Consider the following 105,156-nt stretch of genomic DNA (forward strand, 5'->3'; position numbering starts at 1 on the left):
CTTTAGATAACTACTACTTTAAAATACATTGCTGCTAATTGCATTTCCATTGTTCCCCTTCTCAGACAACACCTATTTATTGGCCCCAAAAAAATTGGCTATAAAATAAATATAAGCCATTTTTTCACATTTCAACAGAGCTTTAAGATTCTGGTTTATTCCAATCTTGTTGAAATTCAGTATTACCACAACAAAGATATACTTGATCCTATGTGAGTAAAAAAGTCCCAATTTCCACATCACATACATTAGAAATAGCAGCATTGTTGTCAGAGCTCTTTCTGCTCCTCTGTGGCTCTTCTCCCCTCTCACAAGCGGCACCAGACATGACGGGAATAAAACTGCTTTACTTCTATGCAGAGACTTGGTATCACGACTTGTAAACTGAAGTGAGCTTAACGTCTAAAGGGGTAGGAAACAACAGACAGAAAACAAGCTGGAGCCATGAATCTTCTCATCAAACATTTAATAGCCACACAAGACAAAGAGCATCAAGACAGTTGTTCTTAATAAGAAATAGTCAGCCATGTGGCGTGAGAGCCCACAGTCAAACCAAAACACCACAGCAGGAGATTGCACTGATTACTTGCTCCTCAATACTTGAGGTTGATTATCAGATGTTGAAAACACTCTGGGTCTGTCTTTAGTTACAAGGTCTCAAACATCTGTGGCACAAGGGTGTCTATCTTATATGTATTGCTGAAGTGGACCCTATGTTACACAGAAAATACATCTTATCAATCTTAAATCCTATGCAGAGGTGCTGCACACAACATGTTTCATACTACTTCAAAAGGAGATTGGACAGGAGACACTGCTTCAAAAGCCACCTCATCGTAACACCACATATATAGTTCTACAGTTATGATTAAAAAACAAAACAAAATATTACTGAAGAGTATTAAAGACAAATGATCAACAGTATAAAAAGACAAATGTTCAATTATACAGGGTTCTTTTTTTATGGTCAAAGATGCATACATTTATCAAATCTGTTCCTTAAGCCCTTTTTTAACAAAATAATCTATCAAAGTGCTTTAGGTTACATAAAGATTCAGAAACCAACAGGAACACTGACAGACCCTGAAAGAACTGGCAAACAGGGGTGAAAACAAAATGTCCTTGGCTGACGAAACAAGGTGGAGATTAAGTTAGACAAATGCATACCGACAAAGTCATGTGTCTGATGTTCTCAATGTTCCCAAATGAGCAAGGACACGACTTTTACAGTTTAAAAAAAAAATCTAAATCAAATTCAGCTTTTAAGGCTGGATGTTAGACATACAAACATTTGAAAAAAATCTTGAAGTAAAGCAGAATATGTATTTAATAAACCAAATTACTTGGACTTTAATAGTAAAACTCATTAAAATATAAACTGCAAGATAACTAATACTCAAACAGGCACTTATCAGATAGGTATATGTTTTGTTTTCATAAGTGTGCAAGAAGATAAATGAAAGCCGAGCAGGAGATTTGGTTTTAGTTTTTCTCCACAAGCTCTCACTCTTCCTGCTGCTCTTCATTCTGCCTCTTGGGCAACTGCAAATGGAAAACAATACAATGGAAAAATGTGTTGAGTGGCCTTAAATAGGGAAAATCCACAATTAAGCAGACTTTACACAGTGATACTTTCATTAGTCTGTGAGAACAATATTACAGAAATTCTAACTTTCTCCAATACAAGCCCTTAAATGACCGGGCAGCAGCGCAACCATTTACATTACAGCAAAACTGTTCTATTTCTCATGGAAATAAATGTATGAATACATTTTATTTACCCTTGTGGTTTGCTCAAATTAATTTAATTAATCTTCTTCTGATGAAATGTAATGATTTAAGTGTTAAAATGTTTCTCTCCCACGGTATAAAAACTACCGTTACAAAGTGCTTTACAAACGTGGACCAACTAAAGCTCGCAGGAGTCAAGCCTGAATAATCTTAGTGAAGGTACGGTCACTCTCAAGGTACAAACAAAAATCAACTCTACAGAATAATGTTTTGTTTTTCAAAAGAAACTTGAGGCGTACCTTTGTCAATGAATTTCTTCTGTTTCCTTTCCCTTCTTTATTTTCTGGTAGATGTACTCTGGTGGACAAAACACATAAAAATCAGAATATTAATAACAGTAAGGCACAAATCATAGTAGAGCTAAAATGATTCAAATCAAATCACGAAATGAGACGCCAGCAACTTGACAACTGCTTTTACCCCTTTAGAGATGTCGAGCCAGACGTCTCAGTGTCACAGAAAGATGAATGAGCTCCCTCTGCTTCCATGCCCGGCTGAGGTCGGTTTTTTACAGAAGCGTCGCAGTTGGACGTCTTCCTTTGACTCGGTAGTCCAATGTAACCTCTCTGCCAGTCCATTGGGTTTAGGCCTGGTGTCTCTCTGTCGCATCCAAAGTTCACATCCGAGAAGTCGGCTATTTGTGGAACAGGACACACACAATGCGTGTCATTAAACCCAATTGAACCCTAGACACAAAAACGAAACCTCCGAAGACAATAGCCGCCCAAACTAGCTCTGCACATGTATTGTTTGTTAAATGAGACGTATCATGACAACACCATTTCTTTTTTTAGTGCTTGCGCACCGACATGTGCGTCTCTAGAGTGCCTACCAACCCACAAACTGTGAAATAAGACATTCAGTTTGTTTGTGGGGCTGCCTTAAATCAGAAAACCTGTGATTCAACAAGCCATTCAGGTTTGGCTTTCCTTCTTCTGTCACGTACAGACTTATTAGAATATACTGAGAACAAAATTTCGCACCCAGAGCTTGAGAACTACCTTTGCAAAGGTGCTTCATATTCTTTCTCACAAGCCAGTCAGAGCTTCTGGAGGAGTGTTTCAGATGTTTAAAAACTAAACATATAAGTGGGAACCTAAAAATGAGCATGGCATGTCTCCTTTAACAAAGAGATGTTGATTGTGGTATTTTCATGTCATGAGTGGAATTGAATACTAAATACTTTTTCTGTTAACACATTTGTACAAGTTTTTTGTAATATTTTGTAATATAAGTAAATTCCATACAATACCTTGGGGATTCATTCTCCTTTGAAAGTCGGAAGACATCTGACCAAAGGCGTCTTTGGTAGGGCTCAGTGGTTTTTTGAAGGGTGCTTTTGTTAGATTATTCAGTGGGTGGGCTGTCTGAGGACGCATATCACACTTGTCCTAGATATAAAGAACACAGAATAAATCGCTCATTAGGCAATTAAAGTACTGTTGATTTATTTTCCCCCCAGTCATGAACAAAATACATTCCTTTCCTCAGGGCAACTAAATAAAGTACTTCTCCCTGACTTGTGACATTTCAATAGTTTTAGGCTATTTCACTTGATTACTGACATACCTGGTGGTGAAAGACGACAGCCTCCTCCAGAGCAATGCCACAGAATTCACATGGAATGACCACATCGCCCTCTAGAGGACTGGCTGGAGGACTGTAGGATGCCGGGGACACTGACCGATGGAAAGTGGGGATGTTTGAAGCGAGTGTGTCAGGGATGTTGTGCATCAGCCCTGGGGCATTCCTGCTCATCCGGTCTTCTTTAGGTGGAGACAAGGGCTGCTTGCTGTAAGATGCAAAGGCGGAAGCAGGGCTGCATCCAGTCTGAAACAAAGAGAAGAAAAGGTCAGCTGCCAAAATCTGAGAAAATATTCATGCTGGTGGAGATGGAGATGAAGGCCTGTTGTTCAAACTATAAGGCTGAAACTGCACTGTGAACAGTCATACACAACAGACATAAAGGTACGGTTTGCAAGCCATGTGATCTCTGACTGGATCTAAGACTTTTATACCGATTCGATTTGTGCATACACAGATTTATTTCTCAATTCTAATTGGAAGTGAGAGATCCCATAGGCAGGTTTCAGAAGAAAAGCATAATGCACAACAACAAAGTCACAGCAATTGTAAGGTAACTTTGAACTGATAGTGGGGATTGGAATCACGTTAGGCATTTCATGCAGAATGAGCAGGGTCTGGTTATATCTGACAGGTCTGTCAGGTTCTGGTTGTATTTTTACATCATACATACAGATCTGACCTGGAATTACAAAACTGTCTGCCCTCCTTTTCTCCAGTGATGCGTAGGAGAGTGTATCAGCTGTGTAGGTTTTGCTACTAACACAAAGTGTTTTACTTGAATATAGACATACATTCTCAAAAAGGAGAACTAGCGTTAGATTACGATGTTAGTGCATCATTGATAACAGGATATTTACTCTGCCCAGAAAGTCCATTGGTTACCGGACTAAAGATGTTCACTACCTGACGGACAGATAATATTTTTTCCTTCGGAATTTATTTAAAGTACTTTTTTATGCTAAAATGCCACACAAAGAATTCAGCAGATTTATCAATAATGAAAATATTTTTTCAATAAAGCCCCGTTTCTGGGCCTCCCTCACTGCGTAAAAAACTTTGTTTTCAGACAGCTGAAAGTACAACAGTCATTGGGAAAATGACATCCAGGTGACCATAACATATGCAAAAAAACTCCATATAACCTTATTATCCCAGTGATTCAAGATTTAAAACATATAAAATGTGACACTCGCAAGTCTGTTTAAGGCCATTTATTGTGAATTTAGTCCTTTGCCCACATCGGAATTATTTGGACTGGTTTATAGGCATTAATATGTTTAGATCCCACCATGCCTCAGTCACAATTTAACATAAATTTCCGGGATCTTTGTCAAAAATGTTCATCTAAATTCATATCAGCCAATATCGGGATGAGCAGACACGAACCGAAACTCTGTCATCATGAGTCTGATCAACACTTTAACTAAAAAGGATCAAATCAAATCTCTAACCTGATGCAAAATTAGGTCCTCTTCGGGAAACAGTTCTTCGCAAAACTCACAAGGAAGCATGGTATCTGTAAAAAATCATTTAAAATCAATAAACAAAAAAACATAATACTTACAAGTAATCCAATCTTCTGCAATTTACCTGCTTGGTCGTGTTCCTGGACTGCACTCGTGCTTGTACTTGTGCTTGTGCTTGTAGTGAAGTTTGGGTAGTTGTTGTTTGGCGGAGAAAGTGGAGAGTTTATGGAGGTGTTAGAAGTCTTCCCAATCTTATGGTCCCAGATACCACTCCACAGGTTTCCGTCTACACCTCCAGCCACCGATGCTGCATCACTCTGCAAGCTTAGAGCCAACATGTAGTCCAGGCCTGATGAATTCTCATTCAGTGTTAGCTCACTCTGTGGCCACGCACTACGGCTGCTGCTGCTGCTGCTGCTGCCAGTCCGGAAATCACTCTGCTCCATCACTAGAAGAAAAAGAAAAAAACAGTTTTAACTGCAAATACAAGTTTGGAAATGGGAGATACAGATATTCCAATGTATTAGGATTAGGATTTGTTACATTTAATCTTTATCTGTAACCTATAATGTTAAACCTATCATTTTCTGTATATTTTATTGCTGATAAAACCCAAACATGTGAATAGACAAAATAAAGGCTTGCGACATGCAATATGTTATTTGGGCCTAAATTAGAAAAATCTTCTAGAAATACACATGGAAAGACAATTTCCAGGTGCATCTAGCGCATGTCTTAGGCCGACAACATGTATTTATTAAAGATGGCATTTATAAAGAAAAAAGTTGAAAGTGACATTTTCATTGAGATATTTGTGTGCGTTACAGACTTTTTGAGTGGTTTTCTAAAAAGATGTAAAGTTCATGTCATATTTGTCACCAAAATTGGAAGTTTAAAAAAATGGTACTTGGAGCTATTTTTTAACATGTGGGTGGCAGTAACACCCAAAAAAGTGCAACAGAGTGCCCTCAAAGTCAGTTGAGAAAACTGCTAGCAAAAGATGTACAGTATACAAACAATGCACACTGGTACATTGGTATTTGTTTGGTCCATATATGAATATATATTCACATAAAACAATTGCGCCTGGTGAAAACATTCTTAACAACAGAAAATGTAATAATCAATAGGTCAGTAATATACTCACTTTGGCTAAAAGTGTTTCTTGAGGCAGTATTCTTCCAGTCTGCTGAGCCTTGAGGTCCCCTGGAAGTGTAATATTCTCTGGGATCAAATGGTCGGGGAAAGGCCTGTTGTTCTGCTGCACTGATGTTATTATTCTTTGGGCCTCTCTCTTGGTCTCTAAGGAGGTTTCGGATGGAGTGCGCTTCAAACCACGGCCCTGGAGGCTGTGGATCTACTGGACTGCGACTCGTCCGACTGTTGTTCCTCTCTTCGGGTGGTGTAAGGCTTCCACACAAGATAGGATGCACAGCTTGTTCCCTCAGCATTACATTGCACTTGCAGTGTACGCAGGGCTCGGTGCGTGTGCCACAATAATCTTCATGTTCTTTGGACTGACTGAAAACAATCTCCAGTTCACAGAATTGGCACGGGACCAGCCGCTGTGAACATTCAGAGCTCTGAAAGAAACAACAATCGTAAAGAAACACAATTTTATGATTTAATGAAGATGGTGGAATATTAGCATTATCAACAAGGAAGAGAAAGGCTCTTCAGAAATACCTGGTGAACATCAATATGATTCTTCTCAATCTTCAAACCACACTTGCATGTAATCTGAAATCAAAGTGAAAATGCATTACAGTTGCAATCCAGTATCAGCATTTTCGTGCCCTGCTCTGTTACCACATAGACACTTGCTCAAAACAAATAACAAGCAAACTTTTTACTCCAGAAGCACAACAGTCACATGTTCACATAGCTGTTAAGCTGTTTCATGATCAGCTGTTCCAGGCTATGCAGATAACAGCATCGTCCACGTTTCCGTATTGTGTCTATTCTTTGAAAACAGCATACATCTATTGAATTAATTTAAGTTTCCAGTATTGCTGTTAATTTACCTGAGTATGCTCCTGCTGTTTGTGCTCCAGCAGCTCTGACCGGGGCACTGGCTCCTCGCACACGTCACACAATGCAATGTTTCTTCGGCAGTGGATCTCATGGGTAGTAAAATTAGCCTCTGGAATGTCATGTTTGCTAAAACGGAAAAGAAAATTAAAAACCTATTTTCACCCCCATATCAAGTTGACCTATCGCTTGCATTTTATTGATACATACCAATTGCCACAAAACTGTGTATTTTCATCTGCCATGACTTAACCGAAGCCTGTGGAAAAGGTTTACGGTTAGTTTTTAATGAGACAATGACATGAAAGTGGCACTTAGCTCTATTTAAATGATCGTTCTGTATATTACCAGTTAACGTGCGTGTTTGTAGCTATACAATATGAGATTAATTACGATTAGTTAAACAAGTTACATTTAGAGTTTCGATGACGTCTAAGCACCTTAATTGAACCGGCACCAACTTCTGTTACCTGGACTCAATTGAATGACCAGGACTAATGCAAGCGTACAGAGAGCTCACTGTCGCTAGCTTAATGGTTGACAGCTCACCCAGTGTTTCCAGGCAGGTAGCTAACGTTAGCAAACAACGATCGCCTGGAATTAAAAGGAGATTCCGAGTCAACGCGAACGGTTAGTCAACAAGCATCTCGAACCAACTCAAGAAGTTGGACAATGTGATCCGTGTTGCCGTTGGCGAGCGACGTAACGTTAAATACCCGCTTAGCAACTCCGACGTAGCATTAACTTAGCTAACCTAAGAACGTTAACTTCTTACGCTCTTCACGAGGTAGCTACCAAGACAACAAGCCAACGTGCCGCCAAGTCCGAGCAAAACGAGGACATTCGTTGTAATGTTACTATTTGTCAATTAATCACCTCTGTAGGAAATGTAATCAAAAATAAACCCGCAGACGAACGCTAACTAGTCGACGGTGTCACGGAAAACAGGTCTTTATTTCCTACTTGCGCTGTCTAAAGATGTGTTATTATTGCCCTGAGCTTTGCCTCTCAGACGGTCAACGTACGCGTCTAGTCCACCTCCTTTAACACCGACACTATCAAACCAAATCCTATAAAATATATATACATAAAATATGGCATATAGTCTGAATGCATCACAGTGGTGGTTCTCGGAGTTTAAGGGGTGTACATATTATAGACTAAAGGTTATGGTTGAAAGCGAAGGGTGAAAGCTAACTGTAAGTCCGTACTCAGGGTAAAATACACTCCGTTGCGTACAATGCTGCATTTTGATTGGTTGAATGGGACCGTGCGCTTGTAAAAGCGTCTCGGGTGACACTCCTGCTTTTAATTTATATCTACTATATGTTATTCCAACACAATTTATTCTAAAAGAGTGATACCGCTGTTAATGATATATACGTCATTTACATTTTAGCAACCGTTTCAGCAAGCAAGTGTTGTGACTCCGTAACTTTGAGTTTCAACCTCTTGTCGACATCGGAAGTGATGATGTGTCCATTGACTTCTGCTTCCTGTGATCGCCTTTAGCCAAAATCTCACCAGGCTTATCATATATTACACAGTAATATTTCCCTGCTGAAAGAAGATTGTAGACTGTTAAGCAGTAAAACAATCTTCGGCGCTAATAAAATCATTCCCGCTGCAGCTCTGATGTGCATCATGCCACTGTTTAAATAGTGACGTGACAGGTGAATAGTCGGCATGTGTTGGTATTCGTGTTTTATACTCCATCAGAAGTCTACTGGGCAGTCGTTAAAAACGTGCGAATGAAACAAAGTATGAACAGTCACTGCGGTTAAGTGAGTCCACATCCGCCGAGTGAGCCTCAATTGCAATTCGGAATACACCTCTATTCGAGGTTTTACGGTACGGGGCGGTACGCAGCACAGAGAAGCCGAGCTCGAAAGCTCAAATGAAATGTCACAATTTCTAATATTCAAACTGCTATAAAAACAGATACTTACATTTGTAAAGTAAAATTACAACACAGTCTTGTTCAGGGGGACCTCTGCTGCACATATACATAGGGGGGCAGTCTTGTTCAGGCTTTACTACAAGGCTTTACTACAAGTTTAAGGATCTGCTTTTATAGCAGCGGTCAGCTTGAACAGGACTGCGTTGTAATTTTACTTTACAAAAGTAAGGATCTGTTTTTATAGCTGTTTGAATATTGAAAATTGTGACATTGTGAATATCATTATGTCATTGAAGCTGACTTTGAAGTCAATCTTCTTCAAAACCGTACAGTAAAATCTAAGGGCCATGTACATGTGCATGGCAGAGGTTGGTGTGGACAAGGCTGCATTGCCACCGTAGACCACCATACCGTAACACCACGAACAGACGGTCAGTTTTAATAGCCTTTTTGTTGATTGCTAAAGTTATTGTCTTAATATGTTGGTCCATTTCTTGCTTGAAAACATTGAAGTTACGTTTTACTTTGGCAAATGTACATTTATGCCTGTAAAACCTCACAACAATGAGATTGAGTAGAAAATAATCTCATATGGCCTCTCAAATTCATAACTTTACATAAACATAACAAATTCTTAAAACGACTCCAAAACATTATTGTAGGTGAAACAGAAAAAATATGTTTAAATGTAACACCATTTTGATTAGTAACTGTCATTAAATTACATACAGTATTTTCTCAGTATCTGCAACTGATTACAATTATACTTACATTGTAATTGAATTACGCAACTCTGTTAGATGTAAATCTCTTCTCCTCAACACGGACTATAAAACATAGTCTGGTTTATCTATGACTCAGGCAGCCATTCAGCAAACGATGACAATTTGCTTGTATAACATGATCACTTAAATAGTTGTCTCTGCTGCACACGTCTCCATGGCACATATACACATAAAATTAAAAACAACACAACATCGTCTTTTCAGTGTTTATTAAGGTTTTGATCTATCAATACTGTCATATCAGACATTTTCCTTTTTGTAAGGCACAGTTTTGTTCAGATAAAACACTGATGTTATTTACAGCACATGTTCAGACGCAGTACATACATCATCGCACCTCCTCCCAGTCAAAATGACATGCCAAGATTGGACCATTATTGTAAATATATAAAAAAAAAAATTTAAAATTCATTTCAAAGCCCTTATTCCTTTTTTGAAAAAAGGTACAGCCAGCTACGTATTTTTTACAATGTAATATGAAATGTAACTCCATGCCAAGAGCTGGAAAACAAAATTGTGAGGAAAAAGCAATACATTAAAAAAAATATGTGGCTAGATTGAAAGAAAGGACTAGTTATATTTTCAAATACAATCGATGAAATTACTCAGCCTTGTAAAATATATTGATACGCCTATAGATGATTAACTTAATGGTTGATTGCTAGATTGTTTTCCCCTAAGCAGCTTGAGGGCCAAAAGTGGATGAATCCTAGTTAAGGTGGAAAAACAAGTTGCTGTTTTTTTCACATTGTTGAAAGGCTTTCAACATCTTAAAAAAAATAGTACATCATTAACCCACTCACACTGATTGGTTCCTGGTGAAGCATTACATTATCTAACGTTTCTTAATTGGTTACACGATTGTCTGATTTAAATTTATGTCCAATATTAAAAACGGTTATGAAACAATTCCCTTGCTCGAGGTTTGTCAAATAAAACGCCATCAGGAATATTAGCTGAATGAGTTTGTAAAAGGACGGCAGTACAAACAGCCCTGCTGTTGTAGCCAGCGTAAGCCTATGAGGACTGTGAAGCATGCCCCAAGACTAATAAAGACATCTGTGGAAAACTACATTTACCTCCGAGCACTCATCCTCATTGTGCACAGGTGCAATAGTTATTGCTCTATTTTACAATCAAGAGGGGAAATATTTCGTAAAAAGTACCAGCATTGAAATTCAAATATGCAGAGTTCCACAAAGAAATCGGCACCACAAAATGAACTGAAATGACAAAAAAATACACATTAAACAGTTTGTCGTTAACAGGATAATTTCTACTATACAACTCCTTTATGGGCCCATGATAACAAAAGTTTTAAGTGGCTATTAATAACTATCAAGCAGTTTAAAAGTATCACTGTAAACCCCATATCTTGCATCACACTATTTTAATATAGAAAATAGCCATAAAATGTGCAAAACACAATATTGCATGACCAAATTGGAAATAGCCATGATGCAGTTGATGGTGGTGTTTTTGTGGGGCAAGAACATATATGGGCATCTCATAATCACCTATCACTGCATCTTTTTAACATGTAACTGTGTCAAAGAGCGTGTCAATAGGAAGTATGTTAGCATCCGTCGAAAAACAGATCCACAACCAGCTTGTGACAGCTATGTGCCGGTGCTGGTTTTGCACGTCTTCCTTATAGACTGAAAATGCTTTCCACTCATTTGTAATGTCATGCGAGTGTCATGTCACTACTTTTCTCGCTATCTACTCTCCACTGAACACTAAAAAACATCTAAAAAAAGATGTGATATTTTAGTCACCGTAATTACAATAGCTAAATCTTAACATAATTAATTTGCCTCTTGATAACTGAAGTGTTTAGACACTGAAGGAAACCATCTGGTTTTCACTTTAACTTCCAAATGTCCTTGGTCCAATATAAAATTCAGTAGGTTGCTCCCACAGAGTCATTTACCACAGTCCTGTGAAAAAATATTCTTCCTACACTACACTATTTTATATGATTTAAAGTGGCAAAATGGAAGGAAGGGCTCAAAGACAGCATACAAGACAACAAAAGGAATAAAAGGAAAAGAACAGTACAGACATTCATGAAATGAAATGAAGAGAAGAAGATGAAGAAGAAGAAGGCACAGATTTTAAAAGTTGAGACGAGAAGTCGTAGAGGTAGCAGACGTCACATAGAGGGACAAAGGAGGGAAATAAATTGTTAAAAAAATGAGGGAGCGGTGTGATGAAATGTCTATCTGTCCTTGGATCCAAGCTTCTCGATCAAGTCTTGCAGGGGAGCAAGCTCTCTCCTGTCGATAAGGTTGAACTCCTACAAGAAAAGACAACACATTTAATAAAAACTGTTTACATGATACAACTCTGCTGCTCATACACAATTTGATAAGAGTTGTTTGTGGTCCTGTATTAAAAAAAATATGACGGAGGATGTAGTAGCATTGACACATTTAGAGGTCTAATGCAATGCTTAACCCTCAATGTACTTGTACAATAGTGGAACTAGGCACTACTTGGATAAAATCATTTATCATACCACACATGCATAAGTCCTCCGGTTATGCCAACTTTTAGACTCATAATATGGGAAACTGCTGAGTTAATCTGTTTGTTCAAGTTCTGTCTTTTTACACAAAGCTGTTGTTGTTATCTTGTCTATGTTTTTTTCTGTAAATGCTTGTATTCACACTTGAGCTATGACAAAGTTTTACTAGTTCCTCAGCAGACAGATTGTCGGAACAACTTTTGTGGAAAAATGACATAAGACCTCCTTTTTAAACATGTTAACAGAGCATATATGAATTACAACGCATGTCTGAATGAGGCATTAGATACACAGCAGTTATTAAATCCAACACTGTAGTGGAATAATCTCACCTGAACAAAGAAAATGAAGTGCTTGAAGGAGGTGTTGAGGTGGGCCTCCTCCTGCAGCTGCATCACAGAGTCAAAGTGTTGGTGGTAAATGTGAGCGTAAACCCTGAACAGTCGCTTCAGGATGGTTTTGGCCACAGACATGAAGTTCTTGGGAAAGGGAACTCCTGCGGGACAGAAGGTGATAAAATATACTGATGTCAAAGGAAGAACATGGGATGTTTCCTCTCAACATGTAAGCATGAATATGGAGTAGCAGAACAATCTCTGCACCCACACAAAGTGACATAAAAATGTGACATGACCTGCATAGAAGAGAGCCGGTGCAGTTAGACGTATTAAAGAGTGACATATCTTTGTCCTCTGTAGTCCAAACATAGGGTTTCAAATATTACAGGTACTATTAGATATGAAGCACTAGTTACATTCACACAATTACTACTCAGTCAATTTTATTCAAATTCAACTTGACAAGAAAAAAAATGTCTTAAGATTTTTTTTCAATTTTTAATAGGCCTGTCACACAAGCTAATTTTGGTAATTGCTACCATAAGCCGGAAATAATTCTAATAAAAAAAATATTGATGTGATTGTGATTTCAGGAAAACGTTATGCCATTAATATAATGATAGTATAATAATATGTGCAAAGTCGGCACAAGTCTTATAATGGTGGGAAAGAGATGCGTAACACAATTCAACAAAAAAGTGAAGCTCAAAAGGTTTTGTTGAAAGTTTTTTTACGAACTGCTAAAAATGACTATTACTTTTATTTAAAACTCACCAATCTTGGAGGGAAAAAGGGTCTCATCATCCAGTTGATCCTGCACCCAGGTCATCAGGTAGTCAATGTACTTGGGCGCTGAGCACTTGATGGGCTTCTTTATATTGGTGCCATCTGCCCAGTGATACTCATATCTATAGAGAAACAACCCAATAAATTCTTGAAGTCTTGCATTATTTACTTACATATCAGACATGAACATAAAATCTCTATTGATAAAAACAATCGTTCTGCTTTTCGGTCAGGACATCACATATTTGGTAGTAGATAAGAAGCAGAAGATGGAGACGGCTATGTCAACAGGAAGTGAGCGGTGGTCTCTTCCTCCTGATTACAGACTGAACACAGACAGTATTGGCCAGCGAGAGAATAGAGGAAGTGCAAAATCTAAATTTAAACTAAACAGCCCGACTCGGACCACATGCAACGTATCATTCCTGTTTTGTCATGTGACATTTAGATGATGCATTTAAATTGTATTCACTTTGACCGTCTAAGCCATTCAACATCTGAATCCTTAGTTGGGTTCTTTTATATGATCCTCTTAAGTTCAGTTCACAAGGCTTCAATCCAGTCTAAGATTTATTGTCACTTTTTACACCACTTAAAAAGCTTAATACACCTTCATTCACTCATTAAACTTACCTAAACTCTATTTTATAAATGCCTGTCATCATGAATTAAGTTTTTACCAGGCATGCATGCCACATCTGAGGTACCAAAAATATTTACCATGTCTGGAAAACTGAAAACATTAAAGAGTATGTCTTCTAACATGCAAACCCTGTTTCTGATCAAATCCTGGTTCTCTTCTGTTGTAAAGTAATGCTAACTGCCTTTAGCAATGTGTTGTTCATAGAAAATGTTTGAGAAAATCATATTACCTTTATGTATTATGAAGCCCTGTATCACTGTGCTGTAGAGCCATGTATCCGTCATTGATTTGCATTGTTGTTATTTTTTTAATATTTGTAAACATCCTGTGTCACGGCCAGCTCATTTTAAGTTCCATGATTTCCATGTTAAAATCAGCCTCAATGTTTTCCTTGTTTCAATGGAATTTGCCAAATCACATTTAGACTACTTTAAGCTGTTTTTTTTCTTAATGGTGTATTTGATAAGCACATTAATAAAAACATTTCTGTAATGCACCAGTTAGCCAAGAGGATTTTTGCCATCTGTTGTCCCGAGAGGCAGATGTCACAAAATATAACATCTGTGTAAAACATTGCAATAGGGAATTCTTTTGCAAAGATTATATGTTACAAAGTAAATGTCATACATATGTTGGGGATCACATACGATACAAAATTTAAAAAATAAGTTTTTAACTTGGTCCTTTATCTTGACTTTTTGATTCGTCTTCATGATGTGTTTTCAGTCAGAAAACTGACAAAGCATTAGTTAGACCTTCCAGATACAAGAGTATTTAAGCTTAATTAAATTGTCAGAAGCTGGTTACACATGAAGTTGTAACTACTTATATTCAAACATGAACACATTGCCAACTCACTTCAACGTAATTCCATTACACTTTCTTCAGAAAAAGAGCAGAGAAGAGAGCTGTTGTGAAAGTAGCGGGGGGGAGGATCCAGAGAATAAGCTCATATGCACGGGAGGGGGGATCGAACAAGTACAAGCACACGGTGTACCACATTGGCATGTGCATTTCCTGCTGCTTCTGCTCTATTTTGCCCAAACAGCACTGAGATAACTCAGTGGGAGTTGAAGAGCCTACCCTTGAACCCTTCTATATAAAAGTCCCAATAAGCCATGATAGTGTGATAGTAAGCCAGCATGCACACTACCAGGACCCATAAAACATATCAGCTAAATGGAAATCAGCCATTGTTCATGTTATTATTTACACCTGTGGATGTCAGAATATCTACCTATGAGAGCTCCTGTACTCAAAGAGAAGCTGCATGCATGAAAAGGACGTTTGCCGTTACCTTGGTCCAGCAGACATCACAGAGCAGCTGGTCTCAGTGCAGAACTCGGTGATGGTGCCGTATAGCATATTGATCTGGTTGAAGAAATCCACCGCTGAAAGAAAAGCGATAATTATATTTCTGTTTTCCTGGTATGATCATGCTTATCACAATAACAAATAGTGTCACTTTTACGTATGCTATCTGGTCTTTTTATACAATGTAGACAGTTTATCACCTGTATTTTTTAGAATAGATTATCTACAATTATAAGGAATCTAGTTTTTCTCTCAATTTCTGAACATATGTATCAACCTCTCTACAAAGGTCATTCATGCTTAGAAGTGGTAGTTTGTGTTAGTTAGTGCTGCTCTCTATAAATCGGTCAATAGCATTCATCAACTTACTGTTAACAGCAATCCACTCATTGAGATCCTCTCCCTCCGGCAGCATGACAGCCTGCCTCAGGTTCCCGCTGCCCAGTGTTGCCTCAGCGTGCTTCAGCAGCTCATACTGGTGGGAGCCCTCTGGGATGTTCTTCTTTGGCTTGAAGGTCTTGGATGACCGACTGCCACTGCAAAGAAACAAACGTGGAGCTAAGTAACTGTCTGGGGGCTAACAGGGCAGTGACATGTTTAAAAGGCTCGTGCAGGATAGAAGCTCCTTTCAGGCCTTCACATGTGGGGCTCCTTCCTGTCTAGTTTGTGCAGACAACATCTTTTGAACTATTACTGAAACGACACTCGTGATAATCGCTGCCACAATGTCCCAGATGTTCAAACATTTTGTCCAACCTGTTTGACTTATTTTTTTAGTGTGACAGAAGTGTGTGACTGTATAATGTGTGTCATGTAAATTAAGTTATGGTGACAATCCCACAGACAGGAAATGTGACACTGTAAACATCAGTTAATTACACTGCTCGGTGTTTAGCAATCTCCCAACGAGGGAAAGGCAGCAACGGCGTGAATGAGGACTAATTATTAATTATTTTAATGATATAATTATTATAATTAATACTAAAAGTGACCATATCAGCTACGCAGGCTAACCAGCCGTCAGCTAGCGTTAACCAGTATGCTAGTTAGCCAAGTTAGAGCGTTGCTAACTAGTTAAAGAAGTGCCGTGATACCTGGCGGGTGAAGCTATACATATATACAGCTCACATATCAGGTTACAACAACGAGTGATAAGACTGCGCAAAGAACAAGTCGTTGCAGCTTTACCATAAACTACTTCGGCTGACCTGAGATCTGTAACGGTGTCTGACTTTGACGCCAGTTACTTCCCCTGATGGGACTTCGTCAGCTAACCGTCTCAACCGAGCGAGAGACCGTGTTTATTTTACTCACAACAGGAAGCTCATTGTGGAGAAGCAGTCGTCGGAGAGCCTCGATTACAGCTCGTAACTCGGGTTGGATGAACAGAACTTTGTGTTTCAGTTGGACACAAGAAATGCGATGCCTGCTAACAGAAACGTTGACGTTCTCTCGGCTAACGTGAACTGCACCCAAAGGGGCTCTTCCTCTATCGGCTCTCTGCGAAAGTCCCACAGGCAGACTGTCGCCCCCTGCCGGCTGCACGTGGCTACTGCCGCTCGCCACATGGACTTACAATAAACGTGTAACTTTCTGTCTCCTAATATACTTAAAGCAGTATTTAGGAATTCGCTTAGCATATCACGAATCTAATAAAGGAACATTCAAACACAGAAACACACCTGTTTCATTCTGAAACCACTTTAATCTGACGCCCAACCTTTGGTAACCAGTCTTTGTTCAAAAATATTACTTAATTATTCGTGAAACTAAATCAATATTGTGTTCTATGTAAGTGCAGCTGAGTCAAAATGTGAGTCTATTCAGAGACTGGGAGCAACTTCTTTCATGGATTTACAGATAGATAAATTAGCAATGGTAGATTGTTATCTTGCCAATAGGGGAAAGTAGGTTGGGCCCCCAGTCCAGGGGCTTAAAAAAACACGTTCAAAGTGCCATTTAGTTTTTGCTAATTTGATTAAACTCAGATTTATTGTGTAATTTTAACATAAAGAACAAATGTAGCTTATGCATCTAATTTTTAAGAATATATTGTTCTCATATAACATTGATTCCTAAATAAAGCCTTTGTCAATCAAATTACCAGAAAATAGCTATTGAACCATGGGTTGTGTATAGTCTGCTCCGTACACTGTACGTGATTGATAATATACATACACAATAACGTCTGGAGGCCCAACAGCTATTTGTTGTCTTGGAGGGCCTCAACAGGTCAACCAGTTCATAGTGGAAAGTAACAGTCACACAAGTACATTTACTCAATTGCTTAGTTGAAGTTTTGAGGTAGATGTACTGCACTTGAGTAAGTTGAGTATTTAATGTATACTATATAGTATATTTATTTGACGGATTGTTGCTACTTACTTTGTAAATATGTTTTTTATTTATTATTTATGGACAGCATAATTGATTCAAAGTATTGTAAAGTACATTATAGTACACAGTAAAGTAGCAAGAATTAGCTCCACTTCAACCAGTACATGTTGCTTCCATGTATATCAGTAATAATAATCCAATACTATATCACAATATAAAACTGATAGGGGCTTTAAACTTTCAAGGATCAAATAATAAATAAAGATGTTTAAATAGGGAGTGCTTCTTCTTTTGATGTTTCATGTACATTTTCCTGACGATATTTCAGTACATTTACTATTTTTGAATGCAATACCCCATGGAGTATTTTTTTTAATCAAGTATTACTACTTTTGCAGAAGTGAATGTGTATGTTTACTTCTATGTAAAGTCCTTACATAAATACACTCAAGAAAGAACAATTCAGAGTTACTTGTACTTCACTTGACTATTTAATTCCTATCTACCGAATACTTCCACTACACTGCAGCTGCCTTGCAGTTTGAAATATTACACTGCAGCTGAAGGGCGGCGCATGCTCTTGGAAACCTACAGTATTATCTGTGCACTGAAGGTGTGGCGTCAGACAACTGTGACGCATGCACAGCCGCGTAGGGGGAAGGGCTATAAAGCACTCCTGCCCCACACTCAGCTTCTTCCTTCACAGACATCGCTCTGTCAGGCCGGGTGTGGTGTTACGTAAGCGGTGTCTCTTCTCCTCTCCGCCGGTCAGAATGGCAGCCATCAGGACTCTCAGGAAACTGTGCAAACACTCCCAGCTTCAAGTCTGTAAACTGCACACGACCGCCTCGAGGTGAGTGAGACCGCCAGCTCTAAAAGCTGATTTAATTTGGGTAAATGCAATCCTACTTTGACGGCATGTTCGGCGCCTTCCTTTCCAACATTACACGATATGTTTATCTTCAATACATTTCTGAATGTGCTTGTTTCCTGTGGTGCTGTGTTCAAACGGATGAAACATATTTGCGGTTTAATATGCAGGGTTTGCTATATTTTATTGTACTAGCTTAAATATCCGCGGTTTTTTTTCACATTTTGAGGCGCCCCTAGCGGTATGCCGGTAACATTGCAGCGGCCGGCTGGATGATGAAATCTATCTCGGCTCTTGCACCCGGAGCTTGAGGACCCAGGTTTCAGCTGGAGACCGAGGTGTTGAGCTGCATGCAGGGAACACATATACACATGCATGCTGGTTGTGGATGACCTGCGGTCAGTAGAATTAGCAGAAATTATGTACACTTTTGTCATGTTATCGCACGGTTTTTTACCTGTTTTGCAGTTCGGCACAGCTGAGATAAATGTAATGAGATAATGTTGCACACACTCCCTAAAATAACAAACCATGTGTGGCCCCTGCACATGATCTGCAGCTCCAAAGGCACAAGGTACACAATTTAAGACCAATGACCAAGTCATGCTTGAGTTATTACCATGTAGCACAACAAAGATACAACTTTAAAGCATTGGTGCACTTGAATTACAAACCAACTGAACAAACTTTGCATTGAAATACACACAGCAACAAGTAACGTACAGAAGAAAACAAAAAAGATAAAATAACAAAACATGCAATGACAACTAAAGATGAAAAAAAAAACATGCACAAAACCCCAAACTCCTCTGAGGTTGGCCTTAATTATCATTGACTAGTAATTTACTTGTAACATGTATGCACATGTGAATAAAGGCCTTTTCCATGCAGTAGACCGTCTTTCTGTTTAAATTTGTATGAAGCTAAAGGGCAGTTTGAAGCCCTGCAACTTTTACTAATTTCCTCTGGGACCTGGTACACTCATTGGCCCATGGCCTCACACATTTCGCCCGACGCTGTGACGCTTTTCTGTGAGGTGTCGTTAGTTTTGGCAGAATAAAAGGGTGGTTACATAACTGTTTGGCTCATTACCCTGTAGTTATTAGATACTGCTTTCTTGTTTGTTATGCAACCATTTTGACAAGGCAACCGTTCAGGTCAAGTCAGTTTGTATACTCATACAGTGAACTACACTATCGGTTGACTCTTGCTGGTTTCTAACATATGGTACTGCAACTCTAAAGTACAAGTGCTCATGAAGCAGATGACTCTGTCAGGTGGAGACGTGCTGTGTCTAAATTTAGAGGATAGAATTTGTGCTTGCACCAGCTGGATGGTGAGATCGATTACAGGTTTCTGGTGTCTGTTTAATGAAAATTAAGGAGATAAAGTACAGCATATGAATTCATTTGGAGAGGGTAAAGATTATTCAAGTTGAAAGTGTAGAATATGTTGCAATATTAGAATGAGCAGTCATATGAATACTTATTTCTGTGCACGACTAACCGCAGGAACATAAGATAAGGTACCAACGGTTTGTCCTCTGACGTCAGTCTTTTTTCTCTGCCTAACTCTCAGACAGGAGGCGGTGGTCATCTCAGGAAAGAAACTAGCACGTCAGGTACGAGAGGAGGCCCGGGCCGACGTGGATAAATGGGTTTCAGCCGGCCACAGGAGACCCCATTTGAGTGTAGTTTTGGTGGGAGAAAACCCAGCCAGTCACTCCTACGTCCTGAATAAGACACGAGCTGCAGCTGATGTTGGTAAGAATAAAGCCCACAGTCCTCATATGCATGTGTAAACCTTACCTTTTTTACAATATATTAACAAAAGAACAAATGGCTGTGTTTTAAGTTGCTTTCTCACTTGAACCTCCCACAGGAATCTCTAGTGAGACGATCGTCAAGCATTCAGACATCAGTGAGGAGGAGTTGTTGGACCTGATCTACAAACTCAACACAGACCATCGTGTGGATGGCCTGCTGGTCCAGCTGCCTCTGCCAGGTACAAAGAAAGTCCAACAGTGGGGCTGAGAGATGAACAATGAGAATTGTGAATCATGCATCTGTTGCGTTGTATGGGTTGTTGTTGTTAGCAGGCAGACTTTGCATTGACTGATACTATTAGTGTATGGAAGTATCAGTCAATGCTTAACTGATACTAAACTGCTTAACCGCGGGGATTTTCTTTCTAGTTAAAGATAAAACGCCTATTAAATAAGTTGCAATTCTGACCTTTTACAAACTCGCGTGTGAACTTGAACAAAACCCCAGACGTCTAGTTGTCCTGAATGAAGTCTTCGTATTCTGACAGATCACATTGATGAGCGTGCGATCTGCAATGCAGTTTCTCCGACCAAGGATGTGGACGGCTTCCACGTCGTAAATGTAGGTCGCATGTGCCTGGATCAGTCTACCATGCTCCCGGCTACGCCCTGGGGAGTCTGGGAAATGATTAAACGCACAGGTAACAACAAGCCTGATCACTTACTTGGTCTTAAGGTTGAAATGTCGCTGGACAAACTGTCTAAACTAACTATTTGGATGCTCGTCCTTCAGGTATTCCTACTATTGGGAAGAATGTTGTGGTCGCAGGGCGCTCCAAGAATGTGGGCATGCCCATTGCCATGTTGCTGCATACAGACGGCCGTCATGAGAGGCCCGGAGGTTGGTTACTGTGGGCTGTTGTTCATATTTTTGGATGGAGGGTTTAAATATGCGGTACAAATCCTAAATGGTAATCTTGTTGCAGGCGATGCCACGGTCACTATTTCTCACCGTTACACTCCAAAGGAGAAACTTCGCCAACACACTCAAATTGCTGATATCATTGTGGCTGCTGCAGGTTTGTGTTTCTGTTCTGACAATGATTAAATAGTTTAAAGCTCATTTTTCTTGAGGACATTTTTGTTTCTGTTGTCTAATTGTTATGTGTGTATGTATGTGTGTGTGTGTGTGTGTGTGCTGAACTATCAGGGATTCCAAACCTCATTACAGCCGACATGATCAAAGAGGGCGCAGCAGTTATAGACGTTGGAATAAACAGAGTTCAGGACCCAGTCACCGGAAAAAGCCGACTTGTTGGAGATGTGGATTTTGAAGGTAAGGCTGGACAGCAAACGTGATTGTATTTCTGCGTGAACATGCTCGGCGTCTCGGGTGTCTGTAACTACATACCTTTTTATGTCTATATTCAGGTGTGAGACAGAAGGCGGGCTTCATCACCCCAGTACCCGGAGGTGTAGGACCCATGACTGTGGCAATGCTCATGAAGAACACTATCAAAGCAGCTAAGAATGTTCTGCGATTACCTCAAGAGCGGATCCGCATGGCGGCTGCCTCCTAATGGGCTGAAGAAAATTCAAGCGCCGGCAACACATTCCACCCCCTCCAAACACCACCACCTCCTCATTTTTTACTTGGAGCGACCTGACGAGCTCTTGTTACACATGGACTGGAAAGATGTTGGCTTTAAGGCACTGCTGACATCTTTGACAGGTTCCGAACTGTCCAGCCATGTTTAGACTGTTACGTTCACTCATGCAAGCTGCGACTTTGTGTTTCAGTATTTATAATACAATGTATTTCTTTCAAGTTTGAAGAAATCATAAACTACTATATTTATTTATTGCTCGACATACTATCTAACCATAAATGGAGGCGGCTTACAGCATTTAACTCTAAGCTGGTAAGCAGTTGAAACCAAGTATTGAAGCTTGTTGTGCTGCTTTCAGTTAGTTTAGCCTTATGTAACAAGGGTGATAAGGGCTAACACCAGCAGGAGCAAATATGTTTATCAATTTCTAAGCTTTAAAAATTCACAATTGCCTTTGTAAAAACTTTGAAATAAATATTGGAAGTATGTTCTCGCATTGATGCTTTCAGTGCACAAAGTGTCTCATTTACATTGTAAAACGATGACTATGATGTTGCCATAACTCACTTCTCAGGCACTATTAAAAGGAATTGCCTCTTAGTCACAGTTCTGAATGGCCACACACATTTTGAAGTGACATGGAAGCAAAAAGATTGGGATGAGCATACTCAAGTGTGTGTGTGAGGATAAAATATATGATATACAGAATAATTTTCTCAAGTTGTAAAATGTGCTTTAATTTATGCTATAATTTGTTTATTAATATGTATATAAATACAAAAAAAGAAAGAATTTAATCTTTTCTCATTTATATTTTGTTTGCTATGCGAGGTACCACAAGCTTATTCGGTAGGACCCATTGGGGTCAATTGATTGAAAACACACAACCAAATATGGAGGTGTGTCTTGTGGTCATGATGTCACTATAACCTGCCTTAGATCTGGCCTTTTTGTTCAAAGGCTATTCAAAGACAGGAGCGTCCCAGGTCACCAGAGAGCCCACCTTCTCTAAGACCCACTGACCTTCAAACGGCCAGTCACACAGCTGACGTGATGTGGATTATAGGCAACACATTTATACACTGGTTTTCATGTAATCAAAGAACATTTTGAGATTTTGCATTGATCTTTAAAAAAATAAAAGATAACTGAAATGGGAATTCATAAATACTGTTTATAGTTATTTACTTTTTTAGTATTTCAAACATCACAATTGTATGTGTATTTATAAACACATATGAATAAAGCCAAACGTGGTCGGTAAACTACAAGTAGCCTAACTTTTGGAACCAACAGAAATCATTTTTTTCTGTGACTTCCTGTGTATAATTTGAAAGCAGCCTAAAACTTTCCGACTTGATTGCAGTTTTTTGTAAAGGCCTCTGCTGTTGCCGCCTGCTCTCATCTGGATTCCAGGCCAGGCGCTGCTCTTACGAACGAGCCTACGAAGATTTCATATATATATATATATATATATATATATATATATATATATATATATATATATATATATATTAAAAAGAACATTGGCATATGAAATAGGGAGTGGATATTAGATAAAGATATATTATTATTATTATTATTATATTACATAGTCCCTATGGTAAATATGTCAAATTGGTTACCATATTTCGTTGTTCCCCATAACATATTCAAACTATGTGTACGTGTTGGGTAAACTGAAGGAACTAGGAACCTTAACACTTTTTTTTTCAGACGCTGACGGAAGACATTTGTAGACGCGCACACTTCCGTAAACTAGAGCCGCTTTCTACTCACCCGTGTGGTTTATGTTCGTTGTATCGTCTCGATGATGGATCGCAGCAGATCATCTGACAGAGCTGGAAGACAAAAAAAACACGAGAAGAAGAAGAAGAAACGAAGACGGTCCTCCTCTTCTTCTTCATCATCATCGTCGTCTTCCTCATCCAGCAGTAGGAGTCGAAGCAGATCGTTAAAGAAAACATCGCACAAAAGTCAAGGTTGGGACATTAAAAAAAGTAGGACGCTTTGAGAGCAAAACAAGTTGAACTCCGTTGAACTTCCTTTTCTGTTTCCCTCAGATGTGAAAACACAAAGAAAGAAGCGAAGAAGAAGCTCTTCCTCATCATCGTCCACCTCTTCTTCGTCTTCGTCTTCTTCGTCGTCGTCGAGTGACGAAAAGACAAAGAAGAAGAAAAGTAAAGCCAAGAAAAAGAAGTTGAAGAAGAAAAAGGCGAAGCTGAAGAAGCTGAAGAAAAAGGAGAAGAAGGAGAAAAAGAAGAAACTGAAGAAGGAGAAGAAGAAAGCAGAGGTGGTGTTGCTGCCCAGTCCTCCTGTGGAGAAGCCTCCATCTTACCTGGAGGTGTGGCAAAGTGATGAGGGAGCAGTGGAGCTCGGACCTGGTGGGACATTACATTACTTCAGTGTTTTCCGGTTGTTGAAATAATGGAAACTAATCAGAACTGCAAATTGAATTCCTTTTCAGTTCTGTTGGTCGTAGCAAAAATTACATTTGTATAGGTTTCCTTAAGTTTTAGGAAATCGTGGTGGGTATTTTTCACCTTTTCTGTCAATTTATAGTCTAAAAGATTATTGGCAACTTTTCATACGACTTGACAAATGTATTTATCAGAATATAACCTAATATTAATATTGTAAGAGAATGCACACGTCACACGTAGTGTATTATATTTGGTTTCCTCTGCAGTAATGACAGATGAGCAGAAGGCCCGACTCTCCACTAAGAGGCCCATCACGAAAGAGGAGTACGAGGCCAGACAGAGTGTGATCCGCAGGGTGGTGGACCCAGAAACAGGACGCACCAGGTAAGCCAGCGAACAAACGGAAACACATGTTCTTGTAATAAATTCTACAGCTTCTTCTTCTTATTCGTCTAGATTGGTGAGAGGAGAAGGAGAGATCATCGAGGAGATAGTGAGCCGAGAAAAACACAAAGAAATCAACAAGGTAAAAGAGAATTTCAACTCTAGCGTTGTGAAATAAACAAAGATGTCCCTTATGTCTAACGTTGAGCTTCCATTCATCCCGTAGCAAGCCACGAAGGGAGACGGGAAAGAATTCCAGAAGAAACTGGGATTGAACAGGTAGAAGATGCTGAGATCCTCTTCAGTAGTGCGGCCTCAATAAGATGAATGTTATATCATAATATCAAACGGTCGCCTGTGATTTCACTGCACAGTAGTGATCTTACAAAAGTAAAGGGACATGCACTCTGGATGTAGACCATGTTTAATCCTGGTAAAAGACAGTATTTCCGACTGATTTGCCTTATTCTATGCTGGAGTTGGTGAGCGACTTTGCCCTTTTGTGTCTTCTGAGATCTGCAAAAGGAACTCTACACAAGGTAGAGGTCCTAAATAGTGATCACATGCGATGGTAAATGTATTTTTATTTGTCCATGTTTTTTAAAGTATTTCAGTGAATACATTAAAGGTTTAATCCTGAATAAGTTGTCCGTTTTCTGTACCTGCTCCTAGGATGATGCGACTTCATTTGAAATCAACTGCTTTGTGTTGTACGTCACAAAGCTGGTTTAAGCGTCGACACCGACTCTTTTGCATACAGTTTGTAAGCTGCAGTGAATTGTCCTAGATTTGAGTTATCCGTTCTCTCTTACTATCGTGCTGATTATTATATTCTTCATGACAATTTTATCATTTTGCATGGGGAAAAAAGGCCAAAATATAACTTAGTTGTTATTTTATGTTCTTTATACACTGTACATGAAACACAAGGTAATGAATACAATGAAGTTATCCAAAACCTACAAGATACACACCCTGTACAAGGAAAATATTTACCAAGGTATATTGCCCATACAGAGATATACAGTCTATGAATGCTAATTGTTGATGTTACAGTGGGGGCACTGCATTAACCTGGGGGACATTTTGAAACGGCAACAGATTGCCTAATGTTGGTGAAATATTTTTTTTAAAAAAAGGTTTCTCCTTTGTACCTTTCCGTTAAAGTGAAAACAAGCCACAGCCTTTTAAGCAAACATGGCCCTTTTCCATCTGGACAAAGTAAATAGTCCGTCCATTTCCGTGAAGTAAATTCAGGAGGGAGTGGCGTTCAATCTCGGCCTCAACACAACACAATAGTAATGTAAGGCAGAAAAGGGAACCGTAAGGCCTCTGGTAATATGTGTGTGAGTAGCAGAATCATAGCGAGTGTCTGATCAGAGTTATCCAAACTTCACGGAGAACCGCACCGCTTCTTCTTTATACGTTTTGGATTTTAATATCCATTAGATTAGCTCTCTGAGTAAGGACATCTGGCTCAGTAGTTGCCAACTTTAGATGAGTGCATGTTTCATAGCATTACTTTTCCTTTTTGTTTTTAATTAGTATTGATTAACAAACAGCCATTCTTCAATCAGCAGCCTCCGAAAGGGTTTTATTTATATGGCTTAAAGCAAGATCTCTGAAATGATCAAAATGCAGAGGGACTGTAGTATAGTTTGTAATAGCGCCGTTCTTTACCTGGATAGGTAGAAACAGCCCGGATTAAGGAGTTATAGGTACCTATACATTAGGAGTTATCTAGCATTAAGTCTCCCTTCGTTGATATCAAAGGGCTGCACAAAATATTAGAAACAGTTTACAGGAGAACAATACAATTCAACAGCATACCAAACTACAGCCTTCAAAATCACCATTACATTTTCCCTTTTGCAAAAAATCCTAACCTTCCTGAAATCAGGATCCAATAGGGTTGATCAGGTCAGTGGCACATTCTTGTGAGAAATCTTTTATGGATTCAAAAATGGTGCATCTGTCTCTGTGCATTTGTTGAGTGCTAAGATGTATTCAGGTTCCCTCTGCAATTTGACGTCTGTAGAACATGTGCCTGTTGAACTGATTGTCAATGCACTGTAACATTTCCTCAACAGTCTGCTTGATCTTGTGGTGCGGTTGAGTAATATTGCACATTTCCCTTTCATCTGAGCCGTGTTGGCCCATTACAGTCGGCTCTCTACATGCCTTTTAGAGGGCCAAATAAAATCATTTGAACGAATAAATCACCCATGTGTACCAATTTCAGTAATAAATGGCAAACAGCATTAAGTAAGTCAGAGCTCTGTGTTCCTACTTCTGAAAGCATTTTGTACAGAATTTACAATTTTCTGATTGTTCTTCCTCTAAAGGTGCAGCAGAACAGAGAAAAGAGACCTTACCAAGAAGGATTATCTATGAGCACATTCAACGCCTCATTTACAGCCTAGGGATAACCAGAGAGAAGTCAAATCCCAAATTTCCAAAATAGATAATAAACATACAATATATGACACAAGATAGCAGTTCTGTTGATACAATTCCGGAGATCTGTAAGATAACATAATAAAAATACAATACTGTGCCAGGCAAAGACCTCTTCGAGTTTTGGCTGCTGCAACTTAAGTAATCTTAAAACACACTTTGTTCACAAAATCAATACATTTTAAAATATCTAAAATCTTAAATAAGAATAGTTATTATCATCAATCGTTAAAGTGTATCCTGAATGAGGTGGTGTTTACCCCCAGAGAAAAGAAGACACTTGAAACTGGTCTTCAGTGGACCAGATACCAGATCTGCACTGTAATATAACAATTATATACAAGCCTCAATAAGCCATTCACTTACATATTTACACAATCTATTCAATTTTTACACAGGAGACCATAATTATTTCCTCTCTGATCATATACAGCATATCATTCTATACTGTTTACTTTGGCACATTAACTGAACAGTAGCAGGAGCTTTCCCGATAGCCGAGTTGTACACTACTGATTCAGGAAGGTACAGCAGCGCCGTGTGGTGGAATGCAGTGCTTTAAAATCCCAGGAACCGTTTCTGCTGCAACCATAGTTAAAGGGTAATATCTCTGTTCGCTTCATGTGATATTCAGATGGTTCTTTGTTTTGAGGGGCAACTAGAAAACAAGCAAAACTGGATTGTAAGGTTTGGTGAAATATTAGTTCGACATATATTTAGTCGGCTGTGAAACAAGTAGTAAATCTTGATCAAATAATTTATGGTTAGCTTCCTTTAAAAAACCTTTCTAATGCTGTGACGACCTCAGAGGCCTATTGCCTCGGTTCTGCTGCCCTGGTACTCTGTGTGTCGTTTACAGGTCCTTGGCTGGGTGGAGCTGAGGTGCCGTCACCCTAATTGGGAACTCCTGGCCAGTGTTCTTCTTCTATTTGACCCCGCCTACCCAGACGCCAGTGTCGAAGGTCCATCTTCACCAACCTATTGTGTCTTCGTTACCTTGACTTGCTTGAAATCGTTACTGCTAAATCTAGAGTCAAGTCCCTTCTGTGTTGCAGCTAACGAGGCGTCACATGCTGATAAATGGTGTTTTCATAAAATAATCTTCAAAAGGTACATCTTGTGTGTCCGTTTGGTCACACTGGGAAAAGAAACACATCCAATCCAGTTTTACCTGATTTTTTAGCTCTGCTCACAAACGAGAACATATCTTATTATCACATAGAAAAGACATCATATTAAAACTATTATACTCAAAGTTGATCTCCATGGTAATTGCTGTACTTGCAGTGGCAGCAGTCAGTTGCAGAGCAGTATCAGAACTTGGACCTGATACAGGCTGTCTGTAGCCACTTTGTGTTGTTTGCTTAAGTACACAGCATAGGCTGCTTGTATGTGGAACCATCACCAATCTAAAAGCCTGCTTTAGAAAAAAAAACTGACCTTGTATTCAAGACTGATAAATATGTACTAAAAGAACAGGGAGTAGAAACAGTCTGGATCCCTACAAGCTGTGTGTCTGTGTAAAAGTTTCCTGCTCTTTGAAATGCCTGTTGAGTTTTGTGTGTGTTGTATAATAAATATCGCCAAAGCCTCCGTTCCTAAATATCTGTTGAGTGTGACTGGCATTAGTTTATAAAGAGTGGTTTGTAGCACCTATTGTTTCCATGTTGTTTGTACCCATCTGGTGCAAGCTAGCCGTTTTAACCTCTTGGCGTTTCTCTTTGTCATGGGTCTCTTCCTCAGCCCTGTATTTTTAAGTCACTCTCCTCTTACATTGTCTCCCTCATCTCATTTGGGGCTGAGAATGCCTGGTTCCAGCTTGGTGCTGCTGCTGCGGCCCCAGCACGTGGCTGTGATGCTCATGCTGCGCTGTGCTGCTCCCTGGCTGTAGCTGTGAGCGCCCTCCAGCCGCTCGCCGTCTGATTGGCTCTGTGTACGCTCCGGTCTATTGTGGATGGTGCCTGTTGGGGAGCTGGGGGCTGGCTGGGAGGAGATGGTGCGCAGCAGGTGGTTCCTTTTCCTTAGGAAGTCACTGTTGGCACCCAAGCCGAAGCTCCCTTTACGCAGGACCATGCGTGCACTGCTGGACTTAGCTGGCCGAGAACGGTGGCTGTACTCCAGCTGGGACAAATGAGCCGCATATCCCTCTGTGATGAACTGTTGAGAGGAGACATACTGTCAAGTATAAAACATCTAAGAATTTGTACTTTCTGGTTAAGTTAATTGATATTCATTTATGTATTGTTAATTCAATTCATTTTATTTAGTGATTAATTGGTTGTAAAAGTGGCAGTGTTAGGCCTTATAAGTGTCCAATGTTAAATCTTTTGTATTGAAGTTTAGCTATTTACATGATGTAATATTTATTTGAAAAGCAAGATCAATTCCCTAAATTATGCACAACATAATCAAATGGTACCTGGCACTGGTTCTGCATCTTCTTTGAGGGTCTACCGACAATGTATATTTGGGAGGGAGAGAGGCCAATGGAGGTGTAGACTGAGATGTCTTTGGTTGATCCGTAGCCAGCGAAAATCTTCATCTGAACCTGAAATCAGTCAAATGAATAAAAGCGTTATTTCTGGGAGAGTCAGTCCCTCAAAGTAATACCATGTCAGCACTCTTGTTTTCACCTCTAAAAGTATTCATTCCTCATTCATTCCACAAAAATCAAGATCACACATGCTCAAACTACGGGACTGCACATAAATCCGCCACAATCCTCCCTTCCTCCCAGTCTGACCTCTGTCAGGGACTTCAGAAAGTTGGTCTTGTGTCTGAGTGGGTCGTGGACCAAGCCGTCACAGAAGGAGACAATGCCATGAGGGAAGTTGTGCTGAGATAACCAAGCCACGACCCGCTGCTTCTGCATGTCTGGTCGTCCTGTCGCATAGATGATCAAATAGCCTAAATCCTGCCAGTGCCTGCATTGAGGAGGAACAGGAGAACAGCATAAAGATGTAAATAACAAAGCAACATACTAATGTACTTCAGTCTGAAAGGGGCTTTTGTGAAAACCCAAGAAAACAGGAATAGAAGAAGAGCAGCTCGGTACCTGACAACATCCACAGCTCCTGCACGGACTTTGGGATCACTGCCCATGATTGACACACTGGCAGCAAATGACCCATCAATGCTGAATACCACAAACTCTGTGCCACGTGGAATAACTGTCAGATAGCTGTCTGCAAATGTGTGGTCGCCTCTGAGAAATGAAAGAAACAACAGAGAGTATGAAAAGGTGACATTTCCCTTGAGCACACTCATACACAACGACACACTGAGCTAAAGCCAAAATATAAACCAGGCTTCTTGATAAAATGCACACAAAGCCATGATTATCTGTGATGTTTGAGCAGAACAATTACCTCGCTATTGTATTTAGCACCTGCGCTTTTCCTACTGTGACGAGTCAAAATGTCTGGTGTGAAATTGGCCAACGGAAAAGGTCAAAATAACTCACCTGACAACCATTTTCACTGGGTAGACGCCGATGCCCAGACGTTTGTCCTCTGGGATGATAAAAGACACACGGCCACTACTGTTGGTCACTTCTGTGTTGAAGTACACCCACTCTCCTGATGGAGGCTGGGTCATGATGTGGAGGTCAACCTGTACAGGATTACAAAACCATGAGCACAAATCACACAGACATTACTGACATCCGTCTGTGTATGCTGGTGGTGTGGTGACAAAAGAGAGATCACCTTCTCCCCGGCCAAGGTGACCATGTCCAGAGGGCCGTACATGAAGCGACCTGTCACGACCTGCTGGGAGTCTTCTGTGAACACTGCGTCATTTACACGGTGATTAGCTGTCACGTTCTGTCAAAGGAGTGAAAGAAAGGTACATGCTGAAATGTCATTTCATACATAACACTTAACAAAAAAAAAAAGTTATTGATGGTGAATGTCATGAAACATTTTTCTTTTATTTGACGGATGAGAGAAATGTCAGCGAAAAAGGAAGAAATTCAGAATTTTGTGGGGCACTAAAGTCCCCTGACAGTAACGTTTGTAGATCTGATGCTTACCCTGATCTTTACATGAGTCCTCTTGCGGAGCCACTTCTCTCGAGGTTTTGAGGGGGTGAATTCAGTCACTTCTTTTCCATCGAGCTCCAGGATGCTAGAGTTTTCATGCCTCATGACCTACAGGACACATTTCAGCCACTCATCCTTAGCATCTCTGAAGCAGACCTGTTGGTCACTTATTAAAAGGGTGGCTGCTACTCTCATGCTGACTCACCTGTCTCAGGAGAAAAGACACAACATCAGTGGACTCCCAGTATGATGCGTGGAAGAGGTGCGGTAAAGCCACTGTGGGGAAAGCAGTCAGAGCATCGGGGCAGTACAGGGCAAAGTCCAGCCGCTTTGTGCCCCACCAACGTGCTGCAACTGCGATGGGAACGGAGGAAATAGGGTGCAGGCACGTAAGGTGAAACTGTAGGATTCAGTGAGAGGTATGCGATGCCACGCAAACGTGCAACACCCCTGAAGCTTGAGCAAAAAGAAGACTTCAATCATGAACCGCAATCACCACAGATCCCAGCAGTTTTTCAGCTAAAAAGAAGAACATCTGTAGTTTATTATTCCCGGAAAATCAAATGCAGAAAGGAAGAGAAAGAGTCAGTTAGAGCTGATGCATGATTCTATGAGCAACTGAAGATGGTTCAAAAAAATATTATGGATTTAAAAGTCTGGATTTCTACATTATGCCTCATGAATATAAATTACTGCCTTGAATCATCAACTATGAGTTCAATTCTGAAAGAATACAAGAGGAGAAAAAAAGAGGCTTCCAGAAAGAGCAGCATTGACCTTTTGGCTTTTGACACAGTATAGAACAGTGAGCAGAAAAGAACTGTAACCTCAAGTTATTTTTAGATGTCCCCTTCCTGAGAAAAATACCTTGGTCAACTTCAGCCTGGGAGTCCAGTGAAACCAGATCAGATATAGCATAGTGCAGCCCTGCTGACAGGCAGTTCTCGTACTGGCCAATAGGACTTAGACCTTCTTCACTAGCCTCTGCCTCGTCGTCCAGCTCTGCCACTACATCTGCAGCAGGAGATCCTTCGGCCAGGTCAGCCGCCGCTTTCTTACGGGACTTAGGAGGACTTTTCAGGAAGAATTTGTTTTGTGATGAAAGGGCGAGTTGGGACAAAAAGCTGAACTTTTTGGAATGGATATTTTGGCATGATTTGGCTATGGGGAGAAAACAAACAGAAAGAAATCTAAAGAAAAATGGTTTAATGTTGGTAAGTCACAGTTTAAACTGTTTGAAGAGTGATGTTGCGATGCATCTGGTTCCAGGAAGCTGCCTTAAAAAGAACTGTGGATGTCAAAGGTAACAAAAATATTGTTAGTACAGTCACATTAAAGGCAGTAGGGCAGGGGTGCTGTTGAAAGTCTTCTGATGCTCTGGTATTGCATGAACAAAAATCAGTTACAAATAGTTGAAGTGCCTCTACTTTACTGGAGATGCTAGAACAGCAGAGTGCAGGACAATAATGGGAGGTACAAATAAATGCTCTGGTAACAATGTGAAATATTGAGGAACGGGAGGACGCTGGCAGACAATCTCACATAAAACACAACAGAATACTGGTCATCTCTGCAGACACTTGACTCAGGAGTGGACAATGCAGGAATGGCTGAGGGACACGGGTGTCCACATTAGATAAATGCAGCACTCATTCATTGCATTTACATTGAGACAGTGGATAAGTTAGACAGACAGTGAAAAGTGGCGCTAAACTTGCTTTTCTTCAGGACTTTGCTTGCTTATAGTGGGACTTTCAATTTGAACAATGTGATAAAAACTCACTGCGAAGTAGAAAAAGATCTATTTGGCCAACTACATTGCTCCAGCTGGAGTGCAGGGCGTGTATAGAGTCAGAGTAACGGGGTTGAGAGAGAGAGAGAGAGGATGAGGATGAGAGCGAGAGAGACAGAGAGAGAGAAACAGAGAGAGAGAGACAGAGAGTAAGAGAGAGAAGATGAGGGAGAGAGAGAGAGAGAGAGAGAGAGAGAGAAAGAGAAGATAAGGGAGGAGAGTCGGAAAAGGAAGGGAGACAGAATTAGAGAGAAGATTTAGACTGAAAAAGAGAAAGAAAGTGGGAGAATAACTAGACAAGTGTTTGTGTGAGTGGAAGGAAGAGAGATAGACAGGCTTGTTGGTATTGAGAACACTTACTGTTGGCTATGTTGGTGGTAGTGTAACTGTCTGCCATTCCTGAGACCTGGCTGGCAATGCTGATCTCACTGGCCCTCCGCTGGCCCCGGGAAAAGGGGCCCGTTACAGGGGATGAGGGGTACGAATTGTCCATGAAGACACCACCATGAGACTGAACAACATCCGCTATTGAGCCGAAACAAGGAGATCCCATTAGACAAAGACACAGGTAAAGGGAACTCACAGTGATGAGTGGGATGTGCGTTAGGGTGGCAGCACAGAGACGTGACGGCAGGCACCATGGTCTCAGAGGACATGTGAAACCAAAAGGCGGCCGTAATGTAGCCAAGGTCAGATATCTGGAACATGCCAGTGTAAACACAGGAGCATGAGTACATAAAACACTTAAAATCACGAATGTCCACATGTGTTACAGTCACACCCATGTGTGATCCTCGTCTCTTATGATGGCGCTTTGTATCTATTAGCCAACATCATGTTTAAGTCTTTGTAGCCAGAATGAAATGGGTCTGTAAATGTTATAAATCAGATGACCTCTGACCATTATCACAACAAAAAACATCGGAACCATATATTTATGATTTCTGAGTAGAGCTCCACTCACAGCACACTATACAAACACAACATCACACGCAGCACAATTTTCACATGCACAACACAAATGCTTGAAAACATTGAATGGGACATGAATGTGTGATGGCAACAACTACATTTAACACCACATGAGATGCTTACTGGATTTTCCAAAGTATTTCCATGACAGGTTGTAAAAATTTTGTAATATTTCTATGTCTCACTAGAAATTATTCAGAGGCCAACAATTTAACCAGTAAAATTATGACTGATTATCTTGCAGTAATTTAGATCAAAAAGCTAGATGTTGCGAAGAAAGGTACAGCAGTATACATGATGGTCTATCAGGGTTTTGGATTCATAGGAAACATGACTGCAGCTCTTGACTCTTGGAACAACAGAGATGGGAATACTCAGAAAATACACATGATAGGTATAAGAGCATCTTGGACGTGAAAGCAAAAAGGTTATAACAAATAGACAAAGGAGACACAGTGAATGGGGGTGAGAACAGATGCGGGTGAATGGGAGAGGCTACACACACTCCATAGTGGCGGGTGTGGCTTTGAGGAAGCCCTCCTGCCAGTTTAGCATAGGCACAGGGATGCAGGTCTCGCTGATGGTCTCCTGACAGCGAAGGGACAGAAAAGGTCCGCTGTCAAGTAGCAGCTGAGCGTTGCTCTGCACTGTCTCCACTAGAGAGGGAGGTGGAGGGGCAGAAGGGACAGAGGGGGGTTCGAGGTAGAGAGAGCCACGTACGCAGATATGGGGACAGGAGGCCGAGACAGGAAGAGAGAGAGAAGACAAGGAAGACACAAAAACATATGAAGCAATAAGAACTGAACGTAGAAAGAAAAAAAAAAAGCTGAGTCGAGCCCATTTCTTATAAATTGCTACTGCTAGTCAGTCATATACTGTCATCTCTGCTCGTCATCAAACCGCTTGAACTTACTTCAAAAAAATTATCTTGAATTTATCTTTAAAACTTAAATAAGCCTTGGTTCAACAGTAGAAGGTAAAAGTGTATTTTAACCTTCAAGAAAATACTCGGCTCATTAGTTACCTTCAGAATTTATAACACAGTAAGGATGGTTTCAAATGTGTGAGAGACAGCGTACATCCACAAACTCACTAATATGAGAGGAATTTTGCTGGAAGACCACTTTTCATTACGCCTAAAATAAAAAAGCATGCAACTTCCTGCACAACAACAATGTTGGAGTCTGTGTGGGAGCAAAAGAGCTGACTGCTTTTTTTGTAGGTGTACAAAGATAAGGCTTTACTTAGAAAATGTAAATTTTGTTAAAATTATTTTGGGACACGAGATCCCGAACACCTGCCCTGTGATGCATCTTGGGAACATTCAAAGTGTTGTGATGAGAGAGGACCGCTACTTGACAAAAGTTTTAATTGCAGCAAGTAAGAAAGCCGTTGCCAGAAATTGGCTTCATGTAAAATCCGAAAACAGGAACTGTGACTGGAAATTGTCAAGACATTTTTGCTCTAGAAAACTTGACATACCTTCTACATTAATTAACTGTTAATGTCCGGATATACACTGAATGGATATCGCTGATGCTTTTATTCATCACCGGTGCAGAGGGCTCACCAAGCAGGGCGGAGTTTCCATCTCCCAGGGGAAAGCGTTGGTAACGGGGAACGTTGAAGGGAGGCAGGAGGTGAAATTTTCTCTCCAGTAGAGGCTCCAGGCGGGAAGCTGAGGGATCAGCTGGATGGAACAGGTTATACACCTGTTGACAGGCAGGCCGCAGCTGGGCCACTAGGGGGAGACACCAACCAAAGACATGAGAGAGGAGAGCTCTCGGAAACCCTTCCCACAGACTTTCTTTAGATATCGTACTAGCTTTTAAAACATTGGAGACATACAATTAACACTTTGTTGGTATGCACCATAGAGGTCACTACGCTGATTTTTGTAGAAAGAAAAAGGTATTTTTCAGTCTTGCATAGTGTGTCAAAAACATATCCAATATAATTAGCTTACCATCCAGCATAGGAATGACCGTCTTTCTCAGGGCGAGGACCAAGCCCAGTGGAGAGCCAAACATGAAAAAGTCAGACACTTCAAAGTCAAACTTCCCGAGGGAGCTTCCATCCAGCATAGTGCTGCTGCTGGACCTGCGTGACACTGTGTCGTTCCGCAAAACACTGGAATGTAAGCTGGAAGCACAGCAAAAAGTAATGTCCGCGTGCAGAGTTAAAAATAAATCACACTCTTGACAGTACATAACACCAGAAATGAGACTGAGGTTATTTCACAGATCATGATTTTTGTCATCGCCCGCTCAACATACCTGGTCAGGAAGGCCTGGTGTTGTTTTATTGTGTCCACTTCGTAGGTGGAGGAGTCACTTCTCTTGCGTTGCAGTTGCTGCTTGGTGTCGTCACCCGTGCTAGCACGAGGGATGTCGATGTTACTGCGACTGAGATGGCGGCTGCCCTCCAGGGTCGGAGAGGCAGACCCGAGCCCGCTGTTGACAATAATGCCAGGAGAGAGGAGATCCTGGTCCTGCAGGGGTGATTCAGGAACACAATCCATATATCTTATATAATAGATAAAAGGTTTACATTGTACAAATCATAGTTGCAGGGCATATTTTTAGAGGGGATGTCTTTTGGAATTTCCGATTGCATTTGTCAAAACAATGTCAAGTCTAAAAAATAACCATATGAGGGTTAAGATATATTTTTGACATTTGTATGAACTGCCCAGATTGTTTTGTCTCTTACCTGTCCACTCACAACACTGCCCCTGCGACTGCTGTTCTGGCTTTCATTGACTGTCTGACTGCTACTGCACAGTGCATCAAATCCCAAGATTCCTCCCACACAGTCCCCAATGAGGCACACCTGAAATAGGTCAGACATAAAGTTACGAAAACAATATTTATATTGTTGACATACATCCATAAGGTTTAGGTTTTCAAAAATATCCATACACCTGCTCCTACACAGTTCAATAACACAAATAAGGTTAATATGTAAAAAATTAAAAAGTAAAAAATAGAACGTTGAAGGCATTTATGGTTTTTGAGTGTATACCATGATGCATTTTAATGTCTAGATGTTAAAGTTTTGTTTAAGTTTTCATACAAAAGGCTCAGCTGTGATACTAGGATATTATGTAGCTATAAAATGTATCTTCAAGAACAATAACAAAACACAGAAATCGTTACATAAAATGGCATATTAAACTTCAGTAACTGACCTGGCCAGAGAACGCTGCCCCGCCCAGAGACTTTATGAAGTCTGTGTACACCTGGTTGGCTCTGAAGACAACGGCGGCCATGGCCTCCTGGTACTGTGGAGCTGAGGTTGCCAGGAGGGGGAGAGCTGCCAGAGGGATGTGGTCCTGGCTGCTCGACAGACAACCCTCATCGTAGCTGTATGGGCTCAGGCTGCCGCAAAAGACACAAAAGGAAAAAAAAAGAAAATTAAATTGTGAAGTTATTTTCAGATCAAGGCAGTCCACAGAGGTGTGGGAAGAAACAAACACAGGAGGAGCGAGTGTCATGAGCTCAACCGGGATCATTTCCATTAAAAGCAAACAGCAATCATAGTCAATAAACAGAGGCCGTCAATCATGATCCACGATGCTTGCAGCGTACAGACAAAATGTGAGCATGTGTTCCCTCTTACTTAGACACCAGGGAGAAGGCCTCGGCACAGATGGCAGGGCAGGGTACCAAGCGGATGGCGATGCGTCCCAGCGCCGCGGGGTAGTGAACACGCATGACTGTGTCGAAAGCCGTACTAATCATGTTGATGTCGGCCTGCTTGCTGTTCTGGTCCCCGCCGCCTGTATCTAGGATGTTCCCTCCGTGCAGAACTAAGATCAGCACATGGATCTTGGAAGGCTGCAGACACTGCTGGGACGAGTTCTCCTAAGAAGAGAAGTAACACAACACGGGTGATGGATGGGGATGACAGAGAAAAGAATAAATGATATATTTACTCATGAAGATATCCCTTTCATCCGCACGACCAAAGACAACATGCTTACAGAGTGGGAAGCATCACAGATAAACAATAATGCTTGAGTTATTGTGTATGGAATTATTTGTGTTTTGTCAGATTTGTGAGTCACATGGACAGCACAATGACAAACAAACTTCTTTTCAAAACCAGAGCGGGGGTAAGGAACCACGAAGGGGAACAGAACAAAGACAACCAACACTCCACCTGGACGACTGTTCAACTAACAGCAAACCACGACAATGCTTCCTGATGACAAGTCACATTAAATACAACATAATGTGCAGTTTTGTCTTTGAAGTCTGACACAAAACTTTTCAAAGAAGCACTATATGTACACTCAACGCCACAGCTGCAAGTACACAGAAGTTGAACAGAGGTTGGTGAGGTTGAGGATTACAGGTTTTGGCAACAAAAAAAGGGCATGGGCAGTAAGTACTGGGTTTGTTCACGGGGGTCGGGGGCCTCTGTGGAGCTACTGTAGCCCACAGTGCACTCAGGCCAACATGTGTACTTACTGAGTGGTGCCTTGTTACCGTGATGGTGGGAATGGGAGAGCTATCGGTTTGGCCGCTAACAGAGCCACGCATCTGAACACAAGAGGACAGAGAGGCTCAGGGACAAAACAGCCCTTCTCTTATCCTTTTTTTTATTATTATTATCATGAAACCATGTTTAACTGAAGCCGTTGGGTCCTGAAGTGCTTTGTCCGTGATTTCTTTAGGAATATTTATTTCAGACATAATTCTGCTGGTTAGCATTGTGTTTTGTAAATACACATTCACGGTCAAACACACGTACCTCATCAAGTCTTTCCTCACAGCTTGCTCTTTCATAATCCACCGTCATTTCCTTCAACAGCTCACCTGCAAACACACGCACATTCTTAACATCAACTTTCAAAGGCAGAATGACTTTTCATGATGAAGTGCTCATACTCTTCATCATACCCGGTGTTTCATCTGTGTCTGCAGCTTCAATCTTGTCTATGAGTTCGTTGGAGTTCCACTTGGCGATTTCCTTTGGGAAAACCTCCTCGCCGTCCGACAGATCCTCTGCAGGGGCGACACAAGATGCATCGTGATCAACTGAAGTATATGTGCCACCCAGGGTTCACAAATTTGTTGGAGCGCCAACAGCATAAACAATTTATTAAGATTGACAGGGTCATCTGAGTGACATTGGCTTCCTCAGTTATGTAACGTTGACCAACATAAAAGGTACCTTGTCAAGCGTTCCCGAAAGATGAAGTTAATAAATCACTCAATAAATATTTATCACGACTTAATGGTGGCCATCAAATGCATATTACGCTGAGTATTCTCATGATTGATGTATCATTTTTGTACCTGTGTGCTAGATGACAGTGGCCAATAAGTAGTGAAATTATATTACCAAAATGGATTTTTAAAGTAGAAAAACAACTCCATTTCCGGAACCATTACCTACTGAGAAGAGGCTTGAACTAGTATTCATCTTTTGAATTTAAATAAATTAATTGATGGACTGTTATCCATCCACCGACATGAATCTGTGAATTAAAAAAGGAGATGCAGAATATAAGAGATATCCCTTATTACCCCATAATGACTTGTAGAAATCTCATGTAATTCCATTTACTTCCACTGCAGTTAAAATACAATAAATAACACAACTGTTGTTGCTTTGCAATCAGGAAGTTGCAGACTGTCTCTCAGAAACACAAATCCCAGAATGAGACTTCTATCATTCATTTCATTTGCGTACAGATTGTGTGTCTTGTACACACAAGTAACTTTTTCTTTTATTATTTGTAAAGTAATTAGCTTAGTTGCTTAACTTCTTTAATTTCTAAAAAAATTAAAAAATAAAGTGACGGTAATGAATTATCAATATAATCAATGCTTTACCTTAATCAATAAATAATAGTGTACGCTTTACCTTAATCAATAAATGTTATCTATTGACTTTATTTATTCATCAATAAATAAGCATATTGATTATATTGATAACTCTTTACCCTCACCTTATTTCCAGCTTCAATTGCAAGTTGTATAGTAGTTAGATTATAGAAATGTGTAATTGTAGCAGTTACATTTGTTTTATCCGGTTTGAAGAACGCTTACTGCATTACCAGACACACTGAATGTGGCATCTATGAGGAGTTCTCCTCAGAAAGATTTCCTTTATTCATTTGCACAAAAAACAGCAAAAGGGGAACTTGACAGTCAAAAATAAATGTGGTTGTCAATAGTTTGTAACAGAGAATTTCTGCAAGAGGAACGTGACTACAGACCTTTCAAAAAGGTAAAACTCTAATACCAAAGGCAAGCTGAGCTTTTGTATTACTCAGCCTCTCTCCAAATAGAATGTGTGCGTCTCTACCATGTGATTCATCCGGGCACAAAAGCACACGCACTTCTGTTCATATACACTGTATCTTCATTCTGATACACCAGGCTAATTTATTGACCATAATGAAATAACTGCAGCATCAGAACATCTGTAAATAAAACCTGAGATGGGCAGTGGAGCAGCATGTCAGTAGTCACTGAGACACAGGGTTATGTACACTACTTTATGACAGAGTGGTCATGCATTTAATCCATTCATTTGATAACATGCTCCCAACATGCAATAATTAGTCCATACAAACATTAACACTTCAATGCAATAAATGATCAACTGTTAACACTATTCAGTGTAATGATTGCATACCAGCTTCTCACAATGACATGAGTAGATATTTATTGCACTTCAAACAGGTGGAAACAAACAAATGCAGCTAAATCTGCACATATATAATAAATGACAATTTTATTCTCATTTAATCGTCATGATTATAACTTAATTAAATAATTTCCACCACCCCGCATTTATTGCTTGGAATTGTGAATTGTAAAGGATCGTGTGTGTGAGTAAACAATGAGGAGGACGGATGGACAGAGATACAGTAACTGTGAAATCTGGACTGGACAACAGGATGATACACCTGACCCGTGTCCTCGGCCAGTCTCATCCAGCAGAGAGCCAGGATGTCGTACCACACCCACCTATTTCAACTGCAGCCCCAAAGCATGCTGGGTATCTGGGAAGTTTAAGAACTGATCTGTGGTTAAAGAGATGCATGCAGAGTCAGGAGAGAGGAGAACAAGCAGGTTCTTGAAAAAACTGAACACAAACACAACACTATTGATCCAACTATTGACTCCAATTAGAAATGAAAACTGGGTTACCATGAGCATCGAAGAACTCCTCCTCAGAGCTGTCATCTGAGTCTCGAGCTATGCTTTGCATCCTCCACTCTGAGATGCTGTGACGTGATGGGCTCACTGAAACACCGCACATGAACAAAAAATTCACTGTTATTTTGGGACATGTGTTTCAGCCTCTCTCTTTCCCTTTTTAACACTCACACACATACACTCTACAACAAATAAACATTGCACAATCTCCCCCAGCCCACACACGCACACGCACACACACACACACAGTGTTATATAAACATGCAACAATCTCTGTGGGGCATCACAGATGGACTGCTTGGTGGTCAGAGGGGTTGCGTGAGAAGTGGGCCCCAATGTTACACAGACAAGCTACAAGCACTCCGACTACCAAATGCCAGCCGGGAAAAATGGCAATACTAAAGGCAGGCCATGTCTATCACATCTCTTTCTGTCTATGCTTCATATACAGTATATCATTAGTGTGGAGGACAGAGGGGGTGTTGCTCTAAGTGGCAGACTGGTGAGAGGGGGGCACAGCTGCAGCTGTCAGCACACAGGGCGAAACAGCAGCGGTGGAGGGGAGGATCAGTGTGAAGAGCGTCAGCCTCCTCTAGTCGGTGACGTCAGCACTGCTGCTAAAAATAGCCCAGGAAAGAACCACAAGGGTATGTTACAGGGGTGAGACGAGACACGCTGGATGAGAGTCAGGGTCCAAGAGGCAGCCACAGTGAGCACTGCCTTGAGGTAGGGGTGACACTGGAGATGGGTGTGTTCAAACATGTAGTTTGTGATGTCACAGCTGCTGCTAAAAATAACCCAGGTGAGATACACAGAGTTGTAGGGGTGAGGAGAGGTGAGTGGGATAGTTGACAAACAGTCAAGTAGAATGAAATCATTCCAAATAGTCAGGCATCGAACAGAAAAGCAATTTAAGCTCGGAGCTCTTCTACATTGATTCATTCGGCTTAAGAGCTGTATACACCAGTGTACAACGGAACCACAAAACAACACATGTTGTCTATGTTCTCTCATTGGATAGACTTTTCAGTTGGCATGGCATTTTTGATTCGACTGTATGCGTCTTCAAGCAATATCTACTGTCTACTTTTAGAAGAGCTGAACCAATACATTTCAGTTGGCTTCTTCACTCAGAACTGAGCCATTACGATACGATCTGTGGAGCTACAGAGTTTTTATCACTTCAATCACCAGCAAATCTTTATGCAACAGCAAACCAGTCACTTTAAAGAGGCACCTTTTTAAGCTTACAGGAGAGGGGGGTGTTTGATACTTTACTACAAAGGATCAACACACAAAAATCCTACAAACAGAAATAGCATTGTGCTACTTTGGCTTTGCACAAGCTTCATGCTTGACCTTGTTGAATTCCGAAGTCTCATTTATCACAGCTGGCTGTGTTTACACATGGTTTGTTGTTGGTATACCTCAAACTTGAAAGGAGTCTGAGGACGGATTGAACAATTAAGCCACCCACACAGAAGTGACGGATGAATAGGTCAAGAAGGCATGCTCCTCACCTCCTCTCTTTGATGAGCGGGAGGATCGGGATGAAGTGGACCACTGCTTGGTGAGTACACCTCGAGGCTGGAGAGTCTCTCCACCTGAGCTTACAACCACCTCCTCAGCTTCAATGGAGCTGATCGCCTCTTTAACCTCCTGCTCTTTGTCCGGAGATGGAGCACCTCCGTTAGCCTCTGTGGCCTCCTCCGCCTGACTGAACTGGGCCATCTTCGTGGCCAGGGCCAGCTGGGTTTCCAGTTCCAGCTGCCGGATGTCCTCCATGGTCAGACCGTACCACTCATCCTGCCAGCACCAGGCCTGCCGGTGGGCACGCACCATCACCTTTCTCAGTCCTAGGCAGAAACGGTAAAACATCACACACAACTACTTCAAAGAACCATAAGGTTTACACATTTAGATCATTGTATATTATACATATTATATATCATTATAGTAGATAACACCCCTGATACCGTGCTGTAACATTTGTGGCAGCATACTCACCAACATCATGGATGAAGCGTTCAATCTTAGATTGCATGCCCCAGTAACGAAACTCCACCTTACAGAGTTTGTAGGCACACATGATGGGGGTCTTGCCAGGGTTATTGTTGTACTCCTCTATCCAGTCGTCCTGCAGAGGGCCCCTCTGGGTCTTGTCTGACTTGAAAAGCCGTGTGTCCTCCTCGGCTTTGTACTCATAAGGCAATATTGGATCCGTCACGATGTCGATGGGGTCTGCCAAAGGTAGTTCAAATCCAGAAAGCAATGACTAATAGAGCTAGGTGTTTTAAATGAATTGCATCAATTATGCTATTACTGCATGTTTTTAAACATAGCTTTAAAACGTACATAAAGTACATAAGGGGGTGAGGTAGTTTTAAGGCATTGTGTTTAAAGGCTTGAAATTATTTTATTAACTGGATTTCAGGGTTACATACAAGAATAAGTCATTCATTAAAATGATTACAATCAATGTTGTAACTGGGGCACTGCATGCCCTAAAACAATTCATTTCTGAGGAGCTTCATATTCAAAGGGCTTACAACCGAACAGAACAAACATGCGGTTGCACTATATTTCCACAAGTGGGCCTCGTCTGATCCTTATGTTTGACACACAAGAGGACAGATATAAAGACATCAGACTAAGTCTACTACTAACCTGTCTCCTTAAATAACTATTGAAGGAAGTATCATGAAATTGTGGTTCTCTAATATAGCCACACAGTGTGTATACTGATCTAATGTGTTGGACTTTGAAAGTTAAATGAACCTGATACACAATAAATAAAATAAGTACATCTGAGCTTATGTTGTTTTTGTTCAGGGTTAAATGATCTCACCAATAGTCCTCTGCCTCTTCTCTACTGCAGACATGTTGAAGACATCTGCTTGGTTGCCTGTGTCAGGTTTGTAGTAGGTCTCAATGTCAATGGAAAACTTCTCAACAAAGGGGCAGGTATATCTGAAGGAGGCGAGGGAACAGAATCAAGTAAAACAGAACAATTGTCCCAATAAAGCAACATTGAATTATGATTGACATCTGCTTCCAATTAAGAGACTTCTCAACGGCTTTAGATCAGATCTATGTTATTAAGGGTACCCTCTCACTGCTGAGGATAGGAAACGTGTGAGCCATGCCCATCTGTTGCATCTAAGGCGTGTGCAGCAAAGCTGTCACTGTTTCAATAGATATGTTAACAGGCACTTGCAGTCCATCAATATCCTGACACTATAATCAAGGGCACCTCTCTGTTCAGCAGCTTCACGTCTGTGTTTGTCAGGGCGCACACAGACAAACACACTGACACCCTCTGAGTGAAGCCCCATCAAAATCCGACATCCTGTATGCGCTGCTGGACACACGCCGATCTGATGGTCTGCTCTGCAATATTCTGACAACTTGCTCTGAGGTCATCATTTTCTCTTTTACTGAGGCACAGAGCAGGATTCCACGATGGGCATCATCAGATCTGTTTCGCGTGTACGGAGGAGTACAACTACTTGCCGCTGTAGTTAGACACCTCTGCACTGAACATTTATACCATTGAAAGAACACATTTATAGTTTTCTGCAAACTTTGGCAGAGTTTAATACACTCCCACTCCTGCTCTGAAGGGGCGTGGAGGTGTCCTTCCTGCAAACCTCACCTGGTGCGGGTGTAAGGGTAGGCGTTCCACGACTCCTCTTCAACCCTCAGTGCTGCTTTGGGCAAGATGGAGCGGAACCAGCTGGGAATGTGCATGCCAATATGGTAAACCTTGTGGGTGTACTGGCCCGTACCACCCGGTCCATCTGTGTAGGGCTTATTCTCTAGAATCTCCACCCCGCTTCCTTCACCACAGCTCTCTTCTCTGCTCTTTTTCTGTTGAAAGAATTAATACATGGAGGTTGAAGTGTGTTAAGTTTTCATGTTTGCATACAAGTAGTGTCGTGTAAATGGAGTGCTACGTTCAAATGAATTTATCCTTGATTTGAAACAAGCAAAAGAAGTCGATGAATGGACAATGAATAGCTTCCTGAAAGCTTTGGCAGCTCTGAATTGCAAATCAGAAAGCCCAAAACCGGCTCATGGAGCCACACCTTATCAATATTTACATTACAGGTGCACACGGGAAGAGAGGCTGGGTGTAGCTTGCAGATGCAGTTGAGGTGACTTACAGCTAGGTGACTCACTAGGTGAAAAACAGGAATGTGTGGCATGGAAAGAGGAAGGCACAGGATTGTTATGCAATCAGTGAAGCAGGAAACGTGAACAACAGAGCATAGTCCAAGTGCTGACGATATTAAAAACACAGGGCGCAAAGAGCGAGGACCATAAATGTCAGAGATTACTGATGTATCATCTTGCTCTCATCAGCCGCTGGACGATCTTTTAACATAATGTAACACACACAAAGCATGAACACAGTATTCAGTGCTGGGATAACGGGGAGATATTTCTTTCAGTCAGGATGGAGGCAACGCAGTGAGTCAGTGATGGGAGGAGGAAGCCACTGAATCGTCCAGTGCTCCGGACCTCATTACCTCTGACAGGTCATTCATTAGCCACCCGCTCTGCTCTCAACAGCCCAGACACAGATCCAAAGACACAGCACAGACGCCACAACACCATCTAACCGGCCGTACAGCCAACCAGGACGCGAGACATGAACCAAATGTTGAAAAATGTAGTGACCTTTATGCATACGAACACTGTGAAATGTATGCAGCTGTAAATGTACACACATGTAAACAATAGTGTATACATAGTTTCACAAATGGAAGTGTAAAGGAATTCACTCCAGAACACAAAACACAGTTGGCTTAAAATAAGGTCTGTCCATTATAGTGAGTACTATTATCATTATATCTGGAAAGATATTTTGCTGTTGCTCTTTCCAAGTGCAATTGTTTTTCATTTGTATACAGACAACTTGTAGACAGTTGTCCGGTAATGTCTGGATGTAAAGTCAGCAGTCTAGGTAACAGTAAAAAATAAGTTTCATTATGTTCCACTGCGGACTATCCCTGTAACTAGATTGCTGACAGGAGACAGCAACCTGCCAAATACAACGGGTGTTTCTCTCCGGTTGAGCGGTTATGTATTACTATCCCCTATGATTTGTGATCTTTGTTTGGTTCATTTGTGTACAGGTACAAATTGTACTTGTGGAGGACATTGATGAAGAAATAGTTTTCAAGAGTCTCTGGAGGCATGTTGAGTGTCTCCAAAGGGGAGACAGGGCTCTTCTCTACACTGTTCTACTGTAAAATACTTTTTGGTTCAGCACACAATGACAAAGTGATTTCAAGTCCTGCCCTCTTTCTCTCTCACCAACCGTTCTTTAAACAGCCATAAAACTTTTACAAATAAACCTTTCACAATGAAAGCCTGCCGTATGTGTTTAGATCCGACCACTCTGACAGGATGGGAGTCACGTCCTGGTTTGTTCCTCTTGCCATCAAGTTAGCGAGGAGTGTTTCCTGTTGGAGATGCTTCTTTTCACTTCACTCCACAGATACAGTTGCTTAGTCAGAATGTGATGGATGTGTGCAGATGAATGAGACGCAGTGAGATCTTCTCATATTTAATTTTTCACACATTCAGCATTTGCTTTGTGCATTACTGCAAATCCCGATGTGGTGATAATAAATTTATTTATTTATTAATTATCTTTCAAATGAGAAGGCGCAATTGTAAGAGCAAAGGAAAGAAAGTGGGAGGAGAGATTGGGTGGGGCATAGCTGGCTGAGGTGCGGATATGGCCAGGCTATCCCGAGGCCTGACTTCATCTATGAGGCTAACACTGGGGACGAATGGCAGGCAGGCCTGCCTACATGCTGCAGTTGCCCTGGTAACATACAGCAGTGAAGCGAGGGTATTCACAGACGCCAGCAAAATCCTCTCTGCTTCGAATACAGCTCTCTTTTCCTTCCACCCCTTCTCTCACTCCCTCCTTTGCAACCTCTTTTTTTATCCTCCATTTCCTCTTTTCATTCACTCGCTCTCTCGAACAAAACCTGACCATCGGCACGCTGCTGATGTCATGGTTGTCATAGTGACAGAAGCCTCACAGAAACAAAGCTGTGGAGAGAAGGTGAGGTCAGGGGAAGAGCCAACTATGGGTCACAAATGCAATAATTCCTCTTCTTTCACTTACATGCTTGAGAATGCACATATGAACTTCTTTCAAGACTGTGTAAAGCTGCTCGCACATGCGTCGCGTCTTATTTGCACAATGCCCTGTCTGATAGGATCTAACACGGGGCATGCAGAAAATCTGGGAATGAAGTTATGCAGATATGCGTTTCACAGACTTAACTTCCTACAATACCCTTTTCAATACAGCTAATGTGCCAAAGAAATTGAGTGCATCAAAATGTGGCGCAGTGACTAGCTTGTGCTGTCTTGTAACGTCTGCTTGCTTTAGGGCATGACAACTGAGTCATGCTCCCTACCATCTTCAGCGCTACTGGATTACCGGTCTGTTTGGCGGTTTGGGGGGGTGACAACAGTTGTCAACTGTAAAGTCTGATATTCTTTTGGAGACTAATTTACAAAAAGGACAAAGGCCTTTATACTGTTAATACACTACAACAAGCTAACCTTCCATTGCTTTGGGAGAAAATGTTTTCATAGTACATCGGGAACAGACGGGAGAGGCCATCTGAGCAAATACAGGTTGGCAAAACTGTTGTCTTGTTTTGGAAGTATTGTTCTACCAGTGGGTGAATACTTATTCAAGACCTTCTCAATATAATCAAACTAATCAAATGGGTTTTCAGATTAAAAGTTGTCACAAAGGGCCGTCTATGAGAAGGTCAAAAGCTAAAAAAAAAAAGAAGAATTTCCTACTTCTCCAATCAAGTTGCACCCTGAGGGCTGTATTGCTGTTCAGCTCAACTACCTCATATACATGAGTATAAGGAGAGTATAAACTAGGTATATAAGAATATTTCACACACTTGACAATTATTATTTCCTGATCGAAGCCTTCCTTCAGTGACATACCCACAATATAAAGATCACTGAAGAAGCAGTACACTTTTTAACCAAGAAACAGGTCACCTGATAACTCTTGAACAAACATAAAAGCAATGAGATATATATATATATATATATATATATATATATATATATATATATATATATATATATATATATATATATATATATATATATATATATACACACACATTACACACCCGTGCAGCTCAAATCCCAGCACAACTGCTGAATGTTAAGTGCCAAACATTTGCCTCAAACAATAACATTTTAAAAGAAAAATGCACCTAATTGTCCGAATGTTTCAAAAATATGTCTAAATAATAGTAACTAATGCCGTTTTTTCTCTCCAAGTCATTGTCGTTGCTTTCCATGCCTCTCCTGGGTAATGCTGCTCAAAGTGCACCTGGTAGTACCACAGGATTAAATTTATCCTCCTTCACGTACACATGTCATATAAAGAGAAAATATGTTGCCACACAGGATAATCAAAGCTGTATAAATCAAGTTGTTCCCGCTTAGAGCTGTAAACCCTAAAGCTCTTCCACAGACTCCAGCTAAGGGTTCGAGGAGAGAAATTAAACTTCCTGACACGGACAAAGCAGTAAGTCCAGATCCATTGCGTTATTTTGTGTGCAATGAGTTTGCAGTGAAAGCAGGGTGCCCCCACCCTCCTCTTGAAGAAACATGCAGTCTATGACGGAAAGAAAAAGCCAGCTTCATAAAGTTTTGCTAATCTATCGGGACACAAGCTCTCTTTGTTCCATTACCTCACTGACGTCAGACCGTGTGACCAATCATTTCATAATTGGGCACGCTGCAATTGCACTGTTATTTTTTCTCCCCTCATACTGCTTGTTTTTGTATTCTGGTTTCCGCACCACTGGCGGTTTTCAGCTGAATGTGTGTGGATGAGAGTTCGGTGAGGAATATGGAGTTGTGACCTCACCTGGATCATATAGAGCTGGGCGATACGGTACTCCTCCACACTCATGGGCATGGGAATGCGGTACTCCTTGATAAGCATGGTGAATATTAAAAGGAGGGAGATCGAGGGATCGGGGAGAAGATTGACAAGGGAAGGGGGAGGGAGGGACAGAGGGGACAGGAAACACTCGCGGCGGCTCCTAGATGCGACTTGTCAAATCACCAGCTGAAGTCCACATTGACGATTCCTGTGGGGGAAGAACAAAATAAAAGCATTAGGTATGCACGCTATGAATATATTACAAAAAATAAATACCTGCATCTAGCCAGTGTTTGTTCGAGTCAAAAAATGCTCTTAACTCTGATCTGATTTATGGATCTCTAAAAAAGGGTAATGGTTCCTCAAGCAGGTCTTCATCAACACACATCACTCAAGATCAGAAACCAGCTTCAATCAGCAACCAAAAAGATTCTTCAAGAGCAAAATATTGCAGCACGCAAGCTGTAAAATTCCTCTACACATAACCGAGAACAAAAATGTATTCTGTTGCTCACACACAGATGAAGAGGAGAGGAGAGCCGGAGTATCATTCAGGGAATATGCTCAATGTAATTACTGTATGTCTGGTCCAAACCCCGGCACCGAGGACGAGCATCAGCGTTGTGTCTCCATCCAGCGTGCAAGTTCCAAGTAAGGAATTTTCCAGGATAAACTTCTCTTCTTATACAAGTCACCGCTCTGTGTGTGTGTATGTGTGTATGTGTTGTGTGTGTGGTCAGGCGGCTGGAGTCTAAGGCGAGCACCCGTGCCTTGCCAAAGGTCCAAACAGCCACCCTGTCGCCCCCAACACTTCAGCACCGTCACATGGGGGGCTCACTCAATGTAAGAAGGATTACAGTTGAGTGGGGAGCCTTACATAACCTTGTAAGAACCCCATGTGCATGATCAAGGTTTCACAAATAGCAGCTTCAGAATTACACAAAGCATTGTTTTCAAACCACTGGGAAGATAGGGGTAGGTGTGGGCTATACATAACCAACGTGTGGGTGGCGTGAGTTGCAGAAGTCTGTTTTTGACCAGAAAGAGAAGAACAACTCTAGAGCCAAGAAAGTACAAAACAAGATTCTGACTGCACACTGTCAGCTAAAGTGGAACATGAATTGAAGAGGAGTCCATAAGGAACGGGAGACGAAAGATCAAAATAAGTGATGAAGCACATTATTGAATGTATGTAAGGAAAGTCTTGTAAAACATGGGTCCTTTGAGCAGAAAGCCATCAGGAATAAGTTTGTCGTACGTGTTTGTCCACATCTCCCAACACGTCAACAACAAAAAGATTTAAAAGTCGAGTTAATAAAAGGATACTTCAGTCTGTATTTTGAAACGGCTGGTGAAAGCATCTTGGTCACCATTGTCCAGAGACTGTATCGTACAGTGTGTGTCTGACGAGTGACAATACCACCACCGTGGCTCTGCCTCCATTTGGTTGTCCAAGTAAGACAACACAGCATTGCTTAACCCAAATATTCACTCTTTTCTAACCTGTGGCAAACAATCGGACCTTGCTCTGGCACCCGGTTATTCTAGCTAATCACATTAATATTCCCTCTGCCTCACTTTGTCCCGTGAACAAAGGCCAGCTTTGGTGAGGATCCTGGTGTCGGCTAGGGCTCTGGTCGAGTGCTCTCGCCCCCACAACTCCCCACTGAAGACACATAAGCTCGCTGACACACTGCCAAGACAAAGATGCAGCCAGTATAACTTTTCAACCAGGAGCAGGTGTTTACTTACAGACTGGTTGGTGTTCTGATTAAAAAGTGCACACTTCTAGAAATCATCTTTTATATAATATTGTTGCTCGACAAAAACAACACATTGACAAAATTGGAGCAGAAAGACACATTTTGCTGAAAATAACTGCACTCTTGGGAAAGACGGGGATAAAACTAGGTTAGCCTGGAGAGGCCCAGAGAAAAGCCTGCAGCTCAGGAGCCCGAGAGAGGCCTCTAGGTGTTAGTGCCAGGCTTTAGAGGAGAAGGTCACAGTGCTCACCCGGATTGACAGTGTTGATTAAAAACAGCTTGACAATCTACTTGAAGCTTGGTTCAACAATGTGGCAACAGTTTGAATGTGGGTTGCAACTGATGCTGCAACAAACTTCTCTTGGCAAACTATTCTGGATGTGACAGTTATTTTGATTTGTTTGACACAGATTCATTTACTGTGCGATTGTCTGTCGGTGAATCAAAGTCCAGGCAGCTGCCACCAACTGGCAACCCACATTGCAAGAACGTGGCACCAAAGAGGAACAAACGGAGAGAGACAGGAAAAGCAACAGGCAGCTTCACAGAGGGATGCCGCTCATTCACAACATCTCTCTATCCAGCAGGATGAATTAGCAGCCTGGGGTGATGTGAGGGGGTACTGGGATTTGTAGTGATGCATGTGAATTATGAGCCCAATTGTTAAGCAGGATTATGACAGTATGCCTATGTGTTAGAGCAACAAACCATTATCTTCACCATGAATTGATCTGTTGTTGTTTTTGTCTTAATAAATTCATTTTCCAATAAAGATTTAAATGGATATAAGGACCAATTAGTTTCCCAGATGAACAACTCAGAATAATTGATTCATTGCTCAACTAATTGTTACAGTGGTACAATTAGTAATTTATAGGATATTTTTAATCAAACGTTTATTTCAATAATATTGCTTTGCTTAGTTTTCAGAGAAAGTAACAGTTTCCATGTGGCAATTTTGTTCCAGGATAAACAAGAATATGTTACATGCAACAAGCAGGACAAAAATGTTTAAAGGAGACAAGAAACATTTTAATATTTCTTGTCTTTATACTTGTTGGGCAGAGATTCCACGTTCATTTTAGCTTCAGCTTCCCACTCCTCCCTACAATCTGTTGATCTCATCGTGTTAAAATAAACCACTTCTCGTGTTTTGTTTCAGAGTTGCTTTTCGTAGCAGTGTCTTTCCTATTCGGGTGGACACACCCAAACTTGCGTTCCACAAAAATTTGGTTTTAGTATTTAGTCGTAGTAAACTGAAATGAAATAAAATTATAACAGCCCACACATTTGTATGCATTGTGGCTGTGCCTCAGCACTAATAAGCAATATCTCCTCCTTTAATGATAAACTCCAGATCAAATCACGGATTTCAAGTGTCCAGCTGCTCCACGATTATCCCCAACATGTCTCCTTTACAGCAGCATTGCGGACACAGACCTAAAAATGCCCTGCTTGGTTAAACCTGTGAATGATGCAGATGCTGTGCACAGCATAGGAGCTGTAATGCATGATCCACCAGCAGCCTCGAGAGTGTACTGGCACCATGCTTGACCCAGAAAAAAAAGAAAATCACACGCACACACACACACACTCACACACATCCACAAACTATAAATAGCCCGGTTACAATAATCCTAGCATACGCAAGCAGAGTGCCTGACGTTGTTTGTTCAGAGAATATGCTCCTTCCTTTCTAAAAATACCGTCTCTGCCCCCTCTAGGCAGTGACGCAATAGCAGCACACGCCACTGCACAGCGCTCATCACAAAGCAGCCTCCAATGTTCCTGCTCCTGTTCGGACAAAACTGAAGCTAACGATGGCTGCAACAAACTTTGAGTAGGACTGATTTGTACCTCAACACACCACCACTTTTTTGGCCTGTTACACATGTGGCTACCTATGGCAGGACGGTGCACCCCGAAGTGTATAAGGCTGCAACCGACTCATCTTGCATTCATGCAACTCCAAAAATAAATAAAACCAAAAAAGCAATTCACGATCGAAACACAACTCGGCGTACGTATTCCCTGATCTAAAAAGGAGCAGGAAGAAGAAAAAGCTTATTTTTTTCCGCCATACAACAAAACATAAACAAACAATAGAATAATATGGTTTGTCACATACAGCTAATTACAGCAAATAAACATACAGTGAATATCAGAAAAAGAAGAATCAAGACCTATTCACAAAAGTTTCTCATGATCAACAAAGAAAAAAAGATTACCTGACACTTCATATTGTCTATTGTTTTTTTTTACCTTGTACATTTTCTTGAACTGAATATTATATATTGAGAATCCCACAGTTTGACACCAACTACTGAAACACACATCTGCTTGAAAGTAATCCGTGCAGCACATGTGCTTCAAATTTAATTCCCTTCTATGGTCCTTGTTCTCTGTACTAAAAACAAACTGTAAATTTTGCCCTCTACATAACTAATGGTGTGTGTAATCATCCTAGATGGGGAGGCTGAAGCGCAGTAGATAGAAGGGATCGTCTTTAACCATAAAGTTAGGGGGTTGATCCCCGGCTCCTCCTGCCTGCATGTTGAAGTGTCCTTGAGTGAGACACTGAACCCAAAGTTTCTCCCCGGGCACTTTACAGCAGCCCATTGCTCCTAATGCTCAGATTTCATGTATGCACCTGTGTGTTTATGACAAATATAAATAAGTTTGAATTGTTTTATATTCAAGACTTTTTCCGATAATATGATGCTAAACACCACAGCTGGCATAAGGACATTGCCTGTAAACACAATTACACAGTTGGGACTCCTACAGCTGAAATAAACAAACAAGTGCTCACCTCTAAAAAGGCATAAACAAGAAGTGTCTAACCTAAACAGATGAAATGTCTACACTGAAAAGACTGGATTACGTCCACCACAGAGCAGAGGCTACCATTTGGCCCCGAAACATTAAATAAAGCTTTCACAAGATCCATTTCCTTTGCCACCCAAAGCTGTCCTGCATCACAATAACGGAATATGTCATTACTAAATCTTTCTGAAGGTACAACATATATGTTAGGATGGAAATCTACAAGAAGAGCAGACAGGTTGACCACAGGACAAAGAGCAACAGCTGGGCCTTGCTGTCGACACAAAGCACAATACTGGGAAGGAGGTGTTGACTCACAGGAGGCTTTTTTGATGTGCTCTTTTAAATTCAAGCCTGTTTTAGAATTAGAATACCTTTATTCACCAGGAATGTTTACACAAATATAGCATTTGTAACATAAGACAATAGACTAGACAATCAACAACAACAGTACAATAGATATTAAATTAAGTATAAGATAAAGGGCTCAGACAAACAAACAGAGAGCACCACTTTGAGCCAGAGCAACAGAAGAAGTGGAGGATCCCAGAAAAGCTGGAGGGGGAGCAGGGGTTCCCTCATGACTGACCCAAGAGGAGACCCCTTTAAAATACCAGTGGGAAATGTTCGCCCCTGCCTAAAATACCATAGATCAATTTCACACAGGATTGCCTGGACATTGCAGAGACTTCAGCTATGACAACTGCTGCAAACACAGCCTCTGCCTGTGACAAGAACCCTTGATTGAGTTGATGGGCTTATCCACCAATCCAGTTAAAATGTCAAAAGGCTTTAGGACAATGCTGTTTGCTCTGGGCTGTGTACACTCCAAGGCCAGAGTGATGGAGTTTACTGTACCAAAGAGCCCATGAAGCATATTTCAAACAAGCATGTAGTAAAAAAAGACGGAAAAATAAGATGAGCTCATTCTGTCCAAGGGCAAAAGATGACACATCATTTATCAGGTGTATAACTTGGATCAACATGTGGCACAGATTACTGATTACACGATCAGTTTAGCTCTTTCACAAACTGCCTGCTTAGGCTTTAATGAAGAAAGATATATTTTATCCTCATCTTTAAATCTATCTGTATTAATGCTAACTTTTTATCTATACCATATTTGTGAATGTGCAGGGGTACTAATCATACATTTGACTATTGATACAAGATATTCCAATCTCTATAGTTCATGGAACAGCGACTAGAACATTTCTATTCCGTATACAGGTGGAGTTTGGTTGTAGGCTTTCTGACAAAAGGCTATGTTTTGTTCGTTGTTCGACTTCACTAAAGCAACAAAGGGGTAAGCAAACATTTATCTTTTCTCCATATTCAAAAAGAGGTCAGGAAGGCTTGTATGTTATACCACAAGGGGCTTAAAAAGAGGAAGCATAAAAGAGAAGAAACCATTTGGCAAGGGCTGTCATTTAGACTGCATAAAAGCTGCAATTTGAAATGAGGCTGAGCTAAAAAAAATAAATTAAAAAAAGCCACATAATATGATCTCCTAAGAGCAGGTACTTTAGCATCAAAGACCACAACTTGCTTCAACAACATAAGTAACTAGCATCACGAGCCGTGCCATTAGCCAGCAGAGCGGTAGAATCAGGTAAATACAAGTAATAACAAACAAAGTCACAATAAATAGTGGTGCTTCACCTTGTCCACAAACTCTACAGTAAGCTCCCGTGATGTGCCCGAAGAAGAGGCCATCTCTTCTCCTGTCCCTCTGGAGGCCCATGCGCCTCCAAAAGCTAAGGAGGTAGGATGCACAACCTGCCCTTATTCTTTACTCATCATCACCATCAAAAGGTGAAAGCTAAAATAAAAATAATTGACACCCTGTGAACATCTTGTCCATTGTGTTCTTCCTCCTCCTCGTCAGATATTGCAATACCTGATTACAACATAAGGCAACAAGTAACACTTGACATATAGCTGTTGCCACTGGTTTTTGTTCTTTCTAAATATATGGTTGGTTGTATATTGCGGTTTATAAACAAAATCATGGCAAACATGGGTTCACTCCGAGGCAGATCAGAGAAACTCACTACATCGGAAGCATTTAAGTTTAGATTAGATACCCCCACAGCATGCAATAAAAACATTCTACATAAATCTGGTGCCCAGTGACTGCTGAGAACTTTAAGCTGCATTAATACACAAAAGGCATTGTGTTCTTATGTCTCAGTGGTGCTCATCAGTCCCCAGCTTTCCAAAACGGGCATGTTACATACCAGCTCTATCTCTAATCAACCCCACACTTCACACTGAAATCCAAAATTAGATGACCTTATGCAAATTACACTTGGATTAATCAGTTATGTTCCAAGGTTAAATGAGAATCTCCCCTCGCTGTCACTCTCTCGGAGCGTTTAGAAAGCCTAAATACACTGCGCGGAGAGCAGTATTATGTAACCCAGGCACAGAAGAGGAAAGCATCGCTACCCTAGAATTTTGTCTATCCCATTAACTAATTCATGTAGCTAGAGACCACAGGGCAAGATATGCTTTTGTGGATATAGATTATCTCTCTCAAACATCTCCATCAGCTCCTTTATGAGTGTTCACTAGCAACAAAATGCTGATTAAAATCAAGACCCTCGAATGTGGAGCCTGTTGCGAAGTATTTGCTCACCACTGATAGTACAAAGGCTCGGAGGAATAACAACGAATGGATTTCCACCATCATTGCCACTAGCAAACTCTTACAATAGTGAAAAGTGGTATTGGCTGAATGAACACATGAACACACAGACACACACACAGTAGGCATTTGAGATGAAAAGTAAAAAGAAAATGACTGAATGTAAAATAAAGTGTAAGAATATTTCCAATATCTGTAAGAAGCTCAAACCTGACACCGAGATATAAATGAGGTGGCAAATAAAGCATGTGTGATTTTATATTTGAGAAAATAGTGGCTTTTTTGTGGCCATTGGAGAAATATAGTTGATTGATTTCAATTTTGCACTTGTTATTAGCACTCTGATAACTGGCAATGCAACTTTTTTTAATAACTGTGTCAAAAAAGACAAATGAAATGGATACTACTCACTACAAAAAAAGCCAAAATACATTTCCTTTCTGGCCTCTTTATCCTCTCCATCATTGCTTGAAAGGGGTTGGGGGAGTTACCATGGAGACACTGGGCTCTTTTCTTATTGGTTGCCAAGATGAAGTCAGAGTGACGAGAAAAGTAGAGACCAGAGGCTGCCGGGGCCGATACTTCTTTCTCCTGTTTCCCCTGTCTCCACTTTCACTTCTGCCAGTCTCTGCTCTTCCCAACCTCGGCTCATTTCCACTGCTCTCCGGTTTCTGTCTTCTGGCGACAGCATCAGCCTCCGATTCTCACAAACCGTCAACCTAAATATGTCACTGTAGTATACTGTATGTAGAAAAATTGTCTATACAAAAGAATGTTAAATCAAATATACAGTGGTGGGTGTGATACACATTAGCCAAGGTGCAAAAGTACCTTTGTGTTTACTGCTAACACTTTACTTAAATTCAAAATATCAATAAAAGTCTGCTGAAATCCATCTTGTGCCCTATTTTTCATGCTCTAGACACTGAGAGGATGGATTTGAAAACTTGGGTGTGAATTGAGGACTGAGAAACCAAAAAATATGCACACATTAGCCAACTATTAAACTAGAGGAACCGTGAGAAGCAAGGAGAGGAAAGTTTAATCGTGTTTTTAGCAAATGACCTTTCATCCATAAAAAGGTACAGTAATATAAAGCTAACCCCTCTGCAAAAGTACCAGATCAATGAGTTGATAAAAGTAAGGACAGAACACAACTCTGATCTTAACACAACAATCTCGATCTGTTTCTTCATACCTTAATGTGGCAACTGTGGCTCAGAAGGCAGGACACTTAACCCCTGATGGGCACACCCTGCATGGTCGCCTCGGTTATCAGTGGGTGTGAATGGGGGAATGACATGGAGCGGAAAAGTGCTTCAAGTGGTCGGAAGACACGACAACAAAATAAATAAATCCACTGTTTACCATTCTATCAGTCTTAGGTTTCTTTTGAATCAGAGTCATCAGACCAGTGTGCAGGCCTGTGTTCATTCAGAGGATGCTATGCATCAAGGCAAATTAACTGTCAATGATAAGAAAGCTGCTCATGAACAGCAGAAGTCGTCTGCTGCCCTTAGGTGAAATACCAGCACAGATAATGTGCACGAAAAAAAGTGTTCTACCCAGTGACCAAAGAGAGAGAGGCAGTCTCTCACACTGACCATAAAAGGCCATTTTCAAAGATGCTCATGGTCATAGGACTTTGTTTCACATTTCAAAAGGTTCTGAGGTCAGGTTGCAGCTCTGTGGAAAACCCGGCTTTAGCACCTTGGAATTTTCTTATGAGAGCAATAATAACCCGAAAACTCTCTTTCAGTCTTATACCATAAGGGATTCTGACGTTTCTCACACAGAAAGACAACGCTCTGAATAGAGACGCGGAGCGCTTGTCTGGCACATAGAAGCGAACAATGGGCACAACGCAGAGAGACTTCCCAAAGAAATAGCCTGTACGTGGTAGAAAAGGGACAGAAGTGAGGGGGCATCGACGAGGGGGAGTTAGGGTCTGAGGGAGTCTATTTTTAGCCTTTAGAGAAATCAGGTGTCTGCAGCCCATGAAAAAGAAAAGAGTGTGGGTAAAGTGACATAAAGCAGCACTGTCGCTTTTATTTTACATGATCCATGTGAGTCAGAGAGCGCTGCAAGGGTTGGGGGGTGGAATGCAATAAAACAGAAACAAATATAAAATGGCATATATAGTCCATACTGACATGAAACACAAGATAAATGAATGTAATGCTAAATATGGTGGACACGTGGAAAATCCCCAGCGGGAAAAAAGTACACTTCATTTGTAATTCACAGCAGACTATGAGCCTTGCAGATTAGATTAGTTGATACATTATCGACTGGGACTTTGCCTCACAGCAGCAGATATTATTGCATCTTTCTTCTGAAGCGCCAAGAAGGTTCCTGGTAGAGAGGGTTTGTGTCAGAGTGTCTCGATTTCACCTTTTGCACAAGTCTAATAAATATCACCACGAAACAACACCCCAGGATGCACATAACAGACCTCATTCCTCTTACATAAAATTAAACTCAAGTAAGGACACAGGGAGGTGGTCAACTGCTATAAAAAGACCTCAGCTCTTCCAGTCCACCCACACCGTTAACAAAACTGGTGTCCAAAGGGACAGGAAAATAGCAAACGCCTGTACAAATCGTTCATTTTTGTCTCATTTCCCAGACAACCCCACTGTAGGAGCATTAGCAGTGAAGTGACATTCATCAGCTGGTTCATCGGGGATTGGTGAGGACAGGTTGTTGTTGTCCCAGTTAACAGCTAACCACAAACATTAGCATCACCTGCTTTGTTAAAAGGGAGCTGAGGCAGGAGTCGGGTGCTTTGGAGAAGGACAGTCGGTGGAGCTCAAGGTGCAGAGAAAACACAATGTTCCAGTCAGTGTTTGGCTGGCACCCAGATGCATGATGGGGGCTCATCTGAAATACTGTAATGATGCCTGATTGTCGACTCAAGATGACTTAAAAGACAAAGTAGAGCTTCAGATAAGCAGCCAGCTGGCTATGCGTCCCTATATACATCTACACAAATATGTAAGAATATCAAAATAGTTACTTCCTTTGGGAAGCTCAGAGAAATATGTTTCACTCTAAATAGGGATGTACAAACCAATCTGCTCATCATCAAAGTGGATCAATATTGATTTAAAATATAATCATATTTACTTTCCCAAAAGACTCCTTGAAACTGGTATAATTCTTAGTGTGTGTGTGCAGTGCAGGAAGTAATGTTCCTCATGTAGCCATCTTTAGAATCCAATTCAAAAGCAGATGTCGAGCTGTTCATGACAATGAGTACAGTTCATTGAATGGAAACGTCTAGCCTAAAAGCAGACACGTCTTCGCTCCATTTACGATCGTTTAAATAATATTTTTTATTTCAGAAAAAAACATTAAAGTTTGCTTATCCTTCAAACTGCCGTCATATGACGGCAGTTTGAAGATGCAAAAACAGTTCAAATAATTCCTGTTTTTGCACAGCTAATAAAATAAAAAGTTAATCTCAAGTCCTCTACCAAACAATTATAAATACCAAAGGATGTTTTTTTTTAAAGATGAATTGATTAAACACTTAATTTTAAAAGTTCTGCACATAATATGCTCATAAGATAAAAATCCCTTCCGGTGCCATCAGTGCTCACAGTCTTTATTGACTATCAAAGAAATGATGGCAACATGAGATGAAGCATGTTTGTACCCAGGAGCTATCAGGTGTGGGAAAATAACAGTCCCAGATAACATGATAGGCTTGTTGTGAATCACATGTAATACCTTCAGTATCGGTTTGTAAAATCATCTCACAAACGGTATTCCTACATCCTATGCCAAGTAAATATCCGAACAAAGCCACGACGAGAAACTTGCTGATGCAACCATATGAACAATTCAGTGAGGAATGAGATCATTAGGTACACACTTGTCAAATGTGTCTTCTTTTGTATGGCTGTTTAACAGCCGTACAATCTAAAGTCACATATGCACTGCATTTTATCAATACCCCCTTGTCTTGTGTGACAGTGATTGTGTGCATATAGTGAAAGATCAACATGCAATAGACTTCCTAAACAATCCATGGTCTGCTCGAAGTAAATAACCAAGATTATACCTCTCCTCTGCTTAAACCGACAGACTGTATTAAAATATTACAACAGATTTTAAAAAAGAATATTTTTAAAATCAATGGAGCAACATGAAGAAAATGTCCAATAACCACTTAAACAGGAAAATCAAGTTATGATTATACTATATCTTATAGTGCAACATATACTGTTGGTAACAGCCGTTGTAAAAATGTCAACGCCCCTCAAAAAAGCCTCATGTAGTTTTTACTGCGTTTGTACCTGATATTTCTGTGCTCTTCCTGTTACAGCAATCTCATCTGTTCAGCAGCCCTAATATACATGGAACCAAAAGATGTGGTGAGCAGCTGCATACGTCATTGAAACCATAACTGACAGGAAGTGAGTCTTTCTGGTTTCCTTGACTAAAATGGCTGTATACTAATTTTTTACCTCAAAGACAATCATGAGAAAACCGAGGGATGTAGCAGGAGAACAGAAGACCTGTAACGTGTAGGAATACATTTAAAAAAAACTCTCTCTCAGATACAGTGCTATGAATACTCAAACACGTGCTCACAAGCTACAGGCTCCTCTGTCAGGAATTTTCCACACCACAGTCACCCGGACATACAGCATATATTTACATATTCTCACAGCCTTTTCCTCCTGACCATCAGGAGGTTGTCAGGCACTCCTGTAACTGAATAACATTCGTGGAGTAGTGGTTAATAGTAGTTTTAGGGAAAGAGACCTGTGAGACACAAATGAGCAAACATTAGCATAGTATCCGAGTGCAGCTAGAAAATATTATCCTCATTTATCCATAAGGTCATTGCAGTGACTCCACTTTGCTTTCTGAGGCGGTTAAAAGACAAAACACAGCAACCGCTTTGATTCAACAAATGCAGCTAGTGAACACGGAACAAAAAAAAACAGTGTAGATACATTAAAACATGATAAAACATGTTTTACTACATTATGGCTCCTTGGCTAAGAAATACTCTGCAGCAAGATAAGAAAACTACTGATTCACACCAGGTAAAGATGTCCATGTGTGGTTATCCTTGAACTTAGGAACCACTAAACTCAACCAACTTCTGGAATGTGTCAAACTTCTTTAGGAACATGGCTGTGATTAAATTTGCAATCCTGACGCTACAAATCTTATTTTCTAGGAAACTCATACAATATTAATACTGAATGAATATTGGAAATCTTTTAGGAATAAAAACTAAAGTCTTCCAGTGAGCAATTTTCTGAGGGAGGGGTATTGATATCCATCTACTTTTAATTGTTTAACCTTATTTAGTTATATTAACAATTGTATAGGCAACATATTATATCACAAACGAATATACAATTATCAGCGAAGGTGAAATCAGTGCAGGCTTGGAAGACTTTTTGAGGTCTATATATGCACCTGTCTACCTGTCTGCAATGCTGCAAAACACACTTGAAAGAATTACCCACAATTCACTTCTAACGATTAGAACAACAATGGAAAAGGAAATGATTATGTTTTTAAACATTCAAAGCATATTATATCGCAGCAAGAAGTCCGTCGTTCTTTGCTTTGTGAAGTCATCTGTCTGAGTGTATTTTCTTAGTTGGCGGGAAGAAAAGCCGCAACCAAAAAACTGGTTAGGCAGATATTTTGAGCTGCTGCCAAGTTTACAGACATCTCTACCTTATTGTATAAGGTTACAACAGATATGCATGGTAACGTCATCAGTCTAAAACAAGTCATCAGTCTAAAAGATAATAATCTGTGTCACAATACAGATAGATCTATTTTGTCCACTCTTCAAACTGCATTTGCACTTTTATGTTATTCTAAATGGCAAAACCAATTACATCTTAGAGATCACAGAGCAGCTGATACAGTGTGTGTTACATAACCCTCACAACCGTTGGCTTCAGTGAGACAGGTTTTAACATGTCAAAGTGAGGTTTCACCCTGTGTGCATAGTAGTTCACTAGTCTTCAGGCCCCAAAACAACACAACAACATATCTCGGTATGCGTCTCCTGATATCTTACACTGCTCTTAAAAAGCTGATGCCCAGATAAACATTATCAACATTCGTCTCAGAATTCAATCCAAATCCAAAAACATACTGCATGCGTTGTTTGAAGGAGGAAAATAGAAAGAAACGGGGTACCAGTGAAACCATCAGTTCCTGTCCTAATCAGAGCCATCAGACACCACAGCCTCAGAGTCAGCACTGCTTCAATGATTCACCCAACTTGCTAAGTCAAGTTGAGTGACTCTAGATGTTGAAACTCATTAAGTCTTGTTGAAAAAGAAATGGGCCGAGTTCATGCAAAAACCCTTGTTCTAGTGAAGCTGACTGCAACCTAAGTTAAACAGACCTTGGTGAGTCAAACTCAAACATGCTATAATGTGCAGCAGGGGCGGTCGTAAATACATTCTCACACCTGGGTATCACTGGAAAGTCTACTGAACGATCCAGCAATGATGCCAGCCACTTATATTATTGCTATTAGATGTTTAGGTTAAACCTGCTTACATTCCCGATAGAGAGGAACATCTCAGGAGTTTTAACCAGCATGCCTGTGTGACAGCAACAGGGCCGAGAGCAGACACGTAGGCTGAACTTCTTTAGGCCTTACGCATAGCACAAAGTGAGTTAAAACAAATATGACGGCGAGCTGCGACAGCACATGGTGTCAAAAACCCTTATAAAAAGAGTAATATTTGAACATGGCGTTGCATCTCTGGGAGCGAACGATCACATGTGAACTGGAGTAAACCCACGGTCGGGTAGTTACCTAGCAACATGGCAGCACGGTAACGACAAACTGATTGCTTGCGATGCTCATCACATACCTGGACCCGATGCTGCCGCTCCACCTGGCACCCCCTGGCTCCACCACACTCCGGCACTCAGCAAAGCAAAGTTCACCTGCCCTCCTCCCGCGTCCCGTGGTCACTGCGTTCACGATGCAACACGGCTGCTTTCAACGAGAGACGGCCGCCGACTCGACGAGGTCAGGACACGGTGCCGTCAACGAGACGAGCGCATCGAAACTCAGCGACCGGTTTCCTTCACGTCGCCGGTTGTCTGGCCCATTGGCGGAGGAAAGGGCTACGGGTACGACATGTAAGGATGACACGTAAAGAAACATCACCAGCTCCGGATCGGGTCACATGACATATCAATCGTCGTATCGACCCGTGTTTACTGAATCTGCCCACATCCTCGCGCCTGGAGAACCGCACGCTGGATCTCCTCGAACGACAGGAAAAGGCCAAAGTAGCGATGTTAACGTAAGAAAAATGTCCGGGATTGTCCGAGCCACTCTCGCATGAGTTGGCGGCAGGGAGTGCAGTCCAGCTGCTGTCGCCACCGTCCTCAGAACCGGGAAGAAAGAAAAGCAAACAGTTAAAGCGAAACCGCCATAAGTTGTCCCTCCCCGAGTCCGAGCCGCTGCAAGACTTCACAGTCCTCCTTTCAGGCACGACACACAATGTTGTCAAGGGAACCCAATTGAATCACGTTTCCGGTACAATTTTCGAATTAAAAGTCGACAATTTTTCCCAATCCATCTATTAATGGAGATTTATGGATATAAAAGGCCCATTTGAAACGTCATAATAAAGACTCTGATTATACACATTCTTGGTGTAAGCATAAGAATCAGCAGCACAAACGCATTTTGTATGTTATTCTGAGGAACTAGTTACTTCATTTCCGGTGTTGGTCTTTCTTTCTGTAGATGTGACGAAATTTAGACTCGCATATGTAAAAATGAGCAGTTTCGGTCGCAGGGCGCCCCCTGTTGGCACCGGACTGTATGGCCTGAACTAGAATCACAAGTGGTCACTCATTTCTGCAGGCAATGGCAATATTATTGGGTATAAAATTGCAAAGGTGCATTTATAGCAGTCGTGTTACACTCATGCCAGTAAGCGTACGTTATAGTATGGCATGTAATGATAGCGAAACCTACCCTAACTCAGTTCACCTGGCACATCTGCTTTGCTACTGTACATTTAATCTCATATTCTCAAAAATGGTATATTGGTTCATGGTAGGGGACCAGGTCATTGACATAGTTCATCACTAATTATACATAATATAGTATTATTGAATTGTAAATTATCTGGCAGCAATTACTTGCATTATTTTTACCATTGTGTGGTGGACCACAAATTAAAAAGATTGTGAAGATGTCCATTTTTGTAAATTATAAAACAGATTTCTTCCAAATACTGCGGGTTGCACTGTATTTGAAAGGTTAGTCTTTTGCAAAATAGACAAAAATGTATTAATTATGGTTGTATTGTAGCCATGATATGATCACAGGTCATCGGAGAGATTGTCCTTTCCTGGTGACCTACATACTTTCCTGATTTACTAATTATAGCAATTATCAAGTGAGAGAGCAGGAAGCATTGCATCACAGTCCATTTGTACTGGCCATGTTAAACTATTTCGCAATAAAATTATTTAAAGTGTTAAATGGTTATCGTTATTACAATAATTGGACTTTTCAGGAATCCTTTAGGAACTATAAAAGATTGTTCTCCTTCACAAGTGTTAAACACTGCAGAGATGGATGTTAAATTTTGGATGGATGTTAAATTGATTTAATTGAAATAATTTAGGCAACAGCATTAGATTAAACATTATCAATGTCTTGTGCAGTGTAAAACAATACAAAAAGAAAAGGTACATATTGTGTAGTGTAAATGACAAATAAATAAAGTAAAACTACTGTCAGGTAAAGTGGTAATTAATAAACAACATCAACTTTTGGTGCCATTGTCAATATTTGACAAGTCACAATGTCTTATCAACATTTCAGATGTTGATGTCAACACTAATTAGAATCTATTACGTCTCAGGATAAAGTTGAGACGATAACACGATAACCAAAGAAAACGAAAGAGTCGATTAAAATGAACAATTAAGGTGATTTATTTTATACTTGAGTATATGCAAACAAAGGTTCTCATACAATGTGGTAGAGGTTGGGACAAACTGATTGTGTCAAACATATAGAGATCGATATAACAAAGCAAGGCTTTAAACTCCTACCTCTGAAAACAAAAACAAACAAAATGGCTTTGCAATATTTATCTCAATCTAGCTTCACCAAAACAAATACAGGTGCGACACTGGCCAATAATCCTGAAGTTAACAAAGGTAAACTATGTGTGTATACAAACATAAAGTCTCTCAACTCACCCACTGTCCTCAACCTTCCACCACAAGCATTAACAATTTAACAACAACAACAGCAGGCAGTGAACAAAAACGAAGAGAGTGAACTCCTCAGGCTTCCTCCTTTTACTCTGGGCCCCACTCTGCTGATTGGCCAACTTGACATCTGTGAGAACCAGAGTAGCATGACTGGCCTGCAGAGAGGAGAAGGCAAATACACAGGCGCCTTGCGCCGAGCTGACACGCAACAGCTTAATTAAATGAGCAAATAACCTTTTAGGTCTACGCCACATCTTAGTGTGAGTGTGTTATATTTGGGAGGCTCCAAAATTATACATAGAATGGTATGACCTGGCATGCAGGGACATTTATTCTGACAATAATATATTGGCTTAACATACAGTAACATGATTTAGGGGTGTATAAGCAAATGATTCTCTAAATCAAAGACAACACACAACTGTATTCTTTGAATACTATCTTTGTATATATGCACATCATAGAAAAGCAACACCTTGAGATTGGGCCACCTTTGAGGTCATGTGAATTTCACAAATTGTAGCTTCCACATTATTAATCAAATCATGTATATCCTTCCTCTATTTACAGCTATATGTAATTAAATAACTTGAGTAAATGTGAATATCTAAGTCACATGCACTACAGAAAGAGAACAAGCGTTACCTTTTCTTCCCACCTGAAGTTTAATTATCCTTCAGGGCAATCAGATACTGAATGTTAAACAGGAGGACTTAACTAGCCCTTGTAGACACGGCCCTGTTAACTTTAATATCTACCTTCGACAAATAACAACCATTAACGCAAAGTCATGCTTTTCAAACACCCACCAGAAAGCTCAAACCTTAGAAGTTGACAGCCAGCGTTTAATAAAACATTTCTGCAGTTTCCTACCGACTGGGGGTTTGTTCAGCGAACCGACTTACGGTGGCGGCAGAGGGTCAACACAGACTTTATTTTCTCTCCACGAAGAAAAATACGACGCCTGCCGATTGCGCGACAAATTACGGAAACGACGAAGAAGAGAAGACTGAACCAAAAACAGACGAGAACACACGTTGACATGACCGTGAGACAGACCGGAATATGTTATAGCCGACAGTAAGTCTTAATTCTGCACGGACGGCAGGTTTTTGTCAAATTATTTATATTCAATATTTGGTAACACACGTGCTGTGTTTCCCTTTTTACTCTGACTTGCAATAGATGTTGCGGCTTTCCCCGTTAATCAGCTGCATATACAGTATGTCCACTCGGATCATGTGGGGGGCTCCTCACAGAGTTTCCCTGCTGAGGCCGCTCCCGTCTGGACTGACGTGTGTCTTGACAGCTGGTAAAAAGGACCTGATAGATTTCCCAGTCCTGAACGAGGACGAGCTTGAAGAGCAGTTTGTGAGAGGATCTGGACCCGGAGGACAGGCCACCAACAAAACCAGCAACTGTGTGGTGCTCAAGCACACACCCACTGGGACTGTTGTGAAGGTTAATCCTGTTTTTAAAACCCTCCTGTGCATAACTGTAAACACTGCTATTGCTCCACGTGTTATTGATATTGTCAACGTTATGATGATTGCATTTCTTAACCTTGGAAACCTCAGTTGACAAATCAGTCTCACCTCAACATCCGTAGTTGTTTTGATGCTTTTAATTATATTACATGCTCTGCAGCCACGGTTGTCATTTAAATGTAGTTGTCAAAATGAAAGTACTTCTTGTCCAGGTTGTCTTAAAAGTTGAGATTCACAGGGAAGTTCTTTACATTTGTATGTTAATGTTATTTCTTGTATCTCCCCCTGCAGTGCCATCAAACCAGATCCGTGGATATAAATCGGAAGCGTGCTCGGGAAATCATGCGAGAGAAACTTGATGTCTTTTATAAAGGTGAACTCAGTGAAGTTATTGTAAAGAAGAAAGAGTCTGAGCTGAGGAAACAAGAGAAGAGGAAGAAGGTAAATGAGAATCTAGAGAGAAAAAGACTCTTCAGAGAAACTCTGGCCGCAAACTCCAAACCTGGAAATGACACTGTTTGAAATCTTTAAAGGGAATGAATTTGTATTTTTATGCCTACACAGATTAAAACACTAAACCTGAAGGGGTGTACTGTAAACAGTTCATTGTATTTGTATGGCATCTTTCATGCAAAGTTACAGAACGAGATAAAGATGCAGACTGGAGAATGAAAACAAAAGAACAAAATAAAATAAAAAATGTTGTCAATGCTTGATGAGATGTTCTCCTGAGGAAAAAAAACATGAATCTTGAAATACAATATAGATAAAAGTTGCAAATATACTACCTTTACCTGTAGGTGTTATTTGTCTTGGATACACATTTGTTTCACATTATCGTTTGATGACATACTTTCCCCTCACTCATTTCCTGGAAGTTGTTATTGTTGCAGTTGCAGTTTCAGCTTCAATTCTGAATTCACTGAAGCTTTTCCTGCTGGCTCATTCTATATTGAAAACACAGTCCACAATATTAAAGCTGGAACACTGTTTTAACGATAATTTCGTTGCATACCATTGAGCACAAGTTATCACTGAATGTTAGCAAACCGTTCAACCTGGACATAAACTGTTTTAGTCCCTTCCCTCTGGTTGGAGTCTACTGTCTATCAGGCCCAAGATCTCATGCCACAAGAACAGTTTCTTTCTAGCTGCACTCTGGTTCATTAACAAAGCCTGGGGAACTGACCTGGACTCTTACATCCCCAGGACAATTTCCTTCAACACAACTGCACATATTTTATTTTCTTAATAAAATACTTTGCCACTTTTGTTTTATAATACATACTTGCTTTAAAGTAAAATCGACCATAGACTATATGGGTGGGACACATGTATCAAGCCAAACTTTGTTGACCGACCGTGTGACGTCAGAGCTGCAGCCAATGAGATAACTACCTTCATGCTCGTGCCCCTCCCGCCTCGACCAATAAGCCAATGAGAAGTTCAGGACCGTTTTTAAATCCACGACGCTCTCACGCTTCACATTGCAGCGAAGTGGTCTCATACTCGTTGTTGAAGATTGAAACAGGAACTTGAGCAAAGCAAGGAGCCCGTGGACACAGGGCAAATTAAATAGACTCCCTGTCCTCTCATTTTATTCTGTGAACTGACATGGCAAAAGGTAAACTTCCGAATGTGTTGTCGTTTCCGCATGTGTTGCATGTCACACAGTAAGGTTAGTGAACGTGTAGCTAACGCCACCAGCTTAAAGATACAACAAATACTTTAAATGCATGCAACTGGTCGTTACTAAAAGCAGTTTAAATTGTTTTCGCAGGCAATAGTGTGCTTTGTATAATGTCGTGTAAATGAGACATCCATGCTTAACATTTGTATGTATTTTCGTGTTTATAAAGGGAAGAAAGCCGACAAAAAGTCTCAGGACTCTGTTGAACATAAAGTCGCCTCGCGGAAGGAGACAAAGGAAAACAAACCCGCAAATAACAAGGCATGTTTTGTTGTTTAGTTTTACGCTTCTGTGTTTGCTAAATACAGAAGAAAACGGCCATTTATTTTGGTGTGACTACATTCTGTGTTAACCGCCAACCGAAAAAAGGTGATGATACTGCCACTGGGGTCCAGCCTCCGTTTCATGCTGTACTACAAATACTACTTTAACCCAGAATTAAGCCTTTCAGGCAAAACCTAGCCCAATGCCCAACCAAAAGGAGTAAAAAGAAAGGGCACCCACATGTACACATTGTCACCAGAGGAATTACTCAATTAACGGCACGTACTCTAATATTGTACTATAAGCGTTTAAAAGGAATAATTTGTATTTACATATGGCACTGGTTAGGTGCCTAGTTTATTAATAAACTATAATTTAATCCTAATACATACGCCACTATTATACTATTTTAATGTTTACAGTTGGCAGGCAGAACAGTGAGGTCTTCATAAGCTAGCAGTCTGTTTACTTTGTTTTCTCGCATGCCTGTTGTTAGTTATAGTAGCTCAAATAAAAACATTTAATACAATCTGCAGCAGCTACAAGGTTCTAAACATGGCTTCATAAGATGTCACATCTGATTTAGGTGAATGTGTATCCAAGTCCTTAAGTGAATGAAAGGGTTTCTAATTTTTTCACCAGGGTAAATAATTATACTTTTGTAGGATTGTGTAGGTACAGTCCAGTCAATTTTACAAAGTCTACGGAATCCAAGCAAACCTAGATCCCCTCTGAGCGACCATTCAAGCATGCTGATCCAGGAGGGAAAAGAATCTGATGCAACTAATGCATTCACATCTAAATTAAAAAAAGGTGAGTACCAAATTAAAATTTAGAACTAATTGATTTAATTAATCTAAAATGTTGTTGTTTGGTCATTTCTAGTTCATATGATGTATTTTCTGTGAGCCACCACTATGTTACAGTATGTTCAGTAGATTCACATGTACCACAGAAACATTTTCTGTGAATGGTAGCAGTGTTCACTGACTCACTATTTTTTTAAATTTTTTTTAGTAAAGTTACTTTGCAGTGTTTATTTAAAGCAAATTATGAAGGGAAGCTGTCACTTTCAGTCTTTGTTTCTTCCTCTAGACATACCTAATGAAATAAAATCTGAGAGTTATGAGTCCAAGGAGCAGAAGCCTGAAACGGCTTGTCATGGGATCAGAAAACAATCCACTGACCAACTTGAGCAAAAAGAGTCAATCACGCACACAAGTTCAAAGTCTGCAGCAGACGACACTGTTTCAGACAAACCTCGGAGTAGAGCTGGTCGCAAACTCGGAGCCAAAAAGTAAGCACAGAAAAACAAAGCCAGTATCATTAGAAAAACAAAAGACATGGCTGCTTTCGCAGATCGTTGCACAAACTACCATTACTTACATAATGTCTCTTTTCAGAACGGAGAATAAAGCTCCCCAAAACAGAAAAGTCACAGACTATTATCCCATCAGACGGAGTAAAAGAAAAACAAAGACAGAGTTAAAGGTCTGTAAGAAAAATGTTTTCTGTGGTTATTATTATTGGTTATTTTGGGGACTTTTTTTGTGATAGTTTTATGTTATGCAACTCTATATCTCTAACCGTAACAGAAAGTTTAACCTTGACCCAATTACTAAAATTGTCAACAGAGTGAAGAACACAGACACATTGATGACCTGATAAAGAATAGCACTGAAGAAGGATTGCAGGTAACATTTAATGGTCAAAATGTACTTTGCCTAGTTTAGTCCAAATGTGTTGGATGCATTTCACCATGTATTTTGATGTTGTTACTTGCAGTTCTCCCATTTCTGCACATTAACAGATGTTGATGGCTGTAAATGGTATTCTTTAGTAACAACAGAATTCATTGGATATCTTTTAATGGCAAAATGCATAGTTTGGGTAAAAAATCCCTAACCAATTTTTTTTTATTTTTTAGAGTAGTCGTAAAGCAACCCCTGCACTATAGCCAACTGTGTCTTCTTTGCTGATTTTTAATGTCAATAGATCAAACCAATAGAAGGAAAAGGAAGGGGAATATTTGCTGCCAAGATCTTCAAAAAGGGAGAGTTTGTTGTGGAGTACCATGGAGACCTACTAGAACTAGCTGCGGCTAAAATAAGAGAGGACCAGTACACTCAGGATCCCCAAAAGGGCTGTTACATGTACTACTTCCAGTATCAAACCAAAACGTACTGGTAAGTCCAAACGTCACCACCTTCTAATAGGACTGACCTATTGTTTCACACTTTTTACATGTTAGTTTCTTTCTTCAATTCACTCCCTTGTGATCTCTTCTTTGAATCAAAGGGATTATCTTAAGACTATTTGTTATGCCGTACAATTTTATAAACTCAAGTTAGGTTGCACATTATGTCCATCGCTCTTCGCATGTTTCTTGTTTACCTTTGCTGGCTTCCATATAGAGCAGGGTCCTTGCAGTTATGAAAGAGTGTAAACATCATGGAATTAGTAAAAATATATTTGCATGCTTGGACAAGTGTTTTTTTTAGTTTTTTTTAAAAACGCTTTGGAAAAGTCTTTAGAATTTGCTTAACAAATTGAGTGTATTTGGTACAGTTAAGATTGACTGAGGAAATCTATATTGGTTATACAATAATTAAATGTTTGGGCAGATTAGTTGCGTCCCTTGAACTTTTTAGGGTAACTCAAGACTCAGACTATGTTGTTCCTTTTTTTTTATTTTTTACGTATACACAGATGTTTTAGGAATGTATGTAAAATATAGTTGTCAAGATTTGGACTGTCTCAGGAAATGCAGTCTTCTAAAAAGTAGTCTCCTTGTAAAGACATGTCATAAGTGTCAGGCTTTGAATTTAAAAAATATATATATTCTTGACATCTGTTTTGGATGCCTGTCTTGTGTTTTAGTGACTGTCTAAACTTGAATTGCTTACGCTTTACAGTGTGGATGCTACAGAGGAAACGGGCCGCCTAGGAAGACTTATCAACCACAGTAAAACAGGAAACTGTCAAACTCGGCTTCACGCCATCGATGGAACCCCTCATCTCATCTTTGTGGCTTCCAGAGACATCAAAGCAGAGGAAGAGCTGCTGTATGACTACGGGGACCGGAGTAAAGCCTCAGTCTTGGCTCACCCTTGGCTCAAATACTAAATCCACGACCACAGGTGGTAATATTACAGATGAATTGGTGCTCTCTTCTGTCTCTCGGTTTAATGTAAAAGAAGCTAGAAATGAACATTACTCAAAAGGCTTTTTTATGAAGTAAAATGCATTTTATGAGAGCGATCAACTAGTGTATTTTTGCAACTTTTTTACCATGCTTTTATTTTTTTTATCTAATTGTAGCAGATTGATGCAAGCGTGAAATGTTTTTCTCCGGGATAAGTAGTGTTTCACGTTGTCTATGGTGTTTGCTTTTTGTAATGAGTATAACTAAGAATTCAATTTTACTGTTGTAAATTATTACTTGGGCTGTAAATTAAGGAATAAATTGAAGGTGATCTGGGACATTTATGAAATAAGCTTATCTAAGATGACCCGCTCCACTTTTTGTACAGTGGTTTGACAGTGTTTAAACGGACAAATCGATGAGGGGGAGGGAGGGAGGGGGAATAACGTGCAACAAAGGTCCCGGCTAGAAGGTAGCATACAATGTTGTGGTTATAAACCTTAACCTTTAGGCTAGTGGGGCTCCTGAATGTCATATTTACATCCATCTCACGGTGCAGTTGAAGATGCAGCTACTGAGGAGTTGAGACATAAAGAAATATATTTGTCAAACTGTTTTGACGGTTGCCTTTCAGCTGCATTTCTGTTGTACAGTGACTTGTAGAACAACTGATGTCGACGGTACCTTTTACATATGTGCAACAAAGTTGAGTGGACTCTGACTTTATTGGATTAACAATACAATCTTTTTTGTCTACATTGAGATGATAATTTGTATCATCTGTAAAACAACACATTAAATATTTAAGTAAATTTTTGAGCCTATAATTACTTCATTTCGAGTGAATGCATTTAACATAATTTCCAACACTTGAGATAATACTTTCCAGTTACATTTCATATCTTCATCAAACTTTCAACATGATATAAATTTCTACTACATTGATGATAAACAATTTTAGGTTAAAATACAGTGCTTGTTAAACTAACAAGCATACATGGTAAAAAAAAAAGTGGTTAATTAAGTAGACTGGCAACTCCTGTTTTTCTTCTCCATGGTCACTTCTGAGAGATTTTACTTATTTCCGTCTGAATGAAAACCTATAACGAGAAAAGGTCGGGAGTTAACGTGAGACGTTTGTTCCTGAGCATGGTGGAGAGAACATGGAACATACTAGTAAAAACGAGAAAGCATCATTTAGTCATGACGAAATGTAATTACTGATGGGCTGCAGCAGTTCTCTCGTTCAATGCTCACAAAAACATCCTAAGCATCAGCATGAATTCATTTGGTCACAAGCACATCATTAGGAGACAGGAGACGGCTGTGCGAACAATCTTTCTACTAGCTTACTTCAACGTCATGGGGCAGCTGATTACATTTACTTGGACTCTTTCCACCCAAAGTTAAAAGATACAAAATAAATGTTAGTTTGTTCTTGCTAAACTTTTAAATGACTTCTTTGTTGCCTGTATATTAGTGTTCTGTATTTTTTTTCATGGCTGACATTAAGGAACAACTGCATGTCGTTGTGCAACAACAATAACACGCGTGCCTGGTTTGTTCTACTCACAGTTTGCTTATTGTTGTCTTCTCCTCTTTTGTATCATTTATTATTGCTGGCCTGTGACCTGTAGGTGTCTGTGTCTCCAGATCCACCTCCACCATGGCTGGTTCAGCTTGTGGCAGAATCCCACTGCAGAAGAAAGTAGTTTCCGTATTATTGAGAATGTTTTAATAACGCTGTAAATACTGAATCCACACGATCAGGTTGAAGCTATCAATAAGGTTAATCTTTTCCCCTTCTAAACTCCTATCAGTGTTGTTATCAAAAAGATGCTGCTGATGTCTGTATAACTGCGGTATATAAATTAAATTTGATCCTGAAATAAACCTCAACAATGAGTATTGTTGAGGTTTATTTCAGGATCAAATTTGTCAAATTAGCAACATATACAAATAATGTCTTTATAAAAAACAGTTGATTACAAGCCTGCCATGTCTGTATACATACAGTCTCTGTATTAGTAATGGCAGATATGCATGTGATAATACAGGATAATAGTGTCCATTTAAAAAACTATCAGTATCACAATAGTTTATGGGTGTTAGATGTGTATTAATATGAGAATTGTCAGTAGGCCAACAGATGGTTTCAAAAGTCTCTCATTCTCATTTTATTCAATCATAAGCCTAAAACAAGAATGCTACCATACGTGGCAGCGTTCAGATTTCACAATAGTTTCCACTGAAAACAACTTAATTAGCAATACATGAACAATCTTATGCAGAACTAACAATAACAACACTTTAGATCCCATCATAGAGAGGACTCTACCTTTTGTACAGCTGAAGCTCCTCCTGAGCCACCATGAGCTGAGCCTTGAGCTGGTTCCTCTCTTGCAGAACCTCCTTCAGCTCCTGCATGGTGAAGCGCGGCCTGTTGGGGTCCGTGAGGTCCACCAGCAGCTGGTTTGGACCCGCTGTTTGCTTCAACGGCAGACAGGATAATCATCTCTCAACATCCACATCACGCCTGACAAAGACTTTCAGTCTACATGCAGCCCGTACCACTCACCGTGCCCTGTCCGGAAGAGCTCTCCTGGACGATCCGGTCCAGTTCGCTCTTCAAGTTGTCCCGCTCCATCCTCAACTCCTCCAGAGACAAGTTGTACTTATTCACCAAAGTCTCGAACATTTCCAACACGCGAACTATTCGGAATTGTAAGTCCGACACTTCTTCACCTGTGCTGCTTATTTTCAACAAATCTCGTCCGATTACATACGAGATGTCATACACGTCCTCCACCGTGAGCTCAAACGCGTCTTTCTCGAAAGCCAGAGCCGGCGAAGACTCTTCGCCAAACTCCATGACGAAACGATACAAGTCCTAACTAAGCTAAAATACAGTTAACTCTCCTCCGCTAACTACTGTTTACAACGCGGTATAGTCCCTTTCTTTCTTCTTTTTGGTTTTGAGTTCAACACGTTTACTGCCTGAAGGTAAAACTTCCAGAGCGGCAGCGCTTCCTCCATCGGGCCTCCACCAATGGCGTGACGCGGTGGAGAGGAGGGCAAAGTATCCTAGCGACAGGTAGACACAAAGATCGTAAAGAGATACAGATGACTCCCTTAACGCCGCCCATCCGGGTCTTTTTCTCACTTAACAGACACGCAGTAATGAAGGACGTTTGAGTTACAGCTCTTAGTTTTTCTTCTCAGTATCAGGTGGGAAAGCACGTGATCTTTCTCGCTCGTACTGCTCTCCCTCTCTATTTGCCTTTTTTAGACTGGTTTGTATGTATCGTTACCACACTAAATGTCGCTTTGATGTTATACGACAAACACCAAGTATCATTAATTATCATATATACAGTACTGATCTAGTTTACACCGTTTACATTGCTGACGTTATCACAACATTATGTTGGAACTTTGAGTTCTAGTGCTCTAGTATTATAATTAATTGTATATTCCTCTAATAATTGTTTACTTTCTCAACATATCGGTACTTATTCCTGAATTTCTCCTCGAGGATTCAATACAGGATTATTTGTATCTATCGTTTGTATTTTTTTATTTATTAACATGAAATGACCAGGGAAAGATTCTTGCCTCCACAAAATCATATACTATCGGCCTACATATAGCACAATACAATAACAACATTTAAAAGATTTAAAATGAAACTATGACTTTATTCTGAAGAAGCATTATTTTCCAGATACAACACAGCACATATATTTGCTGTTGGGACAGGCTTTTTACAGTACTCATTATTTAACCATTGTTGGAATAGGTGTACTGGTACTGGTATCTTACCAGTGTGATTGCACTGGCTGAAATTAAAGGAGGCGGTGCCACAATGTAGTGCTGCAGGTATACAGTAACACCCTCTTTTCATCAATTCAGTGGATTATACAAAACTACAGGCACATGATCATCCAGCTCACTTGCTGCAGATTGAAAAATGACTCACACTCTTGACAATAATTTGATTATATAAATATATGATGATATAAATCATATATCTATACGAGTTTCCATTTATTGGTCTTATGGCAAAGTCAATCGCTGACATTTGATGTCATTATTCTCTGAGAAATGCAGTGACATAATTTCTGTATTTTAAATAAAACAATGCAGTGGTAAACTTGGATGCTTGACATTATTATTACAGCATAATCGGCACTATCAAAAGTTTGGATGACGCTACTTATAAATACATATTAAGGTGTCCAGATATGGCCAAAATGTATTATAAAAGTGGACTACAGTAATAAAAAACACAAGTTAATTCATTACAATGTCAACTGTATAAACAACATACAGATTAAGTTTAAAATAAAGTAATACAGCAATTTAAGCAATTATTGTAAAATATGTTGATGGACAAGCTTTGTTGAGAGAAACAAACAGGGGTAGACACAGAGTGGGAAAAATTAAACCAATTGTATAATTTAAACAAATATTATTTATACAAAGAAAAGTCTTCTTAATGGCAACAATGTAGGGTCATCTGCAATCAAACCGGCTGCCACCATCGGCATTATGGCAGTGAAGATCCTGTCCAGAGATGACAATGGAAATGGTGACACAACAAGATAGAGACAAGAGGGATATTATGAAGCAAAAAAAACACACAAAAAGTATTAGAAGCGTTGTTGTGATCTCTAATCTAAGAATATAAAATTCCCATTACATCACAATTATATGTTCTGTGACCCTCAATGACCACAGAGACACTCGCTATGGCCCCCTTACATGATTAAAAACAAGCGCTATTTGTTTTATAGATTCCTGTAAAATCAGTTAAGAATGTTTCTCTGATGGCATTCGTAAGACACATTATGATGATAGATTACACCAATGGAGTGGCACAGGAAAACATTAGAACAGGGTGGAGAGATGCTGGCCCTAACTGACAAATACAAAGGTAAACTTTGTCAAAGAAGAAAAGTGTGCAAAGGCCAAGTCAACTCATTACTTACAAGTGTCTGATTCCAGATTCGGCCTGATCAGTGGAACTGGAACATGGTGGAGGAGATGGAGGACAAACCATGAAGCTGATGTCGTCCTCAAACTCCTCACTGAGAGATGCATAAGAGGTAAGTTTTAATTCTTGCACCAGAGTCACGTGTAATTGTGATTAATAAAATCTTAATTTTGGAAACAAAACATACCTTTTGTAAAATGCCAACTCTTCCTGTAGCAAGAACACTTGGGCCTTGAGTTCATTCTTCTCCTGCAGGACTTCCCGCAGCTCCTGCAGGGTGAAGCGAGGTTTGTCTGAGTCCTGCTCCAGGCTGCCCGTCTCTTGCCCCGAGTCTGTATCATCTGAAACCTTCTGCAGTCAAAACATACATTCAGCATTTCTCTCGAGCAGAAAGGTTGAACCGATAAATAATTCTGTGGTGGTAGTCATTCATATCAACCATTGGCTATGAAAGAATTAAGTAACGTGACAATAAAATAAAATGAACACTGAAGTTGAACACAAAACAGATTGAAAACGTTATTTTTAAACTAAGATTTTGCAAATTTTCATGGGATAGGGAATGTATCCAACATGCTTGTAAGACCTTCAGGACACACCAACGTGACAGTATGCTCATGCTTTATGTTTTATGTAAATAGTGTTGGCATCTACTATAACAGTCAGACTGTGCACAGAAGGGAGTTAAACAGGTTTTGTTTTTTTTACCAGTAACAATGTTGTTGTGTCCTCATCTTTGTCACCCTCTTCCTCATTATTTTCTCTTTTTGATGACCTTGGGTGAAGTGAAGGACTCTTGTGACGCTCAAAGCAGTTTGCCAGGAAACCAGGATCCCCTCCACATTCCACCCACACTGAATTTGGTTTGATGGAGTTAGATGCTGGGGACTGGATTGGTAACACAAAAGATCCATTTAAAGCCTGCCAGAAACGAACTATGGCTGAACCTAATTTCAAACTAATGTTGTTCATGGTTTCCAGCCTTCTGAAGATAATCCCTTTCTCTTTTTCTTACCGTCATCTGTGACGATGTAGGTGGTGCCACCCCAGATCTGGTAAGAGAGGTTTCTTCTATATCAGTGACCTCTTTCTCCAGTTCCCACCCCTGGAGCTCCTTTCTCAGCCTTGTGACCTCCAGCTGCAGAGCGACCAGCTCCTGCTGCCGTGCCTGTGCTGCAGCTTCCAGCTCGGCCCTCTGCTGGATCAGTGCCTTGCCCTGAGCCTCCATCACTCCCATCCTGTGACGAAGATCTTGATTGATTCTAATCAGCCGATGCTGCTGCATCTGGAGCTATATTGAGGAAATGTATATTGTGACTTCACAAAATCTGGTCCAAGGAGGTAAATTGTCAACTAATGTAAAAGGGTTGTCAGTAATAATGCTGTATATGGTGTAATTTCTTACCGCCTCGACTTCCTCGTTTTTTTGTGTCAGCTCATGGTCTTGAGCCCGGATTTCATCCTTCTGCTTATCCACCAAGTCTTTCAGCTTCTTCATCACCTGCTTTTCTTTCTCCGACATTCCTTTGAGCATCATACAAAAATAAAACATCAATGGTGGAACGGGAGGATTCCTTAATTTCCTTGCTCAACCATTTATTTCGTACTATTCACTATTTGTTCCTATTGTGTCAAACAGCAACCCTTTTAATAAATGAAATGACCAAATTCAGCGAAATCCATTTGACAAGAAAAATGCAACGTGTCTGGCAAGCGGTTACAAAATATAAATATAAACATAACATAAAAGGAGTTTCAGAATAGACATTTTTTGCAATTGTATTACCACATGGCAATGGAAATATAATATAATGTAATTGTTCAAGTCAAACCCACACTGGTTATGGGTTTAATTATGTTAAACACATTTCAGGCTTGTTCATTGTCCCGCTGCACTAAAATGAAGTAAAACCAATGGTTGACTAAAATGGTAGTAAATCAATATATTAAAGCATATACTACTCCATGAATGTATTTCAAGACAAATAATGTGTCAATAAGCAGAGTGATATATCACTCAGTCCCCATTCATTTGGATGAGCATGTTTTTAAGCACTTTGGGCACTGTGGCACTGACAGTAAATATAGCTGCAGCCACTGTGAAAGTCTCGCACAGGAGCAATATATTCTGGTCCGCTTTAAAAATAGTCTTCTTTACAAGCTCCTGACTGCCTCTCTTCACAGACCCCTTTTTCCCCATCAACATGAAAGCATGCAGCATATACTGCGGAATGCCATGTGACAACATACGGCGATTATGTGTGACATACAGCAGATGGTTAATCGGTGCAACACAAATCTGCAGTGAGCACACATTCGTAACATAAATCAAATCTGTCCTGGGACTCTCAGCCAAGACTAAACTAATTTAGCATCCTATCCAGAGTCATCACAAGATACTGTACAGCATGACATGCATGCCAAGACTTCAAACAGCAACAGATGTCTGTGTTGTGATTATTAGGAGTTATTGTATTAAATGCTTAGTACATTTTCATATTCTTAACACTTGTATATTTTATATTGCCAACTCACAATTCAATCATCACTACCTTCTATAATCACCGTAGAGATTAACTAAAACTATTTCCCTCCTGATAGCTACACATATACATTCTTTTAGTGACAGTAGGCTGCCAACTCATCCCAATGAGTTATATGCATGAGTTAAGATAGCTATATCAAATCATGCGTATATTCGCATGAATCTAACTGATATCGGGAACACTTAATTATTTAAATTACATTACAAATTACCGCTTAATAATGTCCATACTGGCATAGATACCAATCCAGCGTATCGGATTGGTCTCTATTACCATATAATTTGAAAATTAAATATTGCATTTCCACCCGGAAAGTTGAGGAAACCTTTGGGGAAAAAATGACGTGATGATGAAGTTAATGTTAAAAAAAAAATAAAACAGTTTTTCTTATCCCATATATGATTATAGTGGTAACCTCCCAGTCAAATCCTGGATGAGAGTCAAGTCTGCAGACAACCCACCCTCCTGTTTCTGCAGGTCTTCCTCTGTGACGGGGAACTCTTTGAGCGAGAGGCTCACTAACAGCCTCTTGTTCTCCGTGTGAAGCTGGCTGATTTGAGAGAGCAGGTCCTGCACTTCTGCTCGCCACACATCCTCCACCAGCTCCAACTCCTGAGCATAAGGGGTAAAGAAAACATATAAATGAGGACAAACACAAACAAGGGTCTGCACAGTGGTATTTGTTTGCAATGTGTCTTCATAGTTGGGTGAAGATGAGGCCATGACCAAGTCAATAAGACTTTACATCAGATTTAGCTGCCTTCCAAATCGCTTAGTTTTGTTGTAATCACACATTATTTGAGTTTATAAAAAGTGTGCTGTTCATGAAAATGTAGTAATGTGTATCGTTTAGTGTAACACAAATTAATTACTACCTTATCATTATGATAGCATAGCAATTAAGTCGTAGTGTGTAGGAAAGGTATTACAACTAATTTGATGCAATAGTATAATTTAATAATATCGTTATCGAGTTTATCTGTGACTATCACAAATACTACTAAATTGATTAACAGAATCACTTACGGATTGCAGGCAAAAACTATAAATAGTTAATTAGACTGCTATTTAAAGATAACTTTTAGAAAAGGTTTTGGGGGAATTGCAGTTGTTCATCATTGTAGCTGTCACTCGGGGAAAATACAAATGCCAACGCAACGACAGACGGACACACACACAGGTAAATGAATAAACAAGTACACACAGTCAGTAAGTAAGGTGACACACACACACACACACACACACACACACACACACACAGGTAAACTAATAAACCGGTACACGCGCGCACAAACCTTCTGGTGTTTCTTCTCCTGCCCGAATCTGTCGCTCCTCTCCTGCCGTAGCCTATCCAGCTCCCTCCGCAGCTCATCGGCCTCCTGTCCGGCGGCTCCGCTGCTCACCAGGGCCTCCAGCAGCTCCAGGATCCGGACTACTTTGGGCACCACCCCGACTAGAGACTCGCACCCAAACCTATCGATGACCCGCTCAAACTCCTGTCCGACCCCCGCCGCTATGTCGTACACATCCATGACCGTCAGCTCCGCAGCGGGTCTGTCCAGCGCGGACATAACGCAGGTTTCCATGTCTGCCCTCTGCTTTATTTACACCTCCGACATTCAACATATCTGTCTATCCTTTGACAATTAGAGTAGACTCACATTTTGCTTTAAAAAAACAAACTCGTTTACGCAAGCTAGCCGAAGCGTGTGTGGACAAGGACAAAACTTGTTCCAGTTTGTTGACAGCTAGAAACTTTGCGGCAGTGCGTTACTTTTGATGCTGCATTCCATGACCCTCGTACATGTCACTGAGCATATTCAAGTCAGTGTTAAAGTAATTCAAGGTTCGTTTGGGTCGCTACTGCCATGTGTAAATGGCGAAGTGCTAATATAGCCGTATAGTGAACAATAAAAACAATACATATTAGTAATATATTATTTTGATAATTATTGTATATTTCCTGATCCGTGAACGTCACATCAGCATAGGTTCACTGTCCTGTTTGAGAAGTCATGCCATTTACAGTCGCTCCTGAAGGCAGCAGCCCTACATCCACGTTGATTCAACGTCCTTGTGCGCATGCCTTGACCTTCTATGTACACAACATTCAGCTTTTAAAATATCCCAGCTCTATAATTCGCACTTGAGGTAAATTGTTTGTCTAAAATGTAATGTTTTATTAATGAATACAACATTCAATTGTAGACAACAACTATTTATTCAGTATTTGTCTTGTATGTGAATATGCTTTTTGTGGTGTCGTTAATGATCAAATCGTTGAATAAATAAGAGTTACAAAAAAGCTTAAGAGACAAAGTAACACAATGGGACACTAAATTAAACATTTATTATGCATCGGTTTGACATTTACACTTCTTACAAGGTGAAACCACTATTATCTTTACTAAAATATATTAATAGATCAGAGTGTATAAAGACATTTCGTATAGAGGTAAGGAAAGAACATAAAGCATTTTAAGACCCTGTATGAAAGGCTTCCCTCTCAGAGGCAAAGAGAGCTTGATCTGGAACCTTAATATTATAGAATAACTAACCCTAAATCTTCCCTTAGCCTAAAAGAAGAATTAGACAATTAAAAGACACCTACAGCTGATTGATAGAGATATATATATATATATATATATATATATATATATATATATATATATATATATATATATATATATATATATATATATATATATATATATATATATATATATATATATATATATATATATATATAAATAAAATGCACTTCCACATAATCCCAAAGTTCTCTTACAATAAAGAGACAATCAAGAGCTGTGTAGACATAAATTATACTTAGTGCGAGTGGCACAGTCCTATACAGACTGTCTTTACAGGTATGATTCAATGCATTAGTAGAGCACATACAAGCCAAGGCCTCTGAGACAATCTTGTACCACTGATAAAGAAAGTCATTTTGCACATAAAAGGAAATCTTGAAGGCAAAGCCAGAGGTAAGTAAAACTTTTGCAGCAACATGGAAACACATGATGTGAAACACAGGTTTCCATTACCTCCCACCACAACATAAATAGCATAATGTACATGAAGAAAAATTTGATAGGCTCTGTGATTCAACAGTGTGCAAAAAGGTTGTCCAAAGCATGATGAAAACTGAGAAGATAAAAACTACAAGATATTCTGTCTGTTTGTGGTTATTTCTTTATCTGTCGGTTTGTGGTTGTGTTCTGCCTGGATGTGCATTTGTCTTTAAAAAAAAACAAAAACGGAGTAAGGTAAAGATAACACAATCCTAACAGACATCAAGGGTCAAAAATCAGGCTTCTAGTCATTTTGGCAGAAAAAAATAAAAGGAAAGAAAACAGTAAGATGCAGAATGAGGCAGAGGATTGTCAGCATGCAACTTAAAGGAACCATATGTTTACAACATGGTGAATCTGGTCCAACCGACTATCCATTTGTGGAGAACTTTCCTCTTCTGCTTAGGCATTACTTAAACTGAAACATACAGAAGAAAGAGACAAATACAGATTGGATTTATCAACGAGTCCATTATATTTCATCACATGTAACACAAAGCCTTTTCTTCACATCCCTTACCGTGGTTTTGGGTGGTATGTTGGGTTTCTGGGACAAGGCAGGTTTCTTGAAGAGAGCAGGCTTGCTGGGTTTTGGTGACATGGGGACAGGATGGTCCAGCAAAGTGGTTTCACCGTTCCCCTCAGGAACTTGCTCTGAAGGGATTCCGGCCAACTCATAATGCTTCTTCCTTAGCTCTCCCAAACGCAAGCGCTCGTTCCCCAACTGACTTTCTAATTCCAGCAGCTTCACCTGTGGAGCGGGAAATAACCACGGGTTTATCCATCCATCTTATCTTGTTCAATATGATCACATTACATGTAAAATCTGTTCCATGTCAATTGAATGTATGTGAAATGGGAAAATACCCCAGGTAATTATAGTATTACACCCTGTTCTTAAATTTAATCCTTCAGTGTTAAATAGTGTTCTCTCAATTTATTTATTTAAATATTCATTGGAATTGGTCCAGTTTTCGATAAGATTGCAGAGCTTTTTTAAAATCACAACTTATAAAAAAAAACTCATCCTAACGACACTGTAAATATTTACCTTTCTGATGTCAGCATTTAGAGATCAAAGAAATACGATATGGCCTGTGTTTAGATGATGCCTTTAGACTTATAAACTTACATTAAAATCAATCTAATTCTAAAGAAATAAGGAGTGAATGTTTTTCAATCGTAAATATCAAAAGTAAAGCACATACACTTCAAGGCTTTTAAACCCCTCACAGTTCTGTAACCATAACTCACCTGTGACTCCATTTCTTCTTTTCTCAACTTAATAACGGACATCCCAGAGAAGTCCATGGTTTCTGCACATAAAAAGTGTTGAAGAATTATTATACAGATGCTCATCAGAGTCCAAAACTATGTTGTGCACAGATCAAATTGTACTCACCTTTGTCCTCCAGGTGCTCCTGGCCCGTCCTTGTTGAGGCCACCACATTAGCTGCCATTTCATTCACATGGCGGGAAGCCTGCTGGAGAACTGACAGCCTCTTACTGCTGCGTTCTGCCTTAACCTGAGTGCAGAGGAGAGCGCTTGAGTGAGACTAGATGACACAATTTAGACACTGAATGAACAGACCAATTAGCGTAATACAATGTAGTTTATTACTACAATATAGTATCTCGAAGGTTTAATCATTGCATTTCTCTTCAAAATCTGACTATTACCTTTGAGGCAGCAACCAGCTGTGCTGTGCTGGCAGCGATCTCGTGGGAGCAGACAATCAACTCTTCGTATTTGCCCGTGTGCAGCACCACCTTATCAGCAGACTCCCTGTGAGGATCAGGCCAATATGTTTAGGTGACAACACAATATTTCTAGCAATGTGCCTTGAAACAATAACTCTGGCAGCTGCAATAATCATTTTGTTACAATGCAATACAAGATGCAATGTCCTGTATGACTTACACCATCTCTGTGGCTCCCCATCCCACAGCCTTGGCAGCAGAGATGAGGCCCTCAGTCCAGCGAGAGTTTCTGGCGTAGAACTCCTTCATGGACGCTGCACCCTGAACAAGCCAAACAATAATAGTGTTAGTCCCTGTTAGTTGTTTTTGTCTGAATGGAACAGAGCAGCTCTCGGTTTCAAACAAAAGCTGTTGAACTGAAAAACAAAACCAAGCTGCCAGTTTTGGATTCAAAATTAGAACAGTGTGACTCACCCTCCCACTCTCGACAATCTCCTTCTGCAAGTCTGTAGATGATATGATCAGCATGCGGATGGCCTACAAGAGTTGATGATCACAAAGAAGAACCAAGAAATTAGGTGGATAATTAGAAACAGGATATATGCAGGGTGGACTAAGGCAGTAGAGAACATACAGTACATTAGTTGAAACACATCAACCATAGTACCTTCATCAGGTCTGTGCAGCTGTTGAGGATTCTGTAAAAAAAAAAAAAAGAAGTGAAATGTAAGTGGACAGAGTTATTGATAGACTTTTACTTTATTCTAACAAGTAAAACAAAGACAAGAGGATGCGTTTTGGTATTGTGACATTACTCTGATTATATATTTTAAACATGAAGGACTACAACTGCACCTACCAGTTTGATATTAATTAATTAGACTTAAACAGATGATGCAGCTTGTTACAAGTTGTAAACAGACCTTTCATTGACCTCCAGTTTTATTCCTGATGTGTCCTTTCGTGCCTGATCCATCATTTCCTAAATACAAAAGGATTCACAATATTTATCAGTTACAGTAGATACACTGCACAATACAAACAGGTAAAATCTTTACAGATAATACGAGCACATCTTAAAGCAAGTTTTACATTACTTACATCAATCCTGCGGACAGCCTCCTCAATAGCAGCTGATGTTGCGGCCATTTCTTTATCGACCAGATCTCCAAGCTCATCCTGACGAATGTCCATGCCTTTTGGCCGCAGCTCCTAGATATAACGAGAGAAAAATTATTAGTAATTTTAAAGAAAAATATGAGTGACTACTTTCAGAATGGTCTTAAAACAACATTAGGGAAAGAATAACTTAAATGATAACAAGTGTTGATGCAGAAATAAGATTTGATATCCAAACAAATCACAAAATACCATCGTAAAAAAGACCACAAATTCTATATCCACATCCAAACATTGCATTAGAACACACTGATGCATTTACAGTGTTCATAATGCAGGCGGTAGTTGGAGGTGCTTCCTAAGAATTGATTCACCTCACTGTCCCAGTAGTGGCAAGATTGCTTAATAAACTCTCAACAAACAGCATCATGTCTCTTCGTTTGCAGCAACTTTAATCATCTGCAAGCGGCAAACTGTCTCAGAAAAGTGTATTCCTTTACAGAACATACTTCTTTATAGAACTGTTATTCATATCATATCGTGAACCTGGGTCTCCTTATCGTAATGAAAGGGAAGGCACTGGCAGTTACTGGAAGTAGTATTTCATAAAAAAATGTTAGTGTTCCTCACTTGACCCAAATTAAGGATCTTTTGAATGATCACTCGAATGGAGGCCGGGTCTGCCTTTTGGAGGGTGGTCTTGGACTTCAGGTCCTTGAAGAACTGCAGACTCTGAGTGGCACAGCCTCTGCAGTTCTCTGTCAGTTCTGTTGGGTGTAAAAGAGCCGTGATCAGCTATTGAACATGTTCTTTTTACATCAACACTTAAAACTCACCCCTCTAATTCATCTTGAAGCACTAAAGCAGAGGTTTGAAATCAAATTGGAATAAAAGATGTAGGTAATAAATATGAATACAACTAATGCAATGCAAATAAGGTATTTCAGATATTCCTTACTGTCTGCATGGTCTGTGGGGGCCATGTGTGCAGTGGCGCTGCCATTAATGATTGTATCCGCAGTCAAGTGGGAGAACTGGGTCAGAGCCCTCAGCAGGCTTCCAGCATCTGGTTACAAGGGCAAACAGTAAGGAAGCAGTATACCACATCTACAAACAAGCCACAAACTGTCATGGGGTCAGCAGGGTCATGTTGAATCAGAAGCAGAGAAAACTCACCCCCCATGTTACTCAGATAATCTGCATGGCCCTTTTTCACTTTGTCAACGGAGCCCAGTGCAGCCTCCGCCCGACTTATGAGGTAATCTGTGTTTGGAGGACAAACAGACGATTGAAAAAAAATACAAGATTTGTTTAAGTCACTTTAGTGTTGATCTTTTTGGGTTCAGGCCTGTTGAAATAATAGGACAGGGGTCTGACCTGGAGAGCTGGTGCAGCGTATATGAAGGGGGTCGTCCAGTTTTGCAACAGCATCTTGGATGATGTTCTCAGCCTCTGTGACGGTACCCTGCAGCAGAGCAAACTGCTCCTCCAGAAGCTTCTGGTTAAGCTGCTCCCCCAGATTTGTCTACATGGACACCAACACACAATTACACATTCAAAAGATCATGCATATGTGTACGGTTTAATACATGTTGATGACGAGATCAATATACTAGGTGCAGTGAGTAGAATGCAGATAGTTCAGATAAAGCATTTGAACCTTTTCTCCCTGTAAGTGCATCCATGTACACCCACATTCTGCTTTAGGTTTTGAAATTCTGATCATTAAAAAAAAAAAAAAAAAAAAAGAATTATCCCCAAATGATTGTTTTTGTACTTCAAATATATATTCAAAGCCAGTGCTTCATATTGGTTACATTTACGATAGCCTTGTTCCGAGACCATTTATGTGAGCCGTTCTCATAATCATCAATAATGGTCTGATTGACAATAAATAATCAGTCTTCGTCTTTCCTTCATACTGTCGTCATGGTATAGACTCCCTTGTGGCCATCTTTGCATGGAATAAGCACAAACTGTGCTTCAAACCTTTTCCTCTATTCATATGGTAGAATGTGTGCCATCAATCAGCTTCGACGCCATTATTTGTCACAGCCTGTTTTCTAAAGTGCTTAAAAAAACTGACTGAAGTGGAACAAAACACGATATCCTAATATCTGGTGGATTGTGAGTATTATTTTAAGGTTACTTCGATAATACTGCAATTCATGTAAATACAGCCGTTGTACAAATATCATTCTCTATAATAAGTAGGGGAGACTTGTCTGCGATTCCCACTGTCGAGCTCGGCTCGACTGTCCTGACTTGACTGACCTTCTCCTGCACTTTGCCCTGCAGGTCTACAAGCTCCCTGCTGTTCCTCTCACGCTCCTGCTGAAGTGACGACTGCTGCACCTGTGCAACCTGCCGCAGAGACGACAGTTCCGCCTCCTTCTCACTCACAGACCGCATCAGACGCTCCTTTTCTGCCTGCAGAGCCGACACTGAGCTGTTCATTTGCTCCGATGTCTGGCAAAAAAGGAAGAGAGCGATGAGGGAAGCCAGAAGAGGCAGATGGCCTTGAGTGTCAGAAGGAAAATCCATCCGGAAATGTGTGACAAGCCTCAAGCTTCCAAACACAGTACAACTTTAAATACTAAATGGTAGAAAATCAGCTAATCATAGAGGTGGTGGCTTTATTATAACGTTACAGGTTATAATTAATAACCAAGTAATTAAGTTACTCCACACCTTCTCGCTGTTCTGCAGAGTCCCCTTGATGCGCATGACTTCTGCCATCTTCTCCTCCAGATCCCTCTTCAGCTTCTCCATTTCAAACTTCTGCTCTTCCAGCTACAGTGATGATAAAACATTATTATTTAAATCCATGCACACTAGCACTGCCACCTGGAAACCTCAATGTTCGTGTAAAGAGAAAACAACAACCTTCATGTCAGCTTCCTGTTTTATTCGCTCAACCTCAAACGATAGCTGCTGTTTGGTCCTCTCTACCTCGTCCTGGGTCTGCTGGGTTGCTGATAGCATCTTCACAGTATCTGCACTCTGTCAGCACATTAACACACATAGTGTGACTACACACAGCCAGATGTTGACATCCAATTTAAAACAAACATCTAACGATTGATCTGCAGTCTTTCTGTACCTTCCGAAGTAGTTCAGCATGGCTGGACACCAGCTCTGTGTGCTTCTCCTTCAGCTTATTGTAGCGCTGCTCGGTGGCCTGTGCTCTATCTGCACAGAAAAAGGACAGCGTTATCATAGGCACACAACCACATGTTGTCCTTGTACAAGAGAGACAGTATTGACTATGTTTTACTTTCTGCTTCAATGAAGACGGCCTGTGTGCTCTCATGTTCTGCGTTGCGGCGACGCGTCGCCTCCAGCTCCATGCGCAGTTGTTCATTTTCCACAAAAGCGCGTTGCTTCTGTGCCCGCTGTTCTTCCAGTTCTGCCTCCAAACTGTTGATTTGGGACTTCAGTTGTGTGATGTAACGCTGAGCCTTCAGGAGGGATACAAAAGATATATATTGGCATTTTAGGAAAAATAGACTTCATCATGTCATGTTGAATATTGAACAGAATTGTTTAACATTCAACATGACATTTTCATCTCTCAAGACTTATTTATAACACCACCAGCTTGTCTGCACACATGCAATTGATTAAATATAAAATGGTCCCATTCTATTTAGTGTGTCAAAGCCATTGCAGTGAGCCAGCGTGCACAATGCCCCGCTACACCGAAAAGGAACATGGACATAATTAATGTTTTGGATTAAACCGATGTTTACCCTGCTGTGAAAAAGGCCTAGAAAAACGACACGGCAGTCCAAGCGTGACGTCAAAAATCTCAACTGGACACCCCTGTCTCTTTCAGAGGCTACTTGCCACATTCCACATGTCAGGAGCATCCACCCAACACATGACCCAGATTCCTTTGCACATAGATAATAATGCTCTCTCCTACCACACCTATGTTCTATGCAGACACAAAAGAAGCCTGAAACAGGTGATTCAGGACCAACATTCCTTACCTCTGCTTTGACCTTCTCCAGCTCTGCTCTCAACAACTCCAGGTCTTGCTTGAGGCTCTCAATCTGGAGATCCCTGCAAGACAGAAAACAGTCATAATGTGCTGGCATGGATTACATACTGAAACCAAATGGTCTGATTGACGATCACAGGTTAGAGTTTCAAAACATCCTGGCTCACCGGTCATCAAATCCTCCATTTGCAGGTCCAAACGCCTTATCAAATATGTCCAATTGCTGAGAAAAGTAAAATAGTAAGTGAAAAAGCAAACAGCGTCAGGGTTCTCTTGTCTGAGTGCAAATGGCTGGATGCATGCATCAGTGTGCTGTGTGCCATACCGGTGGCTGTGCCTGGATGCTGGATGTTGAGACGTCGCTGACCTCGATGAGCGGCTCGGGTTCATCGTCGTCGTCTTCTTGTTGCTCGTACTCATCAGGGATGACCACCACTGGCTTTACGTGCTTAGCCAGTGAAGCTGCATGCAGGAAGTTAGGTGGGGACTGACAAAGAGACAGACAAAAAGGCACGTTACCAATTTATTTATGGTTGTTTTTGAGAAAACCTTCATGGCAAGTTTCAACAGATCATAGCTCTCTACATAAATACAACAAAGCAAACGGCCCTAGTTTGTAGGTAGCATTAGCAGTATTAGGTTTATCGTGAAGTCATTGATATCTAAGACAGAGGCTGTGACTCAGCACTGAAGTCATCCAACCTCTGCCTAACCCTCTGAGTTCTTACATCAGGCAGCTTGGGGATCTGAATCAGCCTCTTAAAGTACATCATGTCCCTGGCTTTATTGAAGAAGGTCTTAAGGCTGTGGAACAAAAGACAACAAGTTAATATAATAGATTTTTAAACTTATTAGATGGCTTTCATGTGTTATACAATGTGTTAAATTTACAGCTGGTAGATATGGCAAACTGTGCCATCCTCTTTGAACTTAGCAGCAAAATATGAATGCATCTGTGACAATGACACCATCTGACACCACAAAGGGCGGGAGATGGGAATCAGTGCATGCGCACATTTGCATGAGCACTGCTGGGTGGGGCAGGATTATGTTGCACTCTTCCTTTGGTACAAGAATGACTATCCACTTTGATGCAGCCACTCTCATTCACTCATAGCCTGAGGTCATGCATGTCCTACCTGTGGAACTGGTCATGGAAACGATCACGATGTCCTTGTAAAGTGTCAGCGGGGAGACCTGAAATTCACAATGTCGTACAATGTTCTTATGCTTAAAAACAATAGCTTGAATTACAGACATAACTGACTTTATTGTGTTGAGAGTGAACATTTACCAAGTTTATTCTAAAATGTCTAGGCTAAGAGGGAGTAACAACTGTTCTTACAGGCATGCAGCTTGAATAGCAGCTTGACGGTGAAGTGGTAGAGTTGACTTGAGTCCTGAACAACTTGAATGAGTGGAGAAAGCCGACACTGGCCTGATGTGAGAGTGGAGATGGCGATGGATGTGTTGAGCTGCCGGATCACTAGGAGAGAGGTCACAAATAGGAGCATACAGTAAATGTGCAGAATGCTGGCCTCTAAATGATGCCCATATCTAAACCTCAATAAAGGCCTCTTGTGTTACAATCACAGGCTTGTCCAATCATGTATTTTTTATCAATTTTGTAAATCGTCCTCATAAAATAAATTGAGTCAGCTGCTGTTGAAAAGCTTGTTTTCACATTTGAGACTCTTGCTATTTTAGTGTCTTTCACAATACAGCTGCAAAATGTGTTTATGGTGTTTAAGAAGTCATTTTGGGGCCCACAACCTGCAGGAGCATACAATCACAGATGCACTGGAGGAAATCGACTTAAAGTCCTCTAATTGAAGGCATTTCCTTGAACACGAGTTAAAACTGGAGGAAGTGATTGAAAATACTTTCTCCAAAAAAAAGAAAAGGAACTACAGTCTTGTGAAAACAGGCAGAAGAAGAGTTGCTCACAATAACCCATTCTTCAAAAGGCTATTGGCTTTTGAACATAAATAACTAATGTCAGCAGGCCGCAGCTCTCTACTGTAGCTCAGGTTTCTCTTCCTTGGAAGAGTAGGATGGGGGAAAGGTGGGCGGCTGTTTTATTCACCTGTCTCGGCCAGCCTCAGCTCTGCGTCCAAGTAATCAAACACCTCCACTGTGAGCTGGAACCTGCAGGAGAGAAGTTGATACCCCTGTTAGACAGAAAAGAGGCCCCACTGAAAAACAATGATGATATGACCCTAGAATTAAAAAGGAGCAGCAGAGCTTGTCTATTTTTTATTTATTTTTTGGGCTAGTTTGTCTGGCAGAAGCTGTGCTTATGACTGCTGATTACAATTGTAGATTTAAGGGCAAACAGATAATTGAATGAAGTTACGTCTTGCAGTATTTCAAAACTCACACATTATTAATGTCGCTTCCTGCAGTGCGCTCCAGGAGTTCATCGGTGGCTTCCAGGTTCGGAGGGATTTCTGAATGCTGAAGAGGTGCATTGTTAGAGGTTTAGTGTCTATTCCCAGTCATGGTGTGAATTCATATCATTTTGCTGAGTCATTCATTACCATGAAGGGAGGAAGGGGGGGGCATAAGACAGAGGATGCTCTTACCTTCACATGAAACTCCATTTTTGTGCAGAGCAGCTTGGTATACAGAACCACCAGCTGTCCATATTTGTCATGGAGGTTGTTCTGGAAATGCAGGCGTACAAGAATGAAGCACAAATAATATTTATAAATACATTCTATCCATCTTGTCGAGTTGAAGCCTTTTGTCTTACTGGAGAAAGATTATTTCAACCTTTACATTAAATTCAGTGCAACACAAATGTATATTTTTCAAAATGCATTCTTTTGAAATCATTTAGGATAATAATGGGATAAAAATGATGCAAGGACTCACCCATAGTTTCCCAATTTCAACAAGAGAGCTGTGATGCCTCATGCAGTCTTGTAAAACCTATGAAGGTGACAACATGAATGAACAACTGAATACATTGAAATAAATGTTAAAAAGCCTTAATTTACACTTTAAAAGTGAACCGTTTCCGTTGTCATTACCAGACATAATAGAACAAGGAAGAAAGCCAATATTAAAAGTTAAATATTATTAATTAACAATCACATCATGTACAGTTTCAATTTCTTTTCTACATTTGATCACAACAAATGCCTATGTTTAATTTTTTTTCCAGACTTTTTGTCGAACTCATGATGCTGCAACAGTCTTTGATCACTCAACAAAATCTACCAATTTAACATCTCTCAGATGTCCCAGATAGTAAGAGAGGGGTACTTGGTGTCGTACATTGCGGTGTCCATCCCGCAGGACTTTGTGCAGCACATGGCAGAACTTCCAGCTGAGGATGGAGCTGCTGGCCAGAGGGAAGCCCAGAGCGTAGGACCAGAAGGTGTAGGCTCCCTTCTCCCTGTGAGTCCCCAGGATGATTCCTGTTGTCGTGTTAAGAAAGCATGAACAGCATGTGCCATTCCCACACAACCTCTCAACGAAATGAAAGTAGACATGTTCCTACATCGACACTCTTAATGGTAACCCCTTTGTGCCATCACAGATTTGAGCAGCCCCATTCCTGACAAATACATACTACAGGCAGAAAGATGCAATTGTATTGTATGTCATTGGTTTACGCCTCTGAATTCTGCCTTCTGTTAGATCCATCATAATATTCCTTTCAAACAGGAAATACATTACTGTCTCCAAAAATGCTGTTTCACGATGACTAAATAATACATGTGACACTAATAGGACATGAATGTTTTCCGAATAAATTACCTGACAAGTTGTGATGTGAAGGCAGTACCAAACACTACAAATATTAACAGAACAGTGAAACTCTGGTGATCTGTATTTATAAGGATACGACGTGCATGTTTTTCCTTCACAGGCACCTCAGTGGAGTTGATGGCCTTGCTGATACTGCTCAGCTGAAAGAAGAGGAGAGGAATTAATCTTGGAACTTGTACGGCTTGCTTCTCCACCCACACAACCATCAAATGTCGGGCTTACAATAGACGTAAAAGACAAATACAGAAGTCGTGAGAAGTTGAATAAAGACTTTGAGACTAACAAATGATAACAGGCTGCGCTGCAGTGACAGGAATGAATCAGAGAAACAATGACTCAACAATGACTCTGCACTGTGTACACACAGAAGGACCTTTGGCTCTCACCTTGTGGTTAGCCGGATTTTAGTAATTCAGGGTGAACTAGCAGAGGTTAAGTTTAGACTGACTTAAAGTGAAACATGGCCACAGAAAAGAAGTCATGCAGATTCCTTTGTTTTTCCACATCTTGTGCTGCAAACCTACCCCTAATGTCAACAAAATGAATGTGTGTGGTGTTACGCGTTCTGCATCGTCATCTATGGGAGGATAGGTCAGAGAAAGCAAAGCCTGCATCTAAAGATAACATCACATACTAACCGCCTGATCAGGAGAGTGTCACCAGAACCACAGAGCACACGAGCTGCTCTGCAACCTGTCCAGCAGGTAAGTCAAGTGTCGCAGAAAAGGAGCAGGAAAGGAAAAACAAATACAGTCTGTATTTCCGTACTGTTGCATATGCGTCCCCAAAGACAGTCACTTATTTCAATGAACCTCGGACACAAAAGTAATATGATAACTTCCTGGTATGGTCATGTTACAACAGAGTGCTCTTCATGGTCATCCCCCTTTTGTTCCAATGGAATGTTATCTTAGAGAGTAGTCTTATTTTTAGAAAGGTATTTGTTTAATTAGCACATCATTATTAATGTTTTTAGAAACAGCAAATTCATCTGACAGCTTTTAATCTTTCTTGAGTGAAAGTGGATGTTATTCTTTCATGGACTAATTTGAATGCCAAATGATTTACAAGGTTTTTCAATTGTAAGCAACAATGAAATAAAATGAGCAGTGCACGGTTCCTGTATCTTTTATCATCCTTGATGCACACAGATCATTTCTTTGCACAAGTCTGAAAACAAAGACTGTCCCGCCCAGAGCCGAAGAATACATTTCTTCACAGTATCTTCATGATGAAATAACCACTAACGTTGCATCCGTGCATGCATTTCAAATTCACATTTACTTGTTTATTTGTAGTGTCCTTTTAACACATCCATTGAAATGCATATAATCTCCATGAAGCTGGCGAGCCAGCTTCCCCATCACAGTATTACATAAGAGACTAATCCAAAATACAGTTCCATCAATCTCAGCCTCTCATCCCAAAGTATCTTCCCACATAAAAACACTCCTTAAACCGTAGCATGCAGAGAAATTGCACAGCCCAGTACATGACCTGACAATACTCTGGTTCTTTGTTTTTACCCTCAAACACAGGCTTGAAATCCATGTCACATTTGTTTGAAACATATCATACTAGCGGCAGACGCCCCTAATCCCACCGACCCGATAAAAGCCTCTTTAATACATCCCCCCTCCCCCCTTCAACAAACACACACACAGAACCACCAAAACATACATGGTCACAGAACAAAGCACAGAGGGGCTACTGTGGCGTTCAGAGTGAGGGGTGAACTGCTTCTGACGCAGATGAACTGCTGCCTCGTCGTTTACTCAGGGCAAGTGCAGTGGGCTAGCGTGGAGGCCCGTGTGACAATGAGGGGTTTGTCTGGGGAGGAAGGCCGACAGCTGGGGCAGAAGATTGGGTTTGACGGGGGCCGCTCTCTGGCACACAGAGCCTGGCACTGAGGCCTCAACAGATGGCCGCTAAGCAGGGAGACTCTCATAGTACATTCAGACTTGCTGCCAGTCAGAGAGAGAGAGAGAGACACAGCAAGAGAAGGGACAGGAGGGCTGGCAATCGGGTCAAAATCTCAACCCCCATATTGGTAATTTCATCACAACATGGAATGGTTTCTGGTAATTCAATTAATAAATAATCTATATGAGTATTTCCTCATTTAATTAAGAACTTTGGTATATATAGAATACAGATTTCAGTGTCACTTGTTGGAGCACTGCAGTGTACGAACCCTTACCTTCTCTTGATCAAGGCTACTGGGAAAGTAATAGGCACTGGTTGAATGGGGACCAAACTACAGTAGCAGCCCTTCAATTATTAGAAAGGGCTGCAATTAATGATTAATCTGCCTGTTATTTTCTTGATTAAGCCATCGGTCTATAGAGCATCATCATTTCTTGGAGATGAAAGTGACGGCTGTTGTTACGAGTCACCTTTGTTTAATTGCCTGCAAATGCAACTACTTCTTGTTTTACTTTGTTTTACCATTATGAGTGAGAAACGCTCTGCTGCTAGACGTCATGTGAAACGCACACGACACAAGTCTCACCATCAAGTCTTTCGTTAACCTACAGCCGGGTCCCACACAAACACAGATACCATTTCCTAAATGCCATGGTCAAATGTAAGTCAGATGAAATTCTAACTTTTTACTAAAAAGGAGCAATTTGGTCCAAGCGCACCCGACATGCCGTCGACTGGCCAACAAGTGAATGCTACATGTGGCTCAAGCGTCAGTAAATCCTCTGACCAGCAGAGAGGAGAAGTGAGAGGGAGGGAAAGCCTGGACTAATCCCAGAGGCCTGCCATGAGGTGTGTTGCCAGCTAGCATTATTGTAGCCTCCACAGTCACTGCAGTGTCCACGCTGCGGGAATACCTCCAACCTTGAGGTGTCGCCGCCTTACCTTGTCATCTTTGCCTTTTAGCAGTGTGTCCATGTGTTTAGACATCCTGGTGTGGCCGAGTGTATGAAGTTAATGAAGTCAAAGCATCAGCGCTACACCTGAGCTGCTTCTCACTGGACATAATGACCCGAGGCAAGAGCACTTACTGCAGGTCCTTATCAGCTTAATTCAACAGACTGCTGCTGGAGCTGTGGCGGACAAGGTCACAAACAGTCTTTAGCACAGCTCAAACCTATGAGATGAAGTCCTAACAGGAATGCTAACAGTTTATAGTATGTCTTCGGCATAGTTTTCAGCTTGCTTTTAAACAGGTTTGTCAATTATATATTATTTTTCAGATCAAATTATTCAAAAAAAAAAGTTACTTTTGCTTTTGTCTTATCTGCTTCCACCACGTTAAATGTTCTCTTTACAGCCTCTCCCACATCAACACAGGCAATAATCATAAAAAAGAAACAGTGGACATACAATTTTGTTCTCAGTCTAACTAATCATCCATCCCTAAAAAGACATAAAAAACACTTTTTCAGCCCCCAAACCACACGTGGTGTTCAACTGATGTGGTGCAAATTGTAATCCCTCAGGTTTACCATCTTTTCTTATTGCTATAATTTAACAATTAATTGTGTTCATACATCACATCCATAACTAAATTCAATGGATTAAAAAGGACACACTTGGACATTCAGCTAATATCTCTTCCAGACAAACATGGCAACAGCCACAAGACAAACACTCGTGCAAAATAAGATACATATTTTGTCCTAAAAGAATGTTCACGTTGATATGATCGAGCTCGCATTGAATAGATCTCCTTTTAACTCATGAAATATGCTAACGAAAGCAGCATGATGGAGGAACTTAAGAAAGTGAGAATAATCAAGATAACTATTGAATGACCGCACAGATGAAGTTGTGTCACATTATGAAGTTCTGTCTAAATGTACGTTAAATATTTACACTGCATTTACTAAAATATTCAGCAAAAGACAAACAGTTATTAAGCAACCAGAATGTCTTTTTGGCCAGTTGTCAGAGCTGATTAATTAGCTAATGAGTCACGTTATGTTCATGATTATGAGTTTGCAGGTAAAGTCACAGCTTGAATTCACCCATTTTTGTTTGTTGACAAACATTGACAGAATATTTCACTGCAAAAACAAAGTATTCACTTAGCACACACCCTTTTTTAAATCAAAGAATGAAACCAACATGCTTTTAATTCTCTCTCTACTCCCACTCAGTAGCTGCGTTCTTGCCCTCTGGTACTCCCATCCCCCTTCCCTCTCTCATGGGCGCTCACTCAGGCAACAAGAGTACGGGAAAGCAAACACGACACACAAACACACAGGACGCTGTGTGAGACATTTCCCCTTGGTACCAAGGTCAACATAAAGAGGAGAGAACGCAGCAGAAGAGTGACAGTGAGCTGCAGCAGGAGTTTCAGTAAGAGCACTCGATGAATCAGCAAGACTGAGAAACAAAAATATATATATATATATATATATATATATATATATATATATATATATATATAAGATTATAGGGTCTCCCAACACACAGAAAACTTTCAAACATAAAGCTTAAATTTGTTGTTAAATGTGCCATTTAGTCAGTACATTTTGCAAGCAGTTAACCAGTTGAGTCTCCACATCGACCAAACTAGCTGTAGTAAAATGCTAATAGGAGGTGGTAAAGAGACATACAATTATCAGGAGGAGATTCAAGCTAGTCCAACCTACTTAATTTGCATATTGCCCAGTGGATTCATTAAGCTGAGTGGTCGCACCCGGCAATCATTCATATAAACAAGAATACCAGTTCAAAACTTAAAATTTCACAAGTTGCACTCAGTTTTGAATAAGCTGTGAATGGGAACGCGACATGCCTTGTTCAATAATTGTTGCCCAGTTTTGAGATTAAAACTGGACCATTATGCTGCAACATTTACCAAGTGAACTTGGGGCAAGCGCACACGCAGACACACCTTGTGTACAGTTGCATGATGTATTCTGGCCATGTTGTGGGAAAGACTAGGTGCATATGAAAGACAAGCAAGAGTTTAAGCACCTCCGGCTCCACCTCTCTGCACGTGCTTCATAAGCAAATATAACGCTGCCGGAGGAATATAAAGCCGGTGGAGGAAAAGCACAGCCCATTTTAGATAAAGCATAATACAGAGCGTGCCGTAAGTCGGAACTCCCACGCAGCAGTTTCACAGTTTGTGTAGTTAGTCAACCTTGTCTGGATCTCACATTTCCATGTGAGACTGGGGGGGGGAGTGGGAGGGAAGCTCCACGACCTTAAGATAGTGCTTAGTCAACAATACTGTCTACATGAGAAGTATCTAGATGGTTATGAGTACACATTAGTACACTTGACAAAGAGCTGTAGTGAGGTAACTGCTAGAATCCACAAAGCACCTGTTGCACGGAAAATGGGACAAACCTCATTCCTTCAGTGCACAAAGGAAAGTGAACCAGACTGACTGAAGTACTCCACAGGGGTAATATAACTCAATGCTATAGTACTACGTCCAACAGGGCTGAGAAACGAATGTCTGTATGGGAGGAAGGGTGGCCAAACAGGAAGGACTCGATCAGCATGATGCCAATTTACAGACTTCATGGAGGACTGAATAGTGTGACAATACAGAGCACTGCATGGACATGGTTGACTTTCAGTCCCAAGTCTACTTTTTGTTAAGTAGACAGATGCCTTTAAGACATTTAAAAGGAAAAGTTCCCCACAAATGACCAAAAAGCACGTGTCCTCTTACCTGGAGTGTTATTTATCAACCTATATTGTACAAAACATGAAATTGTACAACCCAGGTCAGGAGACACCGTTTAACTTTTCAAACTCATACATTTCAGCCGTAGTTTTAGGTGATTTGAGCACCACAAGCAAAGTGCCACATAGTCCCAATATTGGAGAGGAGGCAGGCGTCTCTACTGACGACATCGCCAACTCACTCAAAAACAATATAGATTGATACGGAGCACTACTGCTAAAAAGAAATTATGGATTTTCCCCCCATTTCATTTTTTGTATTTTAATTTTCAAACATGAAATCCCAAGACAAGGTGTTAATTGGAAATGTGGCCTATGCGGTAGCCTTCACTGTGAACTCCGCATACACGCGCGCGCACACACACATATACACACACAAACGCACAAATAAACAAACAAAAAAGCAAACAGCAGGCTTTTTTTTATCAAACCCAAGTTCCCGCAGCCTCAGCTGTATTTTTACCTGCTGCTTGTCAAAATGCTCCCTCTCGGCTCCGAGATTGGCCTCATTTCGTCGGCTTTTCCCATGCCTCAAGCTGTTCATCCTCTCGTTTTGACAATGACGGTTTCAGCGAGAAAACAAAATTGTAAGACACAAAAAAAAACATCCAGGCTAGAGGAAATATCAGCGGGGTCTTCTTTTATCTCGACTCCATATAGTCTCTGGGACATCTACAAGCTACGGCTTCATTGCTGGCGCTGCATCACGGCTGAAGGAGGAAGCGCAATGAGTGCGTTACGTAGATAGTTCCTCCCCCAAGGTGGGAATCATCATCATCACCATCACCATCATCATCATCATATTTTCTGCCGCCAAAATCATTTTCCTTTTTATATTGTGCTATGTATTTCGTTTGGTTTTTTTTTGTTGACCAAGCATGCTCACCTGGCCGTCTCTCTCAGCCGCTGCAGTGACGTCACCTCAATGAAGTCAAAACACATTATATATTTTTATTCTTTCGTGGTTCTTTTTATAATCCCGACATTGCATCTGCTCTTACAATGACAGTCAAGGAGATGTGAAATAATAAATCAGGAAATGATGCTCAGATTAGGGTATACTGCTGTGTCACGTGGAAACATGGGCCAGGTCATAACTATAAAGCATCTTGCATATATTACAAAACATTTTGTGGCATTAAAGAAAACACAATAATTGTTGAGAGGAATGTTTTAGGACTGTATTTAGCAGCACAGCAACTATTTTTGGTAGAAGATATTTGTGCTCCCAATATGAATAGGAAAAAATAGAATGCAAAATGCTCTAAAATAAAATAAACTGCTTTAGTGACAGAAACGGGAGAAAGACAGTTCACACATGTGTGACCATATCATGAACATGGGTGAGTTCTATAAAGCTATGATTTATTTCCCTTTAGTGACTACAAACCCCAATGTCCTGTACTCACTTAAGATAACTTCATTATAATTTACCTCACATTGACGTGCAGCTGTTTTAAGAGACTCACAACTTCAAAACGTCAGCAATGGATCAGACACTCTAATTCATCTGCTTCTGACTATTTAAATGCTGTCTTGTGATTAGCTTTAATAAAGTATACCAACAAATGAAACTATATTTTCCTCTCACTCACTTCCTTCTTTAATGATTTTGGAGTGTGGCGCCTCTTGATTTGTTCATCTTCACTGGACTTGGCTGACATGACCTGAGGTACGTGGAATAACTTGTTTTGTTTGTCTGCTTCCTTCATCTTTTATCATTTCACAGATCCAGCTTACAACTTAGTGAAGAAATCTATTCAAGGAATAAAACATACAAAGCAAACTGTCTTTCATTAAAAAAATGGAACAACATGCGTTTCATGTGCTGTGGTTTGACACTGGAACGAGAAAACGAACACTTCACTTGTTTCTTGAGTACATTTTAGGCTGTGGCTGCATTTCAGACCTCTTAAAGGCTGTAGGACTGGAATTTCACGTTTGTTGCGCCGGGTGACTGATGTTTTGTTCCCAAGTGTGCAGGTGATGGGACAACAGGAGAAGGGAACAAAAGGAAGGGTTTGCCCTGCAGGCTAAACTGGCTCTCTCACATTTTTTCACATGGTCTTAAAACTGCTCTGCCCAGTCTCTGAACTGACAAGGCCCAACTGACATCCATTTATAAATTCCTGGGTGGGAAGCCTGACATGTGACATGATAGTGACTGATAAGTCATGTGAGAATAGTTCAGTGCACATTTACGTGGGTTTATGGATAGCAATCCAAAAGCACAAAAAAACATTTTTCCTCCACAGTTGAGGAAACCTGCTTCTGGGCTCCTAAACATGTGACAAAGACAGCAATTTCAAATGTTATCCACTAGACTGCAGCAGAGGGTTACAAACTGAGGGGAAAACTTAACTTATTTTTTTCCGTAGCCTCCTAAAGCATTTTCCAAATGAAGTATTTGATTCAAATATCATGTTAAGACTACTCTTCTTTCTTTGTGATTATTTAGTTATTGATTAACAATGTTAAAGGGTGAACTCCCATGAGTTACATGAACATGCACAACAGTTCAATTGATACATTCAATTGACCATACTTTAAATACAAATCCCACACCATAAATCTCATACACCATGCTGATTATAAAACCGTCACACTTCACCCAGCGCAGAATAAATGGTTATTGTATATACTTCATATACATTAATGCCTATCTCTGCACATGTACGCAGCTACATGTGTGTGTAGGAATCTACAGATTCTTACTTAGACTAATTTAGAAATTAATACAAGTGTCTATGTGGTGTTCACTGGCGTCTCAGGAAGGTGACATTTCACATTTTCATCTGCATCAGCACTGCTGTTAAGAAGACACCTAACAGCTGATCTACACAGGAAGTCACACCACGATTGATCGTCCTCTTTGGAAGGCTGTGAAAGCCACAATACAGTAAAATATTCATTGAACTCAACAAACACAAAACATTACCATTTCAGTTTACTTTACATGGCTGCTACAAATACACTAACGTCTGAAAAAATCACTTGTCCTGCATGTGAATTTATGTTTACATTCATTTGCCTGTTGATTAAATGAATTGATTTTATTTGAAATGGCCATTTATCTGTTACACGTCCCAGATTCCCTCACATTACCTCTATTTTTTTCATTATAGACTTGAATCGTGTTCATAACCAACAGCATCAAAGCAATAAACCGAGACAAGACATTTTATTCAAGCCCTTTCTGCAGTGCTATGTGTATCAGTAAACCGATACCCTCAGGTGTGAGTGTGGACATCGACAGTTTGGCAATGATATTAATGAACTTTGTGTTTTAGGTTGATGGGCTTTGACCTTCATCCCGTCTGAAGTCTAATTTACTTTAGGTCAAGTTTATGTTCAGCATCTTTTGGCTTGATTCATTATCTTCTCCATCCCGAGTCTCTGTCTTCTGCATCGTAATGCTGCCGACACCCTCATTCTCGAGAAGTGGTGCCCGGGTGGTTTCTCACAGTTGTAGTTTTTGAGCTTAGGTCTGATCAGACCACCATTTCCTTTCTTAGTGGTCCTAAAAGTAACACCAGTGTTGTATGGCTCACTGCAGTTTTTGCTGCAATTTCACACATTTCACATGCACTGTAAAGCTGACGGTTTGGTTATTTTACTAACAATATTCAAGTGAATTGATTTTAATTGAAGATTGATGCAATTAAATACATAACTAATTAGTGATTTTTATACAAGACTTAAGGGTAAATATTAAAGGTTTCATCATATTGTGAAGTAATACTTTTCTTTTTACTTTCAGGTCCTTCCACGGTCATTAGCCTTTTTCTTTGTAGCTTTCGGGAGAAATATAGCGTCTTTAAATATAGATGACATTTCATGAAAAGCAGAACTTCGTCGAGCTTCCTGTAAATGCAAAAACCACAAACACTTTTTTTTCTCGTTTTGACGTTTCCTTTTTTAAGAACGCAGACAGTTGTCAAGAGGGTATTTATTGGATCTGCAGCCAGTGAGCCAGCACGTAAGTCAACATGCGATGCGATTTCAATGGAACTCTGCTGATCAGTGTGCTGCCGCCAGTCTTGCTGGTGGAGTTTTTATTTGGAGTCCTTGGAAATGGTTTGGCACTCTGGATCTTTTGCTTCCACATTAGGCCCTGGAAGAGCAGCACGGTGTTACTCTTCAACCTGGCAATGGCTGACTTTCTGCTCAACATGGCTTTGCCTTTCCGTGCCATCTACTACATCTCAAACATCAAGTGGAAGTTTGGACCCGCTCTGTGCAACATCTGCCTCTTCATGTTGGCAATGAACCGCAGTGGAAGTACCCTCTTTTTGATGGCTATCGCTTTGGACAGGTACATGCGTGTGGTGCATCCCCATCATCCCATCAACTCTCTGAGTATCTCCAAAGCCATATGTGGCGCGCTTGCAATATGGTTGCTCACCATCTCATTGACAGTTCATGTCTTCAATTTGAAACACATCAACACAACCCACTGTGAGAGCTTCGTTGTTGATACTGGAATGCACCAGAATCTGAACTGGCACACGTTTGAGTTTCTCTTCATCTTCTATGTGCCTCTGCTCGTGGTTCTCTACTGCACATTTCACATTATTTGCCACCTGAGAAGGAGACAGATGGCCCAGCAGGCAAAGATTAAGAAGGCTCTTGTGTTCATCACTGTGGTGGCGGTGCTCTTCATCGTTTGCTACCTCCCAAGCAACATCGCACAGCTGATGATTTGGATCCAGACCCGACAACTCGCCAGTAAATCTTCCGATACTGAAGCTTGCTCTGCTCTGGAAAACATGACCATTGTGTTTTTCATCACCATTAGCCTGACTTATCTCAACAGCATGTTGGATCCTGTCGTTTACTACTTCTCCAGCCCTACCTTCAAGAACATCTGCAGGAAAGTTCTTCATCTATCCCCGGCAGACACCGCTGAAAGCACAGAGAGGAAAACTCGAGAAACAGGCTCCCAGTCGCTTAGCCAGCTTGATCACACAATCAAGGAAATCATTCAGTTGGATCCAGCTCCGTAGTTAAAATCTTAATGCTGAAGATTTTATATGCCTTTCAAAATTGTCATATACATGCTAAATATTATTTTTTAACAGCACTTATATATTGAATGCAACACATGTATTGCCTTTGGAAAACATATGTAACATTGCAATGTTTTTACTTTGATCTTCTCTATATATTGACTGCACGCTTCTGAATATTTCTTTTGTATAACATATGCTAGTGTAAAGCTGTGAAATCATTTACAGTATTATAAATCATTTTTGTCCAATTTACAGACAATTGTCTAGATTCACAATTCAGTTTTGTTGTTGTTACTGAAGTCTATTAAATTAACCACAGATTGTTTGAAAAGTAATATCAGCTTATAAATAAAATATAATTTAAGTGAAAACTGTGTCATAATTATGGAAACCCACATATCATCTGCAATGATACAAATATCTCATGTCTCCAGCTTTCTCTAACCAGGCAAGCTATCATTACGATACCAAGTCATATTAATAATATACTATGTAGAGTGGTCCTTTTAGATGAAAAAGAAAACTCCAAATATTTTTATTTGGTCAATGCAAAGTCCTTATTGGAACAAGTAATAAATAGATTTTTGTCCTCATCATAGAAATGTGGCATGTTTTCCTGGAATATTTAATTTAATATGAAGTGCATTTATACATTCTGTGATCACTGCAATCACTTTGGTACAGTACTTTGGTTACTATAATGCATTACAACAAATATGCAGTAGTCTAGTCAAAATGTCACAGATAGATAGATAGAAAACTTTATTAATGTCCAGTGGGGAAACTCATTTATCACTAAAGACAACAACAGACTCATACAGACAACAACAGACAAGGTTCACAGTGCACAACAGACAAGAAACACATTACAAGAACAAACACCAGAAAAGTATTTTAGATTAAATACAAAAAAACATGGTGAGAATGTAATACATTTGGAATAATATGTATATATATATACATATGTATATATGTATATATACATACATATATATACATACATATATATATACATATATATATATATATATATATATATATATATACATATACATATACATATATATATATATATATATATATACATATACATATATATATATATACATATATATACATACATACATATACATATATATATATATACATACATATACATATATATATATACATACATATACATATATATTAGTTAGTTAGTTGTTTAAGCAGCAAA

The 105,156-nt window shown here is 40.3% G+C and overlaps 11 protein-coding genes across 20 annotated transcripts; 5 read left to right on the forward strand and 6 right to left on the reverse strand.

Annotated features, from left to right (window-relative positions):
• Positions 1 to 451: 451 nt before the first annotated feature.
• On the reverse strand, positions 452 to 7,848 carry trafd1 (TRAF-type zinc finger domain containing 1). 4 transcript variants are annotated; one of them, XM_068604884.1, is made up of 12 exons: positions 7,752 to 7,848; positions 7,086 to 7,134; positions 6,869 to 7,004; positions 6,531 to 6,584; positions 5,992 to 6,427; positions 4,969 to 5,292; positions 4,830 to 4,894; positions 3,361 to 3,621; positions 3,044 to 3,182; positions 2,212 to 2,425; positions 2,031 to 2,088; positions 452 to 1,542 (listed from the first exon to the last, which is right to left on the reverse strand). In XM_068604884.1, the coding sequence occupies exons 2-12, from the start codon at positions 7,118 to 7,120 to the stop codon at positions 1,504 to 1,506; spliced, it is 1,761 nt and encodes a 586-aa protein (XP_068460985.1). In that variant the 5' UTR covers positions 7,121 to 7,134; positions 7,752 to 7,848; the 3' UTR covers positions 452 to 1,503. The 4 variants fall into 4 exon arrangements, with proteins under 4 accessions (XP_068460985.1, XP_068460988.1, XP_068460987.1 ...); XM_068604887.1 differs by lacking the exon at positions 7,752 to 7,848 and adding an exon at positions 7,651 to 7,730; XM_068604886.1 differs by lacking the exon at positions 7,752 to 7,848 and adding an exon at positions 7,425 to 7,635.
• A 1,906-nt stretch (positions 7,849 to 9,754) lies between these two features.
• Positions 9,755 to 16,655, reverse strand: mob1a (MOB kinase activator 1A). The gene is made up of 6 exons (XM_068604804.1): positions 16,486 to 16,655; positions 15,541 to 15,707; positions 15,155 to 15,248; positions 13,203 to 13,336; positions 12,423 to 12,586; positions 9,755 to 11,859 (listed from the first exon to the last, which is right to left on the reverse strand). Exons 1-6 carry the CDS (start codon positions 16,497 to 16,499, stop codon positions 11,782 to 11,784), a joined length of 651 nt encoding a protein of 216 aa, XP_068460905.1. The 5' UTR covers positions 16,500 to 16,655; the 3' UTR covers positions 9,755 to 11,781.
• A 1,536-nt stretch (positions 16,656 to 18,191) lies between these two features.
• On the forward strand, positions 18,192 to 22,250 carry mthfd2 (methylenetetrahydrofolate dehydrogenase (NADP+ dependent) 2, methenyltetrahydrofolate cyclohydrolase). The gene is made up of 8 exons (XM_068604803.1): positions 18,192 to 18,361; positions 19,958 to 20,142; positions 20,261 to 20,383; positions 20,693 to 20,845; positions 20,938 to 21,045; positions 21,131 to 21,223; positions 21,355 to 21,480; positions 21,576 to 22,250. The coding sequence occupies exons 1-8, from the start codon at positions 18,282 to 18,284 to the stop codon at positions 21,722 to 21,724; spliced, it is 1,017 nt and encodes a 338-aa protein (XP_068460904.1). The 5' UTR covers positions 18,192 to 18,281; the 3' UTR covers positions 21,725 to 22,250.
• A 1,256-nt stretch (positions 22,251 to 23,506) lies between these two features.
• arl6ip4 (ADP-ribosylation factor-like 6 interacting protein 4) lies at positions 23,507 to 25,205 on the forward strand. The gene is made up of 5 exons (XM_068566300.1): positions 23,507 to 23,736; positions 23,818 to 24,138; positions 24,444 to 24,561; positions 24,634 to 24,703; positions 24,788 to 25,205. The coding sequence occupies exons 1-5, from the start codon at positions 23,565 to 23,567 to the stop codon at positions 24,842 to 24,844; spliced, it is 738 nt and encodes a 245-aa protein (XP_068422401.1). The 5' UTR covers positions 23,507 to 23,564; the 3' UTR covers positions 24,845 to 25,205.
• A 921-nt stretch (positions 25,206 to 26,126) lies between these two features.
• On the reverse strand, positions 26,127 to 63,725 carry LOC137778925 (membrane-associated phosphatidylinositol transfer protein 2-like). Of its 5 annotated transcripts, XM_068566294.1 has the most exons (27): positions 63,080 to 63,725; positions 48,948 to 49,173; positions 44,661 to 44,875; positions 43,854 to 43,975; positions 43,013 to 43,246; positions 42,526 to 42,861; positions 40,997 to 41,092; positions 38,732 to 38,836; positions 38,583 to 38,647; positions 38,300 to 38,371; positions 37,446 to 37,690; positions 37,015 to 37,204; positions 36,537 to 36,656; positions 36,101 to 36,315; positions 35,791 to 35,966; positions 35,395 to 35,565; positions 34,328 to 34,480; positions 33,213 to 33,377; positions 31,928 to 32,221; positions 31,266 to 31,414; positions 31,052 to 31,168; positions 30,726 to 30,842; positions 30,482 to 30,630; positions 30,074 to 30,223; positions 29,762 to 29,942; positions 29,438 to 29,566; positions 26,127 to 29,175 (listed from the first exon to the last, which is right to left on the reverse strand). In XM_068566294.1, the coding sequence occupies exons 2-27, from the start codon at positions 49,023 to 49,025 to the stop codon at positions 28,807 to 28,809; spliced, it is 4,413 nt and encodes a 1,470-aa protein (XP_068422395.1). In that variant the 5' UTR covers positions 49,026 to 49,173; positions 63,080 to 63,725; the 3' UTR covers positions 26,127 to 28,806. The 5 variants fall into 5 exon arrangements, with proteins under 5 accessions (XP_068422395.1, XP_068422396.1, XP_068422398.1 ...); XM_068566295.1 differs by lacking the exon at positions 34,328 to 34,480; XM_068566297.1 differs by lacking the exon at positions 31,928 to 32,221.
• A 2,726-nt stretch (positions 63,726 to 66,451) lies between these two features.
• mtrfr (mitochondrial translation release factor in rescue) lies at positions 66,452 to 67,530 on the forward strand. The gene is made up of 3 exons (XM_068566302.1): positions 66,452 to 66,539; positions 66,645 to 66,920; positions 67,238 to 67,530. Exons 2-3 carry the CDS (start codon positions 66,645 to 66,647, stop codon positions 67,466 to 67,468), a joined length of 507 nt encoding a protein of 168 aa, XP_068422403.1. The 5' UTR covers positions 66,452 to 66,539; the 3' UTR covers positions 67,469 to 67,530.
• An 892-nt stretch (positions 67,531 to 68,422) lies between these two features.
• Positions 68,423 to 72,111, forward strand: kmt5ab (lysine methyltransferase 5Ab). Of its 3 annotated transcripts, XM_068566855.1 has the most exons (8): positions 68,423 to 68,570; positions 68,806 to 68,897; positions 69,566 to 69,713; positions 69,996 to 70,197; positions 70,304 to 70,391; positions 70,535 to 70,594; positions 70,896 to 71,086; positions 71,816 to 72,111. In XM_068566855.1, the coding sequence occupies exons 1-8, from the start codon at positions 68,561 to 68,563 to the stop codon at positions 72,024 to 72,026; spliced, it is 1,002 nt and encodes a 333-aa protein (XP_068422956.1). In that variant the 5' UTR covers positions 68,423 to 68,560; the 3' UTR covers positions 72,027 to 72,111. The 3 variants fall into 3 exon arrangements, with proteins under 3 accessions (XP_068422956.1, XP_068422958.1, XP_068422957.1); XM_068566857.1 differs by lacking the exon at positions 68,806 to 68,897 and having other exon boundaries at positions 68,431 to 68,570; XM_068566856.1 differs by lacking the exons at positions 68,423 to 68,570; positions 68,806 to 68,897 and adding an exon at positions 69,437 to 69,486.
• Positions 72,112 to 73,047: 936 nt separating this feature from the next.
• On the reverse strand, positions 73,048 to 75,094 carry rilpl2 (Rab interacting lysosomal protein-like 2). The gene is made up of 4 exons (XM_068566858.1): positions 74,624 to 75,094; positions 74,384 to 74,535; positions 73,619 to 73,741; positions 73,048 to 73,145 (listed from the first exon to the last, which is right to left on the reverse strand). The coding sequence occupies exons 1-4, from the start codon at positions 74,915 to 74,917 to the stop codon at positions 73,124 to 73,126; spliced, it is 591 nt and encodes a 196-aa protein (XP_068422959.1). The 5' UTR covers positions 74,918 to 75,094; the 3' UTR covers positions 73,048 to 73,123.
• Positions 75,095 to 76,038: 944 nt separating this feature from the next.
• LOC137805318 (RILP-like protein 1) lies at positions 76,039 to 81,337 on the reverse strand. Its single transcript, XM_068605174.1, has 8 exons — positions 80,883 to 81,337; positions 80,049 to 80,199; positions 78,447 to 78,565; positions 78,057 to 78,332; positions 77,750 to 77,929; positions 77,229 to 77,392; positions 77,037 to 77,135; positions 76,039 to 76,611 (listed from the first exon to the last, which is right to left on the reverse strand). The coding sequence occupies exons 1-8, from the start codon at positions 81,171 to 81,173 to the stop codon at positions 76,521 to 76,523; spliced, it is 1,371 nt and encodes a 456-aa protein (XP_068461275.1). The 5' UTR covers positions 81,174 to 81,337; the 3' UTR covers positions 76,039 to 76,520.
• A 993-nt stretch (positions 81,338 to 82,330) lies between these two features.
• Positions 82,331 to 99,638, reverse strand: hip1rb (huntingtin interacting protein 1 related b). Its single transcript, XM_068566573.1, has 32 exons — positions 99,392 to 99,638; positions 93,344 to 93,407; positions 92,770 to 92,912; positions 92,365 to 92,421; positions 92,073 to 92,153; positions 91,868 to 91,944; positions 91,574 to 91,635; positions 90,833 to 90,973; positions 90,627 to 90,684; positions 90,216 to 90,291; positions 89,813 to 89,974; positions 89,655 to 89,710; positions 89,477 to 89,549; positions 88,759 to 88,942; positions 88,585 to 88,673; positions 88,368 to 88,484; positions 88,173 to 88,274; positions 87,756 to 87,950; positions 86,859 to 87,006; positions 86,658 to 86,744; positions 86,440 to 86,547; positions 86,112 to 86,248; positions 85,464 to 85,574; positions 85,286 to 85,344; positions 85,030 to 85,060; positions 84,837 to 84,899; positions 84,583 to 84,683; positions 84,342 to 84,447; positions 84,064 to 84,187; positions 83,916 to 83,977; positions 83,182 to 83,412; positions 82,331 to 83,079 (listed from the first exon to the last, which is right to left on the reverse strand). Exons 1-32 carry the CDS (start codon positions 99,470 to 99,472, stop codon positions 83,071 to 83,073), a joined length of 3,195 nt encoding a protein of 1,064 aa, XP_068422674.1. The 5' UTR covers positions 99,473 to 99,638; the 3' UTR covers positions 82,331 to 83,070.
• Positions 99,639 to 102,917: 3,279 nt separating this feature from the next.
• LOC137805215 (hydroxycarboxylic acid receptor 3-like) lies at positions 102,918 to 103,934 on the forward strand. The gene has a single exon (XM_068605022.1). The coding sequence runs from the start codon at positions 102,918 to 102,920 to the stop codon at positions 103,932 to 103,934; it is 1,017 nt and encodes a 338-aa protein (XP_068461123.1).
• The last annotated feature ends 1,222 nt before the right edge of the window (positions 103,935 to 105,156 follow it).

Source organism: Clinocottus analis, unplaced genomic scaffold, assembly GCF_023055335.1.
Source record: "Clinocottus analis isolate CAN_PGR_092001 unplaced genomic scaffold, fCliAna1.0.p SCAF_7, whole genome shotgun sequence".
Lineage (NCBI taxonomy): Eukaryota > Metazoa > Chordata > Actinopteri > Perciformes > Cottidae > Clinocottus > Clinocottus analis.

What these genes read in the sequence shown, in the direction of transcription:
- trafd1 (XM_068604884.1), bottom strand. Translation starts at nt 7,120, where the DNA reads ATGGCAGATGAAAATACACAGTTTTGTGGCAATTG. An exon ending in CCAGGAACACGACCAAGCAG is followed by an intron (nt 4,895 to 4,968) that starts GTAAATTGCAGA and finishes GATTTTTTACAG; the next exon opens with ATACCATGCTTCCTTGTGAG. An exon ending in GAAGAAATTCATTGACAAAG is followed by an intron (nt 1,543 to 2,030) that starts GTACGCCTCAAG and finishes TTCCATTTGCAG; the next exon opens with TTGCCCAAGAGGCAGAATGA.
- mob1a (XM_068604804.1), bottom strand. An exon ending in GTGATGTCTGCTGGACCAAG is followed by an intron (nt 13,337 to 15,154) that starts GTAACGGCAAAC and finishes GTTTCTCTATAG; the next exon opens with ATATGAGTATCACTGGGCAG. An exon ending in CCTTTTTCCCTCCAAGATTG is followed by an intron (nt 12,587 to 13,202) that starts GTGAGTTTTAAA and finishes TCTGTCCCGCAG; the next exon opens with GAGTTCCCTTTCCCAAGAAC.
- mthfd2 (XM_068604803.1), top strand. Translation starts at nt 18,282, where the DNA reads ATGGCAGCCATCAGGACTCTCAGGAAACTGTGCAAACACTCCCAGCTT. An exon ending in CTGCACACGACCGCCTCGAG is followed by an intron (nt 18,362 to 19,957) that starts GTGAGTGAGACC and finishes CCTAACTCTCAG; the next exon opens with ACAGGAGGCGGTGGTCATCT. An exon ending in ACGAGCTGCAGCTGATGTTG is followed by an intron (nt 20,143 to 20,260) that starts GTAAGAATAAAG and finishes AACCTCCCACAG; the next exon opens with GAATCTCTAGTGAGACGATC.
- arl6ip4 (XM_068566300.1), top strand. Translation starts at nt 23,565, where the DNA reads ATGATGGATCGCAGCAGATCATCTGACAGAGCTGGAAGACAAAAAAAA. An exon ending in AGCAGTGGAGCTCGGACCTG is followed by an intron (nt 24,139 to 24,443) that starts GTGGGACATTAC and finishes TTTCCTCTGCAG; the next exon opens with TAATGACAGATGAGCAGAAG. An exon ending in AACACAAAGAAATCAACAAG is followed by an intron (nt 24,704 to 24,787) that starts GTAAAAGAGAAT and finishes TTCATCCCGTAG; the next exon opens with CAAGCCACGAAGGGAGACGG.
- LOC137778925 (XM_068566294.1), bottom strand. Translation starts at nt 49,025, where the DNA reads ATGCTTATCAAGGAGTACCGCATTCCCATGCCCATGAGTGTGGAGGAG. An exon ending in CCAGGCTGAAGTTGACCAAG is followed by an intron (nt 31,415 to 31,927) that starts GTATTTTTCTCA and finishes TTCCCATCGCAG; the next exon opens with TTGCAGCACGTTGGTGGGGC. An exon ending in GGAGCTGTGGATGTTGTCAG is followed by an intron (nt 29,943 to 30,073) that starts GTACCGAGCTGC and finishes TCCTCAATGCAG; the next exon opens with GCACTGGCAGGATTTAGGCT.
- mtrfr (XM_068566302.1), top strand. Translation starts at nt 66,645, where the DNA reads ATGTTGCGGCTTTCCCCGTTAATCAGCTGCATATACAGTATGTCCACT. An exon ending in CCACTGGGACTGTTGTGAAG is followed by an intron (nt 66,921 to 67,237) that starts GTTAATCCTGTT and finishes CTCCCCCTGCAG; the next exon opens with TGCCATCAAACCAGATCCGT.
- kmt5ab (XM_068566855.1), top strand. An exon ending in CGCAAACTCGGAGCCAAAAA is followed by an intron (nt 70,198 to 70,303) that starts GTAAGCACAGAA and finishes GTCTCTTTTCAG; the next exon opens with AACGGAGAATAAAGCTCCCC. An exon ending in GCACTGAAGAAGGATTGCAG is followed by an intron (nt 70,595 to 70,895) that starts GTAACATTTAAT and finishes TAATGTCAATAG; the next exon opens with ATCAAACCAATAGAAGGAAA.
- rilpl2 (XM_068566858.1), bottom strand. Translation starts at nt 74,917, where the DNA reads ATGGAGTTTGGCGAAGAGTCTTCGCCGGCTCTGGCTTTCGAGAAAGAC. An exon ending in GAGCTTCAGCTGTACAAAAG is followed by an intron (nt 73,742 to 74,383) that starts GTAGAGTCCTCT and finishes TTTCTTCTGCAG; the next exon opens with TGGGATTCTGCCACAAGCTG. An exon ending in AAGACAACAATAAGCAAACT is followed by an intron (nt 73,146 to 73,618) that starts GTGAGTAGAACA and finishes TTCTCGTTATAG; the next exon opens with GTTTTCATTCAGACGGAAAT.
- LOC137805318 (XM_068605174.1), bottom strand. Translation starts at nt 81,173, where the DNA reads ATGGAAACCTGCGTTATGTCCGCGCTGGACAGACCCGCTGCGGAGCTG. An exon ending in AGGAGAAGAAACACCAGAAG is followed by an intron (nt 80,200 to 80,882) that starts GTTTGTGCGCGC and finishes CCTTATGCTCAG; the next exon opens with GAGTTGGAGCTGGTGGAGGA. An exon ending in GAATCTGGAATCAGACACTT is followed by an intron (nt 76,612 to 77,036) that starts GTAAGTAATGAG and finishes ATCTCTGGACAG; the next exon opens with GATCTTCACTGCCATAATGC.
- hip1rb (XM_068566573.1), bottom strand. Translation starts at nt 99,472, where the DNA reads ATGAACAGCTTGAGGCATGGGAAAAGCCGACGAAATGAGGCCAATCTC. An exon ending in TGGAGAAGGTCAAAGCAGAG is followed by an intron (nt 88,943 to 89,476) that starts GTAAGGAATGTT and finishes TCCCTCCTGAAG; the next exon opens with GCTCAGCGTTACATCACACA. An exon ending in AAGAAGAAATGGAGTCACAG is followed by an intron (nt 83,413 to 83,915) that starts GTGAGTTATGGT and finishes CCCGCTCCACAG; the next exon opens with GTGAAGCTGCTGGAATTAGA.
- LOC137805215 (XM_068605022.1), top strand. Translation starts at nt 102,918, where the DNA reads ATGCGATGCGATTTCAATGGAACTCTGCTGATCAGTGTGCTGCCGCCA.